General features: G+C 37.3%; 7 protein-coding genes and 1 non-coding gene across 11 annotated transcripts; 5 read left to right on the forward strand and 3 right to left on the reverse strand.

The window, feature by feature from the left end:
• The first annotated feature begins 6,261 nt into the window (after nucleotides 1-6,261).
• LOC110797161 (uncharacterized) lies at nucleotides 6,262-7,281 on the forward strand. The gene is made up of 2 exons (XM_022002253.1): nucleotides 6,262-6,515; nucleotides 6,576-7,281. Exons 1-2 carry the CDS (start codon nucleotides 6,262-6,264, stop codon nucleotides 7,279-7,281), a joined length of 960 nt encoding a protein of 319 aa, XP_021857945.1.
• A 5,135-nt stretch (nucleotides 7,282-12,416) lies between these two features.
• Nucleotides 12,417-21,980, forward strand: LOC110797177 (protein THYLAKOID ASSEMBLY 8-like, chloroplastic). The gene is made up of 4 exons (XM_022002275.2): nucleotides 12,417-12,581; nucleotides 12,854-13,385; nucleotides 20,036-20,426; nucleotides 21,379-21,980. Exons 2-3 carry the CDS (start codon nucleotides 12,942-12,944, stop codon nucleotides 20,423-20,425), a joined length of 834 nt encoding a protein of 277 aa, XP_021857967.2. The 5' UTR covers nucleotides 12,417-12,581; nucleotides 12,854-12,941; the 3' UTR covers nucleotide 20,426; nucleotides 21,379-21,980.
• Nucleotides 21,981-27,758: 5,778 nt separating this feature from the next.
• On the forward strand, nucleotides 27,759-30,197 carry LOC110797178 (guanine nucleotide-binding protein subunit beta-like protein). The gene is made up of 3 exons (XM_022002276.2): nucleotides 27,759-28,270; nucleotides 29,158-29,633; nucleotides 29,904-30,197. Exons 1-3 carry the CDS (start codon nucleotides 27,865-27,867, stop codon nucleotides 30,003-30,005), a joined length of 984 nt encoding a protein of 327 aa, XP_021857968.1. The 5' UTR covers nucleotides 27,759-27,864; the 3' UTR covers nucleotides 30,006-30,197.
• Nucleotides 30,198-30,503: 306 nt separating this feature from the next.
• Nucleotides 30,504-33,782, forward strand: LOC110797162 (protein MOTHER of FT and TFL1). Its single transcript, XM_022002254.2, has 5 exons — nucleotides 30,504-30,538; nucleotides 31,103-31,265; nucleotides 32,062-32,123; nucleotides 33,127-33,167; nucleotides 33,511-33,782. Exons 1-5 carry the CDS (start codon nucleotides 30,504-30,506, stop codon nucleotides 33,732-33,734), a joined length of 525 nt encoding a protein of 174 aa, XP_021857946.2. The 3' UTR covers nucleotides 33,735-33,782.
• A 568-nt stretch (nucleotides 33,783-34,350) lies between these two features.
• LOC110797180 (exonuclease 1) lies at nucleotides 34,351-41,045 on the reverse strand. The gene is made up of 13 exons (XM_022002278.2): nucleotides 40,788-41,045; nucleotides 40,643-40,679; nucleotides 40,384-40,558; nucleotides 40,192-40,270; nucleotides 38,597-38,641; nucleotides 38,343-38,492; nucleotides 38,109-38,223; nucleotides 37,778-37,878; nucleotides 35,846-35,943; nucleotides 35,611-35,703; nucleotides 35,227-35,426; nucleotides 35,037-35,144; nucleotides 34,351-34,932 (listed from the first exon to the last, which is right to left on the reverse strand). Exons 1-13 carry the CDS (start codon nucleotides 40,863-40,865, stop codon nucleotides 34,520-34,522), a joined length of 1,692 nt encoding a protein of 563 aa, XP_021857970.1. The 5' UTR covers nucleotides 40,866-41,045; the 3' UTR covers nucleotides 34,351-34,519.
• Nucleotides 41,046-47,086: 6,041 nt separating this feature from the next.
• Nucleotides 47,087-56,570, reverse strand: LOC110797181 (SART-1 family protein DOT2). Of its 4 annotated transcripts, none has more exons than XR_008921213.1 (12): nucleotides 56,399-56,570; nucleotides 54,415-55,406; nucleotides 54,046-54,187; nucleotides 53,859-53,901; nucleotides 52,744-52,857; nucleotides 52,537-52,633; nucleotides 51,208-51,953; nucleotides 49,919-50,331; nucleotides 49,036-49,256; nucleotides 48,156-48,240; nucleotides 47,395-47,522; nucleotides 47,087-47,257 (listed from the first exon to the last, which is right to left on the reverse strand). XR_008921213.1 is itself a non-coding variant. In XM_022002280.2 (12 exons), exons 2-11 carry the CDS (start codon nucleotides 55,350-55,352, stop codon nucleotides 47,448-47,450), a joined length of 2,874 nt encoding a protein of 957 aa, XP_021857972.1. In that variant the 5' UTR covers nucleotides 55,353-55,406; nucleotides 56,399-56,570; the 3' UTR covers nucleotides 47,087-47,257; nucleotides 47,403-47,447. The 4 variants fall into 4 exon arrangements, 2 of the variants coding, with proteins under 2 accessions (XP_021857972.1, XP_021857971.1); XR_002535772.2 differs by having other exon boundaries at nucleotides 47,330-47,522; nucleotides 56,399-56,569; XM_022002280.2 differs by having other exon boundaries at nucleotides 47,403-47,522.
• An 11,040-nt stretch (nucleotides 56,571-67,610) lies between these two features.
• Nucleotides 67,611-80,569, forward strand: LOC110797182 (mitogen-activated protein kinase 9). The gene is made up of 11 exons (XM_022002281.2): nucleotides 67,611-68,160; nucleotides 69,850-70,258; nucleotides 70,347-70,474; nucleotides 70,585-70,644; nucleotides 73,079-73,228; nucleotides 73,497-73,652; nucleotides 73,753-73,890; nucleotides 73,989-74,062; nucleotides 79,140-79,241; nucleotides 79,791-80,022; nucleotides 80,177-80,569. The coding sequence occupies exons 1-11, from the start codon at nucleotides 67,855-67,857 to the stop codon at nucleotides 80,249-80,251; spliced, it is 1,830 nt and encodes a 609-aa protein (XP_021857973.1). The 5' UTR covers nucleotides 67,611-67,854; the 3' UTR covers nucleotides 80,252-80,569.
• An 8,911-nt stretch (nucleotides 80,570-89,480) lies between these two features.
• On the reverse strand, nucleotides 89,481-89,587 carry LOC130462358 (small nucleolar RNA R71). The gene has a single exon (XR_008922452.1). It is a non-coding gene; the product is annotated as a small nucleolar RNA R71 (small nucleolar RNA).
• Nucleotides 89,588-114,937: the final 25,350 nt, after the last annotated feature.

The following is a 114,937-nucleotide window of genomic DNA, read 5'->3' on the forward strand; positions in this document are numbered from 1 at the left end:
CGGGTATTTACTTTGGACACAATAGGGATTCATATATATACCAACCAAATACTTATTCTATCATAATATTTCCTAAGATAATTCTAACGTAATATATTCCTAATATTCTACACCTGTTATAAAATTAGGGAGAAAGGGAGAGAGGGGAAGAGAGAAACAAGCAGTTATGATCTTATTCCCATCAATATAATATGTACATAAACATGTATTATATAGGATAAGGATGCTAGGGGTATAATGGGCATCCACAATACAATACATTTATAACACTCCCCCTTGGATGTCCATTATCTAAAATAATACAATGACCCTGTAATATACATGGAATGATGCCTCATTAAAAACCTTACTAAGAAAACCCTGTGGGATAAAAACTTAGTGAAGGAAAAGAGTACAACACTCATCATAATACGCTTGGGATGTTGCCTCGTTAAAAACCTTACCAGGAAAACCCAATGGGACAAAACCATGGTTAAGGGAAAAAGAGTGCAACGCGTATTTTCTCCCCCTGATGAATACATCACTTGAGATCTTCCAATTCAATGAATCTAATATTGTTGATAACTTTTCAAATGTAGCAACATAAAGCTCCTTGGAAATCGATTCTCTACAATTTGAGTTGAATTTTCAAACGTTCACTTGTATGCACTAGGTGAGTATTTATATCACCAGACTTTTGACAATAATACCTGAAATAAATATATTTTCTTGTACATAATATTACAAAATGTATCCTTAAATATTGGACATATATAAACCTTCTTTCTGGAGGTCATAAGTAGTAGTAATCATCAATGTTGATCAAAATTTCTCCAGTCGTACTTTCATGACAATATATGATAAATTATAATATCACTGTCCAACTTAGGGTATAATATAATTTATGGTTCTTCTAGACCATAAAATAAAACTCAATGTAAGCTCTTATCTTAAAATTTTGAATCAACTCATATTTGTACAAGAATTCTTCCGTGAATAAACTAATATGTATATTTCATAATTCTCAAGTAATCAAACTACTGGTTGAGACGACATTTCAAAACCACTCTTCAAGAGTTTAGATAATATTTTATCAATGTTATGACATTCATATGTAAAACTTAAAGGGCTAGATGTTTAAGAACATCATGTATAAGTTATTCAGGAACTTTTCTTATTTGCATGATTCATAACATGTTATTAAATCAACATTATATATATATATATACTTCTTTCGCAACTATTCGCCCATTGGAGTAAGAAACTCCTCTTATAATATTCATAAAGTTGCAAATCTGTCATACCATTCTTTGGATGCATATTCATATACGACATCATAATATTTTTGAAACATGTAATATGAAATTATAACTGGATAATTCTACATCATACCATGATAAAATATAAAACAAACTAAATGTATGATGAATGATGCATTTACCTATTAACTACACATGTATATGAATGCAAGACTCAAATGCAAAACACTGTACAGTGTGGATATTTCAAATCCATAACTTGTTGGACTTCAGGTCCATGAGCTCATTTGATCATTATAATGATGTCTACATCAAAATAGACATAGATTTACAATTCCCTATTCAATCCCTTATTTCTCGCATATGCATTATATTTCGGTTCCATCATATACCGGTATCACCAAAATCCTTCAACATATATTGTGCATGCTATTCATTAGTGATATCTGAATACTTATTCAATAGGTACCATTCACCTTTTCTCATGGGCCATCTGTTATAGTTCATATATCTATACCACTTCAAGGGTATTTCATACATTATATAATAGTATTTTCTTTCTTTTCAAAAATATTATCAACTGCATAATCTTGCCTTTTCATATAAATAATCTATAATTCATCATTATGTTGGAACCGTATATATAATCTACACTTCAGGTGCAGAGATTTAAATAAATATTGGCAAGATAATTATAGTAACATCGAGCACTATGACCATTATACACATTTATGCATCTGAACATGTAACAATTTCACATAATCAAGTCATAGATATTTATGTCCAAACATATTTCGAGGACATACAATTGGCCCACTTACTCGTATGGGGATCAATATATTATCTTTCAATTTTGCCAACTTATTCTAGCTCGTCTCCCCCTAAGTTGGGAAAATATTTTCAATATATTATGGGGCATAAAATCTTTCACCAACTAATAATACACTTTTCAATGTGCATTTTAATAAATGTTTCATACTTTCGTTCTCTTCTGGAGATTAACATTGATTATGGGGAGTAGATGCAATATGCAGTTGTATTCTTTTCATATTTTCTCATTTCGTGCTGACATATGATTGCCCCAATCAAGAGATTTATGATACTTAAATCAATCACAAAACATTTGTAAACTTCTTGGTGATATTCAAGTCACCTACTATCATTCTGGTGAACTTCGGGCCACTTACTATCATAGTGAACTTCCAATCACCTATAATATCAATATACAAGTTTTCAAAGTAATTAATATCTCTTGTATTTATTTTCTCAATCGATTCATTATAACTATTCGATTGAAATACAACTCAACCTCATCATTATGTCTTGCCTTTGAATATATACAACATATGAGGGAGTGTCAGCACATAAACTTTTATTAAACAAGAATTTTCAAATTCTCGTGACGGGTGTTCTTAGACCCGGATGGCCTTAGTTATCATATCGTACGTATATAATATCATATTCAAATATTCCATTCGATAACTGCTGGTTATCTTCCCAAAGTGATCACTTTAATTATAAAATACTATAACTTGAACGTATTGTGATGTGATATAACGACACAAACTGGTGTCTCATTTGTAATGGCAAGACAATTTAACAAAACTTATGGAAAGATAGCTTACACTCTTCTGGAGTATTCATTGTAATTGTGGTACATATTAATTTCAATAAATATATTCATCTTTCTTCATCTTCAGGATGATATCAATATCATAAACTCATACTCGTGTTCATAATTTATGAACAAAAATCTGTACCACATTTATCATCCATGTACCATTTTAATCCATATATCACTATTTTGTAAAGTTAAAAGCTATCTCCCCCTGATTTTTGCATATATTCTGTTCTTAACTATTGTGGGAGCTATTTTACCTACCCACTAAACATATCTCTTCATAATCTATTGTCATATATATGAGAGAAATTTGTTAGACTTTTATAACATAATGACTAGTTATTTCCTCCATGAGAAGTGATCAAACAATCAACCATGTTCAAATGATTGTTCAAAACCAATTTCAGCAAATTCATAAACAACATTTGTCATAATATATAGAAAGCAACGTTAAGTGAGTATTATCAACAGAATCAAAATCACATCAACTTATCAGTTACAATCATCAAAGCAATCAATACTATTACAATCCAAAAAAATAGGAATTACAATAAAAACTTTATATTGCCGCATGAAACAAAAATGTGAATGACGCATGATATTGCTTTTGAAGAGCAATCAATACTTAACTTCAATGGCACAAAAAAAAATGAATGCCACAGTATAGTAACCGCATGAAAAAGAAAGGTTACTAAAATAACTGATATGGACCGCAGTGCATCAATTAATATTGCTACATTACCATACGCATTAAATGATCCCAAAAAAAAATTGCAAATCATACAAGATAGACTACATGCATATGCAATTATGCATAACCGCTTCTTACATATTAGCGAAACTTTGTAAACACATAGATATTATTTGTAATTTCTAATTCCACACAAAGTGTAATATTGAAACATGATACTCGTATATAGTACTGACACAAATTCATGGTGATAAATATACGATACTACGCATCATACTGACATAATACTACGCAAATATCACAAACTGACTAATTTTAACACACTAGTCACAATATATTAATTCATGTACATTGTATGAATTTATTTACTAACCATATAATAGATAATTAACAATAATTTGGAATTTGCGTACCTTTTGATTGTTGTTGAGATCTAATTCTAATTACCGCGTAGAACAATACATGTTATGAATAATACTGGTGATAATTCCCTTGCTTGTCGCTCACATTGTTATCTATCTCCCGTCGCAAGTAAAGTATACTTACATTATGTAGACAATTTCTTGTTTTTCGTTTGTAATTCTTGTTGTTATCTTTCTCCTTATTGAATCTCTTTGATTTCCGCAGCGGTTTGCAATGGTGCTGATAACGTGTTATAAAATTAGGGAGAAAGGGAGAGAGGGGAAGAGAGAAACAGGCAGTTATGATCTTATTCCCATCAATATAATATGTACATATACATGTATTATATAGGATAAGGATGCTAGGGGTATAATGGGCATCCACAATACAATACATTTATAACAACACCATTTTTTTTAATTAATTTTTTTAATGTTACGTTTAGCACATTATGAAAAGAAGAGAGGAGATGAAATGATAACAATATTGTTATACACAAGTTTCGATCCTAACCTACATTTATACTCCAATTTGAAAAGGGGTCTATTTTAACTTTTTATTATAGATATACTTTATAAAACGCCTATTTATATACGATGATATAATATATATGACAAAATATGTACAAAAATTGTCAACCTGTGCATCGCACGGACTTCAATACTAGTACAATATATTTATAACTGTTATAAAATATATATTAGGATGGATGCCCATTATACCCTTACCCCTATATAATATATGTATGTGTATATATTATATATATGCCTATGGATATGGATGAATAAGATATAAATGACATACAGTTTCTCTCTTCCTCTCTCTCCCTTTCTCTCTACTTTTATAATACGTTATCAGCACCATTGCTAATCGCCGATGGAAATCAAACGAAACCGCGCCTAAACAACAAAAAAATCCGAATAGAATCATCATCGTCAATGTAAGTTTTATAAATTATTTTACATGGGCATGTATAATATTTTTGGATTATTTTCTTAAATGTTAACCGTAATTGCTCCAATGTTATAAGTTGAACAATGTGATATGAAAATGTTTTAATTTAGATCTTTTGCATATACATGATTTATTCACGTATTATTCAGTTCTACTCCTATCAAATTGTGATTTCCTCTTAGAGTCTGAGTGTTCCGAGTCCCTGAGTGTAATCCTTTATCTATTTAATATTATGCTATGTTATTATATTATGGTAAACCGCTCATGTCTTCCTTTTATATACTTCATAAAATTAATATAATACTTTGCAGTGTTGTTTTTGTTTTGTTATGATTTATGAACATGTTAATTAGTGCACTACTTCTGTGGAGTAATTCCGGTATAATATTTAAATGATGTTTCTGTTTGTCGTGTAATCAAGTTGTATTTTATTTTTAACTAGATTTTAGCCCGTGCGATGCACGGATTCTATTAAATTGTTATTTTTGAATATAACTTCTATGTATATACCAATTTTATATATTATACTAGATTCTAGCCCGTGCGATGCACGAATTCTATTAAATTGTTATGTTTAGCTTTATTTTGCATTGAATTTATTTTAGATTTATTTTTTAATTAAGAGAGTGTTTATTTTTGGATGAAATTGTATATCCATAATATTAATAATTAATTAATAAAAATATCTACGTGACATTTAATTATTTATCTATGTGGCACTCGACTTTTTTAATTCAACATTAATTTTGAAATCTTATTTTTCATTGGCCGAAACCATTAGATTTATTTTAGATTTATTTTTTAATTTTTAGAGTGTTTGAGTTTGGATGGAGTTGTATATATTAGATATTAATTAATTAAAATATCTACATGGCACCTAATTAATTATCTACGTGGCAATCGATTTTTTTAATTCAAAAATAAATTAGAAATCTTATTTTTCATTGGCCGAAACCATTAATAATCCTGGGTGGCGCTCTAATATTTCAGCAAATATACCTCCTTTGTATATGTATATTAGATTATGTATATCGATACCACTTATGAAGATAATTAATTCAGTTATTTTACTCTTTGATGAATGGATTGATATACGAAGGGATAGTTTTGATGACGTAATTCTGAAATTTTGAAATTACTTTTGTTTTTAATATTTATTCGGTAGTGGACGCATGGTATTATGAAATTATTTTGTTTTAATTAAAGCATGCAAGGTATATAGGCATACTGTTTTTGTGATGTTATATTTTGTGATGGTATATACGTTTGTCTCATTGCGTATCATTCACCGGTTACAACTTGGTATGTATATGTTTACTTTTAATTTATACCATTGTTATTTTGTATAGTGAATTATGTCGAACCTTGCAAAGCTTGAAATTGTGGCTCTTGATATTACTGGGAAAAACTATTTATCATGGGTGTTAGATGCTGAAATACACCTAGATGCTAAAGGGATTGGTGAAACAATAAAAGAAGGAAATAAAGCAACATGTCAAGATAAAGCTAAAGCTATGATATTTCTTCGCCATCACCTTCACGAGGGGCTAAAAACTGAGTATATGACAGTTAAAGACCCACAAATCCTTTGGAGTAATCTAAAGGAAAGGTATGACCACTAGAAAACTGTGATATTGCCAAAAGCTCGTTATGATTGGTTGCATTTAAGATTGCAAGATTTTAAATCTGTGAGTGAATATAACTCAGCCATGTTTAAAATTACTTCTCATCTGAAATTATGTGGAGAGAAAATTACTGATGCAGATATGTTAGAAAAAACATACTCCACTTTTCATGCAAACAATGTTGTCCTGCAGACACAGTATCGAGAAAAAGGTTTTAAAAAATATTCTGAATTAATATCTTGTCTTCTTGTGGCTGAACAAAATAATGAGCTGTTAATGAAAAATCATGAAGCACGCCCTACTGGCTCAACTCCATTCCCTGAAGCGAATGTGACATCCCATGATGGGAAAGTATCAAAGAATAAAGACCATGCCAGCAGCAGTGCTCGTGGCCAATGGCGAGGCCGTGGGCGTGGACGTGGTTTTGGTGGCTATGGTAGAGGTCGTGGAGGTTATTACAAGAGCTCACATTCCCACCAGAAGTGGGACCGCAAAGATGGTAAAGGTGAGAAAGAAAAAAGTGACAATGTGACTAGTGTTTGTTATCGTTGTGGAGGAAAAGGTCATTGGTCACGCGTATGTCGCACTCCAAAACACCTTGTTGACCTTTATCAATCATCATTGAAGAAGAAAGGAAAGAATGTTGAGACCAATCTTTTATTTGAAGATGGCGAAGGTGATTTTGAGTCTGGTGATACAACTCACCTAGAAGTTGCAGATTTCTTCACTTCCCCTGAAGGGAATAATTAAGTTTTTAATATGTTGTGTTGGATTTGGTATAGAATTGTAGTATTTTAATTATGACATTATGTGTTTAAGTTATGAACTTTGTGATTGTATTATGACTTTATATTTTGTGTATTTTCTAAGATATTGTATTACTTTGGGTGTTTTATTTTACGGTTTTTCTAATGTGTGCCCATGGGCACACAATAGGATAACAAATTCTATATATTTATTTTATTTTATGGAATATTTGACTCTTATAATAGATATTCACATTAAAATAGGAAATTATACATATTCTTCTATATTTAATTTCTCGATGAGTTCCTCTTTTTCCTTTTTAGATTTTTTTTCTTCATTTCTTCAAGTGCAATTGCTCCCGCATTAACTCCATCCTCGTTGCAATGGTACTTCAAAAAAAACATCATTTCTTGAAAGTTTAAGAGTACAAATTATAGACTAATAACAGTGATATTTTTTTTTAAAAGTTAATTGTTCCATTCTTGATTTTTAGACTACTGCAATTCTTGATTTTTTTTTAAAAAAAAATTAACTTTTTATTTTTACCACTGTTCTTCTCATTTGTGATAGTGTCTCAATGCTTTGCTTTCCTAATGGGTACCCCTTATTTACATCCCTTTGACATAGGTTTTTTTATTTTTTATTTCATCGTCGTTAAGATGAGTTGATGTATGAATAATGATAATTGTTTGTTAATAATGGTATGAGAGAAAAAGATGATTGAATTTTTATTTTCATAAATCTTGGGAGGGCGAGGATTGAAAATAGTTAGCAAGCATATCCTAGGATTCCTAGCCTTTCATTATTTCTTTTAACAAAAATCTAGAAAAAAAGAGTACAGAAAGTAAATTGTGAAAGAAAAATTGGAAACCCATATATACTTCACTAATTTAATATATACCTACTTATTAAATGAGAAGAAGGTTCTACAAAATAAAATAAATTATATAGAATTTGTTTTCTTATTGTGTGCCCATGGGCAGACGGTAGAAAAACCGTTTATTTTATGATGGTTATTTTGGACATGTTTGATTTAGTGACATATACTTTTTATTTCCTTGAAGAATATGAATACCTCTCAAGGTCAGTGGGAAATAAAAGATGAAGAATTATGTCTTGCAGACAGTGCAACTACTCATACTATACTTAAGAATAAGAAATATTTTTCTCAATTGATGATGAGAAAAAGTAGTGTGAGTACTATATCGGGTAGTACAAATATCATAGAAGGCTCCGGAAGAGCAAATATATTGTTGCCTATGGGAACTAAATTTGTCATTGTTGATGCATTATATTCTCCCAAGTCTCAAAGAAATTTATTGAGTTTTAAAGACATTCGATGTAATGGTTATCATATTGAGACAATTAGTGAAGGAAATGATGAATTCCTTCAAATCACGAGCATAACCAATGGCACAAAGACTGTCTTGGAGAAATTACCTACATTCTCCACTGGTTTGTACTACACGAGAATTAATTCTATTGAAACACATGCTATAGTAAACCAGAAGTTTACTGATAGCTTCATAGTTTGGCATGACCGGTTAGGCCATCCCGGTTCAATTATGATGCGAAAATTCATTGAAAATTCTTGTGGGCATTCATTAAAGAGCCAGCAGATTCTCTCTAATAATTTTTCATGTGTTGCTTGCTCACAAGGAAAGTTGATAATTCGGCCATCACCAGCTAAGATAAATTTTGAATCAATCAATTTTCTGGAACGTATACAAGGGGATATTTGTGGGCCAATACATCCCCCATGTGGATCATTTAGATACTTTATGGTTTTAATCGATGCATCGACTAGATGGTCACATGTATGTTTGTTATCATCTCGCAACCTGGCGTTTGCGAGATTACTTGCTCAATTGATTAAATTAAGAGCACATTTCCAGATACTCCTATTAAGTCTATTCGTCTTGATAATGTTGGTGAATTTATTTCTCAATCTTTCAATGATTATTGCATGTCCATTGGGATAAATGTTGAACATCCTGTAGCACATGTTCATACACAAAATGGTCTTGCTGAATCATTAATTAAACGCATTCAGTTGATTGCTAGACCGTTACTAATGAAATCTAAACTCCCAATTTCTGCTTGGGGACATGCTATATTACATGCAGCACCATTAATTCGCATTAGGCCAACAAATTATCATCAGTTCTCCCCATCACAATTGGTTTTTGGTCAGGAACCAAATATATCCCATCTTAGAATTTTTGGATGTGCGGTTTATGTCCCTATATCTCCACCACAACGCTCCAAGATGGGTCCTCAAAGGAGGTTGGGAATATATGTTGGATTTGATTCCCCATCAATAATAAAAATATCTTGAGCCAACTACAGGGGATTTATTTAAGGCTCGTTTTGCTGATTGTCATTTTAATGAGTCAGTTTTTCCAAGTTTAGGGGGAGAAAACAAACAGCTGGATAAAGAAATTAGTTGGAATGAATTATCATTGTCTCATTTTGATCCTCGTACTAAGCAATGTGAACTAGAAGTTCAAAAGATAATTCATTTACAAAGTTTAGCAAATCAGTTTCCAGACGCTTTTACTGACCCAAAGAGAGTGACTAAGTCACATATACCAGCTGTGAATGATCCAATTAAGATTGATGTCCCAGAAGGACAAAATGATGTTGCTAATGAGTCTAAGGCACGCCAGAAGCGTGGAAGACCAATAGGTTCCAAAGACAAGAATCCTCGAAAAAGAAAAGGAGCAATAGTTGATGATGGTCAAATTGAGGATACAATCAATTTTAAAGGATCTCCAGAAGAGACTTTAGACATGATAGAAGATGAAATTCAGGTACCTGATAATGAAGAAATTTCAACAAATTATATCATGTCTGGAATTACATGGAACCGAAATTAAATCGACGTCGATGATGTTTTTGCATGCAATGTAGCATTAAATGTTGTGGATGATGATGAGGATCATGAACCAAATTCTATTGAAGAATGTAGACATAGAGATGATTGGCCAAAGTGAAAGGAAGCAATTGAATCAGAATTGAAATCTCTTGCAAAAAGAGAAGTATTCGGACCTGTAGTCCGTACACCTGAAGATGTAAAGCCAGTGGGACATAAATGGGTCTTTGTGCGAAATAAAAATAAAAATGGTGATATTGAAAGATATAAAGCAAGATTAGTTGCACAAGGATTCTCACAAAGACCTGGAATTGATTATGAAGAGACATATTCTCCTGTGGTGGACGCAACAACTTTTAGATATATAATCAGTCTGGCAATGAGAGAGGGACTTGACTTACGCTTAATGGATGTAGTCACAGCTTATTTGTATGGCCCACTGGATAATGATATCTATATGAAACTCCCAGAAGGATTTAAGTTTCCAGAAGCAACAAAATCAAGTTCTCGAGAACATTTCTCTATCAAATTGAATAGATCTCTATATGGATTGAAACAATCTGGGCGTATGTGGTATAATCGCCTTAGTGAGTACTTATTGAAAGAAGGCTATAAGAATGATCCTATTAGCCCATGCATTTTTATAAAGAGATTTGGATCAGGATTTGTTATAATTGCAGTGTATGTTGATGATCTAAACATTGTTGGAACTCCTGAAGAGATTTCCATGACCGTGGAATGTTTAAAGAAAGAATTTGAAATGAAAGATCTTGGAAAGACAAAATTTTACTTGGGGTTACAAATTGAGCACCTAAAGAATGGAATCCTTGTGCATCAAGCAACGTAACATATACAGAAAAGGTGCTAAAAAGGTTCTCTATGAATCAAGCACATCCATTGAGTAGCCCTATGGTTGTAAGATCACTTGAAGTGGATAAGGACTCTTTCCGTCCTCGGGAAAATGCTGAAGAAATTCTTGGTCCTGAAGTACCATACTTAAGTGCAATTGGAGCATTGATGTATCTTGCTAGTCATACAAGACCTGACATATCATTTTCTGTGAATTTGTTAGCAAGATTTAGCTCATGTCCAACCCGGAGGCATTGGAATGGGATTAAACATGTACTTCGTTATCTACAAGTACGAAAGATATGGGTTTGTTCTTTCCTAATTTATCCAAAGAAGGTTTAGTTGGTTTTGCAGATGCAGGGTATTTATCTGATCCTCATAATGGTCGATCACAAACTGGATATTTATTCACATGTGGAGGTACTGCCATTTCTTGGCTTTCTATGAAGCAAACTATTGCAGCTACTTCCTCTAACCATTATGAGATTTTAGCAATTCACGAGGCTAGTCGTGAATGTGTATGGCTAAGGTCTGTGATTCAGCATATAAGAGAAGATTGTAGTTTATCTTCCGGGAAAGAGGCACCAACAATTTTATATGAGGATAATGCAGCATGTATTGCACAGCCCAAGGAAGGATACATCAAAGGTGATAGAACAAAGCACATCTCACCAAAATTCTTTTTCACTCATGAACTTCAGAAGAATGGCGATATAAATGTCTTGCAGATTCGTTCAAGTGAAAATTTGGCAGATTTGTTTACTAAGGCGCTTCCTACTGCTACATTTAAAAAGTTGATTCACCTCATTGGTTTGCGCCGTCTCAAAGATCTTTAGTGATGCTGTCATTAGGGGGAGTAAATGCGCGCTGCACTCTTTTTCCCTTAACCATGGTTTTTCCCACTGGATTTTCCTGGTAAGGTTTTTAACGAGGCAGCATTTCATGCGCATTATAAGGCATTGTATTGTTTTGGATAATGGACATCCAAGGAGGAGTGTTATAAAATATATATTAGGATGGATGCCCATTATACCCTTACCCCTATATAATATATGTATGTGTATATATTATATATATGCCTATGGATATGGATGAATAAGATATAACTGACATACAGTTTCTCTCTTCCTCTCTCTCCATTTCTCTCTACTTTTATAATAATAACATTATTATTATTATTATTAAATTAAATTGAATTGAATTGAATTGAATTGAATTAAACTGAACTGAACTAAACTGAACTGAACTAAACTGAATGCTCATGAACTGAACTGATCTGAACTGCGAAATAAGTCTTGAAACTGAATAAGCAAAAAATAACAGGGCATAATTCACAAACTACCTTGGTAGAAATTGGCAAATTTTCTTTTTTTGTATGGGTAATCCAAGTTTCGTACATAGGAATAAATTTATCGACAAAGTTACCAAATGAGTTTCGGACTCGCGTCTGCTCCTCCTCCCGCCTCCTCCTCCACTTAAAAGTTAAAATCCTCCAACAAAAGCAGCACCTTAGCTATATCACCACCTTACTCGGCGGCGCCTCTGCCAACCAACTCCTTCTCTGCCGCTTCTATTCCCGGTATATACTTCTTTCACTTTATCTATTTTGTATCGAAAAGTATTGTTTTGTTTATTTTATTTGTAATTATTTGATTCAAAAACTGTTTTATTTGTAAATTTCTGGTATGATGGTTTGAAAGTGTTAAATTTATACTGTTAGGTTTTTCGTTAACTTTGTGCTGGTGTTGTTTTATGTCTAATCAGTGTATACCCATTTCATTATTTGAGTTTAAGCATGGAAATGAAGGTGTTTGATGTTGAGTCTCACACTTTTTATCTTCCTCTTCACAGGCGTCACCAATTCCAAACACTGTAGTATATGGAGTTAGTTAACTGTAGTCTTGATAATTCTACTTGAAAACGTATCATCCTTTTCGATATGATTATCACAAGATTGATTAGGATTATCGGCTCAGGGACGGGCGCTGGGCGGGCGCCCCTCCTGCCCTGGCTCAGGGACGGGACTGTTGTTCTTCAGCAATTAAATAAAGCCTTATCCATTAATCAACCTTTAACCTCATTATTGTTAAACCCCGGATTGACGTGCTTCGGTCCTAATTATTCATCCAAATTCACAAATGGGTTTTCATTCATTTTGGTGAGAGAATTTCACGATGGTAGACCAAGAGGTCCCCTTTGGAGGGGGAAGAAATTGATTGGAAAAGAGGCACTTTTTGTAATATCGGGTTTGAAGAGGTTTAAGGATGATGAAGAGAAGCTTGATAAGTTTGTCAAAAATCATGTGTTGAGGCTATTGAAGATGGATTTGATTGCTGTTCTTTCTGAACTCCAGCGCCAAGAGGAGGTTTTTTTGGCCCTCAAGGTATCTTTTCGAAATTGAATTGTATTTTTCTATACATTTTGCTCATGGTTCTGAATTTATTTGTTAGTTCATTTCTTGATTTTTATGGTTTGATGTATGCAATTGTTGATTTCGTAATATCATAGCCAACTGTTTAAACAATTATTCACTCCGTCCCATTTTAATAAGCCACACATTTAAGAGGTTATTTTTAAGGTATAGGGTCGAGAAACCGTGATTAACTTATTAATCCATACAACTGTTGAGGACAAGTATCCTTTACTATGATATTATGTGTCAAATCCTAATAATAGTAGGAGTAATATGGGAAAAATCGTTAGTTAACCTACTAGATATGAAGAGTGGTCTATTAGTAAGGATCATCCCAAGATAGTGATGTGGCCTATTGAAGTTGTATGTAAAGAGTACTTCCATGATTGTAAATGCAACTTTTTTTTGCATGAGTTTCTAGGTTCCCAACAGATAAAAAATGTCTGGAAAAAGCCTTCCTGTATAGGGGTCTTGATTGGAGTGATTGCAATGCTGTTATGAGATACGTAGTACCAAATATGTTACTACGTAGTACATTGTCCGTGCACCATGTAAAGTAGTCACTACATATACCTCCTTGTTCTTCCATGATTGACAATTAACTTTTTACTATCCTTTTACTTTCTGAAATTTTTAAAATTGTAAATATGTTTTGTGCCTTGTCTTAATTATGTGGTAACATCTAGTGTGAAGACTGGTTATGAAAGTTTATCCAAATTGCCCATGTGTCATTTTGTTTCCTTTGGTTATAAGAATTTTGGCCTTTGCTCAACAACAAATCCCTTTCGGACCTAATGAATATTTGTTCTGCTGGTAGTAGGGGTGAGGATCTCCTGGAGTATGCAATTTTATATTTTCTTTCTGCTTAACCAGGACCTTGCTTCTTTTTGTATTCAATCTGCAACAGTCTAATGTTGTTTATGTAGAGTTTTAGCTAAGGTTTCTTTTTACCATAATCCTTTTTGGCATATCTTCTTTTTCTTAGTTCTCCTTGAGCAAAAGTAGCTGTTATACTCCGTAGTAGCATAGATGATGTACCATCTTAAGGGCCGTTCTTGGGTTTTCCGATTAATCTCCTAAAAATGAAAATGAATCTCGTTCTGCAATTTAGTTGCAAAAATAGTTTAGTGGTTTTAAAATTAAAATATAGGAAGTTGAAATCCTGTAACCACTTTTAGGGCTTTTGCATGTTTGATTTTGACTTTCTTTCAATTCACAAAGCTACCATCTGCATTCTGCAACGCTTAACCTCAAATTTTTTATTTTTAAAATTAGTTTTTATGGTAAACGGTAATGTTCAGTTATGGAGTATCTTAGAGAGAGAAATAAGATAACGAGAGAACTAGAGAAGTTCTGATGGAGGTAAATTCCAACTCTTAGCTAACCCCACTTTTCTCCACCGTTCCTCTTTCACCACAAACCGTCAAGGTTTATTCCTGAGTACACTTATAAATTAAGCCCTATTTTTTTTTCCAGATTCTTACAAATCATTAAACAATCTTAGCTAACCCAACTTCTTAGTTGATTTAATCACAATTCCAAGATTTAATCGCAAAAGTTGTTGTTCATCTTTGGTATAATGCATATCAGATTCCTGAGATCCGGCTATCCGAGTAATGATTATTGGGGTTAGTTGTTGTGGCTTCTGGAAGGGGGGGATAGATAGGGTCGGAATAGTTGTGGTTGAGTAGTGGAGGGGGGAGGGGTGGGTTGGTATTACCAATTTATTTCTACTTGTAGTAGAGATATAATAATCCTAATATGCACTTGATGTATTCCTAATCCTTAAAATTAGAGCCTGTTAGTGCTACGCCCGCCTAAGCATCCCACAACTCTCACCACTTATTCCAGGCGCAACAAAGGAGGGTATATTTACTGAACAGCATAATTTTGTGAAGAGGCTAGCAACACTGTTGAGTTGGTTATGAAGAGACAAAAGAGGAATCTCATTTTTGAATGAATAGCTGATGAGGTGATGGAGAGGATTTCATTCAGAATATTGTAGTCGGGCTTGTAAGCAAAGGATTGATACTTTTGCTGGTTTTATAAATACAACAATAGCCCTCCCCTGTTCTTTTTCTTCTTCCGCAGTTCTCTTCTTCTGGGATCTTCTCCTTCTCCTTTCCTTTTACTTTATCTTCTTTCTGATATCAGCACACTACAGTAATGAAATCAGTTCAAGTTTTGTAAAAATGTAAAATCAAAACAGCAATCAGTTTGTAAAAACTTGAAATACAGAACAAACACTTGGGTGTTAGAGGTTAACTGTCAAATTAGTGTTTGTTAAAAACAGCTGCTGCATTTGTTTAAAAAAAGAAGAACCATGTCCTAGTCAAAGACTACTTCTAAAAGCTACGTTTGTAGCTTATCTAAAACGCTATCTTAACCTTTAAAAGTTGCTTCAAAGCACTGCCCAACGACCTTCAGTAGAGTTGTGGCACGATCAAAACTCTTAAAGCTAGTTGTAAAGCCTTGTCTAAACCGGTCCTTAGTCTATTCCTTTTTGTTTATTATAATCCTCAATTGCAGACCCATAATTTTTATTTCCAATTTAGGTTTCTTTTGGAAAACGCTATCTTAGTTTTAAAAGGAACAAGGCACACCAAGATGCACAGGGCGAGCCTTGAAACAAAATTCTGGAACACAATTGACACACTTTGTATCCCAAAACACATAATAATAATATTATTTATGTATAAATGGAAAAAAAGGAAGCACAATTTGTCACTAAATGGAAAAGGCACATAATGCAGACTTATAGTAAGGCACAAATCACAAAATCACATAAAATAAATTCGTAGAAAGAAAAGAAAACATAATAGTTCTTCAAGCTGTAAGGTTTCTTTCTCCTTAATAATATTCATCTCCACTAATCTACTCATAACAACACATGTTCCTTTATCAACTCTTTGTGATCCTTTAACTAAGCTTTTTTTAGACTCTCGCTTCTCCCCTCTCTCTCTCTTTTCTCTCTCTTTTTAGGGTTTACAAAAATTAGGGTTTTCTAGGGCGGAAATAGCCAATTTTCTTCGGAAATTTGGTTATTTCCGCCCCTTCTCTTTCAATTCCGTTGTGTTTTTGCGTTAGATCTCAATAAGTACCCCTATGGTGGGTTTGATTGTTTCGGTGTAGTAAGTACCCCTATGGTGGGTTTGTTTTTAGTTAAGTTTTGTGTGTTTAGTTTAGTTCAGGTTGTTTCTTTGGTAAAGATTTATGCGGGATCGAAGAATATGTCAATCTTTCGACTACAATCAGACGAATCAGACGGAAATCATATTTGTCACGGCTACAACAGATCTATAGACCCCCTCGTCAATGAAGGCTGTAAATCACAGCGATATAAAAGAGGGTATACAGAATGTTTGATATACTACGATCGTAGCTATGGTGAAAAGAAGTTTTTATTTGATTCGATTGTTATGTATTTGTTAGATTTATATCTTTATGTAGATGTCGTATGACTTTCTATCAATGAATTAATTTGTTTTATCAAAAAAAAAAAACTCTTTGTGATCCTTTGGTGGCATAGATATAATCATTAGCTCCAGGCTCCAGCCACTCTACCAACAACACTCCTCATAAAATCTTCACCATCAAACACAGAATCATCATCACTATTATCATCCATCCCCCCAAGTGCCACTCGTTACTTTCTTCAATTTCGTTTAAGAGAACGGGATCAATGGTGTTTTCCCCTTGCATTGGTGTTGCAAATCTCGACTATATTTCTTACTGTCCACAACATAGTTAGATGCAGTATCCGTCACCACTTGAACAACATTTGCCTCTCCAACTTCCTTTACCATGTCATCTAGCATGTGAAACAACAAGCTTTTGTCTTTCACAAAATTTGAAAGATACACGAAGCCCATTGAAGATATTTTTATAAAGTTCACAATGTCCATTTGGGCACCGAGTTATGCCATTTATCCGATAAATGGAACAACCTTTTGTTGCCCACTCTTTCTTATGCGCTTCAGTTTTCTTATTAGTTTCATCTACTTGTTTCTCAAGGAGAGGAACTCTAAGCTCATGCATAATCAGTGGCTTCAGTCGGGGACCATATTGACCCAATTGATTCAATCCTCAATCCAAATCTTTCATATGTAGCCATATTAAAGCAATTCCCTTCCCGCGTAAAACCACCTAGCAGTATGCCTACAAAATTTAATCCTTAATTCCTTAACACAAACTCCTTGTATGCCTTTCCTTCCCTTTCTTCCTAAGGCAATACGTCTTGGGGAGAGTGACAAACATGTCCACGGGACTTTTGTGTCTTGGTTTTATAGCTTGGTTGCTATTTTTATTACCCAAGGTACCACCTTTTGAGTTCAATATCTCACAATATACCTCTTCCTCACCATTACGAAGATCAAATTGAGGTATGTGTGGCTTCATTTGATTAATCGATTCTTCTTGTGCCCTTTTAAACATAAAAGGACTGGACTTCCTGCCATATATGCTTGGGACAACTAGGGCATTTTGTTGCATTCCTAAATCCTCCAACCAAGTGTTGCTTTAAGCAATTTCCCGCCGTTTTTACTTTGGCACAAAAGCAATGTTGCTAATTGTTCTGTATTAAGATTCAGCTTTACTTATTTTCTTGCGAATCACAAGGGTCGAGGTGATCCCGTGGATGGAGTGCCCGAATTGGAATTATCCTTATCAATCAACAAGCTCAAAAAATGACATAAACCCAAATAAATAACTATGCTACATTGCCACTACGAGTATTGCGTAATATGCTACTGCCAAAAGCTACTGGAAACCAGAAAATGAAGACAGAAAAAAAAAACAAAAAAAACAAATCTGCTAGACCAACTTGTGTTTGCTGAAAGTGAACAGAAAAGAGAAGACAGGGGAAAAAGGACAGGGTTTTTTTTAAAGAAAAGAACAAACAAAAGAGTAGTGAAAAGAGTATTGAAAAAAAAAGAGACGAGAAGGGAGAAAAAGACAGAAGAAAGAAGAGAGAAGAGATTAGCTGGAGTCACTGGCGACCAGTAGTCGGGATCTGGTGGTTAGTCAGATCCGGATATTGTCGGCAAGCAGCGGTAAGTGAAGCTAGAGTTCTTCACTTATTTGACAAATTTAATTGGTAATCTGGGGAAATTGGGGTTTTCTCTCTCCTTTAGACATCTAATAGTGTTATTTGTTATCTTATTTCTGACTGTCATAGAGGCAACAAGCCAACAAGTCACGTGAGATTAAATGAAAGGAAAAGAAAATGCCACATCACCCAGGTGCGCCTCAGACCACAAAGAGGCATAGACGCTGCGCCTAGGCAAAGGCGCTTTGAGGCACGCACCTTTAGGTGCCTTCTGGAATGAGCTGGGTCTGGGAAGGTTGTGTGCTGCAGCATGCTTGTGGATTATGTTGTCAGATGTTTTGAGTTGAAAACATACCGGTGATAGTTTTTCTAGAAAGTGTTAGAACTTAAAGCATGTTTATTTTGTATGAATAACCCAAATAATTTTCATCTTGGGTTCAGAATGGGACATTCTTTATGAAGACACTTGTTCAAAATAAGAGTAAGAGCATCTAGTATTTGTGCCCTTTGTTCTCCTCTTCTTTTTCTCCCTATTTAACAATTAAGAGGATTTAAGACCCTCTTTATGACATTTTATCAATCTGAAGGTTACACAGAACTATAGAAATTGCACATCACTGAAAGTGGTCTCCTTTAAGTGTAGTAAGAGATTCTTGGGGATGTTTCAGGAGGTCATCTGTTATTTTTCACAGGAAGTCAAGGTGGTGACTTGACACTTGAGTTAGAAAACTGATAGACAGAATTTACTATTTACCAGGGTCTTTTTGAGTCTGGGGTAATGTGTTCAGGTGATTACACTTCGCATTCATCATTTAGAGTAACTTTGACTAGATGATTATGATTAAGTCTGTGTCCTTCGCCTGTCAATTTTTCGGTACATTAAATTTAAGATGTGTCCCTAATTTCCCCGAACCCCACTTTTTAAACCCTCCCTTTTCTTTGGCGATGATGACTTCGTTGTGAATCTTTTCTTTCAATATCTTCAAACCACAATAGGAAGAGCGAACAAGAAAAGACCTTAAACAGACTGCTCCTCGTTGCCTTCTTTGTATCAGTAGCTCAATCAAAAACCAATGACTTGCGGACGGGAAATCATGTCGAATTCCTTTACGTCTTATCTCCATATATTTTGAAATAGGAAGTGTTGTAATTTCTCAAAAGTTAAAAGTTTCTAGTAAAAAACAGTGTTATTCAGTTGTCTTATGGTGCTTTGAACTTTCATCAATTTTGATGTTTGTTTGCTGTGTAGTTTTGTGTTTTTGCATGGAATTTGGTTCTATTCGTTCGGAGAGTTTATCCCCCGGTTTTGAGAACTTTACATAGAGTTGCATAATATTTTAGATGCTGACAGCTTTATGGTACGTGGATGCTTTAAATTATTCAAACTGAATGTTAATGGGTTAAGAGAGATGACTTCTCTCTTTGTAGGAAGTTCTTTCTTTCATAGATGGATAATTTTGTCTATTCTATGCGCCTACTCAATCATGTAAACAAATACAGTAACCTTTAGAACAATTTGTGCAGTACTTTTGCCTAATCCAGAGCTGTCTTGATGCTAGTCTTCTTGTATCAGTTGTTTAGGGTAATCCAAAAGCAGGACTGGTATCAACCTGACGCCTATCTTTATAAAGACTTGATTATTGCAATGGCAAGATGTAAAAGAATGGATGATGTGATGCAACTGTGGCAAGACATGAAAAAACAGGAGTTGTTTCCTGATTCTCAAACATATACTGAGATCATCAGAGGCTTCTTAAGGGATGGTTCCCCTGCAGATGCTATGAACATCTACGAGGACATGTTGAAGGCCCCAGAACTTCCGGAGGAACTTCCATTTAGGATCTTAATGAAGGGTCTCCTACCTCATCCACTTTTGAGGAATAAAGTGAAGAAGGATTTCGAGGAACTCTTTCCTGAGCGTTCTGTGTATGATCCACCTCAAGAGATATTTGGAATGCGCTGAGGTTTGTAGAATGCATCCTTGGTTCTTCATATCAGATATAGGATTCCTTTTTATTTGTGTATAATCTGGAGTCTGTGTCTTATGTATGTCTTGCATCGGAGAGCTCTATATTGTTGCTATTCGTGAGTGCACATATGTGCTTTTTCTGTTGTGTAACTGTTAAAATATTGGATCTTGTTTGATGATAGGTATGTCTGCCGTTCATAATTTACTATTGAAGCAATAATTGGTATGACAAATATTTCGAATGCTATATAATGTTGGTCTTTCTGGTATAAGTAGTGAAATAAACTTGAGAAGGATTTCCATGTAAGTTAGGTATATAAATAGAATTGAATTCAGATTACTGTAATATACATGTTTGAGGAGATTTTTATAATAACATTTTGTTTGTTCTAACCAAAATAGACCGTGTTTGGTAGGAGTTTTAAAAGCTTTAATTTGGTTTAGAAAAATAGCTTCACCCTCAACTTGGATTGTAAGTTCAGTATCTATTATGTGGGGTGGTGCTCTTTCAGCAGTCTGGCTTCACACGTTAAAGCTTATTGAATAATGCTGTTATGTTCATTTGTTGCTTCTGTAACTTCCTGATGCATGACATCCCATTTTCTCATGTTCAGAGACTTGTTTTTTTTCTTTTTATTTTCCTGTATTTATTTTCTTCATTATGTACTTGAGGGTTAAATACTTAAATATGTGAGGGATCACACAGATTCACAATTAAATGTAGTTGTGATTGTGCTCCTGCATATTCAGTTCTGTCTCGTGTTTTCTTCATCAGTTCAATCCATCTATTCACTTCTATCTCCTGTTTTTCTTCATAAGTTCACCCATCTATTTTTCGCACTTGCTATTTTCATCTCGGAATTTATTTATCAGTTTACTACGTATTTGATACTCGGATATATTATTTTCCTCTTAACTGCCATTAATTGTTTTTTCTCTGTTTTCAGGGGTCAAGTTAACGGCCTTACTGATACTGAAGTAATTAGGCAATGAGCGGTCTTTTCTTTGGGTGGTAGATATTGTGGTCTCGGGATGTTATTCTAGGATTGGTGATGATCTTAGTGACTAAAATCCACACTCTTTGCTCCTTTACATTTTCTCCCAATGTGTAAGAGTTCATACTCAGTAGTCCTGAACTTGCTCCTAGGGTGGTTTCTGCAAATTAAACCTCAAGTTTGAGATTTTCTTGGGATGTGTTTCCTCATCGAAAGCCTTTTTTTCTGTTGATCTTATCAACCAAAGGTTCTTAGGCTTAAAGGCAAATCTGATGTCCTATTGAAACTGTATATTTTCAATTACAGGACAAGTTGCTGCATGTGGAGGACGATATAAGCTAGCTCTCTGATCTGCTAAACTGTTTATAAGCTAGCTCTTTCTGATCTGCTTCAAAGACTAAAAAGCTTTAGAAAAAGAATAAATTGTTTCTAGTTTCTATGTAACTAATTTTTATCCCATGCTTAATACGAGGAGAGGAAGAACAAATTTGAAAACAACAATAAATAATGAGTTTTGAATTTAATGTAACTAGAACTAGAACGTAGGATGTCAACGAGCTGAGTGGAGCCAATTATTCTGCTGTTGTTTGAGTTAGGCTTGATAAGATATTTTCCAGCTCGAGCTTCCATTTAGTTTGTTCGAGCTTGGCTTGTTTAAATTTTTCACTGCTCGAGCTTGGCTCACGAGTGGCTCGGTTAAATTCGAGCTCGAAGCGAGTGTAACCGAGCTCCCCTTTTAGTCGGTTCGAGCTTGGATTGTTTAAAATTTCACTGTTCGAGCTTAATTCACAAGTGGCTCGGTTAAATTCGGGCTCGAGCAGAACTAGATTAATATAACCGAGCTTTTATTAAACGAGGCTTGATAAACAAGTAAATCGAATTTAAACAAACATATAAATAAAAAGTAATTCGAAAAAAAGTTTGCATTTTAGATCAGTAGTACTATTTTGTGACAATAGTGCTATTTTCTTGATTGGGGAAATAAATATCGCCACCATGTTAATGAGTAAAGTTATATCAGAATTTTACAGCAGCACTTAACTATAAAAACTAACTTTAAAAGTTAAACTTTAAATTAAAGTCCTACAACTTGGAACCACTAAAGGCCCACAAAACTTGCAATCCAGATTACTTAAAGCCAATTAAATAATCCAACTTGAATTCAATAAAATCAATGCACCAAATAAACACTCAACACTAACATTTAATGTTAAATGTCAACCATGCTTCTTCCTTTATGACACATGTTGCTTGCTCACCATATTATAAGTGTAAAATATGGGTCGTCACATGGTCAATAAGGAATAGGTCATGACCAAAACAAACAAGAAAGCACGAATCAACAAAGCTGAGTACATACAAGAAATAGAAATGTTACTAAGATGCTTTACTCGAACAACTATTAACTCTGGTCACATAAAACAACTCGTGACAATTCAACATGCATAACATTCCTTGAATAAATGAATAATACTCTTGACTTTATCCTGACTTGCTATAAAATCAAACTTCTTATTCCCTTCTATTATTGGAATATAAAATTCCCTGAATGTAAAAGCAATGAACGAATTTTTTTTGTCAATCAGTGTCACAAAGGACTAGTATTAGAGCTACCCATCTATTATTGAGATATCCATGTCACATATTCGTGAAGGAGTTCCAGCGCATTAATAAAAACGGTGCAACGTCCTAAACCACAACAAAATTTAGCCATGGGATGCTACCATGTACCTCCCCCATCCCATATGTTCAATACTCTAGGTATATACGTTCTAAGAGCTTTATTGGTTACCCTATTGCTTACTTATTTAAATGACTCAATCGTAACAAGCATGCAACAAACTTTCCTTTATAATAACTCCTTTACTTAGTGGACAAAGACCTACCTTGCCACTTAAGTTTCTTTGCTATTAAGAACAACATGATTATGAACAAGTTGACTATTCCTTAATGTCTATTTATATTCACTTCTAGCTCATCTCAACTCAAGATCACATGAGGAGTCAACTATTCGTTATTACATGAAGTATTAAATACAACACATGTATATAAATCCTTCCTTAAACATGAATCAACAACATAAGTAAAACTGACCACATGCTTGCATATTAATAATTACATGTTAAACATGAATCATAATTCGTCTCTTTAGAATTAAGTAATCACCACATTCACATATGACATGATGCCTGAAAGCGTGCTTGAGGCTAACATGATTTGAAAACTAACCCTCAGACTCGTGGCTCGTCTAATCCGAATGAACTTAACATGAGCCCTGAAACTAGGTCGATCTGAATTTAACTCATACCCACTGTAAACAAGTTGAAATTACGATTGAATCCAACACACACCTGGACCAAACATGACCCAATCTTAAAAATAACATATTCAAACGTAACACAAGCTTAAATTCAGGACCGTTCCTGACTTTTCGGGGTCCATAGGCGAAATTAGGGATTATGACCCCTTTCGAGATGATATGTTTGATAGATAACTAAAATATATCGTTTCACCATTGGGAAAATAAATAAGATTTATTTTAATATCAGTATCTTTATAGTAGTAGTTCTTTACCCTTGTTTTCATTAAAGTTTAAAATTTGATTTTTCAGTACTATCTAAGATAGAATCATAGTCCATCGTACAACTCGTCCATAAATATTACATGAATTACAAAAGAGTACTAAAAGCTAAACTAGATGTCAAGCACTACATACGAAAGCTTGGTGTGGACTTATTTGTCTTAAACATAGTGCTAACATGAAGGAGGGAATTTTAATAAGTTAAAGAATGAACATACGCAAAATATAAATGAGAAAATAAGTTCCTCAAAAATATAAGAGAGTTTTTGTAACACCCCGACAATTCCCATTTTCTAAAATAACCCTTTTTAAATATAACTGTAGGGAATTATCAAAGTATTATCGCCCGTGTGAAAACGTAACGGCTTATTCAGAATTTTGCAGCGGAAAACATAAAACTAACTTTTAGGTTCATAAATAATCTTATTACATATTAGGTCCAAAACCAATTAACTGAAATAAGGAAATACGAATAGTACGACAATTTCAAATTTAAGTTAACAAACCAAATCACTTAATAAAGCAAATATAACTACAAGCTCTCTAATCCCGATCCCAATGATGCATCATCTTCAAACCTGTAGATGGGCAACGCTTATTGATCCTTAGAGACTGCTCACCAAAGATGGGTCATCACAGGATCAATAAGGCATAGCCATGATCAACACACACAAACAAAGCACGTAATCAGCAAAGTTGAGTACTACATACTAAAACAATAATAATCCTAATATGATACTATTAACGAACAACCCTAACATGATACTAATGAACATAAACAAGGGCAGACAAAACATGATAATTTGACGACCATACTTAACTAGACTAGGCTAGACTGGACTGGACTTTTATAACAATAATATTATTTTAGTTGAAATAGACAATGGACCGAGTTGACCGTCCGACAGCCTTCACTAAGGAAGACGAGGTACGGGCGCGACTCCGTAACCTTAGAGACCTGCGATATCGAGGAACATTTGAATAGAAATAGGACACGGTGATCAATCCGGTCCGAGATAAAGGCCATGGGCTACCACCATGAACCCCAACTCCTGTTTGTCCGTCACTTTAGACGTGCACAGTCTAAAGCTATTGCTACTCAGTTTCACTTTACATACAAATTGAGACTCTGTTATGACTCAACAATCACATAAGGCATATAATCCACATTCGTTCACAACTGTTTTTATCTTGGGATTAAGTACGTGATCATAAAGGCATCAATCAAGACTCATTTCAATTTATCCAACCTTTCCTTTAATCATGATCAACCCCTGTATATGGGTGTAAAGTTTCAACTTACTAAACAAGGTCCACCGCCCTCATAAAGTAGTGAAAAGCTAAAAAGGAACAACGATCGATCGATCCAAACCAACATATATAGAATAATCTAGTGTTCCCAACCAACATGTTTGTATCAATCATCCATACTAACATGTTATAATTCTCATAATGCAATCTAGGTTCAATATGTCCATCCAACAGTATTAAACATGCAATTTCAACCTGACCAAGTTCATCAATAATATCAACATAACCAAGTTCATCAACAATCTCAACATAACCAAGTTCATCAACAATTTCAACATGGTTTCAACAAATAGCACGCATTCCAAGCACACAGGTATGTACGTACCTTGTGTAAACAAAATGCGAGACCACTTTAATAATTCAAAAGTCGCCTACGGAGAATTCTCCACCTAACAACAACCAATATGGACTCATATCAATTCACATTGAATTTTCAGCAACATTAGGGTGCTTCAAACCTTTCTTAAACATAATTAGATCCTTTTCCAATATCAAAACTTGAGTATTTGATTTCCTAGCATAATAATTATTGAATCAATGATTGAAATTCGTTGAAAACTCTTCGCAAACATGACTTTAAATTTTCAGCAATATGAAATCGTTTAAAGCTTTCCCAAAACCAAATTATCATGCTTAGAACATAAAAATAATAATTTTAATAATTTATAACCCTTCTATCATGATTTTAAAACTATTAAAACCTTAAAATTCATACTTTAATAATTAAAACCATTATTTTAATCAAATTGTATAATCTGAAAATTAATAATTTAATTATTGCAAAACATGAAATCTGAAATTCATCATAAATCATAAAAAACATACTTAATTCAATCAAAACATAAATTAAAATAATAACGTATAATTAAAACATTTAAATTTATTAACTTAGGGTTCAAGAAATAACCAATAAAGAGGAGAGAGGAGTTGCTGGCCGGCGGCAGCAGGCGGGACGGTGGCGCAGCGCGACTGGGCAACACTGCTGGTGGTTGCGGCGGCCGTGCAGCGGTGGTTGTGTGTGCCCGTGTGCAGCAGAACGAAACAAAGGAGGGTGTGCTTGCTCGAAGGAGAAGGGAGAGAGAGCTCGCCGGCTAATGTCGTCGGAGGGCGCGGCGGCGCAACAAGGGTAGCAAGGTGGTTGTTGTGGCTGGTTCAAGTTAACGGAAACAATCAAGTAAGGAAAGGGAGAGGAACTAATCAAAAGAAAAGGAAAACCCGAAGGAGGGAAGAAGAAGAATGAAGAGAGAAAAGAGGAGTTACCGTGCAGCGCGACGACGGAACGACGGTGGAGGAGCGCCGACGCTGGTGGCGGCGGCGTGGACAACAGCGTGAGGGAGAAATCACCAAGGTTTGTGAGGGTTTGATGGTTCCTTGTTCACGTGAAAGTGAAGGAGAAGGCTAGTTGTTTCTTTTTTTTTGTGTTTTTACGTAATATTGAAAGAGGAGTAAAGAGTTTTGGGTTTATAATATTGGGCTTTACCCGATTGGGCCTAGAATTAGGATTTAGCTTTAATGTTTGAATCCAAAACCAAATAGGATTGTTTTCCAATTTCGAACGTGTTTTCGTAATTCAAATTCTTTTCAACATCAAATTCTAAAATTATTTTAATTTCATAAATCGTTGAAATCTTTAAAACGTATAAAAATAAATGTTCGTTAATTCCATATTTATTTCTAAAATTCGTAAATTCCATTTAAATATAATTAACTATACGTTAAAATATATTAATAATATTTATAAATTTACGGGGGATTACAGTTTTGTTAAAAAAAATAGCTAAAACGTAAAACGAAAATGAATGAGCAAAACAATGGGTCGAGAGTTGTTAAAATCAAAGAAATAAAGTATTGATGGCATGTCTCTGAATCATACACGAAAACACTTTATCGCTGAGCCAAGGATATGTTTTTGCATTTTAGCACGTTTATTTAGTATTGTATTAATATACTATACATATTTCAGTTGTGGGCCCCTTTTTCCACCGAGCCCTAGGCGGCTGCACTCCCCGCCTACCCTCAGGGCCAAGGCTGCTTAACTCGAACAAAAATTTACCCAAACCAAAATTGCGTCGAACCCAAAACGATAAAGATCCAACCTCAACCGAATTCAAATTGACTCCAACAAATCCGAATACAAATACCGACCTAGATTGACTTGATCTGACCTGCTGATAACCGTCCTAAACCCGAACGGATGGCCCGATTTAACATCTCTAGCATCTATGTTTAACATGTGTTGTAAATAAATAGTCCAAAACCAAACTCAAAACCCAACAATTGGCCATGTTACATCGTTAGTTTTCAATCATCATTAGCCCAGACCCTTTGGCCTTTAGAGAAACAAACCCGTATTATTTGTCAACCCAAATCCAAACCCACACCCTCATCAACAATTCCCCAACTCCTTAAAACCCTAGCTTCCATTTTCTCGCCCTAAATATATAAACCTAAACTTTCCCTCTCTCCGGCCTCCTCACTGTCAAATTCTCTCTCATCCTTCACTTTCTCTCTTTCCGCATCTCCCCGAGAAAACCTAACAATCCGCCATGGGAGAACAGCTTCAACTCCGCGGCACCATGCGCGCGCATACCGACATGGTTACCGCCATCGCTACCCCCATTGATAACAGTGACATGATTGTCACCGCATCCAGGGACAAATCTATCATCGTCTGGAAAATCACCAAGGAGGACAAGACCTATGGTGTCCCCAGTCGCCGTCTCACCGGCCACTCCCACTTTGTTGAGGATGTTGTTCTATCCTCCGATGGTCAGTTCGCTCTTTCTGGTAGTTGGGATGGTGAGCTCCGCCTTTGGGACCTTGCTGCTGGTACCACTGCCCGTCGTTTTGTTGGTCACACCAAGGATGTGCTCTCCGTCGCTTTTTCCATTGATAACCGTCAGATCGTTTCCGCTTCGAGGGACCGAACAATCAAGCTTTGGAACACTCTTGGTGAGCCTTTTTTCTCTCTCTTTTCACTCGTTTTCGCTCTTCTTTTATATTTATCCGATTTTTTGTTCGATTATATGATTAATGGTTTAAATGTTTAATTTTGAATTAATTTTTGATTTTTGCTCAACTGATGTATACGATATGTGTTATAATGTGATGCAAGATTGTTTATTTTCTGTCTTTTCTTAGAAAATATGAATCATTCTTGTTATTCGTCTTTGGATTTGGCTAATTATGTGTTCTGTGAGAAAAAAATATACTTGATTTTTGTGTAATGGAATTTGTTGCTCTGATGCTTCTTTAATCTGGTCAAGATTTCTCGAAAACATATATGGTAGGGTTTATATTTGGATTCTTTCACGTATGGTTTTATTTCTGTGTTTTGTTTAGTTATGTATAAAATGTTATGTGATAGCTTGGCACTCATTGTGGTTGATGTGGAATGAGATAGAATTATGAAATTGTATGTTGTAGTAAATGGTTTCATATGTTCAATAAAGATTGTTGCAGCCGGTTATGTTTGCTTTAGTTCATGTGATAGAGAAGGGACTCAAATTGAGCAGTTGTTTAGGATTATGGTTTCTGTGAAACGGGATAAGATTTGTAACCTAGCTCTGCAAAGATGTTCTGCTGTGCTCATGCTACTGTATTTGGAAACTCAAGTGCTGTGAATGTTGTTTGTTTAGGATTAGGATTAGGATTATGTTGTTTGCCTTCATTTGTTCACTTTAATCAAGTTAGTTGAACTAAGTTATGTATATGGATTTAATTGTTTGGAAAGTTATTGGTGATATTTCTCTATTTAGGTTATGGTAGATTCCAAGATGTTTTCTTTAGTAATTGTGCTTGATGGCTAATGAAATTTTCCATGTTTAATAACAATGTAGGTGAGTGCAAATACACCATCCAAGACGGTGATGGTCACGGTGACTGGGTTAGCTGTGTTAGGTTTAGCCCCAACACTTTGCAGCCTACCATTGTGTCCTCCTCATGGGACAAGACAGTGAAGATCTGGAACTTGACCAACTGCAAGTTGAGGGCAACCTTGGCTGGTCACAGTGGTTACGTGAACACTGTTGCTGTGTCACCTGATGGTTCACTGTGTGCCAGTGGTGGGAAAGACAGCACTATCTTATTGTGGGATTTGGCTGAGGGCAAGAGGCTTTACTCTCTTGATGGTAGTGCTATTATCCATGCCCTTTGCTTTAGTCCTAACAGGTACTGGCTTTGCGCTGCCACTGAGGCTGGCATTAAGATTTGGGATTTGGAGAGCAAGAGCATCGTTGAGGATTTGAAGGTTGATCTTAAGACCGAGGCTGATCACGATGTTGAGGGAGCTGGCACTGGTGCCACAAAGAAGAAGGTATATTACTTGTTATCAATTTTCTTGCTTGCTTTTTGTTTCAGAGATTGTTCATTAGTCATTTGTTTTTGTTATGTAACCTGTTCTGCAACTTTAGCTCTGTTGGTTAGTTTACAATTTTGCTGCGTGCACTAAACTGTTCAGCAATGGTTTGACTTGACCTTAATAACATGCTCCCTTTAAAGATTACAGTATTTTTGTTGAGTAATCAACAAAGTATTGAGTTTATGTATGTATGGCAAAAGCTAATAAACATTTGTTTTTTTCCAGGTTATCTATTGCACCAGCTTGAGTTGGAGTGCTGATGGCCAAACATTGTTCAGTGGATACACTGACGGTGTTATTAGAGTTTATGGCATTGCCCGTTACTAGAAAGTAAAATTTCTAGTTGCGACTGGCACGAACAGTTTTCCTACTTAGTTTTATCACATTCTCTTAGAGGAGGTTAAATTGTGGGTTTGTTTTCAGAATTTTGATACATGTTTATGGTATTTTGGCCTTTTTTTGATCGTGTTGATGTAGTAAGAGATTGATATTGAAACTTGAATCTGTTATTTACTTCTACATCTGATTCTAGAAGTCACAAACTCACAATTGCTGGTGAATTGAAATATGCCCGCTTCTGATCAAATTTGCATGACTGGTGTTTAGCTTAATCATGGAACATTCACTTATTAGGCTGTTAGTATGCCTTTACCTTTGTCTGTTTGTTCATTCAATTGTAAAAAAAAAATCATTGAAATTTGATTGGTTGGTTGAATGTACATTGTTATTTTGTTCAGTTTAGAATAGCTCTGCCAATGTGTTGTTCCGTACCTCACTATGTTCGCCGTTCCACAAATTGTCGAGAAAATTTAAGATGATTATAGAATGCGCAAATCTAGACGAGGGTTTAAGGAATTTAGGTTGGTCTTTATCTGCAAATCTAAAAGGCTAATGCCCTGTTGTCGTTTCATGAACCAGAAATCTGTATAACAAAATTTCATCATGTAGGAACCAATTGAAGCTCACCTTAAAACATCGAATCAGTAAGCTGATTTGCTTCCAAGTTTAAGCTAGTTCGACTTTTACCATGCTGTAAAGAGATAAGACGAAGTTTTCATGCGTATAAAAGATCTACGTAGTACAACTATACTAATACATTTAAAGTGACAGATATATGGCTCCGTTTGTTTTCAAGGGAATCCATTAAGGGAAGATTAAGTTGATAAATCAGAAGCACCCATATGCATATACGTTGCCCAACTTTCCAAGGTTCATGGACTATATTTACTTAGTTTTGGTTTCCTTTTATAAAGGAAAAACACCGCATTTTCCCCCTCTATTCTGTTATATCCGTTATTCTCTTCTCCCATCGATCATCTCCTTTCTATTTCCATCTCCCTCATCAGTCATCCCTCCAACTTAATTTTCTTGTAAAAACAAGCATGAAATTGCATTGAAAATATTTGGCATTAAAACAAACGCAGCACCCAAATAGAGGATGTTGTAGACATGTTTGTGCCGAATGTAAGCATGTCTGTTTACTTTGGAACTAAACATGTTACCAATGGTTGTACTATCAAGCCTTCTATTGCTGTTGATCCTCCTCGTCTTATCATTGGTGCTCATTCTGATATCCTCTATACTTTGGTTAGTTTCTCCATCCATTCTACCTACTCTGTCTCGATCGATCTCTTGCTCTTTTTTATCTGCTCGATCTGATTCGTGTATCTGAAATGATAATTTTCTATGCGCAACCGATTGCACCACCTTAATTGTTAGCACATCAAGTTTATTTCTTTGTTCATATACTCGTACCTTCCTAGTATGTGGCCAAACTCTAACATAGCTCCAACTCAATACCTCAACTAGAGTTTTATATAAACCTTACTGTTAGACACATTTTTCAAAGCGTAAAGAAATTAATGAAACGAGGTAGTACTCCATATAAGTTAATGAGGACATATTCGTAATTTATTTTATCAAAGGACCAACTCAACCAAAAGCTTAAGCTGATGATTGAATCCCTAAGATTAGTTTTATACTCTATCACACCTCCTCACATTAAAGCCCTTTGGGCTTGAAGTGTGGATGCAGCATAGGCTTCCTCATACCCATCGCGAAATATTCTACTTTGAAAGGAGGGGTGGATGAGATTTGAACCCGTGACCTTTGCGTCACGCTGGCTCCGATACCATGTCAAAGGACCAGCTCAATTAAAAGTTTAAGCTGATGGTTGAAGTCCTAAGATTAGTTTATACTCTATCATATTTTGATTTTGGATGAATGAGCCACAAGGCAGTAAATTATTCAAAATTTTATTATATTTTTTGTGCGTATGAGGCACAAGAGTAAGTAATACAGATACCTGTGCATAAAATTATTGGTTTGTGTAGCTCCCATGGCTTCCAAAATGCGATAATATTTGATAATATTTGACATGCAGGTGATGACAGATCCTGATGCTCCTAGCCCCAGCGAACCCTCAATGCGAGAATTGGTACACTGGTATGGTATGTAATTAACTACGGACTATATTCTGGCCTTTTGTTGTAACTTTGTAATAAGTTGTTCCACTTCCTTTTTCAAATCTATATATTTTTACTCATATTTAAATATAGAGACGCAATTTAGAAGGTGGACTATGGTGCACAATAAGCATGATGCACCTTAAGATCACCAGTATATAATTAAAAGAACATATGGTTACGTGAAAAGAACATGAATATTTTTTTATATTTTTAATAAATAGTGAAATAATATATATTTTTTATAACAAAAAAGTAAAACATTATATTGCATGTTCTTTTGTCGTAGTGTCATGTTCTTTTGTTTATGCACATGTGTTCTTTTGGTGCACATGGTGCACCATGCTCACTGTGCACCATGGTCCATAGTCCACGGATTGTAATAAATATACTCCGTCTAAAATCTCAAATGATAGTAGTATGAGAAAGCCAGAAAGGAAGTGGAACAACTTATTTCAAGTCTATATTTTTACTAATATTTAAGCTACTATCATTTGAGATTTTATTAGACTTTTTCCTCTATATGTATTTTTAATGACAACTAGTTAATCAAGTACGTAGTATTATATATCAAAAGGAGAAAAAATAAAAATCAAATTGGCTATTTAATTTGTTTTTAAGGTAATTTGCATGGTGACATGTTATGACTAGGCCTTTAGCCTTGCTACCTAAACACCAATTATGTTTAACACCATAATTATACAAATCCTTATTTACAATTGGTGTACACATATAAGGTAAAAAGTAGATAACTTTCACATAGATAAGATAATTTTTAAGATAATTTTTAAGCATTTGCGTTAACATTTTTTCTATTATTTATACTACTAATTACGGGCTTCTCCATCATGAATTTAAGTGAGTGCTTGGTAAGTTCCGGAAAAGGCATGCATATTTATCTTAAATTCTGGCTAATGCTGTCTATCTGACTACTGTGATTTTCTTTCTTTTTTTTGTTTGGGCACCCAAAATAAAAATTTCAGGATTGTCACTGATATACCTAGTGGTGGAAGTCCATCTTGCGGTAAATCTTACTCCCTTTTATTCTTTTATTACATATTATTTGTAATTAAAAATTTGGGTAATGATAATTACTACTATAGTACTATGTACAGACATTAGGTTTAAGCATTTACTCCGTGTAATATATTTTCTAAAGAGATATTGATTTAGGAATGCATGACAAAAATTATGCATCTACTGGTGTTATTGTATGTGCAAACATTAGGGTTTACGCATTTAGTCCGTGTAATATTATATACTCCATTTTCTAAAGTGATATTAATTTAAGAATACATGACAAAATCACGTGTCTGTGATGTTATTATTGAGAAATAATTGGATTTTGACGAATCTATAATATGCAGGAAAAGAGGTAATGGCATATACAGGACCAAGGCCAGCAGTGGGAATACACAGATTCATACTGGTTTTGTTTGAGCAAAAACAACAGTTAGGGATGTCCGTTGAGGCGCCTAATAGTCGTGCTAATTTTAATACACGTCTGTTTGCTGGTAGATATGGTCTTGGCCTCCCTGTGGCCACTGTCTATTTCAATGCCCAAAAAGAGCCTGCTAATAAGAAACGATAGTTACAAACTTTTAGGTAATGCTACATTTGTATCATGTTTATGTATATGGACCCCTATCTAATACAGAGTACATCCGTTTAAGTCTTCATTCTTGTAAAACAACCTTTATCATTTTACTTTGTATAAGTTTTATTGTACATTCCATTACGTATTTGTCCCTTCATCTAGCTAGGGTACTCGTTTCACGTCAGATGAGAAAACATAAGTTTTGATCGGATCAATATCATTTAATAAAATTAAATTTCTCCCTAATGGTACATCACGGGTAATTAAATTTCCCGTTGTCCTTATCTCTTTTGGGTCAATTGGAAACAACCTCTCTGCAATTGTAGGGGTAAGGTTGCGTACACCCGACCCCCCCTTACCCCGCTTCTTGTGGGAGCCTCTTTGAGGCAATGGGGTAATGATAATAATAATGATAATGATGAATGGTACATCACGGGTGGAAACTGATTTGGGCCTTACGTTGATTTTGGCACACCACTTTGTCAATAGAGCACAGAAAATTATGTCTTACAGCAAGTGCGCCAAAATCACTTTTTTGGTGTGCCAAAATCATATCCCTTTGCAAGTATGTATTAAAACTTCATATAACTAAGAAGTAAGATGCTCCAAATTAAAGTAGAAACAGCTACTCCACATAAAACGGACTGATCAATACATCTCTTGATGAGCATACAAAAGATTAGTATATTTTACATTGCAACACTATATGGAAAAACAGACTAGTGTTACTAGCAGTAAATTAGACATTTCAATTAAGTACATACAACAATGATTGGGTCCTAAATGCGAGCAAAAAAATTCAGTATACTACTTTTTCTATTACCTGAGCTTTTGCAGTTACTGATCTTTCCTTTTTTCGTAGATTTAAGCTGTACTTTATTGTCATCCAACTTCTGCGTCTTAGAGTTGACACTTTCCTGGGAATCAAGAGTTTGCCTCCTCAACTCGAACTGATCATCCTCTGTCACATATGACTTCGTTGTAGGGGTTGTTTCTGTTTTCTCTGAACGAAGTTTGCGCTTCCTGAAAGGATTGTTATCTGGTGTCTTTACCGGAAACTCCTCAGAAATAGTAGAAATTTCCTCATCATTGTCAACTTCCGAAGTCAGGACTAATTTCGAAAGGGTTGCAGCTTCATCTGAGAAATTCCTTTCCTTCAGAACTTGCCTAGGTACCCCCGTTGTGCTGGTGTCTAGAAATTTGATCAAGTGCATTTTTGTTATGTTAATTTGCTCAACATTTATATAGATATAGACTCTCAAAAGGAAACAGGGTATTCTTAGATAAGTAACTTACTTGAATCTTTTCTCTCTTTCATACTTTGAGATGAATATACAGTAAAGCAGCTCTGTACTTGTTTGTCCTTGTCCGAGTGAATTTCAAAAGCTGGGTATTTTGCTGCTCCTGTTTGCAGTAAATGTTGCAGCTAAATGTCACTGTTGAACTTTTGTTTTTTGGGGTTTGAAAGGGAGAGCAATTAACTTACCTTGCATATTTCGTTTTCTGGTCTGTTTAGATGAAGCAAAACGACTCTCTACAATATCTTCTGGAGCAGACACCTCATATTGTTCAGAAGTTGGCGCTGAACCAAAAACTTTGTGGCTCAGGGAACACTCATAAGCTTCCATTGTAGAGGGGTCTAAATGACCTTCAGCAATAGCAGTTGCCATTGATGGAGTGATATCTCTGATTGGTTTCACCATTGGTTAAAGACAAAGCCAATGCGCAGTTCTTATACATAAAAACAAGTAAACAACTTTAGGAATGGGGAACGTATCATATTTTTCTTATAAAGCAATAAATATTACTTTGTATATTGGCATATGGGACTCTAACGAGCCCAAATACAGGGAAGAAATGAGAAGGATACGGTCCCAAGAAATCAATTTCTCCTCCAAATGACTCCAAAAGCTCCCCTGGGAGTTCTCTCATATGCTCAAGCTTCTTTCTTTTTCTGTTATATCTACAGAAAATGAAGGATGAACAACAGCATCAGCGTAAAGCATGAATAAAAGGGGAAATTACACACTGCCTGCTTTGCTAATTTTTAAAGGAATTTGCCAAAAGGTGAGACTGCCCTTTGAGTTAGTGCATCTTTTGCTTACATTGTAGCATGCTGAAATACCGCAACTGCTTCCTTGAATGATCTTGCATAATCATCAGGCACTTGTTTACCCTTAGTAGTCTTTAGAACTGATAGCACCTGCAAGATCGGATGAGCAGGTGGAAGGTGGAGTGTTTTAGTGTCTAGTTCGGATATAAGTAAAAGATCATGAGCTTCGATGATCCACCCTTGTCTGCACAAGAGGGTCACAAGAAGCCAATGACAATCCAGGTTACAGAACCAGACACAAGCAAGCATGTGAAGCAAGAAGCTACCTTATTTAATATGATCTTTTGAAAGGGTCTAAGGCAACGGGGGTCTGACATCATTTCAGATTTTAGCCATCAAAGTAGAGAAATTAGGAGGAACATTAATCTAAGGGCGCGGGGGGGGGGGGGGGATCCTTCAGTTTTTTGCAAGTCTACAACGGCCATTTGGAGTTCCATTCACACTTAAGTTGCATGATTGCAAGAAAATCAGCAAACTATTAAAGAATCCTTTGTATTTTACTTCACCAATTAGTACAAACTACAATTTTATTTTATTTTGTAACCTTTTAGACTACTAACTGCATAATAAAAGTAACTGGGAAGATTAAAGGCTATTTCAGGTCATGCTAGTATTGAGAAAAGGGAAGAGATTTTATGGAAAGAAATCCAAGGACTTTTTATGTTTTCTGAGTGGAGTGGCTACAGAAAGTCACGAACATTTGTTTTTTTGAATGCATTTACAGTAGTACTTGTTGTGAGAAGTTGCAGCAGTGCACTGGGTTTGGATTAAGAGCTGCTGCTAGACTGAAATGTCTCGAGAAGAAGTTTTTTGTCACGGGGGACCTTGGCAATGGTGTATCAGATCTGGCATGCAAGGAACGAGATCTTATTGCACAATAGATTACCTTGTGTGGATAATACTGTAGAGCAGATTGTTAGTGACAATACAAACAGACTTTTTGTTGTAAATTCCAGGAAAGTTTAGTGCCTTGGATAGGGCCTGGTTTGATAGCCTTGCTTTTGTATCAAGTTTTTTTAGGCTTTAGTTGCTAGGCAGCTTTCTAAGAGCTTATTGCTCTCTGTTGTAAATTGTCAGATTTGGAAATGCAATAAAAATCTTACCTTGCTTACCAAAAAAAAAAAGAAAAAAGAAGATACTCTTCACTGTCTGAGAGATAAAAGAGAGCAAGAAAGAAGAGAACTAGGCATCGTGCAATTCCATCACTACAGGTTTCAGCGAACTACACCTTCTAGACCGCTTAAGTATTTTCATCAGATTTGTTTTAGGCCCATTGGTTCCAGCTTTTGACCCAAAAATCTTCCTTCTGAGATTTCTTTCAATCTGATTTCCTGAGAAATATTGCCTTTTTGCAAGGAATTTCATCACTAAGGGAGGATATTTGAGATATGGAACTATTTTTTTGTAAAAGTACAAAACCATGATATATATGCTGGCAGGAAGTTATATAAGAATTGTCGTTCAACCTTCAAATGAGACTGTTGATCTCATCCTTAGCTTGGATCTTAACAGCAGAATAGTGCCATGAAAAATGTATTTGTCTTATAATTCTTATCTAGTCCATAAAACATATGTTGTGGTGACTGCAAATAAAGCAGACCATATAAAACTTGGGATGCATTCAGGATGATCAATGTAAATTAATATACCAGTAGTTACCTTCAAACAAAATGTGCATGTAGGATGAAACGTTTCAGGAGAACAACTAAATATGACACCTTTTTATCCCAATACAGCTCATGATCTATATCACAAATCACAAGAGCCTATGAGAAGTAAATAATTAGGCGTTATGATTCGCTTCTGTTGATTAATCCAGTTTTTAACTTGAATGAAATGAAAGAATGCCCAAACGAAATCATAATCTTAATCCAGTTCTAACATAATAATGCTTTGATATGCTAGATTGAAGGTAGGCACTTACACGATCTATGTTTCGGTACTTTGAAACCAACGCATGAGCTTTAGCAATTCCAATACCAGGAATAGATGGAAGAAAATCACACCCTGCCAAGACACACATATCTGTGGGCAGAAACACCACAAATAACAATTTCAGTTCAAACGTGTAGGCACACAAAACTGTAACATTTTCAAGGAAAAGTAAATAGATATCCTTATTATTCCTTCTTCAACTCCCAAGAAAGATTACAGATGCTAATGCAAGTTATATACTTATACGAAACAATACTCAGCTAAGTGCTTCAACGCTTGGCCAAATTTAATTAAAAAAAAAAAAAGGTTTGAAATTTAACCTATGAATAAACTGTTGTTGAAGTTTTGGAATGATGGTTTGGTGTTTGTCGAGTTGAAAACCTTATCTATAATGATCTCCTCGCCGTTACCAAATTTATCCATTTTAAAGATCACCTGTTCACCAATGAATGAAACTATGTGAAGACAATGAAGGTAAAGAACCAAATATACGTTGTAAAGTTGTAAGTAAACAGTACAACTTTCACCTTCCAGAACAAAGTTGGAGACCTTACCGATGGGCAACCATATGCCAGCAGGTCACTGTCTTCACTGATTACAGCCATGATACCACCGTGTTCTTCTCTAAGGCTAGACAAGTACGCCAATTGTGCATCAGCTTCATATGGAGCGATCACAAACTCAACATTTTCTGATTTTAAAGTCTGAAAATAGGTGAGCCAACAAACTTATAAGAAGCATCCAAAGGCCAAATGTTTGTTCGTATTAATGGGTAGAAGAGCATTACTTAATTGGGTGAATGACATACCTGTATCAAAAGGTGTGCCATAGATGGAGTGACGCTGATGGCTCTCTATGGAAAGGAACCACACAAGTCAGTTTTAGGTATTTATGCATCGCTTAAGACATTAGAGGAGAGATGGATGGAAGTCCACTCAACATTACAAAATCAAAACTTTCTGTGTCAATTAATATAGAAAATTAAACTTTGTAGAGAACAAAATTGAAAATAATAACAGAGAGGGCTTTTTTATGGTTTATATGAACACCTCGTCTCAAATTCTACAAAGTAACTATAATATCCAATATTTAAAGCACTTTAAGATTTTATAGAGATTGGCTACATTGCACTGCATGGTTGTTTTCCTTCCTTCTCCCTCCTTGTACTGAGCATGGAATATTGTCAAGGGTGTTGATTAACGTGTGTGAGAGGCCTGAGTTTAAGTATCACCCAAAATTGACTCATTTGTGCTTTGCAGCGATGCCATTCCCTGTTGTAAAGGTGACCTGTGCTGCGCAGATGATTTCTGTTCTACTTCTATACTTGAAAAAAGCAAGTAATAGTTCAAAGTCATCTTCTGTACTGGATAAAAAGACAGGAAGGTAGAGAAAGACATTGAAATGTCTGGATTTTCTTAAGGGAGGTCTTATATGGTATAATAGAATCTTAGTAGCCGAAAGTGAGCAGTTAGTGGAGGGGATGACTGCTAATCTAGTACTTGTTAATTCAGTATCAGTGTATTCTTCACTATTGGGCTCCAATGACGGTGTTATCAAAGAAGTTTTTCAACCAAATAAACAAAAAATGTAGAACTTTCTTATGTTTTGGTATTAAGAGTGTTGGGAAAAGATTGGGGTCCAGTTAACTCCTATTGTGTGATGTGTGGGGATCAAGCGGAATCTCATCATAATATCTTCACCTTACTTTGAATCCTCCACGGTAAGTGTTGTAACACCACTTACACCCTGAACACTGATCTATTAAACCTCAAGGCACTCACTGACACACCCAAATCACTTCAAAACTAGCAGGGACCTCATTAATATCTAAGTAAAGGTCCTTCACAGAGATATTCATTTGATTTGTGTTCATGACTCTGCTACAGCACTCTTCCTCATCTACTCCAATCAAACTAGGCTTTATGGTACAGTAATAACTATGTAGTGTCTATCCCGAACAACTCCATGTTTCACTTGATGAACAATACGCCACTTTACATAATAGGGCATTGTAGAATAAAGGATTTTTCTAACAATGCAGGGTCTTTGCTAAATTCCTGAGCTCAAACTAGCCTGTAAAAAGATGTAAAAACTTATTTGGTATAGTTCAGAACTTCAAATTTGTCTTGCCCTGATTGTATCCATTTCATATAGAACATTCTTAACCAATTCTAAGCTTCAATCTATTAATCCTACACTGTCATTTTTATACTAATGTAGCTGAAAATTAAAGCTAGGACCACCAGCAGAAGAACAAAATACTCATCAAACTACTAAATATGGCAAGAAACAGGCTGGTAACACTATTTGGCATGCAATAAAATCAATCAAAGCAAGATTAACTGCCATTAAGAAACATAAGTATCAATCAGAAATCACACTGAAAGGCAGTATTAATCTTACCTGAAATAGCTCAACTGCACCACCAACATTGCCTTCTTTAAGTTTCTCCAATGCCATTTCATTGTTAGCTTTTCTTTTCCTGAACCAAAAATATTGAGTTTGACAGTCAGATTTGTCTCTACTACAACCATTATCTAAGCACACAAAAACCGGATTTAAATTTCACATTAGAAAAAAGAGGATAGCACATGCCTGTATCGCTCGTTCTCGGTCCCAGCCTTACAAGGAATGCTCCCACCATCAAAAACCACAACTGGGGTAATCTTATGGTGTTTTAGTAAATTAATTCTGTGCATGAAATAATTAATGTACTGCAATTTCTTCTCTCCTTCTGAATTTAAATACAGCTCCATGCTACATGAATATGCTGTAACCCAACAAAATAAAAACAAAAAATTAAATCTTGAGTAATCCCAAAAAATTGAATAAAAAACTTGAAAAATGGTAGTACCTCCTTTGTGAAGCCATGAATAAGCATCGATTCCTACCTGCAAAAAAAATGAATCCAGTTAATTTAATTAACATGATTCTTATACGTGATGCGCCACACCATTAGTCCATGAAAAATGGGGAACAAGCAAAGGAAGGCAAATTACTCGTTTGCCGGCGTACATCCGAATGTGAACGGGTTCGGTGTATGGTTTCAGAAATCTTAATAGATCTTTGATTCCCATCTCTTTGTTTCCGACGGTGGTGGTGGTGGTGGTGGTGGTAGTGGCGGGGTAGAAATGAGGTGAATGTGGGTTGTGCTGAGTAGGCTGTGACGGATATTTTGTGAAGTTCCAATGAAGGTTAACTTTATGAATTCAAGATAAGAGGGTAATTTGGTATTAAATCACATGACCGGATACCGAGATTGAAATTGCCGGGAAACTAATTCGAATTGCAGCTATACGATAAATTAAACCCGCGCTCTTTTGTTTTTCTAAATGCGGGTCATCATGTGACTCGTCAGTCGTCACTCATGTACGTGTCAGCCCGACCCTTTCCCGCTCTATGGCGACGATCCCCTTCTAAACCCGACATGACATGAGAGGTACATTCCGTAAACCATGAGTTGTGTCATTGTGTGTGGACGTTATTTTTAAATTTTGGCACTAGCCAGATAAGAGAAGATTATGCTAGCCTGCTTATTTTAACTAATTAACAAAAACCAAAAAATTATTGTGCTGGCCCAACACGAACACGCGAGACAGATCGTGCATGGCCTTATTTATGGAAGATAAGCACCGGAGAGGGCAGACACGACACAACTTTTATGTGCCCCCTTCTAGGCACACGTTGAGACGAGGCCCACTAACCCGAAACGTGGACTAACCCGACTCTACCCTTGCCCAACTCTAAGGATAGGGTAAGGCAAACGCGTGTTTTCCGTTTCAACTCTAAATTTTGAATCTCATTGTTAGAAATTTTGAAGTAGCCTCTCTTTATAGTGTTAGATTGATGCATAAGCTTAGAGATGGGCATGGGTCAGGGTTGCCGCGAGCTTGGCACAAAATTGTTCCGTCACGTGATGAACCTGTTGTAAACCCGACACGATAATGGATTATGGGCCATGGATGGACATGTTTTTATAAAATTGACATGAGCCTCATACGTGTACGACGGGTCGACCCGACACACTTAATTTTTAAGAAATTAATACAAAATCTTAAAATTAGGAAGGGACCCTCCTAGCACGAGACGATCATCCCGGCACGGCACATGGGATGGACCATACATAGGCCTCATTTATGGAAAAAAGACACAGTCTCCACATGACATGACTTTCCCTTGGCCCCATAGGCCCTACCCGTTAGGGCACGATGCCCGCAAGCGCGACATATGGGCCTACACGGCCCGAGAACTGACATGTATGTAAGCTTATTTTAGACACATTACAACATACATACCACTATGTTAAAACAGGAAAATTATAGGCCACTTGAAAACCCCTTAACATTAAAAATCTTACAACAATACTAATATTTAAAAATAGGAAAATTTACACGCCTCTTATCAGCGACCCTTAAAATTAAAAATCTTACAAAGTTTTAATGCACATAACTTCAATATTTATGGCCGTGAATAAATGTTGAAGTTACATGGGGTATGTGCCGTGAATTTGTGGCTATGCTCGTGTACGAAAGCTGAGTTATTTGGGGTGCAACGAGGACCTTGCCATTGCTTGGAACGGTGAGCATCGTAAGGTCTAGTTAACGGTTGATTCTGAGGTGGTTGTACGTATGCTTTTAGAAGAGGTACCCTCTCATTCCCCTTACATTCATATCATCCGTAAGTGTAAAGATCTCATTCAACGTCAAGAGTGGGAGGTTACAATTATTCACTGCTATAGGAAAGCTAAGCGAGCAGCAGATTGGTTAGCTAATTATGGGGTTGGGGGCCTTGGGGCACTTCTAAAGTAGCAGTGATCTTTGAGGCTGTACCGGAGGACCTTCAAACCGTTTGACTCGATCGCGTTTGGTGCTGGTAGATGATGGTTTGCCAAACTAAACAACGATTTCGAGTAGGAAGGTTGTTGTTTTCATTTTGCTTTATTTGATTCCTATTTGTTTTATTTCTTAACTTAGCTAGGGGCTATCCCCCTCCTTATTCACAAAAAAAAAAAAACAATCGTTTATTATTTGCTTATTGATTTCTATTGGATTGGAGGTATTTTAGGAGACTTGGTCTTGTGAATATTAGTTCTATTTTGTAACCCCTTTCAACTTCTTTATCAACACCATGTAAATTTATTAGGGATATAAGGTATAAAACCAAATTATGTCCCTAATAGCCATATGTTGAGGTAGAACACCACCAATTCTACATCTAATTACATCATTAATACGTTTGGGATGATGTGGTTAGAAAGTGTACTGAGAAACAGCTAGAAATTAATGAGGGAGGTATGGTAGAAGAGTTGTCTATCAGACGCAAAAGCTTTGATCAAGCTACGATTAAACTTGCATACTGGAAACAACGTGATAAAGGTAACTGCGTAGCTTTTGGGGATTTGAAATACGTCTTTCTTCTATCGTTGTGCAAAAAGCAATAAATCGAGGAATGAAATTAAGTTGTTACAGAAAGAAAGTGGAGAGTGGACGGCAGATAATGAGGAGATTAAGAAGATGATTGTGGAGCATTTTCAATCAATTTTTAAGTGTCATAATGCTGATGCTTTACAGTGGGACGTACCAGTTACTCTCGATGCAATCACTACAAAGCTTTCTCAGGAACAAATAGTAACTTTGCAAAAGGATTTTACCCAATATGAAGTCCGGAAGGCGGTGTTTCAAATGGGTGGTCTTAAAGCGTCAGGTCCGGATGGTGTTTTTTCTGCGGTCTTCTTTCAAAAGCCATGGGAGGTGGTTGGACAAGATGTCGCGGAAGCTGTTCTGTATTTTTTCAGGTTTGGATACATGTTACACGAATAGAATCATACTCTTATTGCTTTAATTCCAAAGGTGGAATTTCCAAATAAGCCTTCACAACTCAGACCGACCAGTCTATACAACGTAATTTATAAAATTGTTTCTAAATGTCTAGCCAACCAAATTAAGCTGATCCTTCAAGATTTAGTAGGCCCGCTTCAGAATGCTTTTGTTCCTAAATTCCTTATGGGTGATAATTGCTTGTTAGCCACGAAATCATTACATATGTAAAGAGGAGAAAGAATGGCTTGGAGAGGCTATCAATGTTGAAAATCGACATGAATGAAGCGTATGATCGTGTGCACTGGCAATTTATTGGATGGCTTCTTGATAGTATGTGTTTTCCATCTAGGCGGAGACATTGGATTTTGCAATGAATTTTAATTATTCATATTCGATCCTGGTTTACGGGGAGCCGATAGAAGATTTTAAGCCCATATTCTGACTACGGCAAGGTGACCCATTGTCGCCTTATCGTTTTATTATGGTTATGGAACTTCTTTCAAAGATGATGATCAAGTTAGAGGAAGAAGGAAAGATTATAAGCATCAAAATTACACGAACGACCCCTTTTATATCTCATTTATTCTTTGCTGATGACTCTCTTTTATTTATTTTTTTAAGTTTACACTCAATCATGCAGGTATATCAGAGGTACAATTGACTTGTTTTGTCGAGTATTTAGAGAAGGCATTAATTTTGAGAAGTCCAATGTAATCTTCAGCCCTAGTGCTCCAGATTGCATTAAAGATGATCTGAAGAACATCCTTGGTACATCATGTACGGATAGATCGTGGAGATATGTGGGTTGTAATATTGTAGTAGATGGAAGATCTTCATAGGCTTTTGTCCCGCTCGTGGAAAAAATACAAAGGAAAATTACTTCATGGCAGCATCTTTCGCTATCACCTGCAGGGAGATTACTTCTCATCAATGGAATCTTAGCAGCTTTGTGTTCAAATGTTCTTGCAGTGTTCTTGCTCCCAAAGATGATCACAAAGAAGATGAACTCTTTGCTAATGTGGTCCTGGTGGAAAACAACAAGTCCAACAAGGCTATTCTTGTTAAACTAGCAGCGAGAATTTATCATAATCCAAATACTCTCATTTCCCGTGTGTACAAGTCTGCTTATAAATCAACCCCACTAGAGGCTGGTATGAAAGGAAACGTCCATCCTAAGGCTTCATGGGATTTTAGAGGCATGTGCAAAAGTGTTGATGCAACAAAGAAAGACTTTAGTAAAGTCATATATAGTGGAGATACTATTTTGCAAAGAGAGCGATGGTTGCCTTCGGGAAATGTAAAATTCACCAGGGATTATAGCCAAGTGATGCAACAAAGTCTTGTTAAAAGTATATTACGACCATGTGAGCGAGCGTGGAATTCATCGTTTATATGGAATGATTTTGGAAAGGATACTGCACAAGAAATTTGAAGTATCCATCTTCTTGGAGAAGAAGAAAAGACAGACCAATATCACTGAACAGGAGTTAGAAATAAAAGGTCGTTTGTAAAAGCAGTTTATGCTTTTTTGGTTGGAGATCAAGCTATCAGTAGCTTAAAACCAGAAGATTCAAGCTTCTGGAAGAAGATTTGGCATTCTACTCTCCTTCCTAAATGGAATTTTTTTTTTCCTCTTTGAAGAAGAATGAGAAGAAGAGGAATTCACGTTGATCAGAGCTATCCTTTATGCATGTCTGATGAAGAAATCGAAGAACACATTTTTCGTGACTGTTGGATTGCAAAACGAGTGTGGCATGCAAGTACTCTAGGGCTAAGGGTATCTAATGCAAAGAATATAAGCTGTCAGAATTGGGTTAAGAATTTTTTGAATTATTTTTGGAAGGAGGATGGGTATGATAGTGAAAGAACATTGGATTTGTGATGGTTCTCTAGGCTAAAGGTTGCATAGAAACAACCTGGTGTTTAGAGGTGGTCTAGTTAATCCAGGTCATATCATGCAAAACATAGTTGTTTGAGGCAGATGGCATGCAAGGCCTTTGATGATAAAAGTAAAGTGATGAGTAGGATAAAGGGGAGTAATAGGGTGGGTTGCAGAAATCATGAGCATAGTATCCCACTAAGGTCATAGTGGATGAGGCGTGAAAAAGAAATAATTGAACATTTAAAACTGAGGCAGCCATTGGATGGGTTATCGAGTCTTATGGCAACAAGGTGTGGGAAGGAGGTGAACGCGTTCAAACTGGTAGTGCTCTTTCAACTGAAGCCCTTGCTCTTCTGAAAGGTCTAAAGGAGGTGAAAGCCAAAGGAATGATGGATGTTCTAGTAAGAACAGACTGCAGTAATTTGGTGATGGCGATACAACAATACTCACATTGTCAATTCGAAGTTGCATCTATTTGCTATCATCAGGATAGCTTCTAGTATGAATAATGTTTTTATCACAAAATGTGATAGAAATGAGGTAGGTCGAGCACATAATTAAGCTTGCCTTTATGGCTAGACGGGATGTGCTCCAATGCTTTCTTTGTTCCTTTCTTTGTTCCTGTTTGTATCTACTGTCAAAAAAAAAAAAAACATCCTTAATACGTTGTATCATATTATGTACTCAAACACCTTCTGCATAAGAGCATGTACATTGATTGGCTTTTTAAAAGAGCTCTTGGAGGACTCTCCCCTCTCTCTCTACCACTATCTCTCTACAAGACACACTCAAATATTCATTCTTAAAAACACCCAACATTGGTTGGTTACTCAAATGAGCTCTCCATTATCATTTTTACCATTTGGTGGTCCCAATTAATTGTGTTTTTAACCAAAGTTACTATCCAATTTTCAAAGTTACTCCTCACTTTTCAACAAGAATCAACTCTTGGATGGCTCTTGGGCAAGAGCTACCTTGAAACAGCTCTCCATGAAGAGCTACTCAAGAGCCCCTCAAGAGCCACTTAAGAGCCCCAATGTTGGTCAAGAGATAGTTCTTGTTGGAGAGCTACTTAGAGAGCTACTTGGAGAGTCACTCCAAGAGCCCCAATGTACATGCTCTAAGTGTCATTCCTGACTTTTTAGATGAAGTAGACAGTGGCCTCCTCAAGGGTTGACATAACGAATCCTTTTTTGCAGCAATTGCCCACGCATAGCTTAATTAAGCCACCCTTGGTTTTAGACTTACAAAGCTCAAGCTATTTTTCTGGTTTGCTACTGTAGTACCATGCTAGAGCCATACTCTTACTTATCTCCATATCTTGCAAAAATGATTTTGGTAACACATAAACCTGATCCTGAATAAACATGAAGACTAATCAATTCCGAATTAGTGAATTACTTGAAATCTACGTCTACATACATACCATTTGTACTCTATTTGATAACTAATTTGATTAGCAAAATAAGCGGGAAATTAACATCAACCAATTTACTATGGAGTATTTTATGCTGTGGTCTTATTTTGACAGCATCCATAACACATTGCTTCAGCAGCCCCAAAACTATTGGAATGACCAAATAATTCTCAATCGATATGTACAAGAGCCTTACCAAATTAAGTGCCACACAATACAGCATCTGAAGTCAACAAAAGAAAACCTAGCAATACCAAATATTTGCTCAGATTTTTCATTCGGTATAGCCACTTACAAATGCTTTCCCAGCAAGAGTTCGTCAAAAAATGAGCTTCAGAACCAATTAGATTCCTGTTTAACATTGAAGAATTCAAAAACCTTCAATCAAAACTTGACCGTACAACAGTTATAAATACAATATACCTCAGTATAGGAGTAAAAATCTACAGTAGAGCTATTGTAGTGGAGATGAAGGGAGCCTTTAGTACGTGAAAACCTTCAACGTGAAAAATCCAGTTCTCCAATCACTGGGTACATAATATCAATTTTTGGGTTTCTTTGGGGTGCCATGAGATCCAGGTTCAGCTTTCCGTTTGATTCCCAAGAAATACTCCACCTGGATGAGACAATTAAACATTTAAAACTGGAACATACAAAGACAGGTAAATAGACAAGCAAAAACCCACAATCTATGTTTTACTGTCAGGTTTATTTTGCATGCCTATGTTGGGTACTACAAATTTATGTACTCAGACACTCCAACATCGCTATGAAATACATGTATGTCACCTTACATTTTACTTAGACACCTCAATTGTCTTAAGCCACGTATTGGAATTACAAAAAAATCATAAAGGACGAGGGAGCAAGAGAAGATAAAAAGTTAACTATATAGGCTTTGGAATCACGAGACGTGAATTTAACAGGATCTAGCAAACAAGTAAATCTAAAGTGTATGCATGCATTTTTAGGTGGAAGGCAAACGTAAGTCTACTAGATTCAGGATTTTAGGAATTGTTTACAAGAAGCAATGTCCCAGCGCCGAAAACAAAATGACCCAAAACCGGAAATAATCTGATTTGACCCTGACCCAGCTGACCCGTCCTACTGGTCTAGTCATAACCTTACAAATCTCTAACAGTCTGACAAGCCTTACCCTTACTGATCAAGCAGGAAATGCATCATCTGATAGTTTGGTGCATACATGATAATAAAAAATATAAACCCAACAAGCAAAATGGGAACCAACCTTCTTATCGCCAAGCATAGGTGTCAAGCTTCCAGGCACTTCCTTCTCGACAGTTGCAAAACCACTCCTTGAATCACTATTTTGCCTGTTTAAAAGTGGCAATAAGACACAAAGTCAATCGAATGAAATAATACACATCCCTAGATACTAAAGTAATACTTTGTATATTAAAACATATATCTAGGACAAATAAGGGGCATCATACAGATGAAAGATAGTGAGCAAGACGCAACTGCTTATGAAGCTACAACATAAGCTTACAAAGAAATGGCAAAGTAAGCCAAGGTTTCATAGCAATATCTTCTTCGCAGTTGTGATGTTGTTGTTGAAAGACAACCCCCCCCCCCCCCCCCCCAAAAAAAAAAAAAAAACTTCCCCTCATACTGGGGAGAAGTCATGTCAGAGACACTGGGGTAATGGAACTGCAAGGCAAGGATCAATTACTTTGAAACCGATCCCGACATCTCATCAGACAGAAATCTAGCTCCTCAACACCACAAGCTACCAACAAAGAAAAGAAAATAACAGAGTTTTGGCTTCTAGTACTTCTGTACTTGTCCACCAAAACCCGGAAAAACATAAATAAAACCTAATTGACAGTGAAAAAAAGCAAGGGATGTGCTCAACCCTTGATAGAATAGTGGGAGAAGGCAAGAGATGTGTGCCCCAATCCATCTTAAAGTTTAGACTTGAAAATAAACTATTACACCAACATTGCTTTTTCTAAACATAACTCGTGTCCTTGGCTCCTAGGAAGTAGCAGACATTTCCAAAGAGTCACATCACTATTCTTTACAGTCAACAAGGGTCATATCACTCATAACTCATGTCCTGGACTCCTGGGAAACAGTCAAATGCAAGTATACAAATAAAGTCTTACCCTGATTTAACATTCCCACTAAGAACAAGATACGGTGTTTTCAATTGAGCTTGTGCCTCTCTCATTCTGTCCACAGACTGTGGTATCACATCAGTGGAACTCATTTGCTTCTGCTTCAATTCATCGTGGTACTGTTTCATCCGCTTTTCCTGTTTCATTTTCCCAGGTCCTTTTCCATGAAATTTATGAGAAAGCAAACGAAAGGCTTGTTTTGGAGTCAGCTGCAAAAGAAAATACAAAGGACATAAGAAGTTTGAATATTTGGAGTTCAAGTCTGCACCCTACACCAAATATGATGCAGATATATGAACCAATGAAAATAATATGATGACAAATCGATCACTCCAACTCAGACTCATGTCGTAATTCACACAAACAGATGAGCAAGTGTCTAGAGAATTCCATAATTGAATACTATGGATTTTGTAAAGAAAGCATCGCCAGAAACTTACTTCAGCAAACAGTAAGAGCGATAACACCACCATAAAAGGGGAAGAGAGTGATTGATTTACTTTCAGACAGAGGGTCCATGAAGTTGACCACTCCCCCGCCCCCTTAGTAAGAAGAGAGGCTTCGACATATAATTCAATTACTAATATGCATACCCAAGTCAAAGCATTTTATCCCAACTCATAGAATACATATCCAGCTCTCAGATCATGGATACGGTATGACACGCCAATATTTCACATTAGACCAGAAACTAAAAGTGTTTTCTGAAGATTCACAACTCTTGGATCCAAATCCACAGCCCTATGCCTAATCCGTGTCCCAAAGTCCAAGTGACATGCAAGAAGATTTTTTCAAACACATAAATTTGAGTATAATAAAATTGCAGTTTACAAACTACTAAAGAAGGAAGGCTGCAAGAGAATCAACTTACAACTCTACCAAATTCATCCAACCGCTCCAGATTTATCTCCTTAGGCACTTCATCAACCAGCTTGCCCTTTTTCTTGTCCATACGTATCTGCTTAGGTCCTCCTTCTTCATCATGGATGCCAACTAGCTTGCTCTTTTTCTTGTCCATGTTTCTTCCGCCCCATTCAATAGTTTCTTTGAGTGTGCCCCGATCTTTAAGCAACTTAAGCACACCAGACAATCCTTTCCCAACAGGAACTTCATGAAGTGTTTCATCTGGAACTACATCCTCTTCATTTTCACTCTTAAGCTGTTCATCCTTTCCGGAATCAACAACCTCTGACCAACCACCAGTCTCATCCTTTTTCTCCTCAAAATCTTTCGGAGCTTCATCTTCCTCCATAAACACATCTTCATCATATGGCCTTTGAGCCTCTGCACATGCAGATCAGCAAGTAAACATCAGAACTAGTTAGCCAAGTTTTTTTGTTTTTTTACCATGTTAACAGTAGTCAACAACTCACAGATTTAGATTATTAAAGCTGATAAATCATATTAGCTTGCAAGCATTATCAATCAAAACATCCTAAACAATGTGAAATTGCCCATTTTAGACTACAAACAAGAAGATTTGTTAGATTTTGACCACAAAAGCAGAACTCCGGAAATCATAAAACGGGACAGGAATGCAGGATTCACATGAAATATGGTAGGTTTACAACGGCTCGGCTCTTAACATTATATACAGGTACATATCCAGGTGACAGCCTCAGCCATATTATGGAAATTCTGTGTATGTACTTAGTACAAACTGAAGTGTTAATGTACATACCACTGTCATAAAGAAAAGGATCCAACATAGGAACTACTGTTGAAATAAAAAGTTTAAGTAACATACTGGGTAGGCTTATAAATTAGAATAGTGGCACAATTACATTTAGATTCAGTTCATCTGATGCATACAAATCTAGAGGGAAAAGCAAGCAGTTTGGCACATATATGTACACCTGTTCTACCAAAAGGATATCTATCGTGATATCTGGTGAAAGAAAAACTATATCAACAATCTTCTTGGTGGTTTGATTGTTTCTAGGCATGCAAAGTACAAACTTCAAGAAAGTGAAAAGGCATAACAGGAACAATGCATGCATCAAGCCATCAATACAGGGAAAATATCACAGTTAAATAATCCACAGAAAACAAAAGAGTTGTATGTTGGTGGACTGATTGCTATTTTTCTTTTTTTTTCAAGTGACTGTTCTCAAAGAAGGGTAAGTAATTGTATGTAGAAAAAAGAGGATAGGAATAAACCTTCATCTAGCTGAAGACCCCAAACAAACTCCTCCATCTCAGTGAAGACAACCTTATTATCTGCAGCATCCCCAGGATTTGAATTTTGGGCATCTGTGGCCTGATTGTTGGTAGTTAAAGATGCAAGACGTGCAACTGCTTCTGGCCCAAATATAATTTTCTCATTTTGTTTTTTTAAAGCTAGTTTTCTAGTTCTTTCCATGGACTTGTGCAGATCCTCAGCGTCGTCTGCAAACACCAGGGTATCATTTTCTTCATTGGCAGGATTAACATCTTGTTCCATGCGAAGAGCCCTAGATGCTTCATCTGCTTTTGAAAATGCAGCTTGGTAGGCACTCTTTCGCCTCTCAGCCTCGTATCTTTCTTCTTCCTCTTTAGCAGCCTGTCTTTTGCTATCACTACGTGAACCAAGATCTGAAGCACCCAAACCAGTAATTCTTGCCTCTGCTTCAAGAGCATCTAAGTCAAGCTTATCCTTCTTACGTAATGATTTCTTTTTCTTGGGTTTCCTGAACTGGAGCATTTCCTCAGGAGTGTAGTAATCAGATGAGATTCTTACAGATGCACTCAAATCCTCAGCTTGATTGTTCATGGGAGGACCTTGAAGCCTTCTGCGAAGCTCTTCCAATTTCTTTTCTGCTTCACCAGCAAACCGCCCAGCGGCATCTAAGACAACCCCCTCCTCCTCAGCTGGATCATCATATTGTGGAAGCATCTTCTTCTCTTCCCCAGGCTCGTCATTGAACCTAGAAAACCAAATAAATCAATAAGGTACTGTTCTCTCCACCTGTTTCACTTGAATTAAACTGTATTATCTTACCTTATCGACCATGAACTCATCTTATCTAAACTAATTAGACTTGAATGTATATTATCTTAACTTATCAAACCTGAAATTATCTTAACTTATTAGCCTTGAACTAATCTTACGTTATTAGCTCTAAACTTATTGGACCTTATTTACTTTTTCTTAAGGTATTAAACTTCATTGGAACTTGCTAGAACTTTACTATAAATAATATTAACATTATAAATTGGCAATATATTATTATTACTATTACTATTAGTTGACACTAATAATAGTTTCATTCAGTAAATTGTGATTGGAGATCATTCAAGATAAGATAAGTTCAAATAAGTATAGAAGGTCGACATTGTCAAATCCAAAATTAGGATATGCAGCTCAAACCTTCTAACAAATCAAGATGTCACATTCATTACAAATAATTGTTTTTTTTATTATCACTTAATATGAATAATAAGCAGTGTGATTACTGGGCAATGGTTTTTTCACAAAATTCTCTAACATGAATCATAACCCATACTCACTTGTCAACATATATTCCGGAACTCTTCTTTGCTGCTTTGTAAGCTTCACTCCTCCGCTTCTGCTCCCCAATTTCCACATTCTCAAGCATGTCAACATCTGATATCACCAAAGATAAACAAAAAAAAAGTATTATAATATCCATTGTCTAGGTATCGACTTACTGCACATCAAAACAAACTGCAGCACTATCACAACCACTACTATACCTTCATTTAAGTCACCATTGGCAAGTATATCCTGATCTTTGAGAGTCAAAACAACTGAACCTCCTTCCAGAACTTTGTCAATTCCATGAAGAACCTTGACTCCGGCCAAAGCATCTGCAGTAGAAAACAAGATTAAACATAGATTCATAAGCCTTCTTTGAAAGAGCTACTTGGACCGCCAGAAGAAAAATATATTGGGCCTGTTTGGTTAATAGCGGATTGAAGAGCTTTTAGCGGATTCGGGCACTATTAGAGGTTTGACCACTCCAATCCGTTAATTCACGTGTTTGGTTGTAAGCGGATTTGAATAGCGGATTGGTCCCAAAACTCTAATTTCAAAATGCTGGATAAAGGAGCTTTTTCACTTAGCGGATTGTAAAATAAATACTAAAAGACAATTTTACCCCAATCTGTATCTTTTTCGGCTGTTCTTCATTCCTTATCTCCGCTTTTATCTTCTATAAGAAGGATTATAAAATGCAACTTCTTTTGGTACAAATTACAAGTATATACCGTAAAATGGTCTGACACAAGGTTGTACAAAGCAAAATAAAATTAAAAAATCCCCACTTAGAAAAATAAAAAATGCTAAATTGATCTTATATGAATTAAGTAATAGGAAGTAGTTCGTATAAAATTAATCCAGGTTGTTTGACTACTTATTTATTCGATGGTTGTTAAAGGTTTAATGGGTGAGTAGGGTATGTTTAGTTATCAAACTAGGTGCATGAATTTTACAAATTTTTGCTTTTTTAATTAATTGCTTATAATTAAATTATAAAGTGTTCAAAATAAGTAGTACTTGGTACTACGTATATGTTTATAATTTCATTACATAAAACTAATTTACTTTTAATAAAATTCAACAATAAATTAGGACAAGGTCCTTTTTGGTCATTTACACAATCAAACCGCTAACTTAAATCAGCTACTTACCAAACACTTTTATACAACCAGCTAATACAATCAGCTAGTCAAATCAGTTAATAGAAAACAGCTAGTCAAAGCTGCTAATACAATCCGCTACAGCTAACAGCTAACCGCTGATTGCCAAACAGGGCCATTCACAGACCAATAAAAGAAAGAAAAGTCTAATATATTCATAGAACACATACCTGAATTCTCTTTATCTTCAGTGTCATCTTCATCCAGATTGTCCTGACAGATACAGACAACAGAATAGAATCATAATTGTCAAGACAAACAGACAACATAATACAATTATAATTGTCAAGACAAACAGACAATGATATAGAAATAAGAGCATAACAATGCAAGCCAAACTCATAGAAAAAAAGAGACCTGCTCCTCCAAAATCTTTGACCTCCGCAAAGCTTTCTCCTTTTCAGAAATACTCTTCTCCTCGAGTTTTCGACTTTTATGGACCCATGATAAAATTTCAGAAGCTCCATCAGACGTCTTTTTCAGTCTTTCTTCTTTCATTCTAATAGAAGATAGAACAGTGATTGTCAGAAAAAGTAAATAGGATCATACGAATTTCAAGTAGAATTTCTGATGAAAAACACCAAAACAAAGATAACAGGATATATTTAACAATTTGAAATCAGAAAAATCGAAGCATATCATACAAGTATAATGCGAATTTCACAACACCAAAACAAAGATAACAAAAAGTTCTACAAATTGAATTAATAAAATGCCTACACTGACCTTAAGATGCGCTCCGCAACCTCCATTCGAGACTGACTTGGATTCACTGATGTATCTGTAACATAATCCCTTTGCTTGACTGGACCAGTGCCATCCTTGTCAAGAGGCATGTTTTCCAGCTCAGAGGTCTCCCTCTCCCTGTTGTCATCACCATCTCTTTTAGCCTTAGTGTCTCTTCCCCCATCTTTACTGTGATCCTGATCCTCTCGACTTCTTTTTCCAACTTTCTCCTTGTCCCTGGACCTCTCCTTTTCGTTATCCACCTCCCTCTCTCTTTCTCTAATGCTATCTTTTACTTGCTCCTTGTCTAAATCTCTACCCTTATTCTTCTCATGATCTTTATCTCTCTCTCGGTCTCTAGTCCTTTCTTTCTCCTTACCCCTTTCTCTATCTTTTCCCCTATCTCTATCTTTTGATTTCTCCTTCTCTCTCTCCTCCTTCTCTTTGCTTTTTTCTTTTCCTCTATCCTTCTCACGTCCTCGGGTACTCTCTTGTTCATTATCTCGCTCCCTTTCACGATCTTTTTTTCTCCCTCGATCTTTTTCATCTCTATCATGATCTTTCCCTCTATGCTTATCCCTGTCACTATCCTTCTCCCTACCTTTATCTTTTACCCTATCCTTTTCATGCTCTTCCTTCTCTTCTTTCCGCTTTTCCTTGATAGATGTTCTTTCTTTTTCAAAATCCTTTTCTGTCTCTTTTTCTTTTAACTCATCCTTTAGCTTTGATCGATCTCTGTCTCTGCTTCTATGATCCTTATCCTCTCTCCGACTTTTCTTCTTATCCTTACTACTGTGTTTGGTCAATTCTCTAGATTTGTCTCTATCATATTCTTCTGAATCATCAAAGTCTCCTTCTGTAGACTCTCTTACTGGGGAGCCAGCTCGATACCTTTCTTCACTTCTTTCACGCCTTGATCCAAACCGGTCAGCATCCATGAATATAATAAAAAATTTGAGCACGTGTCACAAATGCGATTACCAACTTTCTACCTAAAGTAAGAAAGGAAAAAATGAGTTTATTATCAGCACAACTGTTTCTTTCTCTTCCAGAGAAAAAGGTTAACAATAAAAATGTTAACAGATATAACAAAGTATACAATAACTTCAAAATCTTCGCTAGACGAACATCTGTCAAGCATTAGTTTAACCAAGCAGAGCGAGAATCAATTAAAAAAAGATACGGCATACATGCTCTTAATGCACATTGGGATTTATAAATAAAGACAGGTCTTAAGCATGTTAGGATCAACATGCCTAACTTTGTCTCAGCTACAACATCCAGGAATTTGAGCTAGGAATTCGAGATACGTAGCACATACAACGTAGAAGGTAAAAAATAGCACAGAGTTTGTACCCCCAAAAAAAAAAGTTCCCATAATTTGATCATCTACCCAGAATCAGGATAAAACGGTGATTGTCAGAAAAAAAAATGCATAGGATCATACGAATTTTAAGTGGAATTTCTCATGAAAAACACCAAAACAAAGACAAGAGGATATATTAACAATTTGAAATCAGAAAAATCGAAACATATGATACAAGTATAATACGAATCTCACAACAGCAAAACAAAGATAACAAAAAACCCAACCCAGAATATATTTAACAATTTAGAAAAGTTGCAAATAAAATCAACAGAAAAATCGATGTAGATAATTACCGAGAATAGCAGCAGATACAAGTACAAGTACAAGACGCTGGTTTTGGTTTTAGGTTTTTAAGAGGAGGAGAATGAGAGAGGAGTGAGGAGGAGGAAGGAGATGCAAAAAAGATATACTCCAAAACCCTCTTATCAATAATTTATTAGGGAGAAAAGGATAATACGAATTCAAGTAGAATTATGAGTTGAGTATAGGCGGATTAGACTAAAACAACACCGAATACTTGACAATTTGAAACCCAATCATATCAGGAGGAAAAAGGAAATCAACAGAAAATTAAGAAACAAAATCGATATAAAATAAGACAAGTGAAGAAAATACCAGGAATAGCAGCGGTGAAGAAGGATATGTGGTTGATTGAGGACCTGCCGAGTAAGAGATGGCGATACAATTACACGATGCTGTTTTTGATGGAGGGTTTTAGGAGGAGGAGGAGGAGGAGGAGGCGGGAGTGTGAGGAAGGAGATGCACAGCAGATGCGACTACAAATTACGGCTTTTTCATGAAATATACTTATGAGTTTTGACGTAATTCATCAACTGCTTTTCGACTTTCGGTAATATATAAACTACCCTTAAAACAAACAAAGATGTCCGTATAAGCGCCCGAATTAAGTTTGGATCCTGTCCAAGAGTCTAGTCAAATCGAGGAACGTTCGTTGAATAAAAGGAAAGCGAGTAAAGCTAAGTGGTTAGTTTATGAGAACCGCAATATAGCCAAAACTATATTGTAAAGACCATAATCTCATTTATTGATTTAATCACCGTTGTAAATCTGTCAAACATAATTTGATTATTTATCACGCCTAATAAGGGTAAGGGTAGGGTATGGGCATATGTTGATTTTTTTAGGGTAGGGTAAGGGTCTTAATTTTTCAGACCCGTACCCTACCCATACCCTACCCGCGGACCCTTAAGACCCATACCCTACCCATACCCTATATTTAGACCCGCTTAAATTTTGTTATTTTTATGTACTTCACTTTTTTTGTAGGATCTTGATGATGAAGTAGATGATGATATGGACGATAACTACTACTAAAGTACTGAAAGGATGCCGAGTAACATTAATGTTGTGTAGTTAAGAATGTGGGATTTTTTAACTTATGAGCTTCGTACTTTAAGATGTATTGTGTTTAAGGAAAGACAAGGATAATTTTTGAAGACTAGCTATTTATTTGTTTTAAAATGCCTTATTAATCGTTGTTCTTGTATTATTTTTGCATATTACATACAATTGCATACAAAAAAGGAAATAAAAGTTATAGTTTAACGCGGACCCGCATAAGACCCTAGACCCTACCCATACCCTGTTGGACCCATAGGGTCCGGGTAAGGGTCTTATAATTTTAGACCCTATAGGGTAAGGGTAGGGTATGGGTATATGTCAAAAAATTAGGGTCCGGGTCCGGGTATTACTAGACCCTACCCAGACCCTACCCAGACCCTACCCATTGCCATCCCTTATTCACAGTAACCTGATTTTGTCAGTTTTGTAAAACTGAATGACGACTCCATAAACTAGTAAAAAGAGGCAAATTGCCCATTGTTAGTCTGATTTTACTTAATATTGTTTGCTAGACATCCGCGAGGGAAGAAGTAAGAAAAGATCATAAACCCGTCTTTTCCGACCCCCCTCACAGGATCATACTCATGCTCCTCGTTGATAAAGATTGTCTCCCCTTCTCCCTTTGTCTCCTCTTCTGCCCCTACGCCCTCATTTTTTTGGATCACCCTCCTCAATGACTATTGCAGTGACACATAGATGAATGTCATTTAGACAGGATTTGGACAGGATATTGGTAATACCTCGTATTTTTAAGTAGTTATAAATATATTTAGTTATATTTATAAAGCATTTTATTATTATTTTTTTAATTAAAGTCTCATTTGAACATTTATTTAAACTAGTTGTTGGATCGTGCGCTAGCGCGCACTCTACCCCATGGTATACAATTTTTTTTGTAGAAATGTTACGAAAAAAGCGGAAAATTATAAATTTATGGTAAATGCTAGAAAATCAATGCTAATATTCGTTTTTCATGTAATTGATAATATGAAACCATAAATACGTTGAAATTGTAGCTTGAACGAAACCTTATATTTACAAAGAGTACTACGTGTATATCAGTAACTACACCTATGCTTACAGTATTATGTAACCTACATGGCCGTAGAATAAGTACTACGCGTAATCATGACCATAACCCCCTTCTTTATCTTCACCAATACCGCAACCCACACCATATCCCCCACCTCCACTGTGACCACAACCACCCCAAACAGCTCTACAGGTACAATGTACTAAATAGAACAGTATTTGAGGCAAGGTCAATAATCAACTCCACAAACTATGCTATCTGAAAACAACTTGAATGCATGAAACTTTAAGCTTTAAACTACATATAGTTACCGCCTCAGTCACAAATTTACTCAGGTTCACACCTCGCAAGTCATCTATGCATCAAGCCTGCTCTAATCTTCACTTATTTGTTTAAACTTTTTAATCATACCAGTTTTACGTTTGATGTTGGAATACAACGTCCTCAAGAAAGCAGGAGCTGGAAGCAACACGTAACAAGATCAATGATCACAACCAAACACCATCAAACCCAAAAAAGAAGAGTCGAGTTTAAAAAAATCAATATACGAACACGACAGTGTTGCCGTTGGTGCGCCACGGCAAGCACAACAGTGTTGTTGTTATTGTGTGCGGTGCTGGAAGGGGTGCGAGTAGGGGTGCGCACACGACAGGGGAGGGAGAGCAGCGAGGCTTGGCGATGGGAGCTGGGCGTCAAGTGAGTGTGGGGCGTCGAGGCAGCGAGAGCAAGCAACATCGAGGCTGTGCTGCTCGGCTGGGCGAGAAGAGGGGAAAGGAGTGTGCCGTGGAGAGGAAGAAAAGAGAGGAGAGGGATTGTGAGGGTTTTGTAAAATAATAAAGTGGGAATTTGTGAGGTATCAAGGGGTATTTATAGGTTTCGTATCCCTTGATGAGCTAGGTTTTAGAATACTCCTTTCAGACTTCACTAAATCAAGATCGGGCATGCTTTAGTTTGTTTGGGCTAGAATTGAATAAGGTTATTGAATTATTCACTTGGGCTCCGTATGGAAATTGGAAGGCTTTAGAATAATTCAAATCGTTTTACTTTAAAAACCCAAATAAATTCCCAACTTGAAAATTAAATTCGTTTCGTAATTAATTAAAATAATAAATATTCTTAATTAATAAATACATTTAAATAAATATTTAAATGTGTATTGGATTCACAAAAATAATAAAATTATTTATAAATATAATTAAATATATTTATAATTACTTAAAAATACGATGTATTACACCATCATGACAAGTAATTGCTAAAAAATAAATATAACTTCGCCGTATGTTCAACTCAACCTATGTCAACTGTAATACCTCGTATTTTTATGTAATTATCAATATTTTAATTATATTTATAAATCATTTTTTTTATAAATTAAAGTTGCATTTAAATGTATTTTATTAATTAAAATAATAATTATTTTTATTTAGGGAAAAATTGAATTTATTTTAGTTGGGAATTTAATTGGGTTTTGAAAAGCAAAACAATTTAAATGATTCTAGTCGAATCCAATTTCTATGGAGCCCAAAACGAATAATTCAAGCCTATTCTTTTAATTCAAGCTCGTGTTTAATATTTCATAATCCTAGCCCAACTAGGATTCGAAGCCTATAAATACTCTTTTAAAATTAATTAATCCCCAATTTCATTAATTTACAAACCCTCAAATTAATTACCTCCCTCACTTTTCTCTCTCCTCCACCCGACTCTCTATGTCCTTGCGCCGTGTTCCCGCGCCCAGTCGAGGCCACTGTCACGCCTAGCTCTCCCTCGTCGCGCGTGTTGCTGCTCTCTCTCCCTCGTCGTGCGCCATGCCCTGCGTCCCCGCCAGCCTTCGGGCGCGCTAGCCCTGCACATCACAACAACACCGCACGCAAGCAGCACTGCTGCACCGTGCGCGCCTCTCCTCCTTGCTCCTCGTTCGTTCGTCCGATCAACCGACCACCACCTCCACTATCGTGTCCTGTTTGGCCGGTTGATATACCTCTCTTTTTCCTAATCTATCTCTATTTAAATTATGTTTTAAATTATGAATATTTATGATTATTATTTTGGATTATTGATTTAAATTATATTTGGGATTGGTTATGTAATCCCCCGTAAATTTATAAATTTTATTAAATATATTTTAACGTATATTATTTATATTTAAATAGAATTTATGAATTTTAGTAATAAATATATAATTAACATATATTCATTTTATTTACGTTTTAAATATTTTAACGAGTTATAAAATTAAAAGTAATTTTAGAATTTTACGTTGAAAAGAATTCGAATTACGAAAACGCGTTCGATTGAATTTGGATAAACAACCTTAACCGATTTTGGATTCAAACAAACTCAATTCTAATCCTAGCCCAAATTGACAAAGCCCAAAACAAGAAAACCCATATACTCAACCCATAATTCAATTTCACGTGAAACAAAGAAACAGCAAAACCCTCCCCTTTGAAACTCCACGTGAAAACCCAAAAAGGAAAACCTCTCTCTCCTTCCGTTGAACGGCGACCACCACCACCACCTGTCGTTCCTGCTGTGTACTCCCCTGCTTGCAGCGCCGCCGCCGTCGACCAACTACACCGTCGGTAGTCAGGCCCGGCCTTAGGGGGTAGGCGAGGGGTGCGACCGCCTAGGGCCCAAGGCGGAAAGGGGCCCAAAATAATTGTCTATCCATTAATTTAGTACTAGTAATAAACAACGCATTAAATACACATGTTATTTCCTTGGCACATTGGTAGAAAGTAGATTCTAAAGTTTTGATATCTACTAGAGGTCTAGGGTTCGACTCCCCTTACTCACTCTTTTCTTTTCTTTTTAAACTTTGTCAATATTTTTATTTTTGTGTTTTACGTTGAGTTTATGTACGTAGTATTTGACTTTTAGTACTCATTTCTAATTGATATAACTATATGTGAGCAACAAAATGCTTATTTGATGGACTACGGGTTTATAAGTTTTAAAATAGATAAGCATTTTAATGAAGACAATATTAACTGATATTTTGATATGCTCAAAATGAACCTTTATTTCCAAAAAATATCTCTTTACGCATATTAATTATCTTGTAATTAAGTGAGTATTTATTTTATTGAAATATTTCAAGAAATCGACTAGAGCCGGATTTTGAAATTCTAGGATCCTGCAAAGGAGATATAGTAAGTTTTTATTGATTTGAATTCAACAATATAATGGATTTCACAAAAAAAAAAAATTATTTCAGTTAAAGACGTATTATTTTGGAAGGGGCCTAAATCCCTTATTTCGCCTAGGGCCCTCAAAATGTCAGGACCGGGCCTGTCGGTAGTCTCCTTCCTTTTCCTCCCTCTTCGTTTTTCTTTTTCTTTTTCGTTATTCTTGATCTCCTCCTCACTCGCTGCTTTATGTACTTGAACCAACGCCACCACTTGCAGACACCTCCACCGGCGACGCCACCCCCAACCGTCGTCGTCTCTGCTACCAGCCGCCAAGACGGTTCTCTTTCTCTCGTTCCTCTTCATTTTCCTTTGCGCCCTGCTTCCCCTTCACACGTCGCTGCAGATGCGCCGCTTACCGACCACCGCCACCAGTCGCTAACTGGCCTGCTGCCGCCCTGCCGCCGGCCAGCACTCCTCCTTCTCTCTCTCTATTGGTTATTTCTTTAAAACCTTAAACTATTTAATGTTTTGATTTTGTTTAAGTAAGTTAATTAATATTTTCATGCTTTAAAGTTATGTTTTTAATTATGTAAATATAGAATTCAAATTTATATATTTGCATAATAAATTTATTAATTTTCAGATTTATTAATTTTGTTAAATAAGGGGTTTTAATGATTAAAGAATGAATTTTCAAGGTTTTAATAGTTTTGAAATCATGGTAGGATGATTATAAATTATTAAAGTTATTGTTTTTATGATTTCAAAGTTTTGGGAGTAGTTTGAAATTAGTTATATTGCTGAAAATTTAAAGTGCGATGTTTGCAAAGAGTTTTCAACGAATTCCAATCACTAATTCAATAATTGTTATACTAGGAAATCAAATATTCAAGTTTTGATATTGGGGAAAGTTCTAAATATGTTTAGGATGCATTTAGAATGCTTTATTGTGGTTGCGAATGATTAGAGATTCATTGGGATTATTTGTTGGTTGTTTTAGGCGGAGAATTCTCTTTAGGCGACTTTTGAAAGTGTTAAAGTGGCCTATCAGTTTGCTTGGAATGTGTGTTATCTGTTGAAACCAAGTTGAAATTTATTGATGAACCTGATTATGTCGGAATTTCATGTTTAATATTGTTGGATGGACATGTTGAACATATATATTTCGTTGTGAGTATTATAGCATGTTAGTATGGATGATTGATGCAAACATGTTGGTTGGGAAGACTAGATTACTTTATTCATATATTGATTCAGGTCGATTGATCGTCGTTCCCTTTTAGCTTTTCACTACTTTATGAGGGCCGAGGATCTTGTTCAGTAAGTTGAAACGTTATACCCATATAGAGGGGTTGATCAGTATTAAAGGAAAGGTTGAATTTAATTGGAATGAGTCTTGAATGATACATTTGTGATCACTTACTTAATTCCAAGATAAAAATAATTGTGAATAATTCTTGGTTGTATGACTTATGTGATTGTTGAGTCATAATAGAGTTTTAATATGTAAATCATGTAAAGTGAAACTGAATAGCAATAGCTTTAGACTGTGCACGTCTAAAGTGACGGACAAACAGGAGTTGGGGTTCATGGTGGTAGGCCATGGCCTTTATCTCGGACCGGATTGATCACCGTGTCCTATTTTTATTCAAATGTTCCTCGATATCGCAGGTCACTGAGGTTACGGAGTCGCGCCCGTACCTCGTCTTCCTTAGTGAAGCCTCTAGCTAGAAAACTCGGTCCATTGCCTATTTCAATTAAAATAATATTATTGTTATAAAAGTCTAGACCAGCCCAGCCTAGTCTAGTTAAGTGTGGTCGTCAAATTATCATGTCTTGTCTGCCCTTATTTATGTTCATTAGTATCATGTTAGGGTTGTTCGTTTAATAGTATCATGTTAGGATTATTATTGTTTTAGTATGTATTACTCAGCTTTGCTGATTACATGCTTGTTTGTGTGTGTTGATCATGGCTATGCCTTATTGATCCTGTGATGACCCATCTTTGGTGAGCAGTCTCTAAGGATCAATAAGCGTTGCCCATCTACAGGTTTGAAGATGATGCATCATTGGGATCGGGATTAGAGAGCTTGTAGTTAGATTTGCTTTGTTAATTTGGATTTGAAATTGTCGTACTATTCGTATTTCCCTATTTCTGTTAATTGGTTTTGGGACTTATTATGTAATCGATTATTTATAAACCTAAAAGTTAGTTTTCTGTTTTCCGCTGCAAAATTCTGAATAAGCGTTACGTTTTTACACGGGCGATAATACTTTGATAATTCTCTATAGTTATATTTATAAAAGGTTATTTTAGAAAAGGGAATTGTCGGGGTGTTACAGGTTATGAACCCCAAAGTTGAGGATTTTGATGATTATATTATGGAGGATGATTTTATTTGAAGTAATGGTAATTTTCAGATTTGAAATATATTTAAACCTTCCATTTTTATGAGTTTAATTATATTTAATGATGAATTAGGGTTATGGTTTTAATTAAACTCATATGATTACTATATTAGCATAATTAGATGTCAATTTTAATTATGATAATCAATAATAATATTCAGATTTGTTTTAAGTATTAAAGCGTCGATTTCTAATATGCATGAAATTAATTAGATTTCATGCTAGGGTTTTAAACTATTAATTGAACTTATTATTTTTATTAGGAAAAAATATTTTTTACCACCTACAAAAATCGAAAAATAATTTTTTACAAGAAGTAACTTAAAAGTAAATAAAGATTTGTAGAAATTAATTTTGCACATGAGTAATAATTGTTTTAATATTTGTGTTAGGAAGAGACTTCAATTTAGGCGAAATCTTGGCCAAGTTGCCTCAAGTGTCATGTTAAGTTTAACATTCAATGATCATATGATCTTGTAGTATCATGACAAGGGTTGTGATTGAATTACTTGGCTTGAGTGTTGGTTTTGAATGCCTTGTTGAATTAACAAAACCATATTAGTAAGAAAGTTGTTTACGCTTTGTTGGAGTAGTATCAAGCATGTTAGTAGCAAGGAAGTTTATTTATGTCTTGTATTTTTAATAACAAACATGTCAATAAAGTTATTTGTGTCTTGTTAAATTAATTGCAAACATATCAAGGAAGTTTATTTTATATGTACATTTATTTATAGGTACAATTTACTTATGAGTTGAGTCACCTAAGTAGTGATTCATGTTCAAGGAAGGAAAATTTTGGCAAGGAAGTTAAATTATGCTTAGGGCATAGCTCTCATGCTAAGAGCATGTTGAGCAAGCCAAAAAAGATTAAAAAGGAAAGTCTATTTGTGCTCTTGATCACAAGTCCTAAAGGAATTAAAATAAATACTTGTCAATTATTACCTAGGTTGTTAAGTAGTTTGTCAATTACTACCTACGTTGTTAAAAGTTGTCAATTACTACATAGGGAGTACTACGTACCTTTCTAACAATAGATGTGAATTGTTACTTTAGTATGTTTTTGACCAATTAGTCCACTAATGACATAATAATTAACCCTTAGTTATAATTAAATCATTTTAATTAATTAATAAAATTTAAAATCTCAAAAAAAAAGTTCCCAAGACTAAATCCCAAAAATTAAAAAGAAAATCCAAAATGATCAATCCCGAAACATCACCCGAAAGAAATGAATTCCCAAAATTAAATCTTGAATAATTTTTTATTTCAGGATTTTTTTATTTTTTTTTGGCAATTTCGAGTTATTTTTGGGGTTTGATTTTGGGAATTTTTTATTTTGGAGATTTTTTTTATTAATTAATTACGTACAATGATTAAATTATAACTAAATGTTAATTATAATGTCATCAGTGGATTAATTAGCCAAAATATGGACTAAGTTAGAAATTGATATCAATTGTTAGAAAGGTAGATGGATAATTGATAATTTTTAACAACCTATGTAGTAATTAATTGACAATCTCCCTAACAACCTTATTGACAAATTTCCGAATTAAAAAAGAAGTTTGATTTAGTGTTGATTCATTGTTTATTTTATTGTTGAGTCGTTTTGAGTCGGCTCTCAAATAAAATATACAATATGTAAAGTGTAAGAGGATAAGTTTCAAATAAAACTCTTGTAACGTATGCACCTCGAGTATGAACATATGTGAGGAGTATAAGGTTGTAGCCCATGGGTGCTACTCTAATATAAGACGTTGTATTATCACGTATGCGCCGGAATTTCATCACTAATAAGTGATATAGGTAAAAGTTTATTTTATCACTTGGGCAAGTCCTAATGTTAGTCCATTTTGGACACAAGCAGGAAAAAAATTATTCGATGCTTAATCCAAATCTTTAAGTAAATGAAAGTCTAGAATTAGGAGGGGTGTCATGAGTCAAGTTTTGGCATTTATTTATTTATTATGTCAGTGTGATTTAAAGAAATGGTTTTTGCAAGTAACAAATTTTTATTTTTGGAGTGAGGCATATTAGTTTCTAGTTACTCCTATTAGTGTGTATGTAGTGTACTCATTCTTGTTGATTACGTACTTTGTTTGCTTTTGGACTTGATCTTTTCCTTTAATAACCTTGTGACGGCCCATTAATGCACTTGTGATTTTGGCGAGCAATCACACAAGGTTATTAAAGAGAATGTTATTTGCAGGTGAAATAATGAGTTAGCATTTGAGATTGAGATGTTGAGCACGTGTTTTATTTTACCGCATTAAACTTTTATCTCCTAATTTCAATAAGAGGTTTGAAGTTATGTTGAATAATTTAATTGGATTTTAACTATGGTCAATTAATGGTCTAATTTTAAGGAGGTTTTATTTAATCAAATTAGAATTTTAAAAGTTAGTTAGTAAGTTTTCTTGCGTAATTCTAGTACTGCCCTTAGCTGTGATCACGACGACAATAATATTACAGTAATTTTCTATTATTTATTTAAGAGAAGTAGTTTTAAAAAAGAGAGAATTATTAGGGTGCTACCTGGGCAAACAATTGAGAGTATTTTCATGTTATGTCATTCATAGGAGGGATCATATCTCTCTCCTTTAGGCCTTACTTTAGCCATACTATTTAGCTTCGTGACAATTAACTTTAGTTTGACAACCCAATACGAAGTACTTGTTTAGACCTATAATCGAGTTGGTATACTAGATTATAGGCAACACTTGTGATAACCACAACTTGATCTTCACGAGTTGGACCCATTATTTACGCCTCTACTACATTTTTGTAGTAATAGGGTTGAATTACTCGAGTGAATTGACTTTGCCAAAAGGACTAAAAATTGCCATCAATAGCCTCTTTGTAAAGTTGCTTATGATATGACTTGTTTACGAGTGGGTGTTTTTGAGAGGAAAGTGATGTTAACTATTATGTGCTTCATTATTCTACTTCCACCGATGCTGAACACTTGCAACAGTTTGACTGACACACTTGACAATACACACGTTTTACTGTAATTATACGCAATTACATATTACTAAAAACTTAAAAATTGATATTTGAAAAATGTACATCAAGACTAATCCAACAACATATTACACAACAACATTTGATTTTATATATTAATAAGAAAATTGGGCCAAAGTTGATTTATGAATAGTGCTAAAGTCAAACTGTTGCAATTATTCAAGAACGGATGAAGTATTAATTATTACGTGTCTTAATCTGTATATCCCAAGAATCTTAAAGTACACAAGACTCCCATTTGAGAATTAAGTTAGTTGGAATTTCACCTTACGACCTTTGCATATGAATTTGATCCATACAAGTTGCTGTTCTTGAGGAACGAGGACTCTCTTAACTTCTTCCCCTCCCGAGATTATGACCTAGGTTAATGTAATCAAACTAGTTTACTGGTTAGATATTCCGATTCAGCATGGTCATTTCTTCCTACTAGAAAAATAAGTGAAATGTTTGAGAAAAAAAATCCTGCATGTTTACGTTTGGGTTCAAAATTCCCGGGTTTACTCGAATGTTAGGTTGATCTTAGGCTGGATCGTATCGGATACGACTCTGATCAACATTTTCGTGACTCCAATAATTTGGGATCATGATCGAGTTAAAGTCAAGAACCGAATCAGATGAGCTTTTGACAACTCTAAATAACTAAAACATAAACCTTCATTTATTAGCCACTAATAACCATCAATCACGCACACAAAACACATCCTATTTCCTGGTTCCTTCCTCCCCCATGAATCCATGATTAGTTAGCCCCAAACATCAACCCCATTATCACAAGTTAACTCCTCCACGTTTCATTCTCATTTAACAACTCAAGAAAATGACATTTTATTAAAAGTTTATATAAAATTAAATTAAAAAATAATTAAGCAGACGGACATTAAGGAACAATTCATCGTAGAAGGCGGCGAATATTTCTGCAGATTCTCTCTCCTCTCTGAAACCCTCGACCCTCTTTCTTCATCTCCCACCACTCTGTTCAACTCTACAAGAAAGAGAGTGTGTATCGAATTGAATGGAAATAAATTTAGATTACAAAATAATTTTATAATTTAAATTTAATAAAAAGGGTGGGTGAGAAAAATAAAAATACAAAATTACTGGTTTATATGGGGAATGGAACACTAGTGGATGGGGTTCGTCGATGGTTTCAGCGTCGCACAGCAACAACAACAACAGGATTAATTAGTAGTGGTAATAATAGCAAATTAGATGACTCAAATAATAATAGTAGTAGTAATGATAGACAGGTGTCTGTGATTTCCGAATTCAACGCTAACCAGATTAATCATCAACAACAACAAGGAGAGCTTCATATCGAATTTGACTTTGATCTTTCTGGGTTGAAGCCTATCCAAGTTCCTAAACGTGCTCACATTTCTCGTTTTCCACTTCCCATGGATCCTCACAAGAAGGTTCTTCATTTTGTTCTCTTTCTTTTTTGGTTTCCTTATGATTTGATTCAGCCAATTGGTATTGTTTGTGAATTTGGTTTGTTTTAGATTTGTGTATTATTAGCTAGTTTGTGAAATGGGGTTGTTTGAATTTGTGAATTATTAGCTACTTTGTTAAATGGGGTTGTTTGAATTTTGTGAATTATTAGCTAGTTTGTCAAATGGGGTTGTTTGAATTTGTGAATTATTAGCTAGTTTGTGAAATGGGATGGTTTGAACTTGTAAAATTATTAGCTAGTTCGTGAAATAGGGTTGTTTGAATTTGTGAATTCTGATGAGTTTGTTTGGATAATGATTTGATCCCCCCCTCCTGGTGAAAATGTGGTAATCTGTGTTTTGTTTTTTAATAATTGTTTTGGTGGCAATTGTGATCTGCTTTTTATTGACTGTCTTAGGTGTATATGTTTGAATACGTCAGTAATCTAAGGTGATTTTGTGCTGTTGGATGTTGTATGATGAAAGCTATGATATTATTTTCATTGGAATAATCAAATTCATGTAGAAATTTTGCATAGGTTTTTTAGTTGAGTTAGGTGAGGCATTACGTATTGGAGTCATCTTCTTAAGGCTAAATGGTGGTGTACCATCATTTTTTCTTCTCTTGGGGAAATGGCTGGATTGAGGTTTTTATCTACTGAAGAGGGTCGAGGTGATTGAAGATTTGAAGGGTCGTACGTCAGCAACATTAGTCATGCAATTACAAAGAGGCTCTTTTAGCCTTAGGTCCTTACCCCTGTTAATTGGCAATCCAATCCAGCAATAGGCTCAAAAGTGTTAGTACAAAAAATTTTGAGTGTACAAACACTTTTGAGCCATTCTCGTTGTCCTTAGCCCCATGCACTATTATTTAATTTCATGGTATCAAAATCTATCTAATTCATTAATTTACCGTAACTTTTTATGGGTCTGGAGTTTGCTTGCTAGAGTCATTGACATTTGAAAGATCCTTTTGTATTTTAAACTTGCTACTTGACTTACAATTAGCAACTAGTGTAGTTTGAAATATATGTTTTGATTGAATTTAAAACTTGAAAATGTGGCTGTACATCCGCGCTGAAAGTTAAAGTGATGATTTCAAAGTAATTGCTGGAGAAATGGGGTGCTAATGTCCTGCAATGCATTATGCAATTGTGATGACCAAATGTGTTTTGGTAGGGAATGTGCCATAGAATAGGCCACTTTTAGATGATCGTTTTTCCTTCATCCCCCCACCCCCCCTCAAAAAAAAACTAATCCGCTGAGTCTTTCAAAAGCAGCCTCTCAAGTAGTCTTAAGCTGTTTAGGTCTTAGGGTAAGGATACGTATAGCTAGACCTGTACATATCTTGTCCTGGTGTAATGTAAATGTGGCGATGGTTGTTTTTTTCTGCCCTAAAAAGAGTGATAATTTTTCTTTGGGGCAAATTTAACAGAAATTTTATGCTACGTTAAGTTAGAAATTGGTGTGCATTATGCCAGTATGGACTATGGAGATAAGCTACAATATACTGTTGCTGTTTTAGGTAGTGTTATGTTATCTTTGACATGGTTCAAAAGATGAAGTATTGCATTTTTCTGTATGGGCAGATTTCTGTAGATCCAGCATTCAAACTTTTGCGATTTTCTCACATCAACTTCATGTTTCTGAACTGTGCTTTCCATTGTTGTTTAGAATGCTGTGGAAAATGATTTCTTCACAGAGTATGGAGAGGCAAGCCGTTATGAAGTTCAAGAAATTATCGGGAAAGGAAGTTATGGTATTGTTGGTTCAGCTATTGATACTCAAACAGGAGAGAAAGTAGCTATTAAGAAGATCAATGATGTCTTTGAGCATGTTTCTGATGCCACCAGGATATTGAGGGAAATCAAGCTCCTACGGCTGCTTCGTCATCCAGATGTTGTAGAAATTAAACACATTATGCTTCCCCCTTCTCGAAGAGAATTTAAAGACATCTATGTAGTATTCGAGCTGATGGAATCTGATCTGCATCAAGTAATTAAAGCGAATGATGATTTAACTCCTGAGCATTACCAGTTTTTCTTGTATCAGCTTCTACGAGGACTGAAATATGTACATACAGGTTAAGTTCGTTGATTTTTCTCAAGGAAGGAAGACTTGGTTTTGTTGCCTTGACAACTGATGACCAGCTTTTCTTTTCTCATCTGCAGCAAATGTTTTCCATCGAGATCTGAAGCCTAAAAACATCCTTGCTAATGCGGACTGCAAGCTGAAGATATGTGACTTTGGCCTGGCTCGCGTCTCATTCAATGACGCCCCATCAGCTATTTTTTGGACGGTATCTGACTTAACATTCTTGTCCAAGTCATCCCACTCTATAAGATTTTCCCCACTTCTTTCTGCACATTATGTCTCTCTTGCTTAATAGTGTTTACATATTATGTGAAGGACTATGTTGCAACTCGATGGTATCGTGCTCCAGAACTATGTGGCTCCTTTTTCTCTAAGGCAAGTTTCATTTGTGTAACTTATAGCAGATTCAGTTTGTAGTTTATCTCATCATGGAACTTTAGGAGAGGATAGCCTATGAAGTAATGTTTTAATGTTTGCTAGTTTTTGTTCCGTTTCATCTTCTGCTGTGGGTTTTACTGGATTGACTCCGTATTAAGTTATCAATTTTGTTTTATAGTCGTCCTGAGATCCATTTCAGAATAAGCAAAGCCAACTCCAGGGGGTGTCTTCCCAAAATGATCTATTACCTACATTAAGCTGCTAAGCAGGTTAAAGTTCCACGTGGTACATTGTCATTGGCTTTTCTTTTTCTTCCCTTTTGAACTACCCCCCACTCTATTCCCTGACCCGCCTCTCCTTCCCTCATTCCCAGCCTTTCCCTTCCGGATAAGTATTTGTGGTTTGACCCGTTTGATGCTTGGCACCCGACCCAAAAGGCTGACCAGTATTTTTAAATGAAATTCTGCAGCAGTGTTGTAGCGCCTAACAATTTGCAGTTTGTTTTTTCGTTGTTGTTGCCATGGGTTGATTATGCTCCTTGAAAATCTCCTTACAACTGTTAAGTAAATAAGTCATAAGTCCAAGCTCTATAAACCACAATGCTAACTTTTTTTACCATGTTGATTTTCACCCATAAGGGCATCCGCATAATTCACACGAAGTTTTTTGGGATTTAGTTGAGCTCCACACATATCATACCCTTGTCCCTTTATTTTTCTTTTAGCCGAAATCTTAAAACCTTCCCATTTGCATCATCTCATCAAGTTGTTAACTTGTCTTTATAGCAATCAACCTAAGAAGAGAGAGAAGAAAACCTAATGATAGAAGTCATTAATGGCAGAGATAACGCAACAAGAAATTGAACTACAAAAGTCTTTACTTACAAAAATTCGATTACATAATTCAATCAAATAAGATCTACTGGAATTGATTATTGGAACTCATTGGTTATTCTGCTGCTTGGGGTTTCATATGATTTGGTCTCCCTCTCTCCCCCTTTCTTCGATTGGGGTGGTGGTCGTTGGGATTTTGGAAATGATGGTGGGAAGGTGTAGATGACAGAAGGTGAGGGCAGGGATTGCAAAAGGAGAAAGAAAGGAGGGAGTAGAGTGAGTCCTTAAATTTTTTTTTAACCTCTTTCACAGGAGGTCATATCGGATAAATTTTGGGAAACACCCCTCAAAGCTGGGACTGTTCCTAAATAATCAAGAGTTGACACCTTGTGAAAAATGGTTATAGTTGGGACTGTTTCCAAAGCTTTTGTTTAAAATAAAAACATATCATCATATGTGCTCCTACTCCCTAATAGAGCTAAGTGCTAACTAATTTTACCAAGCACCTGTTAACAAACACCAAACACTCTCAACAAGTTAAATCAAATAATATAATAGCTAAATAAATTAGCTCGTATCGACTAACATCTAACAGCTGTTAGCTGTTTGCGAAATGCCCCTTTAATGTGGAATAGAGGCAAATAGAATAAAATGTTTGATAGATTTGACTTAAATTGCCCACCACTCTGGTCATGACCACTTTCATTTTGGAATAAGCTGTCCTAGAAAGCTATCACGTGTCATGAGAAATTTTTATCTTGACCCATTAGTATTCAGTACTCATTCTCAAAATAATTATTGAGCGACTATTATTGCTTCTTGTCCTGTAAGTTGCACCTGTGGTATCTTGTATACAGGGACATTTGCCCTAAAATTACAAATAGCCTGATGCCGCTGATGAGACTTTTGCCAAAGGTGCGGTACTACAAGCAATAATATATTGAACTATTGTTGTTTGTTGTCCTATAAGTTACACCCTTGGTGTCTTGTATAGGGACAACTGTTGTAAGATATCATACCAGATGATTAGCCCAGTAACTGGAGGTCTGTGGCTGACTGATATTGCACACCATCATTTAGCTGTTGCAATTATTTTCCTGATAGCAGGTCATATGTATAGAACGAACTGGGTTTTTGGTCATAGTCTAAAAGATATTTTAGGTCCTGAGGTTTTTGCCTATGGTGCAGTATCTGGGGGGGGGGGGGGGGGGGATTACACAGCCTTTATATGTATAATTGTAAAGAAGCTCTTATAGACAAACCCCTTTAGAATTGTAAGTATGTTGTATCTGTTAGGACCTTGATTTGGAGGGTGATGGAATACCCTGCTATCTCACGTTCAGAAGTAAATGACATTATTGGGACATTTGATTTTATTCATTGGAAGCCAAAGTCGAAAGATTGTCCATAAAGTCATAAACACACTTTCAACATTATTACTGTTAATGGTAATTCATGGATGACCGCTGTCTGCCGCACACTGTAATTCTTAATCACTGTTTTCTTTGTTGTATCTTAAACATTGCACTGAGATGTGTACTACACTCATTTTGCACTAGTCAAATGTTAATTTATATGCCAATCTTTCACCTGTGCAGTATACACCAGCAATTGATATCTGGAGCATAGGATGTATATTTGCGGAAATGCTCACTGGAAAACCTTTATTTCCTGGAAAAAATGTGGTCCATCAGTTGGACCTCATGACAGATCTTATGGGCACCCCACCCCCGGAAGCCATTTCAAGGGTTAGTTCTTGTAATAATACTAGTGATTATTTCCTCCCATTACTGCATACATCTGCTGCATAGTATTATTTACCGAAGACTGAGGATTTTAATTGGATTTACAGTTGAACAAACTGTGCATGCATAATCTCTGTTCATAAAATATGCTGTCTCTTTTTTCTAAAGAATGAAAGCTTCATTTGTTGTTTCATTATTTTTTAAATTTTTAACTTGTTTCTTTGAATTCACCCGCTTGTTTTTCTTAACTTACTCTTTCTGTTGTTGATAGATAAGGAATGAGAAGGCCAGAAGATATTTAAGTAGCATGAGGAAAAAGCCTCCAGTCCCATTCTCCCAAAAGTTTCCTAATGTAGATCCATTGGCTCTTCGCCTCTTAGAGCGCCTTCTTGCATTTGATCCCAAAGACAGACCGACTGCTGCGGACGTATGTAATCTAAACTTTTTCTGCTTCCTATGTCATTGTCAGGTCATTTCATTGACTAGTTGGTTAAATTGTGGGAATTTATTTTTGTTTGTGTTTGCAGGCATTAACTGATCCATATTTTTATGGATTGTCAAGTGCTGACCGTGAACCTTGCACTACTCCCATTTCAAAACTGGAATTTGAATTCGAACGTAGGAAACTGGCAAAGGACGATGTTAGAGAGCTAATTTACAGAGAGGTATGGCTTGTGAATTTGGTAATTTCTGAAATATAGTATTGGTAATTGGTTTAACTCAATAGTAACTGCGACAAAAAAACTATCCATGAAGTAAACAGATATTGGAGTACCATCCCCAGATGCTTCAAGAATATCTTCGTGGCGGGGATCAGACTAGCTTCATGTACCCCAGGTACGCATGTGTTTTATTTGTTGTTGTACTGTAGCCTTATCTCCAGAAATTGTATGCTTCGATGTGTTTCTTTATCCTGGGGTCTTTAGTGTTGGTGACTTATGACTGCTTCAATCTGTGCTCAAGGGTTAGCTGCTTGTTGATTAATTTTGTATGCATCACAAGTTTCTCCGTTATTCTTCAATCATGCTTTTGTTGAAACGATGTGTTTATTTTTCACAGAAAGTGAAATCTGAACAAAATAGTCCATTGTGACTCGGAGTTCATTAATTCCAGCAACATGCTTTTGTTGAAACTAGTTGTTGATTGAAGTGTATGTGCTATTGAGAGTAAATGTGCCAACTAGTTAATTTCATAATAAGTCTAGAGTTTCTTGGAGGCAGAAGTTCTGTTATCGTGCCCTATAATATGATAATTCTCGTTGTCGTTGAATTCAAAGTAATGTGCCTGTCAGTCAGGAAATGAAGGCAGTTTCAGATCCTTGAACTCCTTTTATATCTCTTCGAACTAACAGGCGGTTGGAGGATCTTAGCCTTTCATCTACTCCTTTATAGTACCTACTAGGTTAGCACCCGTATGATGCACAATTTAACAAATAAGTAAATAAATGTATTCTAAAATGGTCACAACTAATAGATTACCATCATTGTCATTATTATACTTTGAACTTAATTACAACTTTGTACAATTTAACTAGGGCTGGAAAAAATCAGGTAAACGGGTCGTGATTTGTTTGGATTTGTGTCGATTATGGGTTAGTAAAAAGTAGGATAGCTACATAACATGACAAATTTATATAATCAGGTGGGATTTGATTTGTGTTTGTACATGTCAGTAGTTCAAGTTTCTCTCAATAACTTCAGATCTTGTCCATCTTGTGTTACTGTATCGTGAAAGGGACTGCAAGCTATAAATTTGGGCTTTATATGGATAAGATTTCATATGAGTGTATAATATATTTGACCCTGTCACAATCCGACAACACGACATGAACTCGATCCCAAGTTATTGAGAGAAACTGGAACTCGAACTTAGCGCAAAACGTACGAACACGAAGGAAAGTATATATCAAGATCATACGATGTAATTAACATACAGTAATGTAAAAGGGATAAAACTTCCTTGGAGCTTTATAGGGTCTTGAATGCCAAAATCAGGAGCTTGTTACACTTTACGATTGACTGTGAATTCAAGAAGGTATGTGATTGCTCGGTAATTTAATTAATTGAGAGCAACATTGGCTTAATATCCTCCCAGTCCGAAGGATCAACATTGGCAACATATTGCTATAGTAAACCCACCAGGCTGAAAAACACAATGCAAGAAATAGTTTACTACTTGTATTTATAGAAATAGTAAATCCACCGTTACTATTATCATGAATTCATGATACAGAAAGAACGATTGGCAATACAAGAAATAGTTTAGCTATGATCTTAGATCTCCAAAAAAATTAAGTATAGAGTAGGATAAAGTTAAATGAAAATAACATAATATAGATTAGGAGGATGCCAAGTGCATCCATTACTTTAAGTCTTTTTAATAACGTAAATTCCAACTGTGTACAGAGTACTTCGTATAGATCAAACATCCCATTAAATATGGAATGTCTAAACAATTACCAAAAGAATTTGGTTGAGTAGATTAAAGCATGAATCAAACAGAACAGTTAGAGACCCCTTCAAACCTTCAGCATAAGTGTAAAAAATTTCAAGAAAAACAGCATTCAACACCTCAAATCAAAATTATGGAAGAGCACATATAGACAATATAGTTTAACCATTAAAAGTTTACCTGATATTTTTCTTCAAAGATAAATTTCCATAGTCACAATAAGAGGAAGATATAAAGGCAAATTTCTTCAATGTATAATAACCAAAAAACATAATAGGTTTTCTTAGTTGATACTCACGGTGGCCAATGTGAGAAATGAAAAGACGAGTCTGATGTGAGAGTTAATTTCAGAATGTGCACCACACACCCTAATTTTTTTTAGAACACGGTTTAAGGCTTAAGGTAGAAGGAATTTGAATTCTTGGAGGGAATTTTGTTTAAGTAGCTGACACATGTCAGTGAATGACGTTTGCGGTCGTTGCTTTAGTAATAGTTGTAAATTTAACCCCCTGCCTATCCTTCTCTCTAACAAATGTAACTGAAAATCTGAGACAACCAGCTATTTATGGGATTTAGTGCTGTTATCCTGTATGTTATGCCTCCCCCCCTCTGTTGGATTTGAAGAAATAAATTAGACCTATATATAAATATATTTTTTTTGGGTTTGGCTCATTCAATGAATCAATGCAGAGCCTATTGCTCTCGTTGATGCATAGAGATATACCCGGCCTCTGTTTACTTTTTGTTGATCATTGGTTCATAACCTCTTTTTATCTTTGTATAACATTTCTTGTCTAAGAAACCCACCATATAAGCATGTTAATTGTTAGATAAATCACTACCTATAATGCATCTTGTGTGCGGGAGCCGGAGTTTGTATTTTACCATGAATTGGGTAGCAGAGGAATCGGCTATTTTTTCTTCGGTTGGACTGTGAACCAGTTCTTGCATTTGGCTACTTCTTTAATATTATTTGAATGTTGTTAATGGATTAGGAATAATACCAAACTTTTTCATCCCAAAAAGGCCAGTGTAGCTGAAAATGGAATCAAACCCCCACTCTCCTCTCTTTGCCTTCACCACCATAGAACGAACCTAGTGACTAAAAATATGATTAAAATCTTAAATGTGAATTCCATACAGAACGATTTTAATAATAGATTAAAATAAATGTCTATAAGGATGTCACGGCATGATTTAAAATCATATATACATCGCGTCATTTTGTGGCACGGCGAGCTCTACACCCGTTACCCGAATGTTCTTTACGTTATAAAAGAACATTGTTTTAAATCCATTAGACACTTCAAGCATCTTGAAACCCACATTTGTAGAGATAAAATGTGAAATGAGGTAAAGAGATGAGGAATTATGCATGTTTGAGATTGGAATTTAACCATAACATGGAAAGAAACAATCTGGAAATGCGTGTGTATCCTTTTACATGAAAAGTACTTCCAAGAAGCCTTCTAATCTTAGGAATATGTTTCATGAATGTTGTGTGCTTGAACTCCTATCGAATTTTCAGTGTTCTCGTGTCCGACACTTGGATAATCCTAAAAAAGAAGGGGAGAGAAGAAGGGGGCAAGGTGGCGTGATCGTGAAGAGAAGAAATAAGGAGGTGGTGGTGACAATGGTCATGGTTGTGGTGAGCGTGTGGAGGAGGAGAAGTAAAATTGGATGGTGGTGAGAGGAAAGAAAATAGCATATTTTTGTAGGTTCTTTGAATTCAAAGTCCTTTTATATAATAAGAAATGGATTTTGTTTACTGAAAGCTTAAGACTGTTCGAGGTAACATTCTCAACCAATCGAAAAACTGTATTAATTTAAGATGTCCCAAAGTGGGCCACATGTAGCTTGGAGTTCCGGCATCTCCTATCAGAGATCATGTTTTTATAAACTCTTGGTGAGGCAAGCTCTGTCCAACTGTGAATCTCCATTTCTCTTAGTCTATCTCTTCTCTAACAATTTCTTAGATTGAGTCTGCCTTTTCAGGCACTGTTTGGTTTCTTGAAGTTAGCTGCCTAGGTGTAATCCATGGAAAATAATTTACAAATGTAAGCTGGAATTTCATGTTATTGTTCCTATTTTCTCGAGGTGTTACTCTTTTTTTGGGTGAGAATAATGTATGTTGTAGTTATCAATTCTTGTGTTTTCCATCTTATTCTACCTAACTTGAAACCCTTTCTCCTTGAGTATACCTACTATTTAAATTTATCATTGATACCTTCTCTTATATCTTGACCAATACAATGCGTTGGTGAATTACAAATAGCATAATTACAACTGTATATTGGATTGTGTTTATTAGATCATTCCTTAATAATGAAAAGGAAGGAACTCAAAGTTTTCTTTGGTGTAACTCAGTTTGACCAGCTAGATTTTTGTCCCCACCCAAAATTCTCATGCTAGTCTTAACTCTGTAAGTCTGTATGCATCTATGTTTATAGTGATGTGGTCAAATAGGATTTGAGGCAACCCATGGTTGTTGCTCCTGACTCTTTTGCCACATCTCAACACTCGCAGGATTAGTGGAATGTAATTGAACGTTGACTTTATCTAACTAGAATCACCCCAGTTGATACAATCTTACAACGAACTAATTGGCTCTCTTTATTTTGATCACTTCAATAAGAACAACTATCTTTGTGAAAGCAAGTAAACATCACTCCTTTGGAATCACTCCTAGGCACATATTAACTCTCTTGCTAACTCACAGACACTCTTCAAACTTTTTAGATTAAGATGAAAGACAGAAAAAGGAGAGCCTGAGAAATGTTTCTAGTGTGATAGGTATGCTGTATTTTTTAATTAAATGGAGGACTATTTGTCCTCTCTGGTATTCACTTTTTTAAGTTTTAACTGTGATGGCCAAATATTGCATCGAAAATGCTTTTGAATAGTATGTATAATATCCCGGTCTCTGTATTATTTAAGGCTTCCATTCACTGTGGAAAAAAAATCCGGCTGTCCTGTCTCGGAGAAACTAAGAACATTGGAGTATTTGTTTTTACTTTACTTCGCTAGTTATCTCCCAGTTCCAGTATTCATATCCGTAATTTGTTTGCTTGTTATTTCCGAGGTCTTTTGCTTCTCGGGAAAAAGAAAGAAGATTTATATTCTGATGATAACATCTTTTTGTTCCTTGCCTCTCTTTTGATTTTGTTATGGAAAAACTTGACCAAAATTATTGGACGTATAGTTAGAAATGAGAATTTATGTATAAATTTGGCAATTTAATCTCTCATTTTCTATATTTTTTTTTGGGTGGGAGGGGAGGTGGGTTCAGTCCTTATTGTAAATTGAATCAATTTTTTTTTTTACCCTGGGCTCACAAGTAATTCTGGTCATTTCTAATTGGTGTGCATTTGTTCATGCTGTATAATTGTATATGTTTGGATCTTCACACATGCTGTTGCTATAAAAGTAACTGAACTTTTGCAACTGTTTTCCTTTTACGTAGTGGTGTTGATCGATTCAAGAGACAGTTCGCCCATCTCGAGGAACACTCAAGCAAAGGTGAAAAAAGTTCGCCACTCCAGAGGCAGCATGCTTCCTTGCCTAGGTAAAACTGTTTGTAGCTCTTTCAACGATCTAATTAGTTGGCTCTCAGTAGTTTTTGCTTAGCTTTGGAGAAGAGACCAACCATGTGAGCACCAGCGTGGCTAATTAATTCCGTTGGGTTTTGATAACTCCACCCATCTATTTCCCCTCACCCTTGTTTCATTCATTATCATTACCCCATTGCCTCAAAGAGTCTCCCGCAAGAAGCGGGGTAAGGGGGGGTCAGGTGTACGCAACCTTACCCCTGCAATTGCAGAGAGGTTGTTTCCAATTAACCCAAAAGCGATAACGGGACGACAACGGGAAGACCATCTTCTACTTCATGGAAAGGAAGCGAAGAGGTTTTAAGAGCCATTTTGATTTAGTCCATTACATCCCACAGCCAAAAGAACAAATGAATCTTTGGCTCCATCGGAAATGGACATGAGTATATGAAACTTGTGAAAAAAGGAAACATGAGTATATGAAACTTGTGTGCTTTTAGTCTTGAATGGAATTTCCTGTGTGGCCTCTGCTGATATTGTGTATACTTGTTTCATCGTATGTCCAGGGAGCGAGTTCCTGCACCTAAAACTGAAGCAAATGAAAACAATGACTTGGAAAACCGAGCAGTTTCACGTACTGCTCTTGAAAGCCCTCCCAAGTCAAACACTGATGGATCAGAAAATGAAGTGCCTCAAAATGGTCAAAACAAAGCTAATTATAGCGCTCGAAGCTTGTTGAAGAGTGCCAGTATCAGTGGTTCCAAATGTATTGGGGAGCAATCCAAAAGAGACCCTGAGGTATAACACGCGCCTTCCTCAACCAACTGTGGAATGTCATGCCTGTTTTCCAGAATTTTTTATGAAACAAAATTATTGATCTGAATAATATAGGGTGCTGTTATGTAATTTGATCTTTTACTTAGAGTTGAGTCTGTAACTTATACTTTTACAGGAAGAACCAATTGCGGAACAAAGTGAGGAGGCAGTTGATGAACTCGTAAAAAAGACAACATCCCTCTCAACCTGATTACCCGAGATGGTGGTTAGATGTCTTTTTTGAATTCCCAGACCCCTCACTGATTTTTCAATTATTTTCAGAAGCTTTTGGGCCTTTTCATGTTCCAATTAGAATACGCGGCTGTTGTCACTGTTTCTCCAATTGTTGTAATATCATCCATCAAACACAATCTAAGAGGAGGGGGAAGAGTGGGGAGATACGATTTGCCCTTCATTTTAGTTTGAGAACTGATATTTTAAGTATCCTTTTTGAGCTCTGAGGAGCATGTATGCCCTTTTCTTTGTCTTTAAGACACTGAAATTTATTCAAGAAAAAGTTTTTCATGCACTCTGCTCATTGTTGTTATCATTGTCAATCAACAAGCATAATTGATACAAAGGATATGAGACGCCTTCTTGCTGAACTTACTGTAACTGCAACAAGGGATTTTGCTACCTTTGGACAGTCAGAGTTACTGCTGCGGTTTACCACTCTAGTATGGTAATTAGTCCTGAGTTTTAACCTTAAGCTTCCTATTTCTACAACTTTTAATACACAGTTAACCTCGTTCTTTTAGTGCAGATGTTTTTTTTTGTTTTTTTAGTGAACTGTTGTAGAAAAAAAATTGATAATTTTGGATTAACATTTCTTTTTTTGTTAAATATTGTAACTATTTTTTTTGTAATGAGTATGATAAAATTATTCTAAATTTTGGGAAACAGAAAGAGGAGAGAGAATAAAAAGAGCTCTAGTGAGAGAAAGTGAGCTTTGAGAGAAAAGAAGAAAACTTCATTTTGTCTTCCTCAAACCCCATTTGCTAATGGAGGAGGAACCGCCTCCTCCCCCTCCTAATTCTAATGATGTGGAGATGCATGATGAGGATACACAAAGAATTATTATTAAAGATGGTAAGTCACAAGAATCAATCCAACCAGGAGATGATGGCAATCAAGAATTCCGCAATATATCAAAGATAACAAATAAGGTAAGTACTATATCCTTTCGAGAAGCTGTCTCCAAATCCACGCAATGGTTTGATGAGGCAAAGAAGATCGTGATAGCATCGAAGGAATGGAATGATGAGGAGGATCATATGATTCCGGAAAGTGAATTTGTGGTGAAATTTGATAAGAATACTCTAAGTAGGTTAAGATCGCCATGGAAGCTTACTTTAATGGGGAAAGTTTTAGGACTTACTCCTAAACAAGCATTCATGGATTCTAGGGTAAGATCTATGTGGAGAATTAAAGGATCATTAGAAACAATTGATGTAGGAAAATGGATCTTTTTCTTTCGATTTTCTTTGGAGGAAGATTATGAACGTGCGCTTTTTGGGAGGCCTTGGTTCCTTCTAGATCACTACATCATGATCACCACTTGGAGGCCAAATTTTAGACCGTCTATTAATGAATTTGATAAAATGATGGTTTGGGTTCGATTTGCGGAATTACCAGTCGAATATTATGATAAGGATGTCTTATTTAGTATTTCTAAGATAGCAGGAAAACCGATAAGAGTAGATTATGCAACGGATAAATTAACTCGGGCCCGATATGCTCGGGTCTGTATAGAGATCGATCTGCAAAAACCTTTAGTCACCAAAGTTTGGGTAGGTGGGGACTGGCAAAATATGGTCTACGAGAATATTGCTACTCTTTGCTTTCATTGTGGCATTATAGGTCACACGATTTCTAGTTGTCCGATGAAAAACGGTATGGTTAAGAAAGATCTCAATCGGGAGCACACAATTAAGGATAAAAGTATTGCTCACAATTTAGATAAGGGGGATAACCATGATTTAGATAATGCTACATTACATAACAATGATAAGACTTTGGGAAGTGAAAAAAGGAATTTAGGTTTTGATCATCAAGATTATGGGCCTTGGACGTTAGTTACTAACCGAAAAAACAACTATAAAACCAGAGTTGATAATTCTAGGAATAGGGTTACCCATTCGAGGATTAATGAATATGGAAAACCGAAATCTTCGGTTTTTAATGCAGTACCTAATAACCCTTCTTCTTCTTTGTCTGGGAAAGGTGCTCCTTCCTCCACTTCTAACCAATCCAAAGAGAGCAATAAATCAAATCTTTTTCATTTGCAGAATAATAATGACGAAGATTTGGAAGATTTCTTAACTAAGAACTGCGGAGAAAGGGTCGAAGAAACGTCGCAACACGTGGCGCATTGTTCATCTCAATTGGGTTCCTCTCCATTGGCGGAGGACGCTTTAAACCCTTCATCTCCCTTTTCTGCCTCGATTTTAAATACCACTTCGAAGAACCCACTTCCTCAGTCTCTCTCCTCTGCTTCACTTTCTACTGTCTCTTTTTCTTCTCAACTTTCATCTTCTCCTCAGCTTTTCTCTGTTCCTCTCTCTCCTCCTCATGGAACCAGAGTTTCAGAAACACCAGCTGGAGAATCGAAACTCACCATCTCCAATAACATATCAGCGTCGACCAGTAGAACTTCGGAAGAGGAAAGATCACTCAAAGAGTCCAGTAACTTCAACCACCAACTTACCAGACGATCCATGGGAGATGAAGCCTCCAAAAACAATGAACTTGTTTCCTTCATCACCGATCATGACATGCAAGAACAGGGAGACGAGCTCGGCATCGTTGGAGGAATTAAAAGGAAGCTTGACCCAATTAAACACTCTCAACTACCAGGCGAAACCATTCTATGCTCATCATCCACCTCAGGCGTTCAGCAGGAGTTTGGGACCGAAATCAACCATTGCGGTGGGTCCTCGCCGTCAATACAATCAGAAAAATTGGGAATTCTCACCACCAATGCAAGGACCAATTTTGCAAAGACAGCCGCTTCCTCCCCTACCAAAAAGAGTTCCAATAATGTCCTTGCGATTCGAAACTCTAGGTCAAGACATGGGACATCCAGATCGCCTTACAGCAATGTACATGTCAAGGGAGGAAGTGGTGGGTTTACAGATTCAGGGTCGTTACTGGAATCCACCCCTAGCCCAGCGCCAAATATTCACGTATCTGACTCCAGTTCGCTTGGAGGACATCCCCAAACTCACGTCACCCAGGCCAGTTCTGGAAAGATTGGGAGAGCTTTCTAGTCCACCTACCATTTGATCCTAAGGGGCTGGTAAGAGTTAATTCAGCTTTAACTGCACCAGATTTAAAAATGAAAATCTGCATGTGGAATGTAAGGGGGGCAAACAGGAACTTGTTTTTATCGCATGCAAAAGAAATTGTTTTTAATCAAAATTCTGATATTTTCATTTTTCTTGAAACGAAAGCTGGTGGCTCTAGGGCTAGAGAAACAATGCTGGCTCTTAAATTTTCAGATTTTAGGGTGGTTAGACCAATTGGGACTAGAGGGGGTATTTGGATGTTTTGGAAAAAAACTGTTGATATGGTGCTTTTTGATGCTGAAAACACTTATTTCCATTCCCTCTTTCACTTTAAAAATTTGGGAAAAGAAGGTTTAGTTACTGCTATGCATGCCCCTAGTTCTTCCAAGGAGAAACACAATCACTGGAATTCGATCCGTTCAAATTTGCCACCAAAGAATACACCCTGGCTTGTTTTGGGGGATATGAATGAAATTACTAGCCAGTCAGAGAAAATGGGTGGTCGTCCTTTTCGTGTGAATCAAGGAAAAGATATGTTGAATTTTATGGATGAAGCTAGGCTGGTGGATTTGGGTTTTAATGGTTCTCCTTTCACTTGGACTAATGCACGAGTTGGCCACAACCTCATTCAAGAGAGACTGGATCGTGCCTTAGCTAATTCGCCATGGATGGAGGCTTATCCCCACACTAAGGTTCATCACTTACCCAGAACCTATTCTGATCATGCTCCTCTTTTAATTTCGCTTTCAACTATTACTGTTTCTGGTCCTTTTCCTTTTAGATGCAAAGAAGTCTGGTTATCTCATCCTGAGTTTTCCAATTTTTTTGTTAGCAATTGGTTCCCTCCAAATAATTCCTTTTTACAAGGAAGAGACGCATTTCTAAGGTCTATTTCTGTTTGGAATCATAATATTTTTGGCAACTTAAAAAAACAAAAAAAGGAATCGTTAGCTAGAATAGATGGAATTCAAATTGCTTTAGGTAAAAAGTATTCTGATTATTTGGTAAATTTAGAAAAGATTTTACTTCAGAGGCTTAATGATATCTTAAATAAAGAACGATTGATTTGGGCTCAAAAGTCAGGCATGAATTGGAGAAAATATGGTGACTATAATACCAAATACTTTCACATGATTGCTAATATTAAGAAATCAAGAGGGAAAATTCTAACCTTAAAAAATAATGAGGATGTGTGGATTACAGACCAGGATCAACTTAAAATTATGGCTACTGATTATTTCCAAAATCTTTTTACTACTACTAAATTGAGTGGTAATTTATCTTGTCATACTCATAGCAATTTTTCAATTAATCATGAGGAAAACAATGCTTTAGGGTCTATAATTACTATGGATGAGGTTCATAGCAATATTTTTGCTATGGACCCGATTAAAAGTCCGGGTCCAGATGGAATTCAACCCATTTTCATTCAGAAACATTGGGCCCAATTAGGTCACATTATCTATGAATTTTGCAATTCTTGCTTTTGCAATGGAAAAATCCCCGAAGATATTAATCGCTCTTATATTGCCCTTATTCCTAAAAATGCTTGCCCTTCTACTATTGCTGAATTTAGACCCATTGGTTTATGCAATACTATTTATAAACTTATCACCAAGATTATATCTTCGAGATTAAAAACTATTCTAGGTCGTATTATCAGTCCGTTCCAATCTAGTTTTATTCATGGTCGTGGTATAGAAGATAATGTGATCCTCGTGAAAGAAATGGCTCATCATTTCCATAAGGTAAAGAAAAGAAATAAAATAATGGCTTTGAAATTGGATATCACTAAAGCTTATGATAGCTTAGAGTGAGACTTTATTAGGGAAACGCTTTTATATTTTCAGTTCCCTTCAAACATGATTAATCTTATTATGTCTTGTATTACTTCCTCTTCGATTTCAATTCTTTGGAATGGGGAAATCTGTACTAATTTTAAGCCTTCTAGAGGAATTCGTCAGGGAGATCCTCTCTCTTCTTACATCTTTGTATTATGTCTTGATAGATTATCTACTCTCATCGAGAATGCGGTTAATTCTAACAACTGGAAACCTATTGCTATCACTAAAACTATCAGGATCTCTCATGTTTTTTATGCTGACGATGTATTCCTTTTTAGCATTGCTACTAAGGACTATTTAGATCAGATTATGAATACTTTGAATGAATTTGGTCAAATTTCTGGATTAAAAATTAGTATGAGTAAGTCCACTCTTATTTTTCCTGCTAATCTTCACCACTCTATAAGAGAGGACATTGCAGGAGATTATGGTTTTAAAATTTCTTCTTCGTTTGGGAAATACTTAGGGGTGGACATTAGGCCTAACAAGTTGAAAATTTCAAACTATCTAACTCTCTTGGATAAATCTATGGAAAGAGTGAGAGGTTGGCAAGCAAAATTACTAAATATGGCAGGTAGATGTACCCTTATTAAGTCAGTGTTAAACTCTTATCCTCTTTATGCCATGCAAACTAATATTTTACCTACTTCCATTACCTTTGCTCTGGATAAATGTTGTAGGAATTTTTTATGGAACAAGGTAGATAGAAACAGATATATGGCTAGGCTTTCTTGGGATAAAGTTACCAGACCTATCAATATGGGAGGTCTGGGAATTAGAAGATTAAAAGAATGGAACTTGGCTTTCATGGCTAAATTGGGTTGGACGATCTTAACTAATTCAGATAAACTATGGGTCAAAATTTTAAAAGAAAAATATCTTAAACACTCCAATTTCTTAAACTGTTTTGCTAATAATTCTCATTCTCCTTTATGGAGGGATATTCTCAAAGGTCGTTCCATTCTTGAGCAAGGAATCATGATAGGAATTGGAAATGGAAATTCAACTTCTTTATGGTATCACCATTGGGTGGGTGATCAACCCTTGTATAAAACTGAGGGAGTTAGAATTCCAGAATCTAAGGCTCACTGGTTTGTGTGTCATATCATTCGTAATGGTTCTTGGTATTTAAATGATATTGAGCATCTCATTCCTCCTCATATTAAATAAAAAATCCTTTCTCACCCTCTTTCAAACAATTGTAAAGAACAAGACTTTATCAGATGGATTTATTCCAAAAATGGTTGCTTCAATATTAAATCAGCTTATTATTTACAACTCAATAACTATTCTATGTCTGCTTCCAATCATATCACCTGGAAAAAAATTTGGAAAATTGTGAGTCCCTATAAATACAAGATGTTGTTGTGGAACTGTGCTCATCAAATTTTACCAGTTTCAGTCAAGTTAAATCGTGTCATCCCTCATCTTTCCCCTATTTGCTCTAGATGTTATTCTCAAGCAGAAGACCATATCCATTTATTTAGGGATTGCCCTCAATCAAGTATTTTATGGTCCTATATTTTGCAGCGTATTTGGTCTAGGTCAAGCTTTGATTTTAACTCTTTCTATAATTCTGATTGGCCTGATTGGATTAATTTCAATTTAAACAATTCTAGTAAGTGGAAAAGTATTTTTGTTACTGCTCTTTGGCACATTTGGATCTCTAGAAACAAAGTGGTTTTTGATCTTAAAATGAAATCTGCCTTTTCCCTTTACAATGCCTTTTATGTGGATTGGAGCTTTGCTAACAACTGCTCACAGGGAAAGGATTTAAGTGGCAATCAAGTTCCGGTTATAAACAAAAAATCTTGGTTTCCTCCGAAGGAAGGAGTGATGAAATTGAACGTGGATGGAGCTTGGAAATCAAATGCTGTTGCAGGTGGTGGAGGAGTTTTTAGAAGATCAACAGGTTCGTGGTTTGTGGGTTTCTCCAGCAAATTCACAGTTCATACCCCCCTAGTTGCGGAACTGTATGCTCTAAGGGAAGGTTTGGTAATTGCAAAAGACTTCAAATTTGAGAAGCTGGAAATTGAAACAGATGCTTTAAACCTTAAAGTGCTGCTGGGTAAAATTCAAAATCAGGATCATCATGAACTTGGTCCAGTTCTGAGGGAAGTTGCTCATCTACTGATATGTGCGTTTTATATAATATTTTCACCCCCGTCCCTTAGTACTTTCATGCGTCAAATGAGCTCATAGGAGCCATTTTAGTACTAATCTGTGTATTTTAGTGTGCCGTGAGTTTCAGGAATACTTAGTGAGAAATTGGTCTTGTTAGGCCCGTTTCTTGATGATTTAGGCCACTACAGGATCCCGAGGGAGTTCGGAACGACTTTTGTCGACTTACGGGAGCCCTGGATGTTCATGATCGAGCCCCGGAAGTTAGACTAGGTGTTGTGGACAAAGGGCGGATCACTTAGCCCTCCGCTCGGTGGATTTCCCCTCGCCCATCGGGCGAGCAAGCAGAGGAACAGTTCGTCAGAGGGCGCCCGACGGGCGGAGTTTCGCCCGGTGCCCACCGGGCGCCCATCAGAAGCAGCAGCAGAAGAAATCGCTCTCCGCCCGACGGGCGAGAGCCGCCCGACCGGGCGCGCGGAGAAGGTTTCCAGAAAGTCGCCCTACGCCCGTCGGGCAGCCCTGCGCCCGTCGGGCGGTCTTCGAGCTTTTCGCCCGTCGGGCGGAGAGCCGCCCGACCGGGCGACGACAACCCAAGGCGCTGTGCGCGCGCGTCCTTCTTTATTTTTTTCCGGTTTTTTCTTATGTTTTTAGGCTAAACTATAAATATAGCCTTTGTTAATTTAGTTGAGGACTTCATTATCTCATATCCTAGTGTTAAAATACTTAGTTTTATTTCTCTAAGCTAAATTTTTCTCTCTAATTTGTTCTAAACATTTAGTTTATTTTCAATCAAAAATCGAAGCTTTCATTTGCCATTGTTCTTCAATTAGGTATTATTCCTTATTTCAATTCATTGTTTAAGCTTTAATTATATTTTCAATCATGCCAATTGCTTTGCTTATTGTTAATATGCTTGAGTAGTCTAATTTCTAGGGTTTGGGAATCCATGAACGAATGTGAAAGGATGATTAATTGTTGTTGATTGTTGGTTTAGCTGTTAATTCCTATTGATTGCCCTTATCTACTTTGCAATTAGATTTGCGCAGGTTTGATTGTATTAGTTTCGCAATATCAAATTAAGATTCGAGAGATGCAATTTGATGTTTAGGCTTGTTTCAATAGGTAGAATTGGGATTAATACGTAGCGAGAGCCCGTTAATTCTAAGTCTATGATTAGTATCGATTCGAGAGAGCATGCTAGTCTAATAAACTGTTTTATTGATTATTATCGATTGTTGTCATCCTGGAATGTTGTTCATCGGTGAACCTATGCCCTAGACCTTTTAATATCTGATTTTTCCCTACTTTATTATCGTCCTAGTTTCATTATACAAATCAACCTATATTCTTGTTTCCCAATAGTCTAGAATTGCCGATTAATAGTAAAAAGAACACTATTTCCCTGTGGATTCGATCCTGACTTCCCTTGCTACCTAGCTAGTGGACTTAGGTTATTTTTGATTAGGTGATATGACTTTAGCCTGTCAAATTTTGGCGCCGTTGCCGGGGAAACGGTTTTATTTTCTGTTATTGACTGATTATCCTAGATTATTGTTTGTTACTACTCAAGGAACTCACGTTCCTTGAGACCGGATCTCACATTGTTTTGTAGTCTTTGTCTATGCCCAGGACCGTAGGTACTAGTAATCTTACTCCATTCGATCCTGAGCCCGAAAGAACCTTTCGTAGACGAAGAACTTTCATTGCACAGTGTGGGAATTACTCTGACTCTGATCATAATATTGGCGATTTTTTTCCTTCAGATACAGATTCAGTTTCAGAGATAGAGATGGGTGACGAAAATCTGATACCGCCACCTACCCCACGGCTTACGGACTATTCTAAGCCAAGTCTGTCCGTGCTGCCAAAGGCGATCATGCCTTCTATTGCAGCTGAGACCTTCAAGATTGAGCCCGCATTGATTAACATGATCGAGAGACGCCAGTACGGTGGGGAACCAGGTGAAGATCCGAATCTTCACATTCAGTCCTTTATCCAATATTGCTCCACCATCAAGCAAAAGGGATTGACTCCGGAGCAGACTATGGAGATACTTTTCCCGTTCTCTTTGAGTGGGAAAGCTAAACTGTGGATTAATGGGTTGAATCGGGCGGCTTTGAAAATCAATAATTGGGAATCCTTGGCTCTTGCTTTTTATGTTAAATATTTTCCACCTGAGAAAACGGCTCGTCTGAGGGGTCAGATATTAGGTATCTCACAACAAGCGGATGAGAGTTTGTCCGAGGTTTGGGAGAGATTCAAGGATTTGCAAAGAGAATGCCCGCACCATGGTTTGGAAGATTGGTTCTTAATTCAGCAGTTTTATAATGGTCTGGGCAATGAGTCTAGATGTTTGTTGGATTCAGCTGCCAGTGGGAGGTTCATGCAACTTGAGGTGCCTAGAGCTATGGAGGTGATTGAGGAGATAGCCATTCACAATGCCCAGTATGGAAATCCTAGAGGTCTATCTAACAGGGGTGGTAAGCATGATTTAAATTCTATTGAACAATTAACTGCCCAATTGACTGCTTTACATTATAAATTCGATAATATGCAAGCGGCCAATGCTCAATCTGCCCAACCTGTTAGTGTAGCTGCTATGAGTGCCCAACCTACTACTGTTTGTGAAAGTTGTGGAATGTCTGGTCATTATGCACAGGAATGTAGAAGCTCTATTGAACAATGTAATGCTTTTCAATCCTACAAACAAAACAACCCATTCTCCAACTCTTACAATGAGGGCTACAAAAATAACCCTCTGCTTTCCTACAGGAGCAACAACATCCAAAACCCTCACCAAGTTCAACATCCACCACCACAACCATATCAACCCCCACACCAACAATCTTACCAACCCCGAAACAACTACAACCAACAGTCTAGTGGGCCACCTGGGTTCTCTAGACAACACACATCACCCCCACAACCACAACCTCAAGCCACACAACCTGACCCTATGCTAGTAGAGATGAGAAACATGATGCTACAAATGCAAAAATCTCTAAGTGAAAAGGATGCAAAAATCGATGCTCTTACTGCTCATAACAAGATCATTGATACACAGTTGGCACAGATGGCTACTACTATTGCAGGGAGGCCACCAGGCCAACTTCCTTCACAGCCCGAAAATAGGGAGTCTGCTAATGCAATTACATTGAGGAGTGGTAGGGATTATGATGGTCCTTCTATGCCGGTTGAGGTTGATTCCGGGGTGTCTGCTAGTGATCTGGTCAATGAGGAAATCCCGAAGATAGATATGGGTGAGAAGGAACCAGCTGAAAAGGTAGTCAATGAGAATGAGGCTACAACTGCGGTTAAGAAGGGGGCGGATATACAAGTACCACCTATTGCACTCCCCTTCCCAACCGACAACTCAAGAATAAGCTAGACAAGCAGTTTGGCAGATTCTTGGAAGTGGTCAAAAATTTGCAGGTAACGGTTCCTTTTACTGAATTAATTTTACAAGTTCCTGCGTATGCTAAATTCATGAAAGATATTTTGACCAGAAAACGTGCTTTTTGTGAGGTAGAGACTGTAGCTTTCACTGAGGAACGTAGTGCTTATTTGCAAAACAAGTCTCCACCTAAACTTAAGGACCCCGGGAGTTTTTCCATCCCATGTAACATTGGCACCGTATTTATTGATAAGGCTTTATGTGATCTAGGTGCTAGTGTTTCTGTCATGCCTTTGTCTGTCTGTACTAAACTGAATATGGGTGAGCTTAAGGTTACCAATATCACTCTACAAATGGCCGACCGTTCTGTCAAATACCCCTTAGGTGTTTTAGAGGACGTCCCTGTTAGAGTAGGTAAATTCTATATACCTGTGGACTTTGTAGTATTAGACATGTAGGAGGATTCTCAAATTCCCATAATCTTAGGTAGACCCTTCCTTCATACGGCGGGGGCGGTAATTGATGTTAAAAGTGGGAAATTGACATTGTCTGTTGGGGATGATAAGGTGACTTTTAATCTGAATAGTGCCTTAAAAAGTCCCATGCTAGAGGAGGAACAATGCTATCGCATAGATGTAGTCGATTTTATTACTCGTGATAACGTCTCCCAAGTTCTCGAAAGAGACCCTTTGGAGGCAGTGCTTTGTTGTGAGTCTTCTGCAGGTGATAGCAGTTCTTGGAGTGCTGAAGTGGATGCTCTGGAGTTGGCTCTTAATGGTGGAGAATCTGAGCCGGAGAGCACCAAATTGAAGAGGTTAGTTCGGCCGGTTTGTTCTGTTAAAGAGGTAAAGAAACCCGAACTTAAACCTCTTCCTGCTAACCTTAAGTATGCGTTTTTAGATAATGAACAACTTTGCCCTGTGATCGTCAGTATTGCACTTGATGCAGGCCAGTTATCCCAACTTCTTATTGTGTTGAAAAGGCACAAAAAGGCCATTGGGTACAGTATTGATGATTTAAAGGGTATTAGCCCTGACTTTTGTATGCATAGGATACATCTAGATGAAAATCATAAACCATGCATTCAACCCCAGCGTCGTTTGAACCCTGTCATGCAAGATGTTGTAAAAGCTGAAGTTATGAAATTGCTTGATGCGGGTATAGTGTATGCTGTGTCTGATTCTAAGTGGGTGAGTCCCGTTCAGGTAGTGCCTAAGAAAGGGGGGACAACTGTGGTGAGAAATGAAAAAAATGAGTTGATACCAACTAGGGTAGTCACAGGTTGGCGCATGTGCATTGATTATAGGCGTCTTAATGTTGCTACTAAAAAGGACCATTTTCCCCTTCCCTTCATTGATCAAATGTTAGAAAGGCTAGCATGTCACAAGTTTTTCTGTTATCTGGATGGTTATTCTAGTTTCTTTCAAATTCCCATACATCCAGACGACCAGGAAAAGACCACCTTCACCTGCCCCTATGGTACCTTTGCATATCGTAGGATGCCTTTTGGTCTGTGTAATGCGCCTGCTACTTTCCAACGTTGCATGATGAGTATTTTTTCTGATTTTATTGAGTCTATCATGGAAGTGTTTATGGATGATTTTAGCGTCTATGGTACTTCTTTTGATTCTTGCTTGCTAAATCTGACTAAAGTTTTGAAAAGATGTGAAGAGTGCAATTTAGTCTTGAACTGGGAAAAGTGTCATTTCATGGTTACTGAAGGGGTGGTTTTGGGACATTTGATATCTGATAAGGGCATTCAGGTGGATCGAGCTAAGGTCCAAGTGATTGAACAATTACCCCCTCCAGTTAATGTGAAGGGTGTTAGAAGTTTTCTTGGTCATGCGGGGTTTTATCGCCGCTTTATCAAGGATTTCTCTAAAATTGTTAAACCACTTACCCAGCTCCTTCTCAAGGATGCCCCGTTTGTGTTTACTGATGCTTGTCTTGAAGCCTTTGACAGGATTAAACAGGCACTGATTTCGGCTCCCATCATCCGTTCTCCCGAATGGGATACTGATCATGCGGCCCTTAAGTATCTGCTCTCTAAGAAGGAAGCCAAGCCTAGCCTTATTCGATGGATACTATTGCTACAGGAGTTCGATTTAGAGATCCGCGACAAGAAAGGGGCTGAGAATGTGGTTGCAGATCACTTGTCTAGATTGAGGTATGACGATGGTAAGGGATCTACACCGATTGATGATTCATTTCCGGATGATCATTTACTTGCACTTGCCAGTCAGTCACCGTGGTTCGCAGATTTTGCTAACTACATTGTAGGAAGAATTCTTCCAGCCGATCTGTCATACCAACAGAAGAAGAAATTCCTACATGATGTTCGATTCTACTTTTGGGACGACCCTTATTTGTTTCGTGAGACTGCTGAAGGGTTGTACAAGCGCTGTATTCCAGAATGGGAAGTTCAAGGTGTTATCAGTAGGTGTCATTCTTCACCTTATGGTGGTCACCATGGACCGTCTAAAACAAACGCTAAGTTGTCACAATGTGGTTTTTACTGGCCTACTATGTTCAAGGATGCACAGGCTTTTATTATGGCTTGTGATGCGTGCCAGAGGGCCGGCACTATTTCGAGGAGGTATGAGATGCCACAGAACGGAATCCTTGAGGTTGAGATTTTTGATGTATGGGGAATTGATTATATGGGACCATTCCCATCGTCCAAGGGTAACTTGTATATCCTTGTTGCTGTAGATTATGTGTCAAAGTGGGTGGAAGCCGTTGCCTCACCTACTAACGATGCTAAGACAGTCATCTCCCTGTTCAAGAAGATCATTTTTCCTATATTTGGGGTTCCGCGCGCTTTGATCAGTGATGGAGGGTCACACTTCCATGAGAAGCATCTGGATGCGCTCCTGCGCAAGTATGGAGTTTATCACCGCACTGGACTAGCCTACCACCCTCAGACGAGTGGTCAAGTTGAGGTCTCCAACCGAGAGATCAAATCTATCCTTGAAAAAGTGGTGGCGAAGTCTAGGAAGGATTGGAGCGATAAGCTAGATGACACTCTATGGGCATACAGAACCGCCTTTAAGACACCTATTGGTACCTCCCCGTATCGGTTGGTGTATGGCAAGGCGTGTCACTTACCAGTAGAAATGGAGTACAAGGCTTATTGGGCAATCAAACAGCTCAACATGGATGCAAAGCTAGCCGGTGAGAAGCGGTTACTTCAATTGGGTGAGCTCGATGAATTCCGACTATAAGCCTATGATAGTGCCCGGATTTACAAGGAAAAGACCAAGAAGTGGCACGACAATCACATTTTGCATAGAGAGTTCGCGGTGGGCGACAAGGTTCTACTTTTTAACTCTAGGCTTAAGTTATTTCCTGGAAAACTTAAGTCTAGGTGGTCTGGGCCGTTCACCGTGACTATGGTAAGCAAATTTGGGTCTATTGAAGTAGAGAATGAGAATGGTGAACGATTCAAGGTTAACGGGCAACGTCTGAAGTTGTACCATGATGGGGCTACCGTAGGAGTGGTTGAGGTCCATCACCTCAACCCCTCCGCCTCATAGACGGCATATTCAAGGTAACAAGGTCGAGCGGGACCTATGAATAAACCAGCGCTTTGCGGGAGGCAACCCGTATTTCATTGCTTTCGATAGTTTAGTTTTATTTTGTGTGTTTTGTAGTCTAGTTTCTTTGTTCATGAGTGGTGAGGAGAGAGCATTTTACGGTCCTTGGGTGTTTAATGATGTACAGGTTCAGCTTCTAAAGCACGAAAAGATAGGAAAAATCCGTGGGAGCAAAAAATCGCAAACCGCCCGACGGGCGATTGCTGCCCGACCGGGCGCGCGGAGAAAGAATCAGAAAGTCTATGTTCGCCCGACGGGCAGACAAGCGCCCGACGGGCGGCTCACTACGGAGCTGCTGAAAGTGTCGCCATACGCCCGACGGGCGAGGAGCGCCCGACCGGGCGCGTGTGAAGAGTTTTGGAAGTGTCGTTATACGCCCGACGGGCGATAGCTGCCCGACCGGGCGCGCGGAGAAAAAAATTGTCAGGTATCACCCTCCGCCCGACGGGCGGACCTGTGCCCGTCGGGCGGCTTACGAGCTGTTCGCCCGTCGGGCGGGCGTTGGCCCGTCGGGCGTAGGGAGAAGTTGCGGATTAAAACGCACGAGTCTCCTCTATTCTTTCTCACTTCACATCTCAATCATCTTCTTCATTCTCTCTCAAACTCCATTAAACCCCAAACCCTAAGAACTTCAACTCTCCATATCTCCCTCATCTCTCACTCAAATTCATCAAGCTACACACCAAAATCATCCTCATCACATCCTCTTCAACCTCCACCAACCAATTTCCCTTCTTCCTCACTCTCTACAAAAAACCCAATTTCACCAAAATAAATTTTGAGAACTCAAAATCACCTTCAACAATGGGTTCAAGGCCGAAAAGAACTTGCACGGGAGCAACAAGGAGACAAGAGGAGGCTTCCACAAGCCGTCCACCACCACCACCTCAATTTGCACCGGATTCGGCTTTCCCGAACATGATTCTCGCTAGTGAGGAGCAACAAACCCGCATTGCACACCTCAAGCTACGGAAGGTAGTCCCTACTCGATTTATTTGTCAGAAAACTTTAAATGATATGGGTATTGAGAGGGATGTTAGGAGATTATTTCATGGGGTGGGCATGAAACATATGTTTTCCATGACTAGGTTGACATTTAGGGATCTTACTCTTGAATTCCTTAGCTCGTTTAATGTCCGAAAGAATGGTTACAAAGATGTCACTAGAGTTTCTTTTAGATTGTTCAATAATGATTATGATTTGTCTATCAAGGATTTTGGTGCTATTTTTGGTTTGAATGTGGAGTATAACAGGTTCCCCGGGGAGGGGCATAACAATAGTGAGGTATGGGGGAAATTGACCGGGGATTTTAATCCCGGTAGCATGCAACATTTGCACGCCTCTAGCGTGCAACACCCCGTCCCCTTTGTTTGGTTCAGATTTATGGCTTTCACAATCTTTGGGAGAGACTAAAAGGAGAATGTAAGGAGCACGGAGTTGGAGGTGCTCGGGGGGTATTTGTTAGATGGTGATGACAGTTACAGGATGAATTTGGCTCATCACTTGGCCATGCAACTGCTTACTACCGCCACCCACCGCTACTCGACCGATATTGCTTTGGGTGGTCTGATCACCCACATTGCCGTAGCAGTGGTAAACTTTGTTGAGAGGGACCATGCTGCGGTCCGGGGAAACAACCTATTGGATATTGAGTATTTTGGGAGCCTTTACAGGGTGCACTCTGAGTACGGGGGACTTCTCCCCGGTCAGATGTCATGGATGTTCCAAAGGAACGCTCTCTTTACTCTCCCGGACACCACCGGGCTCACCAGTTTTACTAGGGGTCAGCCCCATTACATATATGTAGGTGAGCAGGCAGCACCCTTAGCCCAGCCCCAACCACATCCCGAGGCCGCGCCTCGCACCCACCACAGGAGGGGAGGGCGTAGAGAGAGGGGGTCGGGACAGAGAGGTAGCCCGGCTCCACAGGAGGAGCATGGGTCTTCAGAGGAGTTAGGGGCCATTCATGAGAGGCTAGGCAGACTTGAGCTCGGTTTCCACGAGTTTGCCGCGGATCACCAGAGGACTATGTTCCCCTTCTATGATCAGTACGCCAGGCAGGGCTACATTGCCCCAGATCATCAGCACCCTTCCTGGTTCAATTACCCCACAGAGGGGTACGGAGCGCCCGGTTCCATGGGCACCTTCACGCCCACCCACTACGGGGGGTTTGGAGCAGGCAGCAGCGGCCACGGTGGCCATGGTAATGATGGTGGTGATGGTGATGATGGCCAAGATCACCAGTGATGTTGTTGATGATGATGATGGTTCGGTACCCTTGAGCCAATGAGGACACTGTCTGATTTGGTTTGGGGGGGTTCACATTACCTGTATATACTAGGTATGTTTTTCTTTTCATTTCGTATTTCTTTATTTTTGTGTGTTTCTTTGGTGTGTTTAATGCTTTCTAGATTAGTTTATCGCTTCGGAAAAAAAAAAAAAAATATACAAAAATACAAAAATACGTTCCGATGAATACAATATCATGCTTCCCTGTGCCCCTTGAGCGGAAATCGTTTTGATTCTTGGTATTTAATGATGGGCAATGTAGATGTGTTAGCCATGATTTGATATTCGATTGCTTTGATGCCTAAACATGAGTCAACTCCGACTAACTGCTTGTGGACTTGGTGCTTGACTAGTTGACTTGGTTAGGATGTGTGTTAGCTTCCTGGTGTGTCGTCGATTATGAGTTTTGGTTTGCAACTATTAGTAATGTTTTATGACTCATATACATGCACATCGTGAAGGACGAAGGCATTTTTCTATTTAGGTAGCCTTCAGATGAGATTAGATACGTTTGTTCCCTCTTTTTCTACCCATGTTGTGCTTGTGCCATTTATTCGGTGACTAACCACATTACAAGCCCGTAAATTCCCCATTGGTTACTAGTCCCAAGCCTAGCTTGGGGGAGCTAATAGTAGTGAGGTGAGGGAGTTGTAGTGTGATACATTTTGTACATTTTGGGCATATTGAGTATCGAAAAGGGAAGTTCTTCTTATCATGATTGTTGTTGAAAAAAAAAATGAAATGAAAAATGAATGAGATGAGGAGAATATAAAAAAAAAAATTGTGTGAAGGTTCCAAAAGAAAAAAAAAAAAAAAAAAGAGATTGAGCAAGAAAAAAAAAAAAAAGGGAAAGAAAAAAAAAATCGTTATTGATTCAAGCTTTTGTCACTCCGGTATTACAATTTCTTATCTTCATGAGTGATTGGTTACAATTGTGAAATCAAGGCAAGAAAGTATAGTGTGGTTTGTTTGTTGTTTCATCATGTGTTGAGTGGGAAGTTGTGGTTGTGGTCATCATTTGTGGTTGACCATGGTTTTGCTAGGATTTAAGCTCCCCAAAGCTAAGGCTTTAAGCTCACGTTTTACCCAAATTTACCGCACCTTCACCTAAGCCTATCATTACAAGCTTGAAAGACCTTCTGACCTTTGTGCATAGAGTTGTATTAATGTGAAAGTAGTTGTTTATCAATGCAAGTTATGACGTGACACATTTCGAGTCGACTACTAGGTTGAGTGTATGTTTTTCTAAACACACGAGTGTGTAAGTTTGGGAGGGCATTGTTCACTTATATGTTGGGAGGAGAGCGAACGGGTACATCTTTTATCCGCCACATAAATGAGTGACGAGTGTGTGAGCACTAGTCTTGAATTCCATTGTGCATTTGTGGTTCGCTTTGCGTGACGATTGTTAAGGAGTATTAGCAATTGAATGGACCGGATTGGTTGACATTGATGCATACTTGTTAGATTTTACCTTGGATCATGTGTTCATTTTGAAATATGTTGGGGGTGAAGTTGATTTTGTGTTCATCGATGATTTCTTTGCTTAGGGACAAGCAAAGATCTAGCTTGGGGGAGTTTGATATGTGCGTTTTATATAATATTTTCACCCCCGTCCCTTAGTACTTTCATGCGTCAAATGAGCTCCTAGGAGCCATTTTAGTACTAATCTGTGTATTTTAGTGTGCCGTGAGTTTCAGGAATACTTAGTGAGAAATTGGTCTTGTTAGGCCCGTTTCTTGATGATTTAGGCCACTACAGGATCCCGAGGGAGTTCGGAACGACTTTTGTCGACTTACGGGAGCCCTGGATGTTCATGATCGAGCCCCGGAAGTTAGACTAGGTGTTGTGGACGAAGGGCGGATCACTTAGCCCTCCGCCCGGTGGATTGCCCCTCGCCCATCGGGCGAGCAAGCAGAGGAACAGTTCGTCAGAGGGCGCCCGACGGGCGGAGTTTCGCCCGGTGCCCACCGGGCGCCCACCGGGCGCCCATCAGAAGCAGCAGCAGAAGAAATCGCTCTCCGCCCGACGGGCGAGAGCCGCCCGACCGGGCGCGCGGAGAAGGTTTCCAGAAAGTCGCCCTACGCCCGTCGGGCAGCCCTGCGCCCGTCGGGCGGTCTTCGAGCTTTTCGCCCGTCGGGCGGAGAGCCGCCCGACCGGGCGACGACAACCCAAGGCGCTGTGCGCGCGCGTCCTTCTTTATTTTTTTTCCGGTTTTTTCTTATGTTTTTAGGCTAAACTATAAATATAGCCTTTGTTAATTTAGTTGAGTACTTCATTATCTCATATCGTAGTGTTAAAATACTTAGTTTTATTTCTCTAAGCTAAATTTTTCTCTCTAATTTGTTCTAAACATTTAGTTTATTTTCAATCAAAAATCGAAGCTTTCATTTGCCATTGTTCTTCAATTAGGTATTATTCCTTATTTCAATTCATTGTTTAAGCTTTAATTATATTTTCAATCATGCCAATTGCTTTGCTTATTGTTAATATGCTTGAGTAGTCTAATTTCTAGGGTTTGGGAATCCATGAACGAATGTGAAAGGATGATTAATTGTTGTTGATTGTTGGTTTAGCTGTTAATTCCTATTGATTGCCCTTATCTACTTTGCAATTAGATTTGCGCAGGTTTGATTGTATTAGTTTCGCAATATCAAATTAAGATTCGAGAGATGCAATTTGATGTTTAGGCTTGTTTCAATAGGTAGAATTGGGATTAATACGTAGCGAGAGCCCGTTAATTCTAAGTCTATGATTAGTATCGATTCGAGAGAGCATGCTAGTCTAATAAACTGTTTTATTGATTATTATCGATTGTTGTCATCCTGGAATGTTGTTCATCGGTGAACCTATGCCCTAGACCTTTTAATATCTGATTTTTCCCTACTTTATTATCGTCCTAGTTTCATTATACAAATCAACCTATATTCTTGTTTCCCAATAGTCTAGAATTGCCGATTAATAGTAGAAAGAACATTGTTTCCCTGTGGATACGATCCTTGCTTCCCTTGCTATATTTTTAGTTGGTGAACGTTAGGTTTATCTTTGATAGGAGTGCGATTTAGCCTGTCATCTACTCAGCCAGCCCTGGGTGGTAAATTTGACTCATGTCCCCAAGTTCTGCAACAAAGTAGCTCACTCCCTGGCAGCACATTCTCTGATTATGGCAGTTGGAAGTAAGATGCATTACATCATTCCATCATGTGCTAAGGCGGATTATGAAGCTGATTTTGAAAATGCTAATCCAGAATATGTGGAGACAATGGCAAGAAATGCAAGAGAGCAAGCTATGTCCATTGTTGGAGCTAAGAGGGCTTATGATAATACAGATACTTTGGATCAGGCTGCTTCTTCGAGTTCAGCGTCTCAGTTGGTTTTTGGTTCTATTGTCACGGATATTAAAGGAGCAGTGGATAACTTAAAGAAGATGGAGCAGCACAATCAAAGCAAAGGCAAAGAAAAATCATTCATACCTTTTGTTGTTGGTGGTTCAACAATGGAGACGGCAATTGAAATTGTTGAAGTTGAAGATGGAGAAATTACCAACAATTGAAGAGTCCTATTGCTTATTTTCTCACAAGCACTTTTGCAGGAAGATTAAGAGATCGTGACGGGTGTTTACGCTTCCTTTGCTTGGAGTTTATTTGTTTCTAACTTTTTCATTTTCTTCCCTAAGGTTTTTTAAACAACGGTGTTTATTTCTTCCTTTCACCCCCTTTTGGCAAGTTTTTGGGTTTGATTGGGGTATTCGGATATGGTTACTTTTGTCTTGGATTCTAGCTAATATTGCCCTCGCTCAGCGAGGCTTTTTCCTTTGTACATTATTATAAAATATTAATATAATTTCGACGGCTTGAGTTTTAAAAAAAAAAAAAACTATTTTTTTTGTAAGTTTAAATAAATAATTATACCAGGCTGATACGTATGTAAAAAATTGTATACAAGATAAGAGATTGATCACATATAAGTCTAATGAGATTTCATCCTAAAATCAATTGGTAATAGGTGGAGTAGCCCACCAATTTTATATGTTAGCAATCTTCCTCTATTTCTTTTATGTGGGATAACTAGTCCCAACTCACATATGGGTTACTTTTTTCAACGATATCCAATGCTATTTTTCTTGCTTATTTGGAGTTTCAAATGAGCGATGGCAAAAAAAAAAAAAAAACCAATTAAACTAGTTCTTGCTTGATCGAGAGAGAACAAGCGTTCAAATCCATGTCTAAAATTTATACGCAAAATCCCTTTAAAAAAAAATTATACGCAAAATGGTGAGGTAAACGAAGGGTCGAAAATTGTGAGCGTCGGTTTTGTTAATAGAGAAAATCCAATAAATATTTTAATTACATACGTAGAAAGTAAAAAGTGGAGCGCTAAAAGCCGCCCAATTAATTTCTCTTATTTTCCATTAGTATCCCTTACTTAATCTTACTTTCCAATGCTCTCCCACTGTAGACACCTACTTTTGTCCCCATTCCCGAAAGGGAAAGGTTCGATGATGAAAACATAAATCTCCACTTGACAACGCATCTCCTATAAAATAATGAATCTCAAAACTCCTTTTCATTTCACCCGAAACTCGCTATTTATGGAAACCTGCTAAAAATAGTAAGTGTCGTAATAGGTAGTTGTTAAAAGTGGCAAGTCATAAAAGATAGAAACCTGTCAGAATTAGGTGTTGCACTCCAACATAAATCCTAAATGAGATAGAAATTGCGAGAGAATTCTATTCCTAATATGATTCGAAAATAAGAGTCACGTATTAATTAAAATCCTAACGAGCCTAGAGTTCGTAACGGGCCCAGACGCATCCCGTCACAAGGTTAAATACGCACTAAAGGACTCAATTAAATCTCAAATACTCCGGATTCTAGGAATCCGAATCTGACTAAGAAAAACAGCCCAGACCCTATTTTCAACGCCTGGCTCTGGGCGCTGAAAATACCTGGTACGTGTTTTTTTTCTAATTCTTCGTGGATTAGAGTTCTGCAATTCTATCTTTCCACGAACTCTTTCCTATAAATAGACCCTTAAGTTCGACGTGAAAAGGACACAACAACACACAATTATATTCTGAGTATTGACTCTAAACCCCTAAGCCTAAGCCTCACGCTGCAAAACTGATCACGCGTTCTGTCGCAATCGATCCATAAATCGAACAGAACGTATCCCGTCCCATAATTTGAGATTCGTTAAATAAAAGGAGAAATAGCAAAGTCAAAGTGGTTAGTTTTCTGAGAACCGTGACGCACCTCTCAAGGGTGCGTCCTAATGTGTCCCTTTTCCATGGTTTAATTGCTTTCCTCGCCCTTTTATGAACTGTTAAACTAACTAAAATCTGATTGTTCGATCACGCTTAATAAATATGATATTTTTGGGAAATTGGATTATCATGCTAAGTCCCTTAAAACAATCTAAATCAGATAATCGCGTTCGATCTAGTACTATATGTTGCATATTGATAAAATCAACTCAGATTAGTTTAATAGTTAACGCATGTCCCTTCAATTATTTATGCTGAGCTAGTAAGTGTTAGGTTATGATACATATGACAATTCATAAATCATGCGGAAAAACCATAAAGCCAGGAAAACATATTATTTACACATAATCATTTAGCATAGTTTAGATGCATACTCTTTGTTGCGTGGCTTCCCTAGCTGCGCCCGAACCGAACAAGAACAAGTCTTTAGGACTCCAAGTGTCGTCCCTCCGTAGATAGTCCACAGCACGTCCGGATCCGCCTTAAGATTGACCAACTAGAATCGCCCTTAAGGTACTACTTATTTTCGGCTAAATGGGCAAGAGTTATGGCTGATTTTTCTGCTTAAAAATCCTAGCTTTGAATACTTGAAAACTTGTATATAAATTTATGACCCTAGGCATATATTTATAGAACCTTGGAAAGGATTTCGAATCCTGTTAGAATACTAATTAATTAATTAGAATCCTATTAGAACTCTAAATAATTAATTTAATCTTTTAGGATTAGGATTTAATCTATGCACGAATTCTGATAGCTTTAGGATTCGTATAGCACGTACACACGCACCGCACGAGCATTGCACGCCCATGCGCAAGCCTTGCGGCCCACGCTGTGCGCACGGCGCACAGGCCCACTGCCCGCAGCCCATTTGTGCGCGCGCGCCAGCCTTGGCTGGGACTGGCCTTGCGCTGGGCCTGGTCGAGGCATTGGCGTGTTGTTGGATGCGTGTGGCTTGCTGGGCGATGGCCTGGCTTCGTGCTGGGCCCTCGTCCGACAGGCCTCGTCCGATGCTTATTCGTACGATACGCTTCCGATTAAATTCCCGGTTCCGGAATTCATTTCCGATACGAACAATATTTAACATTTCCGATTCCGGAATCAATTTCCGTTTCGAACAAATATTTAATATTTCCGTTTCCGGAATTATTTTCCGATTCCGATAATATTTCCGATTCTGACAATATTTCCGTTTCCGGCAATATTTCCGATTCCGGCAATATTTCCATTTCCGATAATATTTTCCGATACGTACCATGTTTCCGTTTCCGGCAACATCTACGACTTGGATAATATTTATATTTCCGATACGATCCATATTTCCGTTTCCGGCAATATCATCGTTTCCGGAGTATTCATTTCTTGCCTGTGACGATCTCAGCTCCCACTGAAACCAAGATCCGTCGATTCCGAATATCCATAGATGGAGTATTTAATGTCATTAAATACTTGATCCGTTTACGTACTATTTGTGTGACCCTACGGGTTCAGTCAAGAGTAAGCTGTGGATTAATATCATTAATTCCACTTGAACTGAAGCGGCCTCTAGCTAGGCATTCAGCTCACTTGATCTCACTGAATTATTAACTTGTTAATTAATACTGAACCGCATTTATTAGACTTATCATTGAATGCATACTTGGACCAAGGGCATTATTTCCTTCAGTCTCCCACTTGTCCTTAGGGACAAGTGTGCATTTCCTAATTCCTTTGTCGCTCGATGCTTGCTCTTGAACGTAAGGTAAGAGTTGTCATCCTTATTATGTCCAGAGGTGTTCCTCGGTTTCAGAGTTCAACTGATCAAATAAACAGATAATCATAGCCTATGATTCATCCGAGCACGGCCATGCATTTCACAGTTTCTAGCTCTCCGAGTGGCCTTGTACAACTTTTAAGCATCTCATCCCGATTTATGGGAGGACAATCCCAATCTTGCGATCTTGAGATTAGACTTCGTTTGATAGGTGATTACCTGAGCGTTGCCTTTATAGCCTCCTTTTACGGTGCGACGGTTGGTCAACGTCAAAGCAACCAGTTCTTAAACAAGTAATCTCAAATCACTCAGGTATTGAGGATTTAGTGTCTAATAATTTTAATGAAATTTACTTATGACAGATTTTCATCTCTTACAGTAAAGTTTCATAGGTCTTGTCCGATACTAGTCTTCCCAAAGTAAGTATCTATGCAAATGATTATGACATTGCCATGTCCACATAGTTCAAGAAACAGAACTACTAGTCATCTTGCATTCTAATCGTCTAACGTTTTCTATGCGTCCAATTTTATAGAAAACTCCGACTAGGGACCATTTTTAACCTTTGAAATTCAAGTTCACTTGATAGACATTTCTTAGTCACAGGACTAGTCCTGACAGTCTATCTTGAATATATCGTCAAATTGAAGGGACTCATCATTTAATAAACCACAAATTAAATGGAAAAATGAATTCTTTTCATTTATTGTGAATGATTAACCAATAATGTTTTACAAAGATTTAAACTCTAAAACTTTAAAACATTAAACAGGGATATCAAAGCCATTCTCCAATATGCTTGATTCCATAGCTGCAGTGTGCGAGTTGTGCTTCGCCTGCGGCAGAGGTTTAGTCAATGGATCTGATATGTTGTCATCAGTTCCAATCTTGTTTATCTCGACTTCTTTTCTTTCAACGAACTCTCGTAGAAGGTGAAATCTACGAAGTACATGCTTGACTCTCTGGTGGTGTCTAGGCTCCTTTGCCTGTGCAATAGCTCCGTTATTATCACAATACAGGGCTATTGGTCCTTTAATGGAGGGGACTACACCAAGTTCACCTATGAACTTCCTTAGCCATATAGCTTCCTTTGCTGCTTCCTGTGCAGCAATGTACTCCGCTTCAGTTGTAGAATCCGCAATGGTGCTTTGCTTAGCACTTTTCCAGCTTACTACACCCCCGTTGAGGCAGAAGACAAACCCAGACTGTGATCTGAAATCATCTTTGTCGGTTTGGAAACTTGCGTCCGTATAGCCTTTAACAATTAATTCATCATCTCCACCATAGACCAGGAAGTCATCTTTGTGCCTTTTCAGGTACTTCAGAATATTCTTGGCAGCAGTCCAATGCGCCTCTCTTGGGTCTGACTGGTATCTGCTCGTAGCACTGAGTGCGTACGCAACATCCGGGCGTGTACATATCATAGCATACATTATTGAACCAATCAATGATGCATATGGAATCCCATTCATTCGTCTACGCTCATCAAGTGTTTTTGGGCACTGATTCTTGCTTAGAGTTATTCCATGAGACATGGGTAGGTAGCCTCGCTTGGAGTCCGCCATCTTGAACCTATCAAGCACCTTATTGATATAAGTGCTTTGACTAAGTCCAATCATCTTTTTAGATCTATCTCTGTAAATCTTGATGCCCAATATGTACTGTGCTTCTCCTAGATCTTTCATCGAAAAACATTTCCCAAGCCAAATCTTGACAGAGTTTAACATAGGAATGTCATTTCCGATAAGTAATATGTCGTCGACATATAATACTAGGAAAGCAATTTTGCTCCCACTGACCTTCTTGTATACACAAGATTCGTCTGCGTTCTTGATGAAACCAAAGTCACTTACTGCTTCATCAAAACGTATATTCCAGCTCCTGGATGCCTGCCTCAATCCGTAGATTGACTTCTTTAGCTTGCATACCTTTTTAGCATTCTTTGGATCCTCAAAACCTTCAGGCTGTGTCATAAACACAGTTTCTTTTAAAATGCCGTTTAAGAAAGCAGTTTTGACATCCATCTGCCATATTTCGTAATCGTAATATGCAGCGATTGCTAACATTATCCGAATAGACTTTAGCATTGCAACTGGTGAAAAGGTTTCATCGTAATCCACACCGTGGACTTGCCTGTAACCTTTTGCAACCAATCTAGCTTTGAAAACTTCAAGTTTCCCATCCTTGTCTTTTTTCAGTTTGAAAACCCATTTGCTTCCAATGGCTTGGTAGCCATCTGGCAAATCGACCAAATCCCATACTTGGTTTTCAGACATTGAGTCTAATTCAGATTGCATGGCTTCTTGCCATTGCTTGGAGCTAGGGCTCGTCATAGCTTGTTTGTAGGTCGCAGGTTCATCACTTTCAAGTAATAGAACGTCATAGCTCTCGTTCGTCAAAATACCTAAGTACCTTTCCGGTTGAGATCTATATCTTTGCGATCTACGCGGGGTAACATTTCTAGATTGACCATGATTCTCACCAGATTCTTCTAAAGATCTCCGAGTTTCATCCTGAATGTCATCTTGAGCATTCTCTAGAGTTTGTTGTTCGACTCGAATTTCTTCGAGGTCTACTTTTCTCCCACTTGTCATTTTGGAAATGTGATCTTTCTCCAAAAAGACACCATCTCGAGCAACAAACACCTTGTTCTCAGATGTATTGTAGAAGTAATACCCCTTTGTTTCCTTTGGATAGCCCACAAGGATACATTTGTCAGATTTTGGATGAAGTTTGTCTGAAATTAATCGTTTGACGTATACTTCACATCCCCAAATCTTCAGAAAAGACACATTTGGAGGCTTTCCAAACCATAATTCATATGGAGTCTTTTCGACATCTTTAGACGGAGCTCTATTTATAGTGAGTGCAGCTGTATTTAGTGCATGTCCCCAAAATTCTAATGGAAGTTTGGCCTGACCCATCATTGACCTGACCATGTCTAGCAAGGTTCTGTTCCTCCGTTCCGACACACCGTTCCATTGTGGTGTTCCAGGAGGAGTCAATTCTGATAGAATTCCACATTCTTTCAGATGGTCATCAAATTCATAGCTCAGATATTCACCGCCTCTGTCAGATCGCAGTGCCTTAATCTTCTTGCCTAATTGATTCTCTACTTCACTCTGAAATTCCTTGAATTTGTCAAAGGATTCAGACTTATGCTTCATTAGGTAGACATAACCATATCTACTGAAGTCATCAGTGAAAGTGATAAAGTAGCTGAAACCACCTCTAGCATTTGTACTCATTGGTCCACATACATCTGTATGGATTAAACCCAATAGTTCATTTGCTCTTTCTCCAACTTTAGAGAAAGGTTGCTTTGTCATTTTGCCAAGTAAACATGATTCGCATTTACCATAATCCTCTAAGTCAAATGGTTCTAGAATTCCTTCCTTTTGAAGTCTTTCTAAGCGTTTCAAGTTTATATGGCCTAATCGACAATGCCACAGATAGGTGAGATCTGAATCATCCTTTTTGGCCTTTTTGGTATTTATGTTATAAACTTGTTTGTCGTGATCTAATAAATAAAGTCCATTGACTAATCTAGCAGATCCATAAAACATCTCTTTAAAATAAAACGAACAACTATTGTCTTTTATTAAAAAGGAAAATCCCTTAGCATCTAAGCAAGAAACCGAAATGATGTTTTTAGTAAGACTTGGAACATGGAAACACTCTTCCAGTTCCAAAACTAGCCCGGAGGGCAACGACAAATAATATGTTCCTACAGCTAATGCAGCAATCCGTGCTCCATTTCCCACTCGTAGGTCGACTTCACCCTTGCTTAACTTTCTACTTCTTCTTAGTCCCTGTGGATTGGAACATAAGTGTGAGCCACAACCTGTATCTAATACCCAAGAAGTTGAATTAGCAAGTATACAGTCTATAACGAAAATACCTGAAGATGGAACGACTGTTCCGTTCTTCTGATCTTCCTTTAGCTTCAAGCAATCTCTCTTCCAATGCCCCTTCTTCTTGCAGTAGAAGCATTCGGATTCAGAAGTGGGTTGACTGACCTTCCTCTTTACAGATTTGGCGCCAGTTTGCTTAGTTGGGCTGGCCTTGTTGCCACCTTTCTTAGCATTCCTCTTCTTTCCAGATTTCTTGAACTTGCCCCCATGCACCATAAGCACATCCTGCTTATCACTTTTGAGCGTCTTTTCAGCGGTCTTCAGCATACCGTGAAGCTCAGTGAGCGTTTTGTCCAGACTATCATACTGTAGTTCAGTTTGAACTGATCATACCCGCTATGAAGAGAATGGAGGATGGTGTCTATAGCCATTTCCTGAGAAAATTGCTGATCCAGCCGACTCATATTCTCAATGAGTCCAATCATTTTGAGAACATGTGGACTTACGGGCTCGCCTTTCTTAAGCTTGGTCTCAAGAATTTGCCTATGAGTCTCGAATCTTTCGACTTGAGCCAGATCTTGGAACATGTTCTTCAACTCACTGATGATTGTGAAAGCATCTGAGTTGATGAACGTTTTCTGCAGATCTGCACTCATGGTGGCGAGCATTAGACATTTCACATCCTTGTTGGCATCAATCCAACGATTGAGGGCTGCCTGAGTGACCCCGTCGCCTGCGGCTTCGGGCATCGCCTCTTCTAGGACATACTCCTTTTCTTCCTGCATAAGAACTATTTGCAAGTTCTTTTGCCAGTCAAGGAAGTTTTTCCCGTTCAACTTCTCCTTTTCGAGAATTGATCGAATGTTGAATGAATTGTTGTTTGCCATATTTAAAACTACAATTGAAAAGAATAAACAAATAAATAACCATTCACAGTTTCTCTTAATAAACTTAAATTCTAGCATTTCATGCATAATTCAATGTTCATTAAGCATTTTATTCAAGTTATGTGTTCCGGCAGGTGTGAATAAAATGATTCCAAGATCCTAAAATCATTGAAGAACTAAGCACAGTTTGTCGACTTAATCCTAAAACATCTTAGGTAAGCAAAAGCCTTTTGCTAATAGTATAGAAACTATTCTTGGTTGATAGGTACGTCTAAGAACTTATTAGGTAAACCTATCGATTTTTCCACGACATAAAAGGACTCCTTACTTATATCGTTGAGTTTCACCAAAACTAACATGTACTCACAATTATTTGTGTACCTTGCCCCTTTAGGACCAATAAGTAACACCTCGCTGAGCGACAACTATTACTAGATTGATGTAAAGGATATCCAAGCAAGTGTATATTTTGGCATGGCACCTTTTAACTCAATTTTTAAGTTTGGAACTTAAGGCTCTTACTATGTTGGTTAGATTTTAAGTGAACTAAAATCCTTAATCATGCAACATAATCAAGCTTTTGATCTCATGCATTTTAAGACATATTTAAAAGCAATAAATAACTTAAAACATGCATAAGATAAATGTGATCTAGTATGGCCCGACTTCATCTTGAAGCTTTAACTTCAAAGTCTGTCTTGAAAATCTCCGTGGGAGGCACCATTTTCTTCAAATAGGATAAGCTATAATTAAAACTAATTACAACTATTTGATGGTACGCAGACCATATTTGAATTGAAAAACAACTTTGGTACTTTAGACCAATTACATTCAAATTAATGGTACGCAGACCATATTTTCTATCCTATTTGGGCCATACTAGTCACTTCATAACCTGCAAAACAGTACATATACAATATATACCATTCACCCATTCATTATCATGAATGACCCACATAGCTGGTTAGTAAAACACATTATGCATCACATAAACATTTGCATCATTTAAACAAGGGCACCAATAATCTACAAATTATTCAGTCCTTATTAATTCTAATCAAGTTGTTTTAACCTTAAGGATTTGTAGACCTAATCAAGAGTTTATGACTAAAAAGGGCTCCCACTTAAACCAATAAATTCATATGCTTTACTAATTTTAAACATAAAAATGTATTTCTAGTCTAACCGGAAACATACAAATTTAAGTAAAATTTAAAGCTCATATAAATTTATAATTGAATCCAAAAATTTAATTTAATTTCAGTCGTATTTAAATTAATTCATGATTTTAATTTTAGTAAAATAATTAGAATAAATAAAATTTATTATAATTACAATATTCAAAATTAAAATCCAAGAAAATAATTTAAATTATTAATTTTAAAATTAATTAAAATTACGTAAACTGAAAATTTCAAATTAAAATTTCAAAACGATCTAATCGCAACGCAACAATCCTCACGCATCGAACGCCCATGGGCCACACGCACACAGCCATCGCTGGCCATGTGCGCGCAGCCCATGCGCTATGTCGCATTGCTGCTGCTCAACATCGCAAGGCATCACGCATGGTGCTCGCTACGCGCGCCAGCGCTCGACGCACGAGCATGCTGCCGCAGCCCATCGCTGGGCGCAACACTTTTCGCACGTCGCAACACGCACTCGCACGCCATCGCTGGGCGCAGCGTTCGTCGCACGCGCAACAAGCGCTCGCACGCCATCGCTGGGCGCAGCGCTCGTCGCACGCACAACAAGCGCTCGCAGCGCGCGAGCGATCGATGCTTGGCGCAGCACTCGTGGCACGCGAGCTTACGCTCGCTGCGCGCGAGGCTCCGCACGCTTGTGCGAGGCAGTGCGCGCTGTGGCGCAGCTCGCTTGCTGCCCACACGCGACTGCTCGTGCCTTGCTCTCGCCCTCGCCCATTCGCCCATTGCACACAGCCCACGACACAAGGCAGGGCTGCTGCCTTGTGCTCGTGCACCATGGCCTTGCTCATTGCATTCGTACCGCATGGGCGACGAGCTCCCTTGCTCGTCGTCACATGCCCGCACTATACAACACCCCTTAAGGGTAACCCGTAGCGTCCATTGCTTTGTGCGTGCAAGTTATATGAGCGAATCGCATAAAATTTTAAAATTTATATTCAAAATTAATGACAAATTAATAAATAATATTAATTTCATAATTTTAGGGCGAAAAATCGAAAATTTATTATTCAATTGATTTCCGATTAACATGGATTCAAGTCTAGGTCATAAAAATTTAAAATTTAACATAAATTTACAATTTTTATGGTGGTTTTTAATCATAGGTATCTAATTAAATTATAACTAATTATGAAAATCAAATTAATTCTAAATTATTCCAATTTTCAACAAATTAATCATAATTACAAATTAGATTGCATAATTAACAAGGTTAGGCATTCAAACTTGTTAAACATATACAGTAGGTCAATCAAAAATTCAAGATTTATCAACAAGAATCGCAAATATTTAATTTAACATCTTAAATTTACGAAATTTTGCATTCGAAAAACTAAAACCTCCGAAAAGTCATAGTTAGGCTTCGAATTTGAGAATTCTGGGTTCGGCCGAAAAATAACTATTTTTGTCAAAATTTTAGAATGCCTTTTACATGCGGAATTGACACAAAAATCACTCAAATTGGATGAGTAACGAAGAAACTGCCGAAAAACTGCGTACGTATAATTAAATAAACGCAATTTGCAATTAATTAACAATTACGAAAATTAATCACCCCTTTTAATTCTTGCAAATTTGTAATATTTAACCATGTTCATGCAATTTAGATTATGAAAATAATAAGAGGCTCGTGATACCACTGTTAGGTTATGATACATATGACAATTCATAAATCATGCGGAAAAACCATAAAGCCAGGAAAACATATTATTTACACATAATCATTTAGCATAGTTTAGATGCATACTCTTTGTTGCGTGGCTTCCCTAGCTGCGCCCGAACCGAACAAGAACAAGTCTTTAGGACTCCAAGTGTCGTCCCTCCGTAGATAGTCCACAGCACGTCCGGATCCGCCTTAAGATTGACCAACTAGAATCGCCCTTAAGGTACTACTTATTTTTGGCTAAATGGGCAAGAGTTATGGCTGATTTTTCTGCTTAAAAATCCTAGCTTTGAATACTTGAAAACTTGTATATAAATTTATGACCCTAGGCATATATTTATAGAACCTTGGAAAGGATTTCGAATCCTGTTAGAATACTAATTAATTAATTAGAATCCTATTAGAACTCTAAATAATTAATTTAATCTTTTAGGATTAGGATTTAATCTATGCACGAATTCTGATAGCTTTAGGATTCGTATAGCACGTACACACGCACCGCACGAGCATCGCACGCCCATGCGCGAGCCTTGCGGCCCACGCTGTGCGCACGGCACACAGGCCCACTGCCCGCAGCCCATTTGTGCGCGCGCGCCAGCCTTGGCTGGGACTGGCCTTGCGCTGGGCCTGGTCGAGGAATTGGCGTGTTGTTGGATGCGTGTGGCTTGCTGGGCGATGGCCTGGCTTCGTGCTGGGCCCTCGTCCGGCAGGCCTCGTCCGATGCTTATTCGTACGATACGCTTCCGATTAAATTCCCGGTTCCGGAATTCATTTCCGATACGAACAATATTTAACATTTCCGATTCCGGAATCAATTTCCGTTTCGAACAAATATTTAATATTTCCGTTTCCGGAATTATTTTCCGATTCCGATAATATTTCCGATTCTGACAATATTTCCGTTTCCGGCAATATTTCCGATTCCGGCAATATTTCTATTTCCGATAATATTTTCCGATACGTACCATGTTTCCGTTTCCGGCAACATCTACGACTTGGATAATATTTATATTTCCGATACGATCCATATTTCCGTTTCCGGCAATATCATCGTTTCCGGAGTATTCATTTCTTGCCTGTGACGATCTCAGCTCCCACTGAAACCAAGATCCGTCGATTCCGAATATCCATAGATGGAGTATTTAATGTCATTAAATACTTGATCCGTTTACGTACTATTTGTGTGACCCTACGGGTTCAGTCAAGAGTAAGCTGTGGATTAATATCATTAATTCCACTTGAACTGAAGCGGCCTCTAGCTAGGCATTCAGCTCACTTGATCTCACTGAATTATTAACTTGTTAATTAATACTGAACCGCATTTATTAGACTTAACATATAATGCATACTTGGACCAAGGGCATTATTTCCTTCAGTAAGGATATCCTGCCTCTGGAGTTATCGAAGAGCGAGTACTCCTCTCGGTAGTTACAGTCCCCCGAACCCTCAATCTCTACCCTGCGGGTGTACGTTGAGCGATCCCCACCACCAGGGATCACAAGGGAACCTACGGTCGTCGTGGTCAAACATAATTGCACTCCCTTTATGTCACGATAACCGGGTTTTGTCAGTTTTTCTCATTGTCGTTAAAAACTGAATGGCGACTCCTATATTACTAGTCAATTGGGTGTAAACTCACAGGAAATCCAATTACACTTGATTTGACAAAAAGAAACGTCACGCCCACGAGGGACGAGGTCACGCATTAGACTCGTGCTTTTTCGACCCCCTCACAGTGGCGACTCTGCTGGGGATAGTGAAGGAAATACTCGTGCTTGTAGGTAATCAAAATAGCCAAAGGGTGAAACGATCCTACCCCGCGTTTATTTCCCAATCAAGTTGGGACGACCTGAAAATCAGCATATTAATGTGAACGGGCAGAACCGCATAACGAATCTCGGCTCCCTCGGGAGTTGGGACTAAGGATACCTTTTTTCGCCAATAGGGGGTGCACACGCCGCGCATGTTGCCCACTCGATACTTGTGCAGGTAGTACACCTATCCCGAACCCAATCGCTCGCCCATTAGGTCCCTCTCGCCTGCATGCCCCCTTGGCTTGCACTTGCGGGTTGGCCTCTTGAGCGAAATTCGTCTGCTGAAGACACTACCTCGACCGGGGCATGTGTTGGATCTACGATAGAAGCGGTACCAAGCCAGGCGCAAATAACTACCCATAGAAGCCTATCATAAACTACATGACATATTATTATTGCCTCATGATGGAATGTTAGTTATGTGTAGCGAAATATATGATTGTGTGTGACAAACTGTCCTAGAAAAACCAACGACCTTAAAAATTTCCCAAACATTCATAAACCAATTTGCCAAAGAGTTATACCGAAACACGTGTTCCGCAAACCTGAACGATCGCTACAAAAATAAGCGACGCTCGGGATGGCCTGTAACGAATCCCACAAACGCTGCACAACGCGTAAAGGACGTTATTAGGCAAGCACGCAAAATCGAAGTCGCGTAAACAAAAGTAGACGCAAACAGAAAACGAGAACCAGCCAGGGACGCATTTTCAACGCCCCTGGCTGGGCGCCAGAATTTCTCACGCCCTATGCTGGGCGCTGAAGTTGCTGCTTGGCCTTCTGGTCAGGCGCAGCAGCCTCGGCGCCCGCGCAAAAGGAAAATACGTAGCACAAAAAACCTTCGTAAAAAAGAATTGCTGCGAGGGCGTAAGAAAAGCGCTCAATTTCAAAAGCGACTCGTAAAAAATTAATAACTCTTTGCGTCGTTGTTAGGCCTCCTACGACGACAATGCTCGGCACTAAAAACCGAACATGCTAATAATTATGAATGTCACACGGGCAAGTGTTTCGAAAATCCAAAGAATGGCCAAAAGAAAAAAAAACTAAAAAGTGTACCAACAAAAGAAAGAGTGAAAAACCAATAGAGAGAGTCGAAGTCTAGACTAAGTAACACTTGAAACTTTGGGACCTAAACTTTAGCTTATCTTATGCATAGGACTGGTCCTGCCACTTGGTGCCGATCAGGAAATCAACGGTTAGTGCGCCTCGAAGATACATCGCCAGCACCAGGTTTAGTGACTCCAAGCTCCGTCCGTCATCACTCATTTCAAGGATCTCCGCTTCCCCAACCTCGATTCGCACCCTCAAACATGTCCATTAAAGAATTGCAAGAGCAGATGGCTCAAATGACCCAACTCATGGGCCAACTGAAAATGGAAAACGAAGCCTTAGCGGCTGCACAAGCCAAAAATGACCTCGATAACGAGAAGATGATTGAAAAAATGGTCCTACAACAAACCATGGGGAGCAAGTACTTCTCCCTCGATCCTGAACCTTTTCCTGGCAAACTACCAGAAAAGTTTAGTTCATCTAACTTACCAAAGTTTAAAGCCATGGACAATCCCCGTGATCATCTATTGAGCTTTGTGAATGCCATGAACTTGAAAGGCGTGTACAAGTCCATGTATTTACCTGCCTTTCCTTTGTCCTTGGAACCTGTGCCGCTCAAATGGTACTATCACCAGGACCCTAAGCTCTTCCCCACTTGGGAAGACTTCGTCAATGTCTTCATCAAGAAAAACTCGTCGAACATGGATTTTCAAGTCACCATGCGCGAGCTAGAAGTTCTCTTCCAAAAGAAAAATGAGGGTTTCACAACCTACTTTGCTAGATGGAGGAATCAGGCGGCCCAGCTAATCAATAGACCTCCCGAAACAGAATTGGTCCAAAAATTCATTGATAACCTGGACCCGGCCTACAGACA

The sequence above is a fragment of the Spinacia oleracea genome, chromosome 5 (genome assembly GCF_020520425.1).
Source record: "Spinacia oleracea cultivar Varoflay chromosome 5, BTI_SOV_V1, whole genome shotgun sequence".
Classification (NCBI taxonomy): Eukaryota; Viridiplantae; Streptophyta; class Magnoliopsida; order Caryophyllales; family Amaranthaceae; genus Spinacia; species Spinacia oleracea.

What these genes read in the sequence shown, in the direction of transcription:
- LOC110797177 (XM_022002275.2), top strand. Translation starts at nt 12,942, where the DNA reads ATGATTATCACAAGATTGATTAGGATTATCGGCTCAGGGACGGGCGCT. An exon ending in AGGTTTTTTTGGCCCTCAAG is followed by an intron (nt 13,386 to 20,035) that starts GTATCTTTTCGA and finishes TTCTTGTATCAG; the next exon opens with TTGTTTAGGGTAATCCAAAA.
- LOC110797180 (XM_022002278.2), bottom strand. Translation starts at nt 40,865, where the DNA reads ATGGGAATCAAAGATCTATTAAGATTTCTGAAACCATACACCGAACCC. An exon ending in TGGCACACCTTTTGATACAG is followed by an intron (nt 38,493 to 38,596) that starts GTATGTCATTCA and finishes ACCTATTTTCAG; the next exon opens with ACTTTAAAATCAGAAAATGT. An exon ending in GAAAGAGAGAAAAGATTCAA is followed by an intron (nt 34,933 to 35,036) that starts GTAAGTTACTTA and finishes TCAAATTTCTAG; the next exon opens with ACACCAGCACAACGGGGGTA.
- LOC110797162 (XM_022002254.2), top strand. Translation starts at nt 30,504, where the DNA reads ATGCGCAAATCTAGACGAGGGTTTAAGGAATTTAG. An exon ending in CTGATATCCTCTATACTTTG is followed by an intron (nt 31,266 to 32,061) that starts GTTAGTTTCTCC and finishes TTTGACATGCAG; the next exon opens with GTGATGACAGATCCTGATGC. An exon ending in ATGCGAGAATTGGTACACTG is followed by an intron (nt 32,124 to 33,126) that starts GTATGGTATGTA and finishes TAAAAATTTCAG; the next exon opens with GATTGTCACTGATATACCTA.
- LOC110797182 (XM_022002281.2), top strand. Translation starts at nt 67,855, where the DNA reads ATGGGGAATGGAACACTAGTGGATGGGGTTCGTCGATGGTTTCAGCGT. An exon ending in ACTGAAATATGTACATACAG is followed by an intron (nt 70,259 to 70,346) that starts GTTAAGTTCGTT and finishes TCTCATCTGCAG; the next exon opens with CAAATGTTTTCCATCGAGAT. An exon ending in AATCCAAAAGAGACCCTGAG is followed by an intron (nt 80,023 to 80,176) that starts GTATAACACGCG and finishes ATACTTTTACAG; the next exon opens with GAAGAACCAATTGCGGAACA.
- LOC110797178 (XM_022002276.2), top strand. Translation starts at nt 27,865, where the DNA reads ATGGGAGAACAGCTTCAACTCCGCGGCACCATGCGCGCGCATACCGAC. An exon ending in CAAGCTTTGGAACACTCTTG is followed by an intron (nt 28,271 to 29,157) that starts GTGAGCCTTTTT and finishes ATAACAATGTAG; the next exon opens with GTGAGTGCAAATACACCATC. An exon ending in CTGGTGCCACAAAGAAGAAG is followed by an intron (nt 29,634 to 29,903) that starts GTATATTACTTG and finishes GTTTTTTTCCAG; the next exon opens with GTTATCTATTGCACCAGCTT.
- LOC110797161 (XM_022002253.1), top strand. Translation starts at nt 6,262, where the DNA reads ATGTCGAACCTTGCAAAGCTTGAAATTGTGGCTCTTGATATTACTGGG. An exon ending in TGGAGTAATCTAAAGGAAAG is followed by an intron (nt 6,516 to 6,575) that starts GTATGACCACTA and finishes GTTGCATTTAAG; the next exon opens with ATTGCAAGATTTTAAATCTG.
- LOC110797181 (XM_022002280.2), bottom strand. Translation starts at nt 55,352, where the DNA reads ATGGATGCTGACCGGTTTGGATCAAGGCGTGAAAGAAGTGAAGAAAGG. An exon ending in CAAAGATTTTGGAGGAGCAG is followed by an intron (nt 53,902 to 54,045) that starts GTCTCTTTTTTT and finishes TGTATCTGTCAG; the next exon opens with GACAATCTGGATGAAGATGA. An exon ending in TGGATGAATTTGGTAGAGTT is followed by an intron (nt 49,257 to 49,918) that starts GTAAGTTGATTC and finishes TTTCTTTTGCAG; the next exon opens with CTGACTCCAAAACAAGCCTT.